This window comes from Lynx canadensis, chromosome A3 (assembly GCF_007474595.2).
Source record: "Lynx canadensis isolate LIC74 chromosome A3, mLynCan4.pri.v2, whole genome shotgun sequence".
NCBI classification, from domain to species: Eukaryota; Metazoa; Chordata; class Mammalia; order Carnivora; family Felidae; genus Lynx; species Lynx canadensis.
This window is the reverse complement of record NC_044305.1, coordinates 137,946,636-138,090,814: the sequence shown is the minus strand read 5'-3', so window position 1 is coordinate 138,090,814 and position 144,179 is coordinate 137,946,636. Positions and strand designations below refer to the sequence as shown.

At 54.4% G+C, this 144,179-nt stretch overlaps 1 long non-coding RNA gene across 1 annotated transcript; it reads right to left on the bottom strand.

Moving 5' to 3' along the window:
• Positions 1-35,020: 35,020 nt before the first annotated feature.
• On the bottom strand, positions 35,021-137,058 carry LOC115511164. Its single transcript, XR_003967968.1, has 3 exons — positions 136,922-137,058; positions 51,406-51,608; positions 35,021-35,130 (listed from the first exon to the last, which is right to left on the bottom strand). It is a non-coding gene; the product is annotated as an uncharacterized LOC115511164 (long non-coding RNA).
• Between the last annotated feature and the right edge of the window lie 7,121 nt (positions 137,059-144,179).

The following is a 144,179-nucleotide window of genomic DNA, read 5'->3' as shown; positions in this document are numbered from 1 at the left end:
AGGCAGAGGTGAGGAGGGGGGAGAGGCCCCGGAGGAGGTGAGGAGGGGGGAGAGGCCCCGGCAGAGGTGAGGAGTGGGGAAGGCCCCGGCGGAGGTGAGGAGTGGGGAGAGGCCCCGGCGGAGGTGAGGAGGGGGGAGAGGCCCCGGCGGAGGTGAGGAGGGGGGAGAGGCCCCGGCGGAGGTGAGGAGGGGGGAGAGGCCCCGGCAGAGGTGAGGAGTGGGGAGAGGCCCCAGAGGAGGTGAGGAGTGGGGAGAGGCCCCAGAGGAGGTGAGGAGGGGGGAGAGGCCCCGGCAGAGGTGAGGAGGGGGGAGAGGCCCCGGCAGAGGTGAGGAGGGGGGAGAGGCCCCAGAGGAGGTGAGGAGGGGGGAGAGGCCCCGGCGGAGGTGAGGAGTGGGGAGAGGCCCCGGCGGAGGTGAGGAGGGGGGAGAGGCCCCGGCGGAGGTGAGGAGGGGGGAGAGGCCCCGGCGGAGGTGAGGAGTGGGGAGAGGCCCCAGAGGAGGTGAGGAGTGGGGAGAGGCCCCAGAGGAGGTGAGGAGTGGGGAGAGGCCCCAGAGGAGGTGAGGAGGGGGGAGAGGCCCCGGCAGAGGTGAGGAGGGGGGAGAGGCCCCGGCAGAGGTGAGGAGGGGGGAGAGGCCCCGGCAGAGGTGAGGAGGGGGGAGAGGCCCCAGAGGAGGTGAGGAGGGGGGAGAGGCCCCGGCGGAGGTGAGGAGTGGGGAGAGGCCCCGGCGGAGGTGAGGAGGGGGGAGAGGCCCCGGTAGAGGTGAGGAGGGGGGAGAGGCCCCAGAGGAGGTGAGGAGTGGGGAGAGGCCCCAGAGGAGGTGAGGAGTAGGGAAGGCCCTGGCAGAGGTGAGGAGTGGGGAGAGGCCCCAGAGGAGGTGAGGAGGGGGGAGAGGCCCCGGCGGAGGTGAGGAGGGGGGAGAGGCCCCGGCGGAGGTGAGGAGGGGGGAGAGGCCCCGGCGGAGGTGAGGAGGGGGGAGAGGCCCCGGCGGAGGTGAGGAGTGGGGAGAGGCCCCGGAGGAGGTGAGGAGGGGGGAGAGGCCCGGAGGAGGTGAGGAGGGGGGAGAGGCCCCGGCGGAGGTGAGGAGTGGGGAGAGGCCCCGGCGGAGGTGAGGAGTGGGGAGAGGCCCCGGAGGAGGTGAGGAGTGGGGAGAGGCCCCGGAGGAGGTGAGGAGTGGGGAGAGGCCCCGGAGGAGGTGAGGAGGGGGGAGAGGCCCCAGAGGAGGTGAGGAGTGAGGAAGGCCCTGGCAGAGGTGAGGAGTGGGGAGAGGCCCCGGAGGAGGTGAGGAGTGGGGAGAGGCCCCGGAGGAGGTGAGGAGGGGGGAGAGGCCCCGGCGGAGGTGAGGAGGGGGGAGAGGCCCCGGCGGAGGTGAGGAGGGGGGAGAGGCCCCGGCGGAGGTGAGGAGGGGGGAGAGGCCCCGGCGGAGGTGAGGAGGGGGGAGAGGCCCCGGAGGAGGTGAGGAGGGGGGAGAGGCCCCGGCGGTCTCCCCGACGGAGGTGAGGGGCAAGGAGAGGCTCGGGGACAGAGAGGGGAGGTGGTCTGGCCAGCACTCTGAGGCAGGGGGCTTCGGGGCAGCCTGGGGACTGGGTTCGGCCCAGAGGGGGTCAGTGGGAAGCAAGATCTCAGTAAGCGTGTGAAGGTCAACATGCAGAAAATCGCAGAAGACAGGAAATGCATCCAAGTACACAACAAGGTCGGTATCGGGAGCTCGCTGAGGAAGTAAACGCACATCCAGAAGAGCTGCTCAGCCCCACTCCTCCTCCGCTTCTCCGTCTTGAAATAAGGCAAACGCTGAACGTTTCCTGTTCCTGCCACTGCTCAGCCAGCCTCACTCCTGCCGCAGCCCGCCCCCATCCCCTCCAGCCGTGCTGCGGGGCCTGCTGGGGCTGGGGTGCCTCCCCTGCACGCCCTCTGCAGGGGTCACCTCTCTCCTTCTGTGCCGGGTGACCCACAGCCTCCCTCAGCCCCTAGCTCCAACGCCCGGGCTCAGGGACGCGGCCGTGCCCTCCACAACCTGCAGAGTCCCCTCCCCGCGCAGCCGTGTGTGACGCGTGATGCTGTCTGCTTCGCACACGGGCTCTTTGTATCCACCATCACACCTGCTGCACCAAAGCGATCCCTGGCCTGAGCCTGAGGCTCCAGAGCGGGCTGTTTGGCAAAAGGAATGAGGAGGGAGAGAGGATGTATAGAAGGGGAAAGGGAAATGAGGGACAGAGGATATGCCGGGAGGAAAAGGAAAGATGGGGAAGGGGGAGGGGGAAGAGGGAGGGGAAAGAGGGTAGGAAGAAGAGAGGGAGGAAGAAAGAGGGCGAAGGAGAGAGGGAGCAGGAGGAGAGAAGGAGGGAGAGGAGGAGGAGAAAGAAGGGAAGGAAGGGGGGGAAGGAGGAGAGAGGGGGAGGAAGAGGGGGAAGAAGGAAAGGAGGAGAGAGGGATGGAGGAGAGGACGACTCTAGTCAGAAGAGTTGCTTCGTTCTTCTTATACTACTAGCTATCCGAGGAGGGGGAAGGGAGGGAGGGGCAGGGAGGAGGAGGTGACACGCGGTGGACAAGGGGGAAGGGGTCCCATCGCCGCCAGAGATGTTCCTTAAGGACCGACAATTCAGGGGCACCCTGGGACCGTCCAGCTCCCCGCCACCAAGCGTGCTTGTTGGAAATGCAGACTCCCAGGCCCCACCCAAGCCTGCATTTGCACAGGACGCCCAGGGATTCGAATGCACTTAAGTGGTGAGCTGCACAAAGCTAGGTCAAGGTCTGGGTCCGGGCGAGGCACCATGCCAGCTTAAGTGAGGAGAAACTCGAGTTGCTCAGGTGCCCTGCAGAGGGAGAACCCCAGGCTGCCGTCTCCCCGTTCGGTAGGAGAAACTCGGGGGACACACCTGGAGCCCCGTCAAATAGAAGACGAGTCAGACACTATGTGCCTCAAGGCAAGTGACAGGAGACCGTTCAGTCCCATCAGGGGGAAGCTCCAGCAGTCAGGGCCCGTCCCCGGGAGAGGAAGCGCCCATAGGGCGGCTTAGCCTGTCACAGGAGGCATGAGCCATGCGGCAGGACACAGAACAGGGTGGTCTTCTCTTCCAGTCACATGGCAGGGACTGGGGAGACCGGTCATTTCCCCCAATCACAAATCGGGGATCGGGGAGGGACCAGTCATTTCCTCCAATCACAACGCGGGGACCGGGGAGGGACCAGTCATTTCCTCCAATCACAAAGCAGGGACCGGGGAGGGACCGGTCATTTCCTCTAATCACATGGCAGGGATTGGGGAGGGACCGGTCACTTCCTCCAATCACAAAGCGGGGACTGGGTTGGGACTACATCGCAGAATAAGAAGGAAGTTCAGGGGAGGCAGTTTGGAGCATGGACTAACGCCGGTGTTAGAGGGACAGGGTGGGGCAAGAGCGGGACACAGGCTTGAGGCAGGAACAGGGGGTTCGGAAGCGGTCAGGACTGGAGAGGATGTGAGCCCAGCGTGGGAGAAGGCGGGGCTCCTGCAGGACAGTGGGGTGCAGGGCTGGGCCAGCGAGCGGACAGAGGACTTCTGGATCCAGCTCAGTGGATGCTTCCCGGGACGGGATGCAGACGGGGGCGGGTTTGGGGTGAAGCCAAGACGAGCCTGGGTTGGCTGGTGGTTGCCGGCTGGTTTTGAGGCATCTGAGTCTTTTAGGCAGAGAGGCCCAGGGGCTGCTGGAAATGCAGGTCAGGAGCCCCGCGCGGGGAAGTCGGATCTGCTCTGCAGGGAAGTCGGGTGCAGGCACCGAATGCGAATGCGGCCTTTGTGAGGCTGTGGCCGCAGCCAGGGGTGGGGCCGAGACCCCCCCCCCCCGACAGTGCCTGGGGCGTGCGGAGGCCAAGCCCGAAAGGGGGGGGGGGGGAGCAGAGAGAGAAAGGAGGTCAGGCAGGGAGGGAGGGGTTAACTAGGTAAAAGTGGTAACCGGAAGCCAAAGAAGAGCTTTCCCCACAAAGACAGAGGGGACACTGGCACCTGACACCACAGAGGTCACTTAAGACGACCTGTCCAGCGACTTCTGAGGCTCCCTCCAGCCTGGCTGTCATCCCCGTACCGCTGGCACCCGTGCCCCTTCTTGCCCTCTGTCTGGCACCTCACAGCCCGGAGGTCTGACCCCGGGGCACACGCTCTCAGGAGTCGTTACTGAGCCAACGGGTGCGTCTAGGCATTGCGGCCCCCCCGACGACGGCCAGGGACCCGCAGCGAGGCTCACGGCCCCAGACCCGGGCTGGCAGGCCCCTCGGCCCCAGCCGTGCACAGACCCGGCTGTGTGGGGAGTCTGAGGCCGGGGTGCGGCTCCCCCGGGGGCCCGGCAGGTGGAAACTCCCCAGAGCAGACTTCGTGTCGAGGCGGAGGCAGGTGCGGGCACCGCACAAGACCTGCAGGGCCTCCGAGGAGCCGGGGAGCATTTCAGTGCTGCCTCATGCTGTTCCCGTGCCACGTCAGGAATGCACGCGCACGTGTGTGCACGTGCATGTGTGCACACGAACACACGTCTACATATGCACACACAAACGCACATGCATGTGCTTCGTGTACGTGTGCCCACGTGGACGGGTGCGCCGTCACCAGTGCACACGCATGCGTGCGTGCGTGCGTGGCCGCGTATGTGTGTACACGCCTGTGTGCACGCATGCATGTGCACGCGCACACACACACACCATAGCTCTGTGTGCCCCCCGCCCCCGGGGACGGGGGCATCCCACCCCCACACAGCTCCTCAACAGCCTGGGAGAACTTTCCGGTTGCCCTGCCTGCCTTCCCTTGGCACAGCGCCGGTGAGCGCTCACACGCCGGGACTTGCGGCCCTTTCCTGGCTGAGTGCCGCTCTCCTGTCATCTGGTCAAAGAAGCTGACAAGCACGGGCAGGTCGCCAACTTGGCCTCAACTCCACTCGGAGGCTGGACTGGCAGATAAATTGGTCCTGGCGGGGGGAGGAGGGGGGGGAGCAAGAGGGGGGCCCAGAGGGAAGAATTCAAATTCATTTTCCTGCTAAACCAGACTCCAGCTCTCCAAGGCTCACAGCTGTAGCTGGGAAGGCTGACAGGGCGCCAGGCAGGGAGCGGGCAGATGGTACAGGAGGGGAGCGTGTGCCCAACAGGAGGGGCGGGGACCCCAGCAGAATGGGGACGACGAAGCGGGAATCTGGAGGAATGCTCTGGCCCTCCGACCTCGGCGCGTCTCCGGAGGCATTCTGGTGCATTCTGGCTCATTCCAGTTCTGCGAGAGCCAGAGGCAGAGGCAGATCCCGCCCAGAATCCCCGGCCGCCTCGTGAGAGAGGACTGGTCCAGGGCGGCAGGCGTCCCCGGGCTGCAGCCCTTGAGAGCTCGCTGGCTGGCGCTGGTGTGGCCCTTTCTAACCTGGGGAAGGAACTCGGACAGCCAGAAGGAACGGGACTTCAGAACTCCTTCTCTGCCGATCGTCTTACAGGCGAAACTGGGGCTTCAGGCTGGACGTCAACGGTGGCTCCCTCGGCACTGAGGCTCCGGGGTCGTAAAGTGCACCTGGCCCTCGTTCCACGAGGCGAGTGTGGCCGTTCCCTGCTCGTTCTGTGGCTATTCGTCTAAGTCCCGATATGGCGGACAAAAGCCTTGCAGAAACTGCTGGATCCCGGTACGGGGGGGGACATCATGTGACAGTCGCCGGCCGCGGTCCCGGGGCGCCCTGTGATGTTCCTGTCTGTGGCTGTGCCACAGGCGCGTGGACGCACGGGGCTGGCAGAGCACATTGTCCAAAGGCAGGTGTGGGGGTGCCCCGCAGAAGAGGTCCACTCGGGGCAGCGGCCGCTGTGCCCCAGGGTGGCGCAGCCCGGCACGCGGCGTCCTCGCCAGGCCCCAGCCGACACCCTGCCGGCTTCCAGGCCTGCTCCCCACACCCTGCTCCCCACGCCCTGCTCCTGTTTGCAGCCCCTTTCGTCTCAGCCCAGGAACCTTGTCGCCAGGGGGGCTCAGAGCAAGTTGACATCCAGTTGGGGCGTCAACACAGACACTCCACCAGCAAGAACAACATACAAAGGGATGTGAAACCCCACGTGTGTGTGTTGTTTGTGTGCATGTGTGCGTGCGTACGGAGGAGGTAACATCCATGCGCGTGCACATGTTCGTGTTGGTGCGAAGGATATTGAGACGACGCTCCCGGCGTGAGAATATTCACTGATGACAGGTGTGTTTAGGGGGCAGAGAATCCCAAGAGCTTCCAGAACCCGGCGATTCCTGGCTCTAACCCCAAACGGACACCGAGAATCCCCCAGGGGAAAGAGGGAGTCTGTACCCCTGTGTAGCTACCAACACAGGTAAAGTTACCTGCCTTGGTTTGCAACCAACACTGTCTATTCTGCAATGCAGGACATTCTGGGGGGAGGAGGCAGGCCTCCAGCCCGTTAGCGGCATTTTGGACACACCCGGTTCTCATAAACAGCAATGTCGTGAGTAAAACCTAGTGAATAAACACGCAGCACTGGACTCCCTGTAACCCCACCCCGTCACGCAGATTTAAGGGGGCCCAGGGTTCACCGGAAGGCATTTCCAGTTTGCTTGAGCAAAACCACTTGAAAACAAGCATGACAACGTGGCAAGCCAGAACCACCTCACGGCACCTGCTTCCTCCAGCAGCACAGCCCCCACCCCCGGACAAATGGCCACGTCCCCGAGGCACCGGCCACCACAGGTCACGCCGCCGCTGGAAGCAGGGTGGGTGTGGGCGAAACGCTCCTGCTGACGAGTGCACGAAGGTGCGTGCATGCGTGCTGGGGAGGGTCGTCGAGGCGGCACCGGCCCCACCCCACCCCAGACCTCCCCAAAGTGGCCCCAGGGGCTCACCTTTGGCCTCCTCTTGACGTTAGAGGCGTCTAGGATATCTGGGCCCTGAGTCCTTTCCTCCCAGCATCTCCTTCTAGAAACGAATGTCCCAGGTAGGAAAGGTGTCAGGAGCATAGGTAGTGTGGTGGGTAGAGCTACGTCCCCACAGCCATACAGAAGTCCCACCCCCAGGACCATCCCCACGGGAGGGAGAATGCCGCGTGAAGACACAGACGCGTGGGGGAGACGGCCGTGGGAGGACGCAGGCAGAGACGCAGTGACGCTGTCACCAGCCCGGGACGGCCCGGGCCACCAGCGGCTGGAAGAGGCAGGGAGGCGCTTTCCCCCAGGGCGAGGGACCCTGGCCGGCCACACGTGGAGGAAGCAGGACCCTGACCAGGTAGCACATGAAAACACAGCGTCTGCAGGTGGGGGCCTCCCCGCAGACGGGGAAGGCAGGAGCGGCATCACGGGTCCCTTTGGGACACACGTGATCCCAGATACAGCCCACATGCTGAAAGGGGCCTTGGACACAACAGACCCAGCAGCTGACCTCTGTCTCGGGGGATGTCCCCTCCAGCAGAGATTCATCAACACCCACTACACACAGGAGGGGCCGCGGCCACGAGGGAGCCCGTCTCCACCCTCTGTGACGACGAGCGGGGCATCCGAGGTCACGAGGCTGCAGACATCACGGGAGCTCCCTCCCCTCCATGCCGGGAGCCGGCCTCCGAGCCCCTCTAGGGTTTGGGCCCCACACAACTCCTCCAGGGTGAGGGTCCATCCAGGACGAGGAGGGGTATCCAAAGGCAGGACTGCCGCGTTGGGGTAGCCCCGACGGGCGCGGCCAGGGCTCAGCCGAAGTCCCAGGCCCCACACCCAGGCAGCGAGGCCTCGAGCACAGCGGGCCCCGCCTGGCCCCAGGCTCGTGCTGCCCCAGCGGCACCTTCCGACCCTCACGGGAAGGCTCTGAAGTACGTGAATTGCTTCTGACGTCATAGAACAGCCTGCACCACTGTTTATCGTCTTTACCTGCGTATCACGACCATGGTCTTCCCCGAGGGCCCTGAGGTTCCGGGTCCAGCTCGGGAAGTGGGCAAATCACGTGGGCAGGGGAAGAGGCTGGCCAGCAGCTGTCCGGCCCCGTCAGTTGGGGTCAGGCCAGAAGTCAGGGGCAGAGGAGGGCGGGTGGAAGGCCGTCCCCGCCCACGGGCTTGTGCCAAGCAGACAACCAGGTCTGGGAGACGTGGCCTCTGTCCTGGAACAACGGACCTTCTCTGCCCCTTTACCTCTCAGTCGTCACGTAAAATGCGACGCGATGCCCCAGTTTGGAGACGTCAGAAACCCAGTTAGGTGGCCAACCACTGCCCACGTGGGGAGTGAGCCTCCACGGAAACCGGGCCCTTCAGGTGGCCCACACACAACGGGTGAGTCCCGCACGCGGGTCACGGGAGGCCCACAGCGGCGAAGCAAATGCTCGCGTGGACAAGTCTGTCCCCGGGCTCTCAGACCCGGCATGTCCATCAGGGCAACTTCCAGAGGCCCCGCCAGGTAGACCGCTGGGGCTCTGCCCACGGACCCCGAGCCAGGGGTCCTGGGAAGTACCTGGTCCTCAGGGCTGAGCACATTCCCCTCCTGGCTGAAAGCCCTCACCAGGGGCAGACTTGCATTCCACCCCAGGGCCCCGGCCCCAGTCCCGGCGGGGGAGACTCAGGTGCAGTGGGGGGCCCATCCGCCAGCACGGGAGCCGTGAGGGTGGGGGTGCTGAGGGCAGAGGGGTCTGGGCGGGGGGCAAAGGGGTGGGGCGTGATGGGGAAGAGGCAGCAGGTGCGGGGTGCGGGACTGACGCCACACCAAGCCTTGGACGACCCCAGACTGTGTCCCCCGGATGGCAGAGAGGCACATCGGCAGACACTCTCCTGATGCTTCTGTCCGCACAGGTCACGCAGGGCATCGGGAGACAACACAGCCACACCCCAGCCAGAGGCAAGCTCAGTGGCCAGCCAGATCGGAACCGGTCCCTCGTCCGGACAGAAGCCCCTCCGAGCAGCCACAGCACAGCACGGCCAGGTTTCCCTGGAATGGTGGAGCAGACGTCGGATGTTTAGAGGGCGTGGTACAGACCTGTCCGCCTGAGGACCACAGGGCGGGGGGCCACGAGCCCCTGTGGGAGGCACGGAAGGGACGGCACCCATCAGCGTGACAGCACACCGCCTGTGTGTCCAAGCCACCTGTCGGCTCCCCGTGCAGACGTGCCCTGTGCCCTCAGCGCGGGTCAGATTCCCTCTCCCTTCCCCGTCTCTCCCTGTCTCTCTCCATCTCTCTGTCTCTGTGTCTACGTCTATGTCTCTCACATGCATACACACATGCACACACAGGTGTGTGCACTTGTATGTATACATACATGCACGCATACATACACACACACACATAGGTGCACACAAATACACACCACATGTGCACCATGCGCACACACAAACATGCACATGTACACACAACATATGTACCCGTATGTTCACATGTACACACACATGCACGTACACACAAGCCCACACAAATACACACCACACGTGCACCCATGCACACACACATACACGCATGCACACACATACACAACCCGCATGTACGTGTGTACACACACAGACACACTGTCGTGGATCCCTGATTAATTTGCATTCCACATGACCGCAGGGCGCACGGTGAGAGGAACACTCCCCCAGGACAAGGAAAGCAGGCATCTTCCGGCAGAGCTAAGGAGGGGGACGCATACCTCTTTTCAAAGCTTTGGTCCATTTTCCTTATTTTGAGTCAGTTTCAAACAAAACCCTCCAGACACCCCCCCCTTTTTAAATGTCATCGCCCCTGTCCCCTCTGGGTCCTGGCAGCAAGATGCCAAGGGAAGAAGGCCCAGGGGCAGGACAGGCCAGCACGGGGTCTCCGAACACCCGGCTGGGTCTGGGGGACACGCACGCATCCTTTAGAGGAACCAGCTCTTGAAGGTCTCCCTTGATTTCCATGCCCGGAACCTTCTCCAGAAGGGGACTGTGCGCTCACTTACTGGGGCATGGCACGCGCCCAGTAAGCCCAGCGTCGCATAGGCCTGCTCTGTCTCTTCTGTGGGCTCGAAAAGTATGAATCAGGACCTGGAGTCCGGCCTAACCTGTCTGATTCTGACGTGCCTGTCTGGGAATCCTTCGTGTGACACGGGCTGGTGGCCGGCTCCCGTGTAACCACCCTAACCGGTCAGGGAAGGTGAAACGGCGCGTGGAGAAGGAGACTGTGTGCGGCTTCCTCGCTGCAGGGTCTGAAGCATCCTGACGGCAATGTCCCTAGGTGCCTGGGAGTCTCAGCGCTGTCTCTGCCCCCTCGGGTGGGGGGTGTTACCCTGTCCACCCCTGCCCCTCGCTGCTGCCATCCTGCCTGTGCACCCGGCCCTCCCGTGCCGCTCCCAGAGGGCTCGTGGGCTCCCGTGTGCCTGGGGCCCTGGAGGCTGCTGGGGAGGCCTCTTCAAGGAGCGCTCAGCCCCAGGGGTGCCGTCCAAGTTGGTGGCTTCACCGTGGAGCTGCTGGGACCAGAAGTGGCCCACACAGGCCTGCCGAGCCAAGATAAAGCTTCGGAGCTGCCGTCACACCCGAGCAGCTGTGTGCCGGGTTCCAACAGGTGACTGACAGGGTGGAGACGGCAGGCCAGGGGCTCCTGCCAGAGATGGTGATGGGCAGCGGGTCACTGGTGGCTGGCCACGGTGCGGTCTCACGCCCACCGGGGCCACCTGACATCTTCCAGGACTTCCCCACGCCCTGGAAGGAAGATGTGCAGCCTTGAGGGAAGTGAGTCACTGCAGCAGAGGCCGGGGGTGGCGTCACCTGGCCAGTTATGCCCTCAGTAGGTTGGAGGCGGAGCCACGCCCACGGCCCCGGGCCCAGTCTGGTTCTGCGCGCAGCCGTGTGCGTGAGCTCCCCAGTAGGGGGGCAGCAGTCTGACCCTCCTGCCCCCGTAAGCGGCAGGAAAGGTGGTCCCGGCACAGATCTGTGCTGTTCGCGGCGGGGCCTTCCCTCCGCAAACTCACGGGCATGGCTGGTGTCTCAGTTCTGCACCCCTTCCCTCGGCAGCCTTGGTCCATGGGACGAGTCCCTCCGGCCTGCCCGGTGTCCATGGGACGAGTCGGGAGGGCCAGGGAGCACAGTGGGAGGTCACCGTGCCCATCAGCAGATCCCTCCCTGCGGCTCAGCCCCGCCCCATCCTTAGGCAAAAGGACGTTAAGTCCTGGCAAGTGCCTGGACACAGTCCTGCCAGGGTCCCACACAGCGCCCTGGGGCGTGGGTGTGAGGCCCGGCCCCGCAGCCCCCAGCGCTGGGCCCTCGGTGAGCTGTCCTGGAACACAGCCCATCGCTGCCCTCCGTGCCACCTCGTGTCCTCCTCTGCGTGCTTCTGGAACTCTGTCTGACACATATCTCGTCTCATCCCCTTTCCTCGGGGACAGTTTGGACCCCAGGACCCAGATGGGTAAAAGGGTTTGCCCAACGTCACAAAGCAGGACAGTGACAGGGCTGCCCCAGGCTCACCGTGACTTTAGGGCCTTGCTTGTACAAGGGAAATCTGTGCCCACCCTGCACATTGCTGAGTGTCCTGTGTGTACATGTGCTCATGGGTCCCCTGTGTGTGCATGCATGTGTGTATGTGAGTGCATACATTTGTGTGTGTGCTCATGTGTTTGTGTGTGCACCTGTGTGTGCATGAGTGTGCATGTGTTTGTGTGCTCACGTGTATGTGTATTGTGGGGCGGCATGTTTTTGTGTGTGCACCTGTGTTTGTGTATGCACCTCTGTGTGTATGTGTGTGTGCGTGGGCATATATTTGTGTGTGCACCTGTGTGTGTGCACGTGTTTGTGCATGCACTTGTGTATGTTTGTGTGCGTGGGCCTGTGTTGTGTGTGCACCTGTGTGTGCATGGGCCTGTGTTGTGTGTGCACCTGTGTGTGCATGGGCATGTGTTGTGTGTGCACCTGTATGTGTATGGGTGTGTGCATGGGCCTGTGTTGTGTGTGCACCTGTGTGTGCATGGGTGTGTGCATGGGCCTGTGTTGTGTGTGCACCTGTGCGTGTGTGTGTGTGCGTGGGCCTGTGGTGTGTGTGCACCTGTGTGTGCATGTGTGCGTGTGTGGGCATGTGTTTGTGTGCTCACGTGGATGTGCGAACTGAAGGGGAGACAGGCTTGTCCAGGGTGGGGAATCCCCGGCCCAGAGTAAGGGGTGTGTCGGGGCCGGCACCCCAGGGGGTGAGAAGAGGGAACCAGCCCCCATCACCCCCGCCCCCGTAGGTGCCTTTGTAAGCGAGACAATCCTGTTGTTACCAGCTGACTGGATCCTCAGCAAAACCCATCAAAGGCAGAGAGGAGCCGTGTTCTTTCCCTCGTTTTAAATCTAACAAACAGGCCCGGAGAGTCTGTGCCTAACATCACCCGGCCGGTGGAGTCGGGAACGGGGAACAGAACTGTGGCGCTTCCTGCCCGTGCCCTGGGCTGCCCCAGGAGCTGCTGATTTTCCAGGACACGCAGGCCCACGTGACGGGCTCCCTGGGGCCTCAGCTCCCTCGGGCACCCGGTGAGGAGCAGACCCAGGCTCTACCTTCTCTTCTGGGTCAAAGCCGATTGCAGAGCTGACCCGAAGCTATCCGGGGTGACGGGCTAGACACGGAACGGAGGTCCCCAGGGATCCCGCTGGACACGGTTCTCACCACGCACACACAGCAGGCGGTGCTGGGCTCGCACACTCTCCTCCTCCCCCCGCCCCGAGGCCCGGGCAGCGAGTGCAGCCATGTGGCTCACAGGACGGAGCCTCCCCTCAGTGTCACCTCCAACACGGATGTCTCTAAGCACGAGTTTCCCTGGGGTTTCCTCCCCTTCCCTCATGTGGTGAAGCCCGAGCCGCCACACGGAATCTAGCAGACACGAGGGCATTTGGGGAACACTCTTCTGCCTGCCCCCCCCCCCGTGCAGGGTTCTGAGGGGGAGAAGGCACCAACACCCCAGGGCTGACCCGTCCATCCACAGCCACAGAACTCTGACCGCGCCGGGCACACGTCTAACTCACCCCCGGGCTCCGCCCAGCGGCCTCTGGCAGAACCCAGGAGGGAAGAGAAAGAAGCAAAGGAGAGACCGAGGAGGGAAAGTCAAAGTGACTCCCCAAGATGATGCGGAACCACGAAGATAAACCAACAAAAAAACACAGAGTGAGTTAGATGAACATCTTAAAAGCAAAGCCTTCTCCAAATGAAGCATCTTTTCTATCATAAGCTGATGTAACAAATTTCACTTCCCAATTTCAAACATTCAAGCTTCTCTTCCAGAAAGGTGTTTACAAGGCCAGGCTCAGAGCACAGGGCCTCGACACGACTGAATGGCCCCGGGGAAGCACCTGACCGCCAGGCCCTGCAGCTCTGCTCCTGAAGCCCCAGGCTGTGCGGCAGCAGGACCTGGGGTTATGTGGACAGGAGACCTGATCGGGCTGTCATCCCTGGGAGCTCACCCAGGCACGGACCCAGGGACACTTCTGCCTCCGGGCGCAGCCAGCCAGGAGCCTCGCTGTGTAGACGGGCAGGTTCAGCTGGGGCCTCCCAACACGCCTTACCCGGTCCACACCAGGGTCACGGGAGCACGCACCCACACCGCACATCCACACCTGCCCCCCCCCACGCATACACATACCCACTGCACACACGTGCACACACACACTCACTCCCCCACAGCAGGTGCACTTAGGCTACAGGAGGCTGGCCCTCTGGCGCCCACCTCCCCTGCTGCCCACAGCTGCTAGTCTTATCTTTCTGCTCCCGCCTGCGGCCGAGGCCCAGTGCCTATGGGAACCGAGGAGGCAGGGAAGGCAGAAGGAGGGCAGACAAAAGGGCCAGTTGGCCGAGACAGGAGCAGGTCGCCCATGGACACAGAGCACCCGGTGCTGCTTCTGGCCAGAGCTGGGGTGCAGCCAGGGCCTGGAGGGAAGGAAGGGAAGGGAGAGCTGGGGAAGGGGAGCCAGCCAGGCAGGGCGTGGGGAGGGAGAGCCAACCTGGGAGGGGAATAACGGGGTGCCTGGAGGGGCTGGGGAGCCAGGAGGGGTCCTGGGAACACCACCAAGGCACAGCCACGGGCTCATAGAGGCCTGGCCAGGTTGGGGGGCAGCAGCCCTCCCCCACAAAGCTGTCCCTGAAGAGCACCAGGCCGGATGTGCTCGGAACAGGCCGGTACCTAGGTTGTCCACATCAGCCCGCCAGACTGCCCGGCGGCCGTGGGCCCGGCCCCTCCCCAGGACACTGAGCCCGTGCCCGCTCACACAGGTGCACCCCTCCCGGGGACTCGATCCCGAGCCCGTGCCCGCTCACAGGTGCACCTGGGGTCTGCAGGGCCCTCAAGGTCCCCTCCTCTACCATGCCCTCCACGAGGTTCTTTCTAAAGGATCCCTTGCTTGGTTGCTTGTTTCTGGTATTTATTTATTTGCCTGCTTTTGCTTTGTATTTTTAGAGCAGTTTTACACTCAAGGAAAATTTAGATTCAAGAAGGTACAGACACCCCACACGCCTGCCGCACACAGCCACAGCCTCCCCGCCATCGGCACCCCCAGCAGAGGGACACTTGCTGCAGCCAGTGAACTCACAGCACGTTCTCATCGCCCAGAGCTCACGGTTCATTCTAGAATCACTCTCAGCACTGTCCTCTCCCGGGGTTTGAGCAGATGTGTAATGATGTGTCCACTATCACTCTGTCTCCGTCTCTCTTCTTTCTTTCCTTTTCTTTTAAAGCTGTTAGTCCCCTGCTTTAAACTCCAAGCCGCCCCCCCCCCCCCCGCCAGCTCTCAGAGAAACCCCCGGCCCTTCAGGGTCATGCCCCTGGGACCTTCTCAGCCTGCTTTCTCTCCACTCACCCTAAAGAGGTTGATCATTAAATCTATGCCCCAAACTGGGATGCTTGAGAGTGAACAGGACAGGTGCTCTCAGGTGGTTCTGGAACAGCAGACGTAAGTCAGGACTGTCCCAGGAAAGCAGGCCCCGTGTCACCACACACTCACACGTGGCCCACGCCCCCCAGAGCATCGGGGCTCTGGCCTGAACACAGTGTCTGTACCCACCCCGCAGCCCTGCCCTCCCCCTGCCTGCAGAGTGGTGAGGGGCGCTCCCTGGTTACGGGGAGGGAACCCGTCCCAGGCACTAAGACTAGACCCGGTGCCAGTGCCCCCGGCAGCTCCCCTCCTACCTGCGACCGCGGAGGCGAGTGCAGGGACCCCGTCCTGCAAGGTCCTCACAGGCCCGTGTGCACACCTGCTCCCATGCCTCCGGCCTCCTGAGACCTCAGGTCCTTGTCAATAATCCCTGACACGATTGTTCCTCCTACTCCCCTGCTAGAGATGCTGTGCCAACACGTCTCAGTGTCCCACAGGGCACCTTAAGTAAAGTGGGACTAGCGGTCTTGCCTATCAGAGCTGGAAGGCAAGGAGCCCCTTGGCCGGCCTCTCCTGTCACAGGAGGGGGCCCACATGCAGGTGACCTTGAGCCAGCAGCCTGAGACCTGCTAAGTTCCTCTGACACCTCCACACCCCTACCAGGATCCCCCAGGCTCTACTCAGCATTCCTGCGCTCTCCTGTAACACCTGCACACCCCTACCAGGGTCCCCAGACTCTCCCCAGCACCTCTGTGCTCTCCTGTAACATCTTACACCCCTACCACAGTCCCTCAGACTCTCCCCAGCACCCCTGCACTCTCCTGTAACCTCCACCCCTACCAGGGTCCTCCAGACTCTCCCCAGCACCCCTGAGCTCTCCTGTAACACCTCACACCCCTACCAGGGTACCCCAGGCTCTCCTCAGCACCCCTGTGCTCTCCTGTAACACTGCCACACCCCTACCAAAGGTCCCCAGACTCTCCCCAGCACCCCTGCGCTCTCCTGTAACACCTTTACATCCCTACCAGGGTACCCGAGGCTCTCCCCAGCACCCCTGTGCTCTCCTGTAATATCTCCACACCCCTACCAGGCTCTCCCCAGCACCCCTGTGCTCTCCAGTAACACCTCCACACTCCTACTAGAGGTCCCCAGAATCTCCCCAGCGCCCCTGTGCTCTCCTGTAATATCTCCACACCCCTACCAGGGTCCCCCAGGCTCTACTCAGCACTCCTGCGCTCTCCCGTAACACCTCCACACCCCTACCAGGGTCCCCAGACTCTCCCTAGCACCTCTGTGCTCTCCTGTAACACCTTACACCCCTACCACAGTCCCTCAGACTCTCCCCAGCACCTCTGCACCCTCCTATAACACCTCACACCCCTACTGGAGTCCTTCAGACTCTCCCCAGCACCCCTGCGCGCTCCTGTAACACTTCCACACCCCTATCAGAGTCCTCCAGACTCTCCCTGAAGTCTCTGTCATCATGCAGGAGGTGACCCAGCCAGTGGGGTGTCTCCTTCTCAGAACAGGTGCTGACCGGCAAGTCTGAGATTCCCAAGACACCTGGTGTTTCCTCTGAGTCCAGTCTCTGGGGGGGGAGTCCTCATAATCTTTGTCTACCGCACATGGGAGTGTCTGGGGCCTGACCCCGCCCAGTGCTGGTCGCTGCACCCCCCTTGCAAAGCTTGCTCCTGCCACAGAAAAGCCTCCCGAAGATTTTCTGACTGTATCTACATGTCAGGGCTCTGCACATTTTCCCAGGCCACTCCTGATGCCTGGGCCCTTCCCCCTTTCTAGTAAATTCTGTTCATTCCTCAGCGTTAGGCACAGGCCTGCCCTCTCCCCTTGGAGATTTTTCGGGACGCCGGCCCCCTCCCCACCGAGTGTGAAGAGGGCCCAGTGGCCCCAGCTGCCTGGCTGCCTGTGTGGTGTGGGCCTTGCTGGTCTACCTGTGGGGGCCTCCTCACTCCGCTCGCAGGTCAGGTCGGCACAAGGCTGAAGGCCAGCAGGTGCTCAGGGGCTCCTGGCTAAAGGAGTTCATTATTTCAGGATTTCTGTGACACAATAGCCAGCCTCCTGTTGTTTGGAGGGGGATTTGGAGACGCGGACTTTCTGCACAGAATTCTGAAATCCGTGTAGCTGTGGATGGGGACCGTGCCCCACTCCCCTCCCCCACCCTGCCTGCCCCCAGGGCGTCCTGTCACAGGGCAGCCTAAAAGGCTGCTAACCACTGTGTGATGCCCGCAGGGGACCTGCATTTTAAAGAGCCAAGCCTTTACTAATCCTGACTTTATTTCTATGAGGGCAAGTTGCCATCATTATCTACGGTGGAAGAATGTTCTAAAGGGGCAGGTTTCTCCGCTAAAATCATACCCCATGAGCTGGCCCCTGTTCTACTAGGAGTGACGTGAACTCACTGGGAATGCTTGACCCTCTTTCCTAATGACATTTTTTCATCTTAAACCTGTAATGACCTAACAGGTCTGCTATGGGGATGGGGTGCGTCAGGTCACCGAAGGGGTTCTCAGACCCCTTGACAATGGCCGGCTCACTTGGGGACCCCTCAGACTCTCAGGTCAATAGAGAGCAGCGTCCCGACTGTTCTCAGCTTTTGCTGACCCACTAAGTTACCAAGAGTCATTTTCAGATGCAGTCCTGTGTATGTCTTTCCTCCACTCCCTGCCTTCCCTGACCCCCCACAGTAGACGGAACAGAGGTCCTGTCTCCCCCAGGCCGCAGGAGCCGAGCTCTCTGGCCTACCGCGTCCCTGCCTTGCAACAGAGATCCTGGGATGTACCCCAGGAGGACTGAGGGGGGATCCAGGCAGTCGAGGTAGAGAGTCATCCGGGGCAGGGGGACAAGGGTGGATGGCCCAGGAGGTGGCCGGGGAAGGAGCAGACGAGGGACAGAGGGGAGCTGGGAGGAAGGGTGGCCCTCAGCCTGGGCCCTGAAAACCACAGGCTTCACAGAGAGGTCCCAGGTCCTGGTTCGGGCCCCCCTCCTGCCCGCCGCACGGCTGCCCCTCCCTAAGGCTGAACCGCTGCCCCTCTGTGGCCAGGCCACTCGCACAACCACGTGAGAATGAGGGGGAGTCAGGGACAGTCCGGCACCCAGGTCAGAAACCTCACCGGGAGGGAGAGGCAGGCAGTGCTGCAGGGCCCCGGTGGGGCAGGGGCCATGGTCTGGAACATTCACAGGACTTCCGTGAGGGGAGGATTGGGTAGGAGAAGGGCAGGGCAGGGGACGCTGGATGAACATGGGGACAGAGGAGGATCTTCCAGTCTTGGCGAGGACACAGGGTAGAGGGACAGCACCGATCTGAGCGGGACGCCCCTGACACATGTGCATCAGCTGGCCACGGTCATAGTGACGCTGCCTAATGAGCATCCCCACCACTACAGCAGCTCACCGGGGCTCGGCCGGCAGGTCTGTGGTCAGCGGGCGGCTGGGCGAACCAGGAGAATAGCCGTTATGGGTTGAATCCTGCCCCTCCCCCCAGAGTAGGTGTCAAAGTCCCAACCCCCAAGGCCTGGGAATGTCACCTTCCAGGGAAATAAGGTCTTTGCAGGGGCTCATATTCAGGGGAGGTCATCAAGGTGGCCCCCATCCGCCGTGACTGCGGTCCCCACAGGAGGGAGAATGCCGCGTGAAGACACAGACACGTCGGGGAGACGGCCGTGGGAGGACACAGGCAGAGACGCAGTGTCGCTGCCACCAGCCCGGGACGGCCCCGGGGCCACCAGCGGCTGGAAGAGGCAGGGAGGCGCTTTCCCCCAGGGCGAGGGAGCGCGGCCCTGCTGGCACCTTGACCTTGGACTTCTGGCCTCCAGAAGAGTGAGAGAATAAATGCCTGTTGTCCTAAGCCACCCGTCCTGGGACTTTGTGTCGCAGCCGCCCTGGAAGCAGAACCGCAGGACCCTGAAGGCTCGTGCTCGGGTCCGGAACAATGTTGCTTCCATCCAGCAGCCACTGGGCACGGTCGAGGCCGGGCGTACCTCTGCTCACCGTCACGGTGTGTGGACCAACACGGGCCCAGCCACTTTCTCAAGCAAGTCTCCGTGGCTCCCCGTGTCCTGCCGTGTGGCCTGCATTCGAGGCTTTTCTCTTTCTGGCTTCTCTCCACACCCGGTCACATGCTCTGGTGACACAGAACAGGGCGGATGGACGTGGGTTTCGGGACCCCACGTCTCCTCTACGTAAAGGGCGATCTCCCCGCTGTCCGTGTTCCCCCAACCTCCGTGAGGCGTGGCCCTCCCCGCCGAGTGGCCCCAAAGGCCGCAACTGGGCTTCCTCACTGCGTTCCCAGCACCTCACACGTAACAGGATGTAGCAATAAATGTGAACTGAAGCCATGTTGTAGACAACAGACGGAAGGAACCTTTAGAACATAAGGAATGTTAGGAAGCAGGTCATTTAAAATAAGTACACAGGGGCGCCTGGGTGGCTCAGTCAGTCAAGTCCCCGACTTCGGCTCAGGTCACGATCTCACAGTTTGTGGGTTCGAGCCCCGCGTCAGGCTCTGTGCTGACAGCTCGGAGCCTGGAGCCTGCTTCGGATTCTGCATCTTTTGCTCTCTCTGCCTCTCCCCCGTTCACACTCTTGTCTCTTTCTCTCTTTCAAAAATAAATAAACATTAAAAATAAATAAATAAATAAATAAATAAATAAAATAAAATAAAATAAAATAAAACAGGTGCAGGAATGGGTAATTGCAAACGGGAGGTTTTGCCAAAAAAGAAGGAGGTAACTGAGCTCCGAGAGGAAAATCTCACCCAACAGGAGGGTCTGAAGGGACGAGACCCTGCAGCCATGTGCTGCCTCCGAGGACGATGAGTCGTGGACAGGCCGTAGACAGAGGCCTGGGAGTGCGGCCAGGCCGGTGAGGAAAAGGAAGTGCCCGGGCTTGGTGGCTCGCTCGCAGCTGGACGCATGTGCAGCCCGAGCAAGCCAGCCCCCCTGGCCCCGGGTCACCGGCCCGGGCCACGGCACGTTCACACCCTCCGGAGTTAGGATAAATTCAGCTAAATAGGTTAGGGTTAGGGTTAGCGACTGAAAGCATCGAGGCCGTGCCTGGCTCAGAGCGGACGCTCAGTGGGGGCTCGTTGCCTCCCGCCAGACCCTCTTCCTCCCCCCACATGCTAGCGTGTCCCCCAGAACCCAGGGGTGGTCTCAGTGGCACGCCCCCACGTCCCCACACCGGCCGAATGGGCGGCAATCACACCCCCACCCCAGCCCCGTTCCCTCCTAGGACACCAGCCCCAGACACGGGACACTGGACCAGATGAAGCTCCACCCGGGCCTCCAGTCACAGGGCGGATTCCTCGAGATTGTCCTCTCGGACGTTCCAAAGAGCTTGGTGACCATTTCAACCTGCAGCATCGGCATTTTAGGGCAGGCCGCCAGGTGACGACCGAGAACAGGGGGTGGCGGGCAGGGACTCTGAGGCTCAGACACTGGCTCTCGGTGCGTCTGTAGCGCCCCGCCGCGGCCCCGGGGCACGGCCGCCACAACAGAAGGCCACGGGTGTGCACGGACACCCTCAGCACTTCCCACCTGCACGTGAAAAAGCCGATCTCGATTATTTAACCTTCTAATCCGTGCTGTTGCTGAAACCGCTGTAACTACCTATTGGCACGTTCCATTTCCGCCACGCGGGCATCGATAAAGCTCCGGACGCCTTCATCTTCCACACGGGGAACAATTTCTGTGTCTCCCTCACTGTTTAGGAGCAAACTGCAAAAAAATTCGGGAGGCCTGACACATGTGGTCCACTACAGACCCTGACTGTGGCCAGGAGACCATGGCTCAGTGTAAGAAGAAAGAGAGGAACTCTCTCTCTCTCTCTCAAAAATAAATAAAAACCATTAAAAACACTTAAAAAGGGGCACCTGGGTGGCTCAGTGGGTTAAGCGTCTGACTTCAGCTCAGGTCATAATCTCGAGGTCCGTGAGTTCAAGCCCCGCATCGGGCTCTGTGCTGACAGCTCGGAGCCTGGAGCTGCTTCGGATTCCGTGTCTCCCTCTCTCTCTGCCCCTCCCCCATTTGCACTGTCTGTCCCTCTCAAAAACAAATTTTAAAAAAATTTTTAAAAAAAGAAAGGGGGGCAGAGGGTCAGGGTCTCAGCCCTGCTTCTGTCTGGCCTGACGTCCTCTGGCTCTCGGCTTCCTCACCTACAACTACAGATGAAGTCCTCCCACACGGACGGTGGACAGAGCAGGCCACTGTGACTGTGCACGTGTGGGAGATGCTGGAGAGCACTCTGAGGTTTTGGCGAGCCGCGCAGTCACCGTGTGCTCAAGCTGGGGGACTCCCGTGCGTAGCACAGCCCAGCAGACTTGTCTCAGGTCCACTAGATCCCAAGACGCTAGCCTTACCCAAAGGAAAGCCAAGGCTTCCCCCAGAACTAGAGGTATCTTCTGGAAACCCAGATCTTGCCTCCTCACATCTGTCCGCGTGGTCCCCTCCGCCCCGCGAAGCTTCCGCTCATCCCACAATCTCGGGTCAGACTCCACGCTTCTAGAGACCCCAGGTTACACAAGGCTCTTCTTTGTTCCAGGGCCCCTGTGCACACGTGTCTCCAAGCAGGTGAGTTTTGTTTTGTGCTCCCCGTTGCCTGCAGAGAATGGTTCCGCCTTCCAAGCTTCCCGACTCTTTGATGATCCCGATGCTGGGGAGTATGTATGGAAACAAATTTTACCCGAGTCTCTTTTAGAAAGTTCTGGAAGATCCATGATTTTTACAGCCTTCTGAAAAGCAACGCTGTTGGGCTCATCAAGAGATTTTAAAACATTCATGTCCTTTGATCAAAGGTGAGAACACAAAGTGCACAGAGAGGTTTCAGCACAAAGCTGTCTGGCGGGACCATCTCACTGGAGCAGGCGCATTCTCCGACGCAAACAGAAAGCCACTTTACCTTCGACCCACTTTCTTCCAGACCTGCTCTCCTGACTGTCCCCTGCCCGGACTCTCAGGTCCTAAAAAGCCCTGCGGTCAATGGCAGATGATAGAAAATCCAGTCAAACGTCATCTCCAGTCCGGGCTCTTACCCTGTTTACAGCCCTCTCCTCTGGGAGAACGATTCTCAGGAAGGGAGTCGTGGAGGAGAAGTCGGGGTCCTGGGGGCTGAGAGGAGGAGCCGTTGTTTGTGTCCCCAAACTGCAAATAAGGACTCTTTCTCTGGAGGCAAAGACGATGTCCAAAATCAGGGGATTATCGCAGTCAATTACTGTTTGGCTATAACTTGATTGAATATTATACCACCATTAAAAATGTCACTCTGGGGGGCACCTGGGGGGTTCAGTTGGTTAAAGCTTCTGACTCTTGATTTTGGCTCAGGTCACGATCTCACGGTTCTTGAGCTGGAGTCCCGCGTCGGGCTCTGTGCTGACAGTGAGAGCCTGCTTGGGATTTCGTCTCTCTCTCCCTGTCCTTCTGCCTCTCCCCCACTCTCTCTCTCTCTCTCAAAAAAAAAATGAATAAACATTTTTTAAAGTGTTTAATTTCTTGGGGAAAATGCTTATGATAAAATGTGATCAAAGAAAGTGGTACAAGAAACTGTATCTGCCATTTCATGTAAAAAAAAAATGCCCGTAGGAGAAAAAAACCCGAGTAATCTACAGGAGCTAGTGCTTCTCTCTGTGTAGATGGTGAAGCATGATTATTTTTACATGCCTTTGTATATTTTTCTCCAACACTCAATATTTAAATGCTCCGACGAGGGTGTGTGATTCGGGTAATCAGAAAGTTAAATTAAGTTTGGAGACCGAGGCTGTGGCACAGCGTGGTCTTCCTGGGCCCACGTGTCGCACAGCCTCGCTCCTGGCTGGCTGGCTCTGACGTGTTCCCAAGACGATAAGGTAAGTCTTTCCCACTGAGAGAATGGGGAGCACAGCCAACGCGCAAACGTCTGCACCTGTCAGCAGCCGAGAAGGGGAGTCAGTGCCCCTCGGAGAGCCCCCAATGCCCACAGCGCCTGCTCACGGAAGCTCCTGGCCCCCATGCCGACCGGGGCGGGGGGGGGGGGCACGGGACCACAGGTCCAGCCGGAGGCCCCCTCTGGAGACCAGGGCCGGCCACAAGTCTGCAGAGTGGCAGCCGTGGAGCGTCCCACGTGGAGCCCAGCTCCCTGTGCTGCCTGCGGCCCTCCTGTCCTGGGCTCAAACATCCGGCCCCGGGTCCCCGTGTGACGGGCTCCAGTCCTGTGTCACCAGGAGCCCTGCTTCATCTCTGGTGAGCCTCGTCCCCAGCCAGGCCCCACACGCCTCACCCAGCCTCCCTGGCCGGCCGCGCTCGCTGTCCCCTCCGTGACGACACCACCCACGTGCTGACACCCGCTCCGGCCGCCAGCCTCCACTGCTGAGATGTTCATGCCCCGGCCTCCACCTCTCCACTGAGCTACTTCACGGGCATCGAAAAACGAACTTTTTTTTAACTGAAAGGACTTCGTTTCGTGGGGGTTCACCCTCCGGCCACACCGTGGCATCCCCATGAGGACCCCCATCTCCGGTCCCGCCACGCACAGGCCCCCAGTGATGAGCAGAGGTCCCGCCAGCCTCCTCCTCACTCCCCGACCAGTCTCGTCTACGCAGAGTCACCAGGTCATTTGAATCATACCTCAGGTCATACCCTCCCTCCTGGAGCACTGGTACATTTTCTTATTGAGTTTACAATGAGATCTGAGTCTCCAGACGCCTGAGGTCACCCAGTCCCGGCCTCCCTCTCCGACCGGCGTCCTGGAGACGCTGGCCCCCTTCCCGTCTCCCAACGCCCCCACTCCTGGCGGGAAGCTGCCAGTCTGAGTGGCAAAGGACCTGGGGCCCCGCTACCAGCCGCACGCGGCTCTGCAGAGCGTCTCCAGGAGCGGCCGCCAGGAAGGACAGGACAGAAACTGAAGGCTCTGTGACGGGTCCACCGTGAGCCCAGAGAGGGCCTCGCCCAGCTCCTCCGGAGGCCGCAGTCCAGCAAGCAGGCCTGGGGCCCGGCAGTGGCCGGACAGGCCCCGGGGACACTTTCCTCCCCTCGTCTGGGGGGGATGGGCCTTTGGGATTCTGGGGCGAATTTCGGGGAAAGCTCTGGGACAGTGTTAGTGGCCTGTGCTGGAGGAGGGCAGCTTCCCTCGCGCTGCAGCGGAGATTCCGGTGAGGCTCAGTCGAGAGGTCAGAGCAGTAACCACCTCTGTCCCATCTGTCCACCGCAACCTTCCTGCTGCCCCACTCCTGTCCCTGGGAGGGGACCTCCTGGGTGTTTCGTGTTCTCTCTGCAAATTTCAGCCTCAGGCCATTCGGCGATTTGGTGTCGCAGATCAGAAGCCCTGGAAGAGGTAACCGTGTGTGTGTGTGTGTGTGTGTGTGTGTGTGGGTTATCTTCCGCATCCCAGCCTTTCCTCCAGCCGAGTTATACCGGCCCCCGAGCGAAGATGCTTGGGACGAAGGCCACACAGAAGTCACGATGGCTATGCCGACAGATCACTGTGTGTCTGGGAGGGACACGAGAGGCCGAGCCGAGCAAACACACGTGCGGCAAGGACACGGGTGTGGGCTGGAGAAGGGCTGCCTTGTGGCCCACTCCCTCCACTCGCTTCCGAGGTTCAGTCGCCACATCCTGAGACCATCAGCTCGGCTCCTCGCCATGAGCGGGAGACCGACATCTGGAGTCAACCTCCAGCCCTGGCACACTCGGGCACAGGTGGCCAGGACTCAGGACCAGGCCACCCCCGGTCAGCGCAGTGGGAGATGCAGCCCTGGGCGGGACGGTGACGGGCCCCCCCCCCGGGGGTCCAGGGAGAGCTGGCCCTGACAGTGAGGTGCCACTGAGGAGAGCGATGTCATGTTTTCAAGAAGAGTGGAGAGATTCCAAACGGCCACTGAGGGAAACCACCGAGGGGTGGATAGGGCGGGTGAGAAGCAGAAGAGAAAGCAAGATTATTAAAACACATGTTTTCTGCACAATATCAGAGCCACACACGCTTCCCGTGGCCCCACACGGTACCGTGCAGAGCTCTGTTCCCGTGAGAGAGGCACAGAGCGGAGCAGGGGAGCCCTGTGCCATCGGGGACACACTCAGTGCACCGTGGACACCACCAGCCCCCGGGCTCCACACTGTCAGGCTCCTTCCTGCATTTTGCAGGTGAGGAAGCTGGGCACAGAGAAGTCCGGTAGCTTGCCCAGGCTCGCACAGGAAGAGGCGGTGCGGGCCAGGCCGCCAGCCCTGTCTGCATGCTTCCGGCCGGGCAGGGAGTGAAGGAAGGGACTTGAGCGTCACGGGGTGTCTGTCCATTCCCAGTGACAAGGAACACAACACCGACATGCTCAGCACGCTACATCAGAGTCAGATGGAAAGAGCGCGTGCTGCACGACCCGCTGCCAGAACATTCTGGAAAAGGCACAACCATAGGGAGAGACAAGGGATCCGCAGCTGCCCAGGGGGTCGCCGGGGGGACTGATAGGAAGGTCCCAGGATAGGGATGTTCTCCATCCCGGCGGTGGTGGTGGGACACACCCGCGTGTGTTTCTCGGAATTCACGCTACAGCCCGTAGCTCATGTCTCCACGAGCCTGGCTTTAAAAAGCCCCCATCCAGCCCCAGACGCCGTGGACATCCGGGTCCGGGCCCAGGACACAGCGTGGGAAGAGCAGGAAAGCCGCGCAGCGAGCGGCCGAGCTGCCTCAGGTTTCAGGCCCGGGTCCCTCCACGGGCCGCGCACGGGCCCACGCCCAGACGTCCCTCGCCTGTTAACACACCTCACAGGCTCCTGGTTTGCAAAACTGCAAACGGGGACACCCCCTCCAGCTCAAACTCAAACGCTGGGTCTGGCGGGTCTGGGCGTCAGTAGCCGATGAGCCCACACCACAGCTGGCCTTCCTGCGGCGGACCCAGACGGAAGGGCCTCGCCGGCCTCCCGCACCGTCCCCAGAGCATCCTTATAGGTTCCTCCTCGTGGACCAGTGGGGATCTGGTGGTCCCGGCAGTGGCGGGGGGAGAAACATACCCCCGGTACCCCCGCCGGCCCGCTCGTGTCTGGGGAGGAAGGGCCACCTGCCGTAAGCGGGCTCCGCTCTGCGCCTCCAGAACGCACGGCATCCAGGACCGTGGGTCTGCGGCCGGTTACGCGGCTCCCGCCCCAGTTCCAGCTGGGGTCCGCCCGCAGTGGGGAGGGGGGTGCACGACACGTGCTCCTCTGCGTGGCACGCCAGCCCGTCAACTCCCCGCCTTGGAGATCTGGAAAGGGGCACACAGACTTGCTCGTCCTGGTGCAGAGGCTTCCGAGGGGGGCCCACGAGCCCCTGACCGCCAGAGGGGCCGGGGAGGCTCCCGCACTGGTGCCCCCTTTACCAGCAAGAGCGGGACCGTGGGCTGAGCACCTGCGTCGTCTTCTCCATACGTGTCCGCGTGTGAACACTTAGGGTGAGCCCTGAGCCCAGGCGGCTGCGGGGGGCCTCTGGCACTGAACCCCAGGTCCCCATAGCAGCGATGGGGGCGGGGGCACAGCGTGTGGTTTACTCCCCCCCCCAACAGTGGCGACCTCGTGCCGCTCAGATGCATTCTGGCCTTTGAGCCTCCCGAGGACCCAGTCAGCTGCCTTCCAACAGCGAGCGCTCTACCCCGGACGACCGTCGGGGGTACTTCCGGGCCCCACTGTGCCCGCGACGGCTGTCTAGCTAATTCCTGCTGAGGAAGGTGAGGAGAGACGGCCTGAACCTCCAGGCCGGCCTCGGGTGCGGTCTTCTCCACCCCTTTCTCCTTCCCTGCCCAGAGGCCCCGGGGGCCCTGCGGAGGCACAGCCATCGGACAGGGGCCTTGGTCCTCAAATCACGTGTGACAGGAGGCCATCCCCCACCAAGGACACTCGCAATGGAGTCTGGGTCAGCCAAAAATAAAAGTGAGGACTTTAAATGCTTTTAAAGCAGCCGTCTGCACCTATGTCACTGCTTCCATTTGTCCCTTGGGAAAACTGAGGTCGGAAGGGAGTGAGCGGCCTGCCAGTCCCAGGGCTCCCCCGGCCCCTCCAAGACCTCCCTCCAGTCCCATGGCTCCCCCGGCCCGAGGCCCCCCTCCAGTCCCAGGGCTCCCCCGGCCCCTCCGAGACCCTCCTCCAGTCCCAGGGCTCCCCCGGCCCCTCCAAGACCTCCCTCCAGTCCCATGGCTCCCCCGGCCCGAGGCCCCCCTCCAGTCCCAGGGCTCCCCCGGCCCCTCCGAGAGCCCCCTCCAGCCCTGGGTCACCCCCAGCCCTGCCAAGAACCCCTCCAGGCCCGGACCTCCCCTGGCCTGGCCGAGACCCCCTTCCAGGCCCAGGGCTCCCCCGGCCTCGCTGAGACGCCCCTCCAGTCCCAGGTCACCCCCAGCCCCACCGAGAACCCCTCCAGGCCCGGGGCCCCCCCCGGCCCCTCCGAGAACCCCCTGCAGTCCCAGGGCTCCCCCGGCCCCTCCGAGACCCCCCTCCAGTCCCAGGGCTCCCCCGGCCCCTCCGAGAACCCCCTGCAGTCCCAGGGCTCCCCCGGCCCCTCCGAGACCCCCCTCCAGTCCCAGGGCTCCCCCGGCCCCTCCGAGAACCCCCTGCAGTCCCAGGGCTCCCCCGGCCCCTCCGAGACCCCCCTCCAGTCCCAGGGCTCCCCCAGCCCCTCCGAGAACCCCCTGCAGTCCCAGGGCTCCCCCGGCCCCTCCGAGACCCCCCTCCAGTCCCAGGGCTCCCCCGCCCCTCCAAGACCCTCCTCCAGTCCCAGGGCTCCTCCGGCCCCTCTGAGACCCCCCTCCAGCCCTGGGTCACCCCCAGCCCTGCCAAGAACCCCTCCAGGCCCGGGCCTCCCCTGGCCTGGCCGAGACCCCCTTCCAGGCCCAGGGCTCCCCTGGCCTTGCCGAGACCCCCCTCCAGTCCCAGGTCACCCCCAGCCCCACCGAGAACCCCTCCAGGCCCGGGGCTCCCCTGGCCTTGCTGAGACCCCTCTCCAGTCCCAGGGCTCCTCCAGCCCCGCTGAGACCCCCCTCCAGTCCCGGGTCACCCCCAGCCCTGCCAAGACCCTCCTCCAGTCCCAGGTCACCCCCAGCCCCACCGAGAACCCCTCCAGGCCCGGGGCTCCCCCGGCCCCGCCGAGACCCCCCTCCAGCCCCGGTCGCCCCCAGCCCTGCCGACAGCCCCCCCTCCAGGCCCAGGCTCCATCGCCCTGTGCTCTGCCGCTGGGCAGAGGTCAGCTGTCTCCTAGTTCTCGCCGGTGCAGAATTGCGGGGTGTGGGCAGTGCGGTAACGGGGTCTCCAGAGAAGCACAGCCAGTAGGACACACACGCGAAGGATTTCCTTAGAGAATTGGCGCCCGCGATCGTGGGGCTTTCAATCTGCTGGCTCTGTGTTGCCGGGAGGATGACAGCCATCTTTGGCTTTAAGCGAACTGGCTTCGTCAGCTTCTGAACTTGTGGAAGAGGAAGGCAGGATGGACAGAGGTGACCACCATTCTTCCGTCCTGCTGTGCACAGAGGACAGCGCAAACATCACATCAGGGTGTCTCGCTTCCTCGGGCCCGGGGACTGGAAGGGAGGCGCAGGGCGCTGACCTTCCGATCTCCGGGGGCTCAGGGCCCCGAAGCCTCCCCTCGCCAGCCTGGGGCTGCCAGAGTCCCTCACGCACACACTGGGCCGCGGGGCCCGGCCAGGGCCTCCCTGGGTGACGCGTGAGCCCACGGCTTCGGAAGGGCGTGGGCCAGTCACTCCCGGCTCCCAGCGGGTGGAAGAAGGGGTCAGGCGGGCTCTCGCTCTCTTGGCTCCTGCAGGAACACCCCTTCCCCTGCCCTCGCCGGATGGTCCCAAACACCACAGAGATTCGAACCGCCGGCAGCCTCCCCCACACCCCACAGAGTGACCCGTCGTTGATGGTGCCCACGGCGACACCCCCTATTTCTGAGAAAGGACACCGGACGGGTACGCACTCGGAAGACCGTCCTCTGGGTCTGGGAAACCTGAGGAAGGGCAGGGGGAGGCGAGGGCCCGGCTGCAGCGCAGGGGATCCCTGCCGGTGTCCCCCACCTCCAGCTCATCCAAGGAGCAGGGACAAGTCCCCACCCGTCCGCTTCAAGGGGCCTGCGGGACACAGGGCGAGGGGCCGGGAGCCACCGGCATCACCCGAAGCCCCTCTTCCTGGTGTCCCTGCGCAGCAGCCGCCCGCGCAGCCTGGGTGGTCCCGAGGCCTCCGCGCTGTACCTCCTGGACCGAGTGGCTCCCGCCTGCCCCACGACTCTCCCTCTGCCACTGCCCGCTCCGGCCACACCCCTCTCCCCATCCCTCCGAGATCAGCCCTGCACCCCCAGATCCCACCCTGCCCACCAGGTCCACGCTCACACCCCCACAACCACCCCCTCCACAGGGCGCCGGTTTCTGGTTGTGTCCACCGGGCCCTCACGCTCGGAACACACACAAGGTCCCCGTGGCTGCAGAGCGGGTGCCCAGCGACATTTCCCCACCGCATCGGCCGCAGCAGCGTGAGGGCTCAGCGTGCCGGGCGCCAGCTGCCTCCCGGGGCGAGCTGCAGGGCTCACCCCCTCACCGCCGCCGGGCTTCCTGGAACGTGGCGTCTACGGTCTCCGCCCGAATCATCTGTTCCATGTAGCTCCCCGGCTGAGTGACCTGTTGTTATCAGGCCCTGGCTGGGGCCTCAGCCGTCCAAGGCCAGCATCCTCGGGGCGCCTCTGGGAGGCAGAGGCCATCGCGTCGCTCAGCCCGTCTCTGCTCCTTCCTGAGTGGCCGTGTCCTGGGAGCACCTGTGTGCCCTCCCCTGCCCCCAGCAGGTGGAGGCCTCCAGGGCCTCTAGCAGGCGGGTGGAGCCCTGTGAGCCCTGGCCCCCTCCGCTGGGCAGCGGGCCCCAGGCCTGAGGGCGAGGCGTGGACACCAGTGGGAGGAGAGGACTGTCGTGGTGGTGGCAATCCTCCCGTCCGAAGATGAGCCCACTCGGGGCTCTCTCCTCCCCGACTCCCACGGCCCCGCCAAGCCCACACCCTGCTCTGTACTCGGCGGTGCGACTCCGGGAACAGCACTCACTTACAGTTACGTGTTCAGAGAAGACTTTTCCAACCGCTACGACAACGGCGGCCTCTGTCGGGCACCTGTTAGGCTCATTGCTGTCCACTCGGCAGCGAGCATAGTGCCTGGCGCACAGTAGGTGCTCAACAAATGTTGGCGGGAGGAAAGGAAGCGATCTGGGTTCAAGCCCCAGGTGAGAGACGAGCCGTCCCTGCTGACCTCCGATTCCCTCGGGCAGTAAGCGGAGAACACGTCGCCATGCAGAGGAGGGTGAAGGAAGGACCCGAGAGCACGATGGAGGACCGAGAGCACAGTAGGCATTCCGTCAGGGCTCACTGCGCACCCCACGATCACGCACCAGCCATTTGGAGTGTAAATGAGATTGAGGAACTGCGTCTTCCCAAACTATCCAGATGCTTTAGATAAGGCAGACTTTACTCAGGACCACGGTGACGGGCACAGGACCACCGCAGCGGGGCTGAACCGTGGGGGAGAGACGTGGCTTAGCCCCAGATGCCGTAAGGGAAGGGGGCGACTTACAGACAAGGAGCAGGGTGGGGCCAGGGATGCGCAATTAAGTGAGTGGGGGGAGTCTTGCTGGCTCACCTGTGGAGGAGGGGTGGGGAATGTGGTCAGATATCTGGGGAGGGGGTTCTGGCTAAATGCACTTGACAGGACTCGTGCCCGAACTGGGCTCTTAAGAATGTGCCCAAGGATGGGGCCTCGTCAGGCTCAGAAGAACCTGTCTGGAGTCTGGTAAAAAAAAAAAAAAAAAAAAAAAAAAAAAGGAGGGTCTGCCAACGGTCAGTGGAAAATTTGGGCACAGCCAGGTGAGAGGCCGGAGTGTGAGCGCAAAGGAAAAGGGAGCTTTGCATCCAGCCTGGGCACGCGGGGAACCCTGGAGGAACGTTCTGGGTCTTCAGGTTGAATCGTGGCCAGGCGAGGAAGGGACAGGGGATCCTGGCAACAAGATGCACAGTCCAGGCCAGGAAGCTGTGAGACCCCATCGTGTATCCGAGCCAGGCAGGCATTCCCGACCCAGCAGCGACTGTGGGTCCGGGCGGGCAGCAGGCACCTTTCAGAGACGTGAGCCAGAGCAGAGAGCCACAAGAGGGACCGGCAGGGCAGCCCAGGGCCGGACACCCACGCCCGGCTCGGGGCTTGCTCCGCAGACAGCCAGCGAGTGAGTGAGGTCCCAGGGTCCACCTCCAATGTAGCCATGGATTCGGCAAGGTGACCGGTGTGAGCCCCAGCGGAGGCCTGGTGGGCGGGCAGCCAGTGAAGGGTTCCAGGACACCTCCCGGATCTTTATTGCCCTCCTTCTCCTGGGCGAGCACATGTGGGACCCAGGAACCCAGGCAGGCATCCTCCCGCTGTCACGGGGGCCTCTTCTTTTTTTTAAATTTTTTTTTTCAACGTTTATTTATTTTGGGGACAGAGAGAGACAGAGCATGAACGGGGGAGGGGCAGAGAGAGAGGGAGACACAGAATCGGAAACAGGCTCCAGGCTCCGAGCCATCAGCCCAGAGCCTGACGCGGGGCTCGAACTCACGGACCGCGAGATCGTGACCTGGCTGAAGTCGGACGCTTAACCGACTGCGCCACCCAGGCGCCCCACGGGGGCCTCTTCTGACCTTCCTTCCGACCTTGCACCCCTGCCCCTGCTCTATCACCGCGTGATAGGGGTGATATGGGGGCAGAAATGGGGGCGTCATGTCCTGCAAGGGAGCCTACCCCCAAAACTCGAGTCCTGAATAAATACCCTGCTGCAGCTGTCTGCATTCTGGTTATTAAAGATCTTAACAAATCAGATAAAAAGTTGTGGCTTTCCTCAGAGAGGGACCACGCTGGGCCATCGCCGTGTCTGTGAGGCTCAGTCACCCGCAAACAGGAGAGGTGTGGCCCCGTGCAGCAGCCCCCCGCTCCCCGGCCCTCCCCCTCCCTCCCCAGGAAGAAATGAAAGCCATCCCTCCACTGGGTCTGGAATTGGCGTCTTTTTGTGTGTTTTTTTTCTTTTCCTACCAAAAGGAGTTCAAAAGTTGAGAGCTGATTAGTATTCCAGGCACCAGGACCGCTGCAAACCAGCTCGGGGCCAGCGATTGAAGCTGTGCCCCCCCCCCCCACCCCGGCCCCAGCGGAGCCCCCGCTCCGGAACTGGGAGAGCTTTCTGGCCGCCCTTCCCTCTCTGCCTTCATAATAATCATGTCCCCGCTGCGTGTGCCCCTCTTTGTGATAATCAGTGTCCCCGCGGGGGTGGGGCCCGGGGCTCTCCGAGGAATTTCATTCTGGGCCTTTGCAGACAGCAGCAGGCACGGCATTTGCATGCATTTGTATAAGTTATGCACGGTACACACTTCTCTTTAACATCGCAACCTAATGAAATCACTCAGACAGCGCATTAAAAACACGATTTACTCTGGGAAGTCTGACCCTTTTCACGTTAAGTCATTCGGATGATCGGTGGAACATATTTGCACAAGCAGCACACTAAAATGGCCCTTCCCAGGTTTTTGGAATTGAGGAAACAACCTGGCTACCTTTGGGGACCGGGAGGGGGCTACGTCAACAGTTTGCATGAAGCCACGGCCAGGCCAGGCCGCAGGGCCTCCCCAGGAGACCAGGCGTTTCCAGGCATCAGGAAGTGAGCCCAGAGACCCCACAACAAATCCCTTTGCCAGCCGGCAGTGTAGAAACACAACCGTGCCTTTGTAGAGATATGCGGGTGTTGAACAGGCGCCAACCCCCGAGCTGTAGGGGCTCCTGGCACAAGAGGGTCGCCAGAGCGCAGCACCAGAGCTCCCGCCACCCCCCCCTCCCCAGCCCGCAGGCCCTCCCTCTGCAAGGGTTAAGGCCGGCAGGGGTGCCGGTGCTCGGTGCTCGATGTGCGTGACGACTTCAAAGCAGCCTGCAAGCACAGAGCCCTCTCCCTGGATGATTTAGGTGCAGCCTTGCCCGGAGGCTGACAGCTTCTCAAGGTCGCGCGTCTCCGGCTCATCCAGTTCCCGTGGAGATGATGGGATTCGGGACGCTCTGCGAGGGCAGCAGTGCTGAGCCGCTCTTGGCAGGAGGGCCCAGGGCAGAGGCCCCTGACCCACCTCGGTGCCGCATATTTCACAGCGCGTCCTCCACATGCAAATCGGGTTTCGCTGGCTCTTCACGAAAGCCTTCCAGCAACAGAGAGAGAAGCCAGTCCACGGCGCACGGGGCTGGCTCGGGGTTGCTCAGCTAATGGGGCAGCACCCAGATGCGCTCCGTGGCTCTGCCCCAACCCGCTCTCCCTTCCCGAAGCCCCTGCCCTTGGAGACCCCGTCCTCTGCCGAGCATCCTCTCAGGAGCAACCCCTCAGCCGGAAGACCGTCTCCCACGGTATCCTGTCCACAGAGGAGCTGCGGGGTTAGGACCCGGTGAGAATTATTTCTTCCCTCCGAGCATGACCCGGGAGCCCCTAGAGAGACACCCCCGGGACCGCCCGGTCCCTCCGTGCAGAGCCGACTTCAATCCCTTCGTCTCGGGGCCCCGTGGCTGCCTGCAGCTGCCCAGCTCTTGGACCCCCACAGCCCCAGCGTGGATATCAGGGACCCACAAACCACCCCAGTGTCACCCCGGGTGAGAGTGCGTCTCCCGGGCCTCTGGCTTCCCCACCCTGGGCCCAGATGACCAGATCCCGGCCCTAGTGACTCCCCCAGAACAGACATCTGTCCTTGCCTACCCGCCGGCTTCTCCAGAAGCTTCTCTTCAAGAAGCTCTTGCCATCCAGACCCCAGCACCCGTGCCCCCGCCCGCGCCTCTCAGTCCGGCCTGCTCCAATGTCTCTCAGCCCAGCAGAGACGGGTGACGCACACGTCCCACGGGGCCCCGTCGGACCCCAGGGCAAGCCCCAGCCCGCGGACGAGGAGCAGCCTGTCCTGGGCCGAGGTGGGTGGGTGGGAGTCCTCCCTCCCTCTGCGGCCACCGCGGCAGGTGCTCCCAGAAACCGCACCCGTGAGTGTTTCCTCCGGCAAGATTTTGCCGTGGCCGCTCCAACGGCCAGGCAAGGCTGGTGTCAAGGAGGAACATGAAATTGTCCCTTTCCTCTTTGGTTCACCTGCCAACCATGGTTCCCTCTCCCCTGTCTCTAACACCAAGTGGCAACATGTTTTGGGTTAAAACCACTCATTCTCCTTTAAAGCAGAAGATCTAAGTGTGGGGGAGACGAGGGCAGAGGCTGCCGGAGCGCGTGTCCCTGAGTTTCCCACGCAGTCACTGTCCCAGCAACGCATGTTCCAGGCCATTCGCTCGCGCACGTGCTGGACGGGCCGAACCCGCGTTACCTGTTGCAGGAGCCGCGGCGACCCCGGCTGCGGGCGCGCGCCCCTCCCCTGCAGGAACGCAGGCCTGAGGGAAGCAAGCCCCCGGTTCCACATGCACTTAAGCGGTTTTATTTACCACGTGGAAACGCACCCGTTCTGCCCATTTTCACGGCTCCGCAGTCATTAACGAACTGTGGCATTGACAAGGCTTTTTGCGGGAGTGGGGTCTCTGAGGGCGGAATCCAAGAAATAGGGCTGGTTGCAAATAAAACCATCTATAACCAGCTCTTACCATTGGGAGGGAAGTTGACTTGTTCCGTAGAAACCAAGCCGGGATTCCACACGGGTCCATCCTGTGGCTAAGGCCTTCACCAAACACAGGCTGCTTCTTGCTCCCTCTGAAAGCAGGTGTCCCTTGTGTGGGGTGACAGCCGATGTCTGCTAGAACCGCCGCCTGACGTGGTGGGGAAAGCTCCAGGTCGCAGCCAGGTGGCCCCGAGTCGTGGAACTCGGCGGTCGGCTCTCCACGTGCCCCACCAGTGGGACCTCCCCCCGCGCCCCCGCCTCCCAGGACCCACCGGGGCCTCACCCTGCCCCTCCCGGGGCGGCTCCACAGCTAACCGAAGGGTGTGCGAGAGGATTTCATTAAAAGTGCCAATTTTAACCTGCTTGGGAAAAACCCCTGAAACAGGTGAGATTTGCGTCTCAGCTCTGACACACGTTTCTCTCCCGTAGAGCACCCTGAATTCTCATTCGGACATTCAGCGTTGGGTTACAGAAACGGGACTTCCGATTACGGGAAGAAAGGCGGGCTAAGAAAAGGCAGCCCTCCCCTCCTCCCTCAGACCCCGCCTGGCCATCAGTCCCAAACGCGCGCTCCCCAGGCCGCTGCTCCCCTAAAACACAAGGGGTGGTCCCATGGCTTCATGCTCACCGCCGTCCTGGCCCCCGTGGCTGCCCCTTCCCCTGGGCGCCGTGCACTCACTCACGGCTGGGCAGAGTCCTGCCTGGGGCAGGCGTCACGCCGCCTCCTCCGAGCTGCCACCAGGACTCACACTTCCCTCCGCCACCAGGTCCCTTCGTGTGGCGTCTGCCTTGTTCCCTGACGCACCTGGTTTAAGTGGGAAAACAACGCATTTTTTTGTCTGCCAGACCCGATTCACACCCCAGCATGCGGTCCAGGGCCAGCCTCTCCGGCCCGCATTCCACACCCGGAACGGCACGCTTACCTAATTTCACCATGTGCCACTCTCTCCCCCAGGGACTTTGCGGAGATTCTCCCATTCCCGTGCGCGGCAGCGCTCACAAACCGGGCACAAACACCCTGCCTTTGGGTTTATTTTTTATTTTCCCAGCTCGGTCCCTAAGTCCACCACCGATCCTTTCCCCGCCTCCGCCCCCCTCCACCTTCCTGTCTTTAAATGTGCACGGGTGCACCAAGAATATACATAATGGTTTGCCCACTCAGGATTTTCGCTGACCGTATAGCCTTGGGCTAGAGACCTCACTGTTCCTCACACGGCTCACAGAACCATGCTTTGTGTATTGACCACGTGGCTGCGGGCTGCTCTCGGTCGGTCCCTGTGGACGCTGGTGTTTCCTGCACTCACCCACCACTCTGCTGAGTCACGCACCCTCGGGGACCAGCATCACTTAGGTACCGAGAACCCTGTCCGGTGCTGCACCGAACAGTGTCTTACACCTCCCACGTGCCGAGTGTGGGATTCCTGGCCGTCGGATAGATGAATCCTCTCCAGGCACCTCCAGGTCCGTCCCAGCCCTACACCTGTGCCTGTAGATTTCTGTTTCCATCCATCCTTTATAGACGATTTGAATTTTGGAAGCCCACTGGCTATAGAATGCAGCTTCAGCATTTCGCCGGTGACACGAGTGTTCTCGGGTGACACGTGTGTTCAGTGTCTTTTCACATCATTTGAGGCATCCAGGTCTCTCCTTTTCTGAACTGCCTGTTCATTTTCCTTGCACATTTTTTAGTTCCCTCTTGTTTTCTTTCTTAATTTGAAGCACACTGCATATCCTGGAAGGTGATCCCTTGTTGGCGAATGTCGGGAAAGCCTCCCACGTGATCAAGCACATCTGTTTGCCACACAGCATCTGATGACGAACAGAGGGCAATGTTGTGAGTGGTCAAATCGACCCAATTTCATTACGATTTGTGCTTGTGAGGTGCCGCTCAGGCGTCCTTCCCCACCCAAGATTGTAAAGACACCACGTCCTCAGGGACCTCTGCAGTCCTGTGTGCCCCACGTGGGTCTTCCAGGAGGGCCTCCGTGTGGTCTGAGGCAGCAGCCCTTCTCTCCACACACCGAGCATGTTACCTGAAAGCTCCCTGTCCCCACTGACACGCGGTGCCACCACGGCCACACCACGGCGTCCAACAGGCAGCAACATGTTTCTGAAATCCATTTCCTGTGTCTCTGGCTGACAGGTTGGTTCTTCCACCAGATACAGTTTTCCTTCCTACTTCTTTCTAGTGGGTCTCAGTATCTGGCAGATTCACCCCCCCCCCTTTGTTTCCCCAAGTGTCTTGTTTATTCTGGATATTTGTTATTCCATACGTTTAGAGATACTTTGATTTTTAGAATAGTCACGGTAGAATTTTCATTGAAAGAGCATTGCACTGGTGAATCTTCCAGGGGAAAACAGACTTCTTTGCAATGCCAAGCTGCCTCATTCATGAAGATGGTACATATCTTGGCTTTTTCTTTTCGTATCTGATGTCATGCCTTCCGATATATTTTCAAAAATATTTTCGTAAAGGTTTTAAGTGTTTGATGTTCTTTGATCATCGGTTGCTGTGGCTGCTGTTGTGAATAGAATTTCACCTTCTGCTTTAATTCCTAGTTGCTCATTGCTGGTCGAAATTATTCTTATAGATTTTGCGTGAGTTGAGAAGCTCTAATCTCCATAAGACATGACGTGATGGAAAATCCTTCTACTTGCCTGGACCATGGGACTGAACTATGAACCCTGCAGACTTGTGGATAGCGAGCCGGTTCTAGGAGCCCTGCCCTGCTGTGGTGACTCCACTCTACAGCCGACAGCATCACACTGAAGTCCCGCGCCCAGACTTTGTTCTCAGGCTGCCCGAGTGACCCCACGTGTGCCTGTGTCTCCTCGAGAAGGCTCCTCACACTCCAGAGCTCAGTCTCCTCCTTGGAGAACGGGAACACGAGTATAACGGCCCTGAAGGTCGATCTGACGATGGAAGAAAATGGCACATATAAGCCACTGAAGAGTGCCTGGCATGTGGTCAGTTCTCGGTACGTGTCAGCTGCATCATCGCTGGTCGTGGGTCCACAGAAAATATTCGGTCAGTTTGGGCTTCTCTTTTTTCCTCAAAAAATAAAAATCAGGACATGGAGGTTTCTTTTCCCACCTACCTCTGAGTGTTGTCACCAAGATGAAACGGGAGGGCAGGGCAAACACTTTAGAAACTGTAGAGTGCTACAAGCATCAAGGCAGTCACCATGGCTGTCGATGCCCATTCGCATTCCGTTTTCCTTTCTCTTCAGAACTGTTCTGTCCGTTTTGCTTCTGTGCACACCTGTCTGTCAACTGGGTAGATAATAACTCAAAACCACTGAATGTCTGCCATGTGCCCAGCACTGTGATAACTGATTCCAAATTCATACATGTCCCCCTCCTGTTGGCCCCAACACTCTCCCCATGAAGCATTAAGGGCATGACTCGCATGGTCTCTTAGGTGGTCCGTGGACCAAGACCCAGTCTGGATGATTTTCTGAATGGTCACTAAGAAAATGACTCACTCAGAATCATAGAATTTTCTTCTGAGACCAAACAAATAAAATGCCTTGATTAAGGAGTTATGATGCAGTGGCCCAAAGTTCCCAGGACTGATGTCATGCACCTGCTGGGGCTGCACATGTTGGGAGAGACCGACGATTCGGGGGAAGGAAAGAGGACACTGGGAAGTGATCCAACATTTACTGGGTGTGAATGTGGGCTGTGTGTGAGTGTGACAGTAGTGCCTTTATTTACATGCTCTTCTTTAATAGTCACGGCAACCCTACACACGCACACACACGCGCACACACACGTGTGCACATGCACACACATGCACACACAGACGTGCACACATACACACATGAACGCATGTAAACACACAGACATGCACACACATTTACACACGTACACACATGCACACATGAACACATGTACACATACAGACATGCACACACATTTACACACGTACACGCATGCACACATGCACATATACAGACGTGCACACACGTATACATATGCACACGCATACGCACATGTACACACGTGCACACACATACTGTATATATTTATAATGTCGTTTTACAGAGGAGAAAACTCAGGCTCAGACACAGTCATTTTCCTTGAGTCACAGAGCCAGAAATTGATGGTGCTATTTTGCCACAAAGCCCGTAGGATTCCCTAAATTATATGATGGTACTTGGGAATAGAATTTAATTAAATAGCTTGTCTCAGTTCAGAAGGCCTCAGAAGCCACTCTAGATGTCTGACCCAGAGAGGGGTTTGACAGAGGGAGCTGTTTACAAATGTTTCGGAAGCACAGAAGGAATAAGGGCAGGGGTACCGAGGGATCGGGAGGCCCCCGCAGCCCCGGCACAGAGCCACGTGCCTGGAACCACAGAGCTGCCTGCTGCCACCCCCGGGGCCTGCAGCCCCCACGGCACGGCCACCCCGTCAGTGCTCCCTGGGGCGCAGCACAGACAGAGTGTCGTCTGGGCTCCCGGAACGTCACAGAGGACCGGTTCGGGCTGGGCTGCCACAGAACGTACGGGGCACACGCTCTGCCTTACTGGGAGCATGGCTGCAACTGAAAATTGTCTTCAAGAATTCACGAGACTTAGTTCAGGAACACCAGAAACAAACAAAACGGGGCTTTGCTTCAAATGCCGGTGCCTGCGCAAGTGTGCCTGAAACGTGTCTATCGCCTTGAACCCTCGCTTCAGGAAAAGACACCGAGCACCTCGTACGTTATTCTTCAGCCTCTGAAAAGCACTCGTCACAGCCCACGGGACCGCTTAGTGCCGACCGAACCTCTCTGTCCATGAAACGAGCTGGACAATAACGGGAGGAAGTCAGATGGGCACTAATCCCCCAGTCGCTGATACCTTACAAGGGGGGGAGTCCTTCCTGCCGTCCCCCTGGGCCACCCTCTTGGCCCGTCTATGGCAGCCAGCCTCCTGCCGCCCTCGCTGGACCTCTGGCAGCTCCTCTGCACCCTCTTTTTCCCAGCCACAGGCTCCCAATGGCATAAGCCTGTGCTACCGTGGTTTTAGCGTGTGGAAGGAGCACGAGAGGGAGTGGGGGAAAGACTCCGTCCCTAAGCACCAGTTAGCTGCCCGATGGAGGTGCCTGGAAGCTGGCACATGAGTCAGGGGAACCGCTGGGCTCATCAACTCCCTTCCGTTCTTCAACTCAACGTGTCAGAGGAACTGATGGATAGTGTTTGCAGAAGGTACTTTTCTGGGATCGGAACGGGGGAATAAAACCAACTGACTTCATTTTCTGTTTTTCTTTACAGAGTTGCCAAAATATTCACCCCCTTTCCAACACACGCAACCCCAGATTCTAGGCACGTGAGAGGTCTTCAGGAAAAGGTCCACGTAGGAGAAGTGAAAGGCACCTATTCCGAAAGGGGCTTTTCAGGAATATTGATGTTTATTTCATGATTTAAACCAGTAATCACAGAAACAATTTTTGCAAATTAAGATTCAGGTAAAGTAGAAATCACGCGTAGTGCGTTCACGGTACACAAAAGTGAACGAGTCCAAAGATGCCGTGGGGTGTGCGCTATGTGTCTCTTACGATGGTGAGGACATGTTTTGACTTGTGTACTTGGACCATGGAACCACGTGCCTGAGAGGCATTGCTAGCCTTGGGAGTCCAGTGGGGAGGTGATAAGCGTACCTCTCTTTCATTTCATTTTATTTTATTCCAATAACCTACTCTATCATGGACAACAGATACCGAGCCACGTTTGTTTCATCGCATAGAAATTAAGAAAAAAGTAAGGGTTTGCATTGCAAAGGTTCCTTACCAAATGGTTTCATGTAGGAAAGAGAAAAGCCAGAGGTTACCAATGTTGAGGTGTGTTTAGTTGCAAAGAACATTGTAGCGACAGGACTGAAAACAGCGTCCAGTGATCTACTGGTCACAATCCAGGGTTTCATCGACCCTCACAGCAAGCCTGGGGACTGGGGATCACAGTGAGGCCAGGATTCGAACCCAGGTCTCTCGTGCCCACTCATAAAGTCTCTCCCCTACTATTTAGTGCCCGATTCCTCCTTCTTTAATTGGGCATCTATCCACACCCTTCTCAGCATGTTTTGTCTTCACTCACAAAGCGTCGGACCAGGATTCCTTTTCCAAAGCAAAACTAAAGCACAGTCTAAGTGGCAGAATTCAGTTTTGTAAAGTATATGTACGTTGCCCGTATGCAGCCAAACAGCCATTTCCCTTCTGAAGCCACGATTTACATGTCGCGTGAGGAGCCAGAGGGCTGCAGCTCAGGGAGAAGCCTTTGGAGCCCCTGAAAACAAACGAGGTCCGAGGCTTCGAGCAGAGTGCCAGCCTGGTGAATAAAACGGTCCCCTCTCCTGCTGATTGCCATCAAAGCTAGATGCACAGGTTGGCGGAACATGCTTAGCAAAGAGAATTTCCCCAATCTGATCATAATTGATGCGGTGTTCTGTGTGGGATAGCTTCCTGTTTCCTGACTGTGGGTAAGAAAAATGTGGTTTCATCAGAGGCCTTGCAACAGTTCAGAGCCCTCGCAGCCTAAAACAGGTGCGGCCTCCCCCTGCGGCTGTGGCTGAACTACCACGGCCGGTCCGGGCGCCAGCCTGGGGTGCAGGGCTCTCAACTCACCACCATGCACACTGGTTGCAGGGGAAATTAGGAAGGTCTCACAGCAGACACTCAGCTTCGTCCAAAGGCAGCTCATCAACTTACCAGTTCCTAAAAGACATCAGAATATATTCTTGTTGGAGAAGAGAGTCCATGTCGAACTCTAATTTCTACGAAGTGCCTTCTTCTCAACCACCACACAGACTACAGTCACGTCCCATCCATGTCTCGATCTCTGTTCGCATCACTCCACACACGTGGAGCTAAAACTGTCAGCTGAGCCAGGCACTCGCACACGGTTTCCTTCACCCCATTTCATACACGGACGAAACAAGAACCAGAGAGAAGGGATTTGCAAAAAGGCACACAGCTGCAAGTCTCAGGACTGGCCCAGCAGTCCCCAGGATCGGCCCCTCTCCAGTGCCATCTGACCCTTTTGCTCGAGTCATACAATGGCTTTGGGTCAAGGCAAACACTAGGAAAAGGTCCTCCAACCTACAAACCCTTTCTTCAACCTCCGGTGCCCTCTGGCCCTTCTGGAACGCCTGCTGAGCCCCTGATATGTACCAGACTAAAGGTGCAGCAGTTTTTAAGGTGAGCAAGATCCCTGCCCTTAGGCAACTTACATTCTGATGATTAAAAATCGATCGTGATAAAACAATAGCTAAGGTCGATAAGATGGGAGGGTGATAGCGGTTACACAGGGAATGTGATAGAAAGCTCTGGGTATGGAGAGACCACCGTCAGGACCAGGTGCCCAGCGAGCACCTCCCTGAGGAGAGAGACCCAGGAAGGCGTCCAGAAGAGGGGCGTCTGGGCCAATGACCTGTGCGAGGGGCCCTGAGCCAGAGCAGGCACAGCCAGCCAGGGCCAGAGGGGCTGGGGCAGCGGGAGGGAGGGCAGCGCAAGGCGACCTTGAAGGGCTTCGGTCTCTCACTGAAACAGGACGGGCACCGCTGAAGCTGGTGAGTGCCCGGGCGGCAGAGGGAACATCTGGGAAGCTACGACCATAACCCGGTGGGAGGTGCCGACGGCTGGACCAGCGTGGGGAGAGGCAGCTAGAATCTGGATGTCGTTGAGGGTAGAGCCTGTGGGGTCTGCCGACGGACTGGAGGTGGCTGTGAGGCAAACCGTCTACGATGACGCCAGGACTCTGATCTAAGCAGCGGGAAGGATGCAGGGGCCACAAAATAAGACAAGGAAGGAGGTGCGGATGCCTCTTATTCTGCAGACCGTGGCTTTCACTTTCCCTCTATCAAGTCAACGCACATTTGCAGTACTTGAAGCAAACTGGTCAACGTGAGGTACAAAAGGTAACACCCTTTAAAGTCTAAGTTGTTGTTCTCCCCCAAAAAAGTGTCTTTTGGCTGAAAATGATCCATAGTTATTTAATATTCATATGGTGACTGCTTCCCAGTGGAACTCACCACGTAATAACATGAAAACAAAATCTGCATGTGGAAACATCTTGTTTATGAGCCATACAATCTTTGCTCAGTATAATTTAGAAGTCAAAATTATTGAGGCACCTGGGTTGCTCAGTAGGTTGAGCGTCCGAGTCTTGACTTTGGCTCGGGTCACGATCTCAGGGTCGTGGGATCAAGCACCCTGTCAGGCTCCACGCTCAATATGGAGCTTGCTTCAGATTCTCTCTCTCTCCCTCTGCCCCTTCCCCCCCTTCTCTAAAATTAAAAAATAGGAAAAGAAATAAAAATTATTAGTTTTAACAGTAGTCATAAATTCTACTTCTTATTTCTGCTAAACAGGAGAAGGGTTGAAGCCGCCATGTAGGTAGAGACGCACGAGTCCATAGAAGCCTCTTGGTGGCCACGGGCAGTAGGTGAGAGAGAGCCCTCACCTTAGATATGGATGCGATGCTCCCTGCTTCCTTCTCAGTCCCCTGGTCTCACCGGCCACGCACCCGTGGCTCCGACCCAACACTGCAACGGTCTTGGAAACTCCCGTGCTCAGGCTCACTCTCCCTATTTCAACCCAGCCTACGTGCCACTACCGCGTGTGTCTCTCTGGAATGCAGATTTGCTGATACCTCTTCCCCGATTAGGACGTTTCAGTCATTCTCCATTGCCCACGAAGTAAGGTCCACACTCCCTAAGTGGAATACAAGGCCTATTTTCTTCCCACCTGGCTTGACCTCCTCTCCTCCTGCAAACTCTACGGCTGAGCCTCAACATGCTGTGTTCTATTTCCTAAACACAACCCGTCAGTGCACGCACGCCTTCACACCCGTCAGCGTAATTCCCCTTTGCCCGGGACACCCTTCCTCCACTCTGTTGTTCTTCCTCATCCCTCGAGACCCACCTCATAGACACGGTTCCTGAGAAGTTTTCCAGGACTTCCTGCCATCAAGCGCGGGGTTCTCTCGCCGACACGCCTCCACCTCCACACTTACCCTCATCACGGTTACCTGTGTGCTCGCTGCTGGCTCACGGAGAAGGCCCACCTGTCCCAGGCTCCAGCCAGGGGCACCGAGCAGCCATTCATGGCACAGGTCTACTGTAGGGACACTTGAGTGCCTGCAATCTGTGGCCTCGGTAAAATTCAAAGAACGTGTCGCTCACAGACCTGGAGCCATGATCCGGAATAGGAACGAACATCTGAGACACAGAAAACGTCCATCTTGATTAAAGACTACGATGGAGGCCGAAGGGGCAGGCTGGAGTTTTCGGAAAACAAAACCAATGAATTAGAATCGTGAATAGGGACAAGACAGGGAGAACTAAAATCTAAGAGAAGGCAAGTCTGAGAGCTCTAGATTAGGAATTCCGGAAGCAAACAGAACATACAAACTCAAAGTCTGAACACATCCCAGGGCAAAGGAGAGACTCAAGTCTTAAGCTCAAGAAAGATCATTAAATGTCATGGAAAAAGTTATTAAAAAGTCTCAGATACGTTGATTTCATATATATGTATATATTTATATTCTTATTCTTCTGTATTCTTAAAAACCATGCCAATGTACCAACAAGGTAATAGATTATCTACAAATGAAAAAAATCAGGTCACCATTAAATATGATATATGTGAATAATTTTTAAACTTTCAAAGAATATTACCTACAAAAGTTTATATTCAAATTCAAATGACAGAAGATCCTGCCAGAAAGGCAAAAAAAAACACAATACACATACATATATGTATCCTATACATATATATACATATAGATATGTATATATATCCATGTATATATCCATATACATACATATGTATCCTATATACATACATATATATATATATGTATATATATATAGAATTATATACCTGTGTTGAAAAAAATGTTTTTGAAAGCCATCAACTCAGAATAGAATTTAAAGCTGCAAGAACAGTGTGGACAAAGTATAAAAGAAAGGAGATTAAACAACAGAACAAGCACAAAGATTGGCCTCATTCTTAAAAGGTAATGGAAAGAGCATAACCATTCATTACTAACATACGGACCAAGAACACAGTTAATAGCCGGGACCTGAGAAGGTAGCTCACTGGCAAGGGTTTGTTGGAAAGTATGCCGAGTGTCTTATCCTTCTGAGAAAAGGATAGGAAGACATTCTTGGTGGTCACGCACTCCAAAAAAACAAATGACCTTTCTGAGATAATACAAAGGCGCTGTATATATCAAAATGCAAAGAGAAAACTCTAAAGCAATCACAAAAACATGAAAATCAGATGGCACAAGTATGACAAAATCCTTTCAAGTAACGAGAAATGAGCGTGGAAGAGATACATCTCAACCAGGACGATGGGAGCAGGGCTCAAAGTTAAGAGATCAGCAAAGAAAGTCAAGGAAATACAAACAGCAATGCAAGAGAAGCACCAGTGACAGTAATGAATAGTAAAGAATACAAGATAATTACACTAAAAGGAACCAAGAGGATCCTGCTAATTTTATAAAAGCACAACTGAAGCATGTGTTATCACCTCTACCTACCATCTAGGCCTCAGTGGAACTAAACTGAAAGAGCTTTTGGATAAACCAAAAAGATAAAGGTGAATTTGCAACACAAAACAACGGTAACAATGAAAACTAACCTTTATGTTGAAGAAATATAGGAAAACTATCACTGCAGACCACTTAGAAATTAACAATGAGAAGACCACACATGAAAATTTAGGGAATGCCATAAGATCTGTGGTCAGAAGAAATTTATAGCCTGAAATACCAGTATTATTACTCAAAGTTGGAAGTAAAGAAACCCAATTCAAAACAACAACTGTACTATTTTTATTCTAACATGGGTTGAAATTATTTTATTTTTTAAATTTTTTTAACGTTTATTCATTTTTGAGAGAGAGAGAGAAAGCATGAGCGGGGGAGGGCAGAGAGAGAGGGAGACACAGAATCTGAAGAAGGTTCCAGGCTCTGAGCTGTTAGCACAGAGCCCGACGTGGGGCTCAAACTCATGAACCGTGAGATCATGACCTGAGACTAAGTCGGATGCTTAACCAGCTTAGCCATCCAGGCACCCTCAAATTATTTTAATAATAATTAAGTTGGGAGAGTGCAAGGAAATGGCCAGTACTATATCATGCTAGTGGAAATGAAAATGAGTAAAACTTTTCAGAAGAGAAATTCGTCATCAAGGATTGAAAGCCTTTAAAATACAAGTTCCCTCTTTGACCCAGCAATTCCACTTTTAAGAATTTATTCTAACAAATAAATCATCACAAAAGTATAAAAAGATTTATTTCCAAGAATGTTCATCACAGTGTTGTTTATAATAAAAACTTGCACTGCAAAGAAAACAATCAGCAAAACTAAAAGGCAACTGACGGGATGGGAAAAGATATTTGCAAAGGACATATCAGATAAAGCGCTAGTATCCAAAATCTATAAAAAACTCACCAAACTCCACACCCATAAAACAAATAATCCAGTGAAGAAATGGGCAGAAGACATGAATAGATACTTCTCCAAAGAAGACGTCCAGATGGCCAACCGACACATGAAAAGACGCTCAACATCGCTCCTCGTCAGGGAAATACAAATCAAAGCCACACTGAGATACCACCTCACGCCGGTCAGAGTGGCTAAAATGAACAAATCAGGAAACTGTAGGTGCTGGCGAGGATGTGGAGAAACAGGAACCCTCTTGCACTGTTGGTGGGAATGCAAACCGGTGCAGCCGCTCTGGAAAACAGTGTGGAGGTTCCTCAAAAAATTAAAAACAGAAATACCCTATGACCCAGCAATAGCACTGCTAGGAATTTACCCAAGGGATACAGGAGTGCTGATGCAGAGGGGCACTTGCACCCCAATGTTTATAGCAGCACTTTCACCAATAGCCAAAGTACGGAAAGAGCCTAAATGTCCATCAACTGACGAATGGATGAAGAAGATGTGGTTTATGTATACAATGGAATACTACTCGGCAATGAGAAAGAATGAAATCTGGCCGTTTGCAGCAACATGGATGGAACTGGAGGGTATTATGCCGAGTGAAATAAGTCAGGCAGAGAAGGACAGATATCATATGTTTTCACGCACATGTGGATCTTGAGAAACTTAACAGAAGACCATGGAGGAGGGGGAGGGGAAAAAAAGTTACAGAGAGGGAGGGAGGCGAACCATAAGAGACTCTTAAATACTGAGAACAAACTGAGGGTTGATGGGGGTGGGGGAGAGGGGAAAGTGGGTGATGGGCGTGGAAGAGGGCACTTGGGATGAGCACTGGGTGTTGTATGGAAACCAATTTGAAAATAAATTATATTTTTTTAAAAAAAGGAAAAAAAAGAAAAAAGAAATAAGAAAAACACTGGAAACCCAGTAAGACCCACAGGAGCGTGCAGTGCATTGGGGGAGGGCACATCATTTCACTGCAGAAAGATGCCACGGAAGACGCGTGACGTCCTTCGCACTGAGCAGGTACAACGTGCGTGCCACGTGCGCGTAGCAGGTGAACCACAGTGCACATGGGTGTCTCAGTGTGGTGATAAGAAAACACATACACACACACACCCGTGAAGTAAGTGCCTTCGTGTCCTCGAGCACCTGTTTCTACTGAGTGGAACTGGGGGATGTTTCAGTTTTATTTTGGGGCTTCTCCTCTTTCCTAGCCTTTCATCATAAATATTGGTAAGCTGCAGTCCTACAGGCAAATGTTACTAAACACAGACAGAACACCGTGGGAGAACCCGGGGACTCGGCGAACCGGTCCTGCCGATCTGACACCCTCCTCCGTGTCCACCTTGACCCTGCCCCTTTTGGAGACACAAAGAGACACTTTACTGGCAAGAAAGGGGATCTAGAGAAGGCAGGCCACCTGAGTGGGCTCACATGGGCATCTCCACAGAACTAGCATCAGAGTCTCCACCACCTGACCCAACCGGATGCTCAAGAAACCCCTGCTCAGGAGATGTACCCCTCCCTGTGTAAGTGACACGAGGAGAAGACAATTCGGTTTTCGCCAAATGATAGCCCTTCCTGGTCCACTCGGCCATCAGTGATACAGGACGTGACGGGGACTGTCCTCCCACCGCCTCTAAACCCCATGTGGGTTCTGAAGTCCTGAGACAAGTCCCTTTGCTGTCCCAGAAGGTGTGCGTGTTTGCATGTTGTCACTCTGTCCAGGGGAGCTGCTGGTTCCACACTGCCACCCCCAGGAGCAGACGATTGAAGCCATGACTTCAAATTGTGCTTCACTCCGAGTCGGTTGAAAAGGGCAGTTTATTCTCTGGGGAGGGGGCAGCAGTTAAAATGCCCGTCGAGTGGCAGCAGTGTGTCTGAGCTCCGGGACGCTGTAGAGGTGTCCCCAGCTGCAGCGGAACCATCTCCGCTGCTTGGGCTTGACATTTCCCACTTGTTGGGTTTCGAGAGTGGTTATGAATAGAGGGTCCTTGAAAGGGAAAAAGAAAGTGAAACCTCACGCAATAGCCTTTGTGGGCACAGCTCCGGCAGGATGCGCGTCTCCATGGTGACCAAGGTCGGCTCCCGAAAGCCACAGACACAGCCACCACGCACTCATTATTAGAGGAGGCCCACGCTGCCAGGTGTCACTGCAAAGGGCAACGACGGTGCAAACTTTCTGTGGGCGCCTCGTTCACTCCAGAGCCGTGGCCGAGGTCGGTGCGTGCCCGCCGGGAAAGAATGTGACTCAGCTCACAAAGCACAAGCAGTTCTCGGGGTGAGAAGCCTCAAGCCCCCTCCTCAGGTGGCCAGCGAGGCTCCCGGAAGATCAAGGTTGCAGAAGAGTCTCGCCAAGAGCGGTCAGGGATGGGAAGACCAGAGGCACGTATTCATTCGATATTCACAAAATACACAGGATCAGAAAGCCAGCGAGTTGTCCAAACAGGCCACCACGATCAAAAGGACAGTGCGAGCCAGGTGTCCGGACTCAGGGCGCCCACAGCCGGGACAGAACAGGCTGGGAGGTGTGCTTGCCCGGGGCCGGGTTCTCCGCGGTGGCGAGGTGTGACGGACGAGGGGAAGGCTGGGCGAGGGCCCCCCTCCTGACGGGCACGCACCACCTCGTGTCCTCGCTCCAGGGAGATAAGCGGAAGTTCAGCCTGGCCCAGGAGGCAAGGTGCCAAAGGGCACGGGGAGTGAAAGCTGCCCCCCACGCCGGGGAGGGCCCGGATCGGCCCGAGGAGGACACAGAGGCAGAGATGTGTGAGGAGGAAGAGACTCGGGGCCCTGAGTCCCAGGCCAGGGCAGAAGATGCTTCTGGTCCGCGGGGCGTGGGCCCTGCTTCCACCTTGCTCGGCCCCGCTCGGGCTCCACGCCTGGTCTTCGGCACCCGCCCGTACGTGAGCCTTAGCCTCAGCTCTGGGGACGGCCCTCTCTGGCCCAGACAGGCCTCCAAGTATTCCTTAGCGGCTGCCGCCCCGTCTCTCCCAGCCTCTCCGTGCCTCCACTTTGTTCAGCCCAACATGCTGCCCATTCTCCAGCAGCACGCGGGCTCTGACCCTGCCGCTCCCTTTGTTCTGAAGGTGATTCCAATCCCTCAACCTCACGCCACCTCCGGGGTCCCGACGAGCCACCCTCTCCTCTCTGAATCTGTCCCCGCTCCCGCCACATCGGTTGGATGCCTCCGTTCTGTGATCGACGTGACGCTGCACACACATCTTCGAACGTGACCGGCTGGGACTCCTTCGAGGGAGGGGCCCTGCCTTCCCTCTCTGTCCCAAAACCCTACACACGCCTGCATGCCGTACGCGCTCAGTGGGCCGTGGCCACGCTCTCACCGTGGCCCCCACTGAGCCACGCCCCACGCTCACCGCCCCGCATGAGGACCCTCACCGACGTAACGCAGACAGACCCCCAGCAAGCCTTCAGCCCCGGGCGCTGTGCTTGCTGTTGGTCAGCACGCTGCAGACAGACCTTGGCGAGCGAGACAGCCTTTCCCGGGCAGGCCGCCGCCAAGCGCCTCTGACTCGCTTCGGAGCGATTCAGCCACGAGGTAAGTGCTTGCTCCCTGCGGGTGCCCGGAGTCTGCTGAGTGAAGCATGAACCATACACACGAGCGCACAGACCCCCAACTGGAAGCCGCAACAAACTTCCGCTGCTCACTCTGTGCTGAGATCTACTCTGAGAACCCGGGGCAAGTCGCAAGCGTCTCCAGGCCTCCGTTCCTCATCTAAAACTGGGAACATTGACGTGAGGACCGCCTGCGTGAAAGTCCTTGTAAGCGCTGGAGATCTTCGTTCATTCACTCGGTACGTGTTCGCTGGGGGCTCACAGCATGCCAGGCCCTGTTCTAGACCCCGCAGACACAGTTGCTTGGAAGAAGCGAAGCGTCCTTTCCCCACAAGCTTTCACATCCTGTTCCGCTCCCTATGCTAGTTCCACACTAAGCACATACAAGGGGTTCGTGAAGTATTTGCTGAGAAATCAACGTATGTCTGCGACAAATTCTTTTACGACAAATGTATCCTCTCAGCAAAAATCTGCTTCTCATCTGAAGTCACAAAGAAGTCGCCTACTTTATTCACCTGTGTGTACAGAGTACCACAATTTGTCAAGAATCTGCTGGCCCAGAGGTAAAATGGAAAGCCCGGAGCTTTCCTGCTTCCCTAGGTCACAAGAACTCTTCAGGCAGACGGACAAGCAGGAAACAGTCCTGAAACGTAAAATTCTAGAACTGTCACTAGAAGACCTGGGGTCAAGGGAGCCTTCCAAGAGGCGGTAGTCCTTGAGCCGTGACTTGGAGAACGAGTCTGCCTTTCTCAGAAATAGGGACAGGTAGCAGTCTGTGCAGCATGAGTAGAAGCCTGGGGAAAGGACCACAGTCTGTGTGGCTGAGGTCAGGTGAAGGTCAGGGCATCAGAAGAGACGAGGAGGGGGAGGCCGGGTCCCTGTACCCCACTCTGTCCAGGAGGCAGTGAGGGCACCGAGCAGAGAAGGAAGCAAATCAACTCTACAGATGAGGAACAGATCTCTGGCAGCAACAGAGGACGTCCCTGTGGGCGGGCAGGGAGGCACGTCTAGCGGCAAAGAGATCGCAAAGAAAGACTTTGAAAAGAGCCAGATGCTTTCAGGTCCACAAATTCGGAGCTAAACTGAGCTATTCACATTTCCGCACCTCTGTCTTCCGGAGGAGACCCCTACTCCACCTGCCCGCAGCGTCTTCAACACTCAGCCCTTGTCAAGGGTTCAGAGTGTCTTCAGTTCGACATCAACTTCCATGGGAACGTCTGTGGGGTGCGGGGTCCCCGGCTCCGCTGTCGGTTCACGGGGTCCTCTGCGCCACCGTCGCAGAGAGCTGGCTGGGTTCCGGATCTCCTTCTGATGCTCGGCTCCCAGGCTATTTATCCTTTGTGGTTCGAATGACTCACCAGAGGCAAAGGCAAGTTCGGGAAGGTGTGAGAAGCAGGGACCAACCCAGTCGGCACGAGGGCCTCATCAGCTGGCCCCCGTGTCCTAGAAGACACGGAAGTCATCCCACGGAAATCGGGTGGTGGTCCCCGAACTCTGTGCCCCAGGGCACGCCTGTGCTCCAGCCTGGGCGGGACCAAGGCAAGGCGGAAAGAGCAGCGGACTTCAGTCATGAAGGGCTGGGTTGGGATCCTGGCTCCACCTCTCCAGGACAAACTATTCAACCTCTCCGGGGTTGCGAATTTTCTTGAGATTTTTACAGCCCGCTACCACTTTGCCACGTTGGAAGTTGGCACAAGGCAGTGTCTGATTTAACGTAAAATTACCGATCCTACCAATTTCAGGTTTACCGTGTCCCCGTTTCATGGGGCGCTTCCTACCGGGGGCACCGTGACCTCAACACTCCACTTCCTGGATGAGTGTGAAGCCTCCTTTTAAGTGAGAACAACACGGATCAAGCGAGACTCAGGATGACGCCGCTGAACTCCACTCTGTGCAGCAAATGTGTCCCAGGAAACGGGATCACGTGCGTATCACTGTCAAAGGTAGTGGGAGCTAAGTACTTCCGGCCTCGGCTCCCGTGTCACACTCAACGTGGCTGGGGTCCCACCAGCCAAGGTGCCCCGGGCTGCTCCCTTCCATCCACCGCTAAGCTCAGTCCCCCGAGCTTACCTGCGTCACCACAGCGAGTCCCCCGAAGTGAGTGCTGTGTGGGTTTTGAGTTGGGCGTGTAGGTTTGCGCCACGTGAAGTCACTGGTAGCGCACGGTCAATACAATACTGGCGTCCATCTGGGTCCAAAACCACCACGTAGACGCCTGGGCCGCAGAGACCAGCTCCGTGGGGCCAATGCCTTGGGAGCCTCCTTGCAGGGACCTGAGAAAGCAAAGCAGGACTCTGAGGGTCCTTCCAAGGTCATCAAGCCCTTCCTGACCCTCCCCACCCTTCCACTGAGAGCTCCTGGCACACTGCCTCTGGCTCCCCGAGACCCCCGTCAGCACTACGGACAGACCAGCAACGCCTGAGCTGGATTCCTACTGGCGCCTCTCAGCGCATCTGCAGGGACATCAGAGCCTCCGGGAATTTTGCTGGCCCGGCCCGGCCCAGCTGTTCCTGACACAGAACAATGACCCTCGTGCAGACAGGAGCACACACTGGCCCACACGTTGTGAACCCCCCGAGTGAGCCTCAAGAGGCTCTGTTTACTGTATGCTCTAAAACCGCACACGCCAGGAAAACGAGGCCCAGAAAAATAAAATCCGTCCCCAAAGCCGGATTCATATTCAACTGACTTCCACCGCGGGGAGCTCGGCCCGGTGGGGAGAATCGGCCACCGACCAGCCCAGAGACTTCTGGAAGCCACCCTCCCCTTGCAGTCTCCCCCTGCCTCCGAGAGGGCACGAGGCTGCCGGCCCTGCCCCTCCCCCTTCCCGTCCTCCCATGGCTGCAGCCACAGCATGTCTCAGTTCCGGCATAACCCCCGCAGCAGCCAAGCCTCCTTTTGCTTAAAAGCCAGGGCCTCGCTCATCCGCGTGCCCCTTGTTTTCTCTCCCCACTGTGGCTGTCTTCCTTTTATGGTGGTCGGTGGGGGGACGGGCCCCACAGGGAGGACAGGTGTCAACGCCCACACGAGTCTGCCTGACTGATCAGACGTAGGAGGAGGTAGGGGGGACCCCGTGTGCCCAGGTGGGGGAGGAGGCGGGGGAGGGCCCCACGTGCCCAGGCAGGCTGTCTGCACAACACCCCCCCCCCCACAGCACAAGTTCCATGTGGGGCCCCGTCATCGTGTGCTTTACCTTCCGAGGAACAACACTCCCGAGGGCTCGGTCCACCGCCCCACTCTTCCCGTCAGCCATCATGCCCGCCTGCGTCTAGTGCTTTCCCTGTCGTTTTGTTCCATTCCGTCTCAGAACTTGAGCCCACTGTACCCGAAGCCTCATTTAGGCCCGGCTTCCCAGCGTGACTGCCCCCTCCGATCCGAGGGCGGTGACAGACTCAGAGTTAAAAGTGGGTACATGCTCACAGGGTAGAGTTTTGTCCTTCCTCCACTCAGCACCGTCCCCCGGCCTCACCTTCCCGGTGACGAGGCCGGCGGGGAGCCACGTGAGCACGTGAACGTGCCGCAGTTTCCCAAGTGAGGACTCTGCTGCTCAAATAATCCCCATGCAGGGACTTTTTAACCCGCAGGGAAAAGGGTCAAAGCCCCACAGAAGGCGGCGTCACCCTCCCCCCGGATGCGGCTCTGCTGGGCGGACGCTCGTCCCCGCAGCTCCAGCCCAGGTGACACGTACCGAGGCCACGCGGCAACAGCAACGTGTTGGGGAAGCCACAGCCTGCATTCTCCCCGTGCGTTTAACGAGCAGGCTCACCGGGGGCTCCACACAGAGATCTGCACAAAACTCGGGGCGGCCCGTCACGGCAGGGCGGGCGCTCATCCCGGAGCTGGAGAGAGAGGTCCCACAGTCCACTTGATCTGTTTCACTACAACTCACAGGGTTTTCTCAAGCGCGTCTGTCAGGGGGAGGAGGGCTGGGGAGAAGGGAGCCACTACAAGCAGGTCTCTGCTCTCCAGATGCTCACGACCAGGGCAGGAGACGCTGGGGCAAAGCTAGCACCGACCACTAACGACACGGAGCACTGGAAGTACGGAGGAGGGTCCGGGCCACCCCTCATGGAGCACAGCCCTCTGGACATCGTCTTACAGAACGGGTAGGGTCTGAGAGGCATCACTCTGGACAAAAGCCCAGAAAGGCGCTGGAGGACATGGGGCCACGACGAGCCCAGAACAAAGGCAGACACGGGCCAGACGTAGACATGCTCGGCTTGTCTGAGCCCACGGACAGAGCAAGACTGCGCTGGGAGGTCCCTCTGCAAAGAGTGTGGCGTCCGGCTTATCACAAATGGCAGCGTTACCTTTATCCATGCAAGTTTCCTGCGGGAGCGTGAAATGACGGAGGCCATTTTCGGGAGTTTCTTCCTCAGATCGAGATCCAGCGTGGAATAGAGAACCATCAGGAGTGTCCCGGGGCTGAAATGCTTCATCCCGGGACCAGGGCGATGCCGCAGAGTGGGCGGGGGAAACCGGAGCAGGGACACCGGGGGCCACACTGACAGTCGATGTGCCAGCCCCGAAGGAAGTGCTGACGATCACCACGCGGGTCCCACGTCACAGAAGCAACAAAGGAGGGAGCTCTCCGTGCAGCGCGCCCGGCGAGGAGGAGTCTGCACGATGTACTGCACGCACGGGGGTCAGAGGTGGGAGGCAAAGTTACTCCTCTGCTCTCCCTCCACTGCAGTTTGCTCAAAACTAAACTAGAAGGAAAGGACTCGCCATGTGTAAGAAACCACGACCATCGTGTATGTATTTGAAGCAGTGCGAAAATGGGGCACTTGTGGTCCTAAAGATTCTTACCCGTGAATGTTTAAAGTTGACGTGAGAAAGCACTTTGAGGCTGGAGACGCTGCCTCGGCTGGTTTTGTGCTCCCGGCGCTCCGCACACCCCTGCGGCACGAAAGGTCGGCGCGCGGAGGGAAGTCTCGTGGATTCCAAGTACGAGGCACTGCTAGCTGTCAGTCATGGAGCACCTACTGTGTGCCAAGGACATAACTTACTGCTAATCCTTATGACAACCTCACAGGCCAACCACCATCCCAGTCTTACAGATGGGGAACGCGCTAGCCCAGCGGTCCACGCGTCGCCCGCGATCACACAGCCAGGAAGTGACTGAGTTTGGGTAGAGGCCACGTCCACGATTGTCCACCAGGCAGGCTGGCTTGAACACGCTGAGACCAGCAGGCCAACGGCGTGACCGTTAACGAACTTCGGGTGTTCAGGCCTGTGTGGTGGTGCGCTTGCCCTCATCCAGAGCAAATCTTTGGTGCCTATTAAGCAGAATGGTTCATCCACAGATAGCATGGCTCAGGGGCCCCGTCCCAACCCCTTCGGTCCCTAACGTCCTGGGGGAGCTCCGTTCCGCCAGCAGCTCAGGAGCTCGGGACAAAGATTCTGCCTCCTCGTCAACCTACGACCCTTCAAGTAAAATGTCAAGTGAGAGCTTGGAGTTTAAATGGGCCTGTCTCCATCCATGTATCCTCATTAAATCCTTAAAATCCCCATTTAGGAGCAATCATGAGAGATTAACTGTGGCATTTGCAGGTGACGGGCCAGCCTCCAGCTGTCCTTGGTCCCGAGAGCCGCTCGCGGGTCTTGTAACTCACGGGGCTCCCGCAGGGGAGACCCCAAACACCAGCCGCCCAGAGACGCTCTCTCCAGGCTGGTCTGCGCCTGCCCAGTGCCGCTGGCCTGGCCCCAGGGAAGGGGCCCACCCCTCGCCTCGCAAGCGCTGGGCGCCGGCCCGGATGGCCCCGGGGACGTTGGCTGTATTTCTTGCTTCCTGGGAAGAGGCAAGCGTCCACCTGCTCCCGGCCTGAGTGCGTGGGCTCATCGGCACACGGTGGCCAGAGGACACTGCTGGGCACAGATCAGCCTCCTTTTCTTCAGGCACAGCGGCCTCGCAGGGTCTGCGGGCTCTTCTGGAAGCCTCGTGCCTCCCCTGCTCTGCTCCTCCGAGTTCACTTGGACGATTTGCCTTCTGGAGCTCTCCTGGCCCCAGCAGCACCTCCTCCCCGGCCCCGGAGGGAATGCGCAGCTCCACGGAACTTAAAGTAACTAGTGTGTGCAGGTAAATGCGCTTAAAACACGCTCCATCACCCCGGCACTTGATGGCTCGAGAATCCAGAGGCTTCAAGAAGACAGCTTACGTTCCGTTACCATGGGCTGGAATGTCACACTGTGCAGTGGCAGCTGTCCCCACTCGGCGGCCACAGACCCGGGCTGCCGGATCCCGCGTCCGGATCTCCCCAGCTTTGGCTCCAGGAGCCATCTTGAGCAGGGGCACTCCGCTCAGCAGCTACACACGAGGCAGGGCGGGCCACCATGCCGGGTCACAGAACTGCTGGGGGGGGGGCGTGTCCTCCAGGGGGCGCTGTGCACCCACGGCCACCGTGGTCTGGCATCTCCATCACGGTGGGCTCGGCCTCCATGGGTGCCCCTCGAGCCGTCCACGCCCCCGGGAGGAAGCACCCTTCTCTGCTGTTGGTCCAGAGGGGAGAAACCATAGCCAACATGTGCAAATGCTGAACTGATGTTCTAAATGGCAAGTTTCACCTGTTAGCATGTCTCATATGCCAGCAAGAGGATTCACCCGCAGTCACTGTATCAGAGGCAGAGCCTGGCCGACATTCCGAGACGAGAGAGTAACTAGCAAATTATCTTCTAACAGCTAGTTATACAACCCAGTGATTTTCTTCAGGACTGCCCTCAGTAAATTAAACATACAAACATTTTGAAAGTGTTGGGAGGCTGTGTGTTCTATACTTCTGTACGAGAAAGTTATTGAGATGATAAAAACGATGAAATGAGGCACATGACCTTTATTGCGTATGTTCATTTACTCAGAGAGAGAGGGAGAGCTCACACTCAAGTGGGAGAGGGGCAGAGAGAGGGTCCCACGCTGTCAGCGCAGAGCCCGATGGAGGGCTCAAACTCACGAACTGTGAGATCATCACCTGGGCCGAAATCAAGCAGACGCTCAATGGACTGAGCCACCCAGGAGCCCCTAAACTTTCCGCACATCCACGCACAGGTCGCAGCGCTGGTCCCAGCCACCGCGTCCCCTCCCGCAGGCCTGTCCCGTGGCGCCCTCCAGGCAGGGTCAGCACCGCGGCCTCTCTCCCCCGGGGCAGCCGCACCCGGCCCCCCAGATGACGACCTGTCCGCACCGCACTCTTAGCCAGCGTCCTGGCCGTGAGACCAACTGGATGCCGCCTCTGCGGTGGCTGTTCCCCATCGTCCTGCCCAGAGCCAGCGGCCTCATCCGCTCATTCCTTCACTCAAGGATGCGTCCTGAGCCCCACTGGGTGTCTGACTCCAGGAAGCCAATCCTTGCATCCAATGCATCCAATCCTTGTTGCTGCCTTGTCAGAGCCACTGGTGCGGCAGACGGGGGGAGCGTTTGAGGGCATGCGTGGCGGAAATAGGGTGCAGCGCAAGCAGCCGTGTGATCACAGGTCGACAATCAACTTAGTAACGGCCCACGGGGATCAACCCTGTGTTAGCTCCGGACAGGCCTCACTTTATCTCCCTCCTAAACCAGAGCTTCTGGAGGGCAGGAAGTGTCTCTCGAAGTGCATGTGATGGTTTCCAGGTCCTGGCCTGGTGATTTACACCTGGAGGCTTGGCAAGTGCCAGGATACACCTGCTGACTCACCCCGGCGGCTGGACCAGGGGACACGGCCGATCCGGAACAGACACGAGTAAGACGTGACTGATAGGAGTAAAGGGAGAAGATATTCACCTAACTGCTCACCCAGCGTGTGTCTGACCTGCACAACGCAGGGCAGACAGAGCCCCGGCACCCAAGGGCCCCCCCCCCCCGCTGGAACAGTGCGCCCTGTCAGGAGCAGGGATGCCAGCCAGAGGACCGAGACGGGGGCGCTAGCCCAGCCGGAGAGGCAGGTGACCAGCAACACGGCCCGGGAGCGGTAGCACCTTGACAGAAACCGCTCCCCCGGCTCCCAGGGTCGAGCCTTCCTTGGCACAGATCTTAAACGCCCACGACTTCGGGCACCCTGTCCCCTTTGTCCCTGCAGATGAGCACACTGGCTGTTTCTGCCTCAATGACCTTGCTCGAGGGAGACACTGGCAGGAGAAAACCAAGACAGAAGCCCCCGGCTTCATTCGTTCACTCCCTGTGAAGCTTCACACGGAAGCTTCTGGTTCATCCTGCCTCCGGGACTGGACGGAGTGCAAGCGTGTGCCGGTGTTCCGACCTGGGCCCCTGAGGACCTGCGATCAGCCTGCCCATGCCTGCGCTGGGCACGGTCCTTGGTTCGCACCACGGGTCTCCTTCTGCCCCCAGGGTCTTTCCCACAGAGGTTTCCTGGTGTCCTCGCTCCAAGTCTGGTCCAGAAGAACGGGTTTTTTTCTTCTCATCTCCACTATTCCCTGTCATCCTGCAGCACAACGCTGCAGGTCACAGCACACACACACCCGTCCAGGGGACAACCGGGGCACCCTATGTGGGGCTGGGACCCGCGGCCCCCGCGGCTTGAGGAGAGCAGGCACAGGTGGCCACGTGCACGGTGGCTCTCGGCACAGCGTCATTTCCACCCACGCGTTCTTTCAGAGTAGGCTCACTGACATTCACAGACACATCCCAGGTTCCTTCACCGTAACGACCTCCGCGACTTATAAATAAAGGGCGATGCTTCCTTCCTCTCTTTCACAAAGAGAAGGCACGCTTTAAAATACTTTATTATCATTGTGCCATTAGGATGAGGGGTAATCAGGGAATACTCTGCCGCGGACGCTGGGACCCCAGGCTCCAGGGAGCGGGTGCCCGCGAAGACAGAGATGCTTACAGGAGGGAAAAGTCCCCCTTTGTCCCCCGTTGGGTATACATTATTATAAAAGCATGCTAAAGCACCTCGTGGGAGGACAGGGACCTTACAGCGACCGGTAGGGGAGGGGCGCAACATGGGAAAAGTCTCAGAGGCACGACGGGACGAGCCTTACCTGGGGACAAGTAGATTCTGCTGGTGAGAACAACGCACGTTTATTAAGCCCTTACTGCACGCCAAGCCAGAACCAATAAGCCAGGAACCAGTAAATGAAAGAGACATACTTTTGCTTCATGCTTTCACACTCTGATTTCATCGCCAGTGGAGGCGATGCACAGATAAACCAGGAGAGCTCCTCAGTGGAGAGGACACACACGGACTTTTGGAGCACTCTTCTTTTCTTGCAATAAACACCAACTTACTACCAGGCGCTGGGTCGGGGGTGGGGACCCAGAGCTGAGCTGGGTATGGTGGGGCGGGGGGCGTCCTGGGAGACAAGGTCTGGTGTTTCCATCAGGGCCTCCAGGGGAGGTCTGTGAGGCCCAAGGCTCTGAGGGACAAGAGGAGGGAACAGAAGATTTCTGAGGCAGAGTATCACACAGGCCCCGTCGTCAGCCACTGACCTGACAGTCCCAGTGGCGGGGGTGTGGTGCGGGGACACGGGCCATCGTTCCGAGGAGGAGAGGTGGGGGAGCGAAGGAGATCGTGGCGGGTGGACACCAGCACTTCCTCTGGGAGTAAAGGAGAGATTCTTGCTCACAGGGCCCAGAGCGTCACCGGGGACGTGGCGACCGCTGCTGGGCTCGCAGAGGTCCCTGCCCGCCCTCTGGCTCTGTGGTGGCCTGGGGCGCTTGTAGGTGCTTCCTCAAATCTAGCGGTTTCGGGGAAGCTGATGTTGTCCCAACATCCCTGGACGTCGCATTTTGATATTTGACATTAGATCTGGCAGTTCATTTTTTTCCCTTAAAGCACAGTAAGTCGCGATTTCAAGCGCTCCGAGGACACAACAAATGTGTAGAAGCCGGCCACAGTAAGCCAAGGGGGAAGGGACAAAGCGGGAAGAAGCAGTCTTTTTCTTCCTTTTGGTCTCTGTCTGTTTCCAGATGGGAGCCCTGAGCAACCAACCAGCTTTCGAAAGTCTCAGCCCCTGCCTGAAATGCCGGCAGCGTGGCCCCGTCTCCTGGCCACACGCGGCCAAGCAGCATGTGCGTGTGCCGTGCTCACGCCTGTCAAAACAGGGCCGTCAGCCGCACGACACGGGGCCTGCATTAACGCGACAGCCTTAAAACTCTCAAGCCGAGGTGCTTCCTCGAAATGCTTACGTGGCAATTAGTACGTCGATGCCATTAATTCTCTCCCATTAAGGAAAAGGGAACCATCCATTTTAGGGGGGAAAAAACCTAAAAACTCTATGTTCCCCCCCTTTAAAAGGCATTGTCCTTTTTCCTTTCATAAATAACAAGCTTCATCAATTATCTTTCCCTTCTCTGCAAGCAAAGTGTCCCTTTCAGGGCGAATGTTGTCATATTTTTAAGTGTTTGCTTTTAAGTCGTCAGCTAGCTAGACATCTTCCCTACGGATCCTCCGGCGGTAGATTTGTGGTCCCAAAAGTCCTCCTGCAGAAACCCAAAACTGTTAAGGTGAGGTGGGGGACGTAGGGCAGTGCCCGGATGTGGTGAACGGGGGCTGGTTGGGCCAACTTGCTCTCGACAGAGACGACAGCATAAGGACCTTCTGCACACCCGTCTGGTCCTGTGACTGAACAGGGAGCAGAAAACGATTCTCTGACAGGAACCAGAAAACAGTCTGAAATCAACAAATAAGGGGATACAATGAGGAAACTGTACAGAGTTTTGGTGAGGTTTCTTAGAACGTTCCTCAGCCAAAGTGTATGAGATGGAATTCATTAAGCCGGTCAGGAAGCGAGCCCTTACGCTGGTGACGCCACTGGGAGAGAATTACCATATTTCCTTGATTCTCAGATGCCATCAATTACAAGATGTACCATCTATTTATTAACAGCTTTTCAAGAAAAAAAAAAGACCCGTTAAAAGCAACCATCAATTACAAGCTACATTCAGATTTCAGAAACGCTCACAGGTGAAAAATATCCATCTTGGAATCAAGAAATATGGTATTTTAATTCAAAGGTCATCATCAATTAATCATCTTAAAGGACTTAAGCAAAATGGACCCACTGGAATAGAGGTCATCCTGCACGAACAATGACATCCTTGGAAAAGGAAACCATAAATATTGTCAGGGAAGTCCAGGAAAATGAACGATTCTGGAGAAGGAAGCTGGGGACATTTTTTATTCTGATTCTAAAAAACATTAAGATTTATCTCTAGCATATAACTTGCTGTTAACAACCACGATTATAAACCACGAGAGCACATAGCAGATACACCAAAATGAAAAGAACAATATCTATTCACCTGCAGTGACTCATAGAGCGGCGATGGGTGAGTACGCGTTGAATGAGGGTTTATTTGTCACGATGATGGCGGCACCAAGCATTAGAGTAGGCACCAGCTGGTGACTTTACATCCTATGGGTTTAGAGTTACTTCCTTCCCACCCTAATAGGAGCCCGGGCAGCTTCCCAGCTCCGTGGTGGCCCCTGCCACCGCCGGCCGGGCCCCGCCCTGTCCCTCCTGTGCACCCACAAGGCATTGGTTGTTGGGTGGTTTCTGAACCTCCCGGAAATCTCCACGAAAAGGAGCTACTTGCACAGCCAAACAGGAAGCCTTCTGACTGCAGCTCCAACAAAGCAGCTTCAACAAAGCCGGGCACCAAGTGGCCTCCGTGAACCCCGACATGCGATCGATGGGGTGGCGCAAAGCCATGGATGGCTACCACCGCCAGGCACAGTGAGCAGGTGGCCAGGAGAAGACGCGGGGACGGCTGACAGCCAGGCGCTCACTCTGATGGGAAAGGTGACACAGGTGAGCCATCTGAGGACAGCGGCCCCCTCTGCGGACACAGTGCCCGAGGTCTGGGGTGTGGCAGGTGGTCTGTGCATCTGGGCTCGGCAGGGAAGGCTGGAAGCTGCACCCGCAAGACCGAGGAGGGAGACGCTAGGAGAGGAAAAGTGTTTGGGTCCACATGGAGGGGAAAAACCAAGGCAGAGATCTGAACCTCCTTTGGAACCTGCCCCAAAACCTACCAGTTGTTAAATGTGTGTGTGTGTGTGTGTATGTGTGTGTGTGCATGCGTGTGTGCGGGCATGCGTGCGTGCACACATGCGTGCACATGTGTGTGTGCATGCGTGTGTGTGTCCAGAAATGGACAGACGGTACTATGAAGACATTATCGTTCATCAGTTCAGGCATGGTCATGATACTACGGTTTTGTTTTTTCTTGTTTAAAAGCCTCCTTCTCTGACAGTCTCACTAAAACAGTTAAGGATGAAACGATATGATAGCTGATCTGTGGGGAGAGGGGGTAGGACGCGGTGTAAATGCAATGAGATTAGTCGTGCTGATAATTTTGAAGCTGATTGTTGGTTGTGCACTTGGGACTTCAATTCTTTATTCTTCCATGTATGCTTAGAATTTTCCAAACAAAAAGTTTAAAAAACTCAAATCACGATTTGAGCTCTATTATGCATCTACCAAAACCAGTTTGTTAACTGCCCGCGGTCTCCCAGTTACCTTGCGTGCCACACGAAGCTTCGCCCTTCTCGTGTCCCCAGCCCCACCTCTGGCCATTGCTGCCATGCCCTTCACCCCCAGTGACACTCTCACTACACCAGACCAACGTCCTGTGTGATGCTGATGTCTACGCCGCTGGGCATGCCACCGGCGTGAGTCCTTCCTTCTACACCTGCTGGGACTACCCCGCCTTCCGGGAGCCCTCCCCGTGCCCTGGGCTGCCTGTCCCGCCGTGCCCACCGCACACCCTGTCTCCCCGATGCCGCGGCCAGCACGCCCAGCGACCCAGGGACACGAGCCCCTCTACTCGTTTCCACATCTCGGCGCCGTGGAGAGTTGCCACTGCTCGATTCCTGTGCAGTGGGCGGAGACAGGCGTCCGTGGGAGTCTTTTCCAACAAGAACGTCAAACTGACTCCACCCTTTCGGATGCTGACACTTTTGAGAGGAGTGCGGATCGGTAAAAGCCGAAGGCAAAACAGCACCAAAAAGCCCCACAAGCGTGTTTCTCGCTTTTTCTGCGATAATTCCACATCTCAGAGTTTGTTCAAAGAGAATTATCGGAAATTCCCAAAAAGACTTCTGTAAAGAGAATGTTGAGTAGCAGAAAGCAACCTCCACGTCCATCTGTGAGAACCACTCACATGACGGAATGTTAGACAGCCATGCACAGCTCTGTCTTAATGGAATATTTAGTGACGTGGGCAAATCCTGAAGATGTATTATAAAGATTTATTATTAAGCAAAAAGATTAGGCTGTTCAATGCCAACACAACTGAGCTAAATACCCAGAAAAATACTGGAAGAAAATATACCTAAACATTCAGTTTTATCCCAGAGGATTTTATAAATCAATAAACTATATTTATTTAGAGCAGTTTTAAGATTTACAGAAACATTGAGCTGAAATTACAGTGAATTCCCATGGACCCTCTGTCCCCTTCCCACGGTCCTTCACATACAACAGGTCCCAACGGATGACCCAATACAACGGATGACCCAATATCAATACGTTATTACTAACAAAAATCCATAGATGACGGTAGGGTCACTCTCTGTGTTGTACGTTCTGTGGACTTTGCCAAACGCATCGCGTCATGCATCCACCATCACAGTGTCCTAAAAAACAGGCTTGCTGCCCTACAAATCCCCTGGGCTCCACCTGCTCCTTCTTTCCCCCAGCACTGAACCCCTTGACTTGATTACCACTGACCTGTCCACCATCTGCATAGTTCTACCTATTCCGCAAGGTCATACAGTTGGGATCTTACACTGTGTGACCTATTCAGATTGGCTGCTCTCAGCAAGCAACGTGGGTTTAATGGTCCCCCATGTATTTTTGCGGCTGGACAACTCACTTCTTTCTCCTGTTGAATAATATGATATTGTATGGATTTATCACACTTGGTTTATTCATTCACCTATTGAAAGACATTTATTCCCTCAATTTTTGCCGCTAATTTTTGGCAGTTCCAAATAAAGCTGCTACAAACATCCACGTGTAGGTTTTTTTTTTTTTTTAATTTTTTTTTTCAACGTTTATTTATTTTTGGGACAGAGAGAGACAGAGCATGAACGGGGGAGGGGCAGAGAGAGAGGGAGACACAGAATCGGAAACAGGCTCCAGGCTCTGAGCCATCAGCCCAGAGCCCAACGCGGGGCTCGAACCCACGGACCGCGAGATCGTGACCTGGCTGAAGTCGGATGCTTAACCGACTGCGCCACCCAGGCGCCCCACACGTGTAGGTTTTTGTGTAGACATTAGCTTTCATCTCCGTTGGGTAAATGTTAAGGAGTGTGAAGGGACTGCTGGATCGTCCGGTGAGAGTGTGTTTAGCTTTGCACAAAATCATCTTCCAGAGCAGCTGTGCTGTTTTGCATTCCCACCAGCAATGATGAGAATGCCAGGTGCCCCACACACTCACCGGCGTTTGGTGCTGTCGGTGTTCTGGATTTGGGCCTTTCTGCTAAGTGTGTGAACCACGGGATCGGTGCTTTGATGTCTGCCATTATTTTTTTAGTTGTCAGCCATTATTGCTTCAAATATTTCTTCTGTTCTTCCCCTCCTTTCCCTCCTTCTGTTCTCCCAATTATGGATATGTCATACCTTTTTTTTCATTTTTATTTTTTTAGAGAGACAGGGCACACCCACACACGAGCAGGGGAATGGGGGCAGAGGGAGAGGGAGAGAGAGAATCTCAAGCGGGCTCCACGATGTCAGTGCAGAGCCCAACGCAGGGCTCAACCCCACAAACCACGTGATCATGACCCGAGCCGAACCAAGAGTCAGATGCTCAACCCGACGGAGCCACCCAGGCACCCTGTCATACTTTTTGTAATTGTCCCATAGGACTTTCCTATCTTTTACCTTTTCTCTCTTTGCATTTCAGTCTGCGAAGTTCTATTGACATATATCTTCCACCTCACTCATTCTTTCCTCAGCTGTGTCCACTGCACCAACGAGCCCATCAAAGGCATTCTTACTTCTGTTACAGTGTTTCTTCATTTTTTTTTTAATGTTTACCTATTTTGAGAGACTAAGAGCACAAGCAGGGGAGGAGCAGACAGAGAGAGGGAGAGGGAGAAACCCAAGCAGGTTACACGCTGTCAGTGCAGAGCCCAAAGTGGGGCTCAGTCCCACCTGTGAGATCATGACCTGAGCCAAAACCAAGAGTTGGACACTTAACTGACTGAGCCCCCCAAGCGCCCCCCAGCGTTTTCTATTTCTAATATTTCCTTCCGGTTCCTTCTTAGACCACCCACCTCTGTTCGCATTACCTACCGTGATGGCATGCTGTCGACTTCATCCGTAAGTGCCCTTAGCATGTTAATGAGAGTTATTTTAAATTTCTGGTCCAATAATTCCAAAATCTCCACCATATCTGAGCCTGGGTCTGATGGCTGACTTGCCTCTTCAAACTGGGACTCTTCCCTTGTAGCACGCCTTGTAATTTTTCTTGAAAGTGGACATGATGCATTGGGTAAAAGGAACTGAGGTTAGATAGGCCTTTGGTGTGAGGTTCTTTGTTGATCTGGCCAGGAATTAGACTGTGTTTACCACGTGCTGGAGCTGTGGCCTCAGAGGCTAAATGCTCCCCCAGTCTCCTAGCTCTTGTCTTCCCTGTGGTCATTCGGTTTCCCTAGAGATGCCCTCTTAAATAGGGCCTGAGACTTGGGGTTCCTTGAGACATCATCTTTTATTTTTATGTAGGAGTCCTATTGATGTGGTGGTAAGCTATTAGGAATGGGAAAGAATTCTGTAATCCTGAAATTAGGTCTCAGTCTTGTGTTGAGTTTATGCCCCTGGGCTGTGACCTTCTAAGTGCTTCTTCTGAGTCTTTCCTTCGCCCCTTTGGTGAGACAGGAAGGCCAGCATGGCCTGGAGTTTTCAACCAACTCAGATAATTCTGTGAGTTCTGAAAACAACCTTCCCATCATTAAAATGTTTTCTTAGACTATTAAATCCAAAGAATTCTTCACAGAATTCTTCTCTCCTTCCTTCTTCTCAATACCCATCAGGCATTAAGGTCCAACAATGCCCCGTTTGGTGACGGCACATTTCCTTGGGTCTTCCCGTATGCCGAAGGAAGCCAAGAGTTTCCAGGAACAAGGAAAGCTCGTCCAGCAGAAACTCCAGACTGCCGTCTACTCATGTTCACGGAGAGCCTCACTCTTTCACCTAGGGGCTATGGTTCTTCTCAGTGCAGGGAGGACAGAAGGCAGCACACAGATTTGCCACGAATTCTCCCCAACTGATTTGAGGGAGGCACCATGAAGTGCACGCCAGGATAGAACATGCTTCCCCTTTCAATTAAATTCTTAACACGTCTGCCATTTAATTGTATTCGATCCATTCCAATGGTCTTTGTCTTCATCAGTTTGGGCTCTTATAACAAAGCCCCATAGACTGGGTGGCAGATAAGCCGCAGAGCTCTCTTTCTCACAGTTCTGGAGTCTGGAAGTCTGAGATGAGAAGTCAGCAGGGCGGGTTCTGGTGAGACCCCCCCCCCCCCCCCCTCCCCCGCCGGGCTGCAGACTGATGGCGTCGTGTCCTCGCACCGCAGAGAGAGAGGGCGCTCTGGGTCTCTTCTGTAAGGGCACTAATCCATTTCTGGGGCTCCACCCACATCACCCAGCCGCCTCCTAACAGCATCATGGTGGGGGTTAGGCTTCCACGTAGAAACCCGGGGGGACACAGACACCCCGTCCATTGCGTTCTCCATTCCCACGTTGCTGTGAACTGGCCTGGGAGAGCCAAAGGCCTAGAAGAGTTACCTATTAGATCTCTACCAAATTATCACATGATAATAAGATCCCAATACACTCCACTCTTGGCAAAGCGCTCGCTGGAGTCTTGTGTCTGGTGAGCTTCCCAGCTCTGCAGCCCTGAGTCAAGACGAGCGTCCACACCACAGACTCCTAAGACGCCGGGCCCGAGGGCGAGGGATCTGCCTAAGGTCACCGGGCAGTAATTGGTGGACTGACATTGAGAACCCTTGATTCCAAATCCCCACTTTATAAACTATCACACGGACCACACTAACAATGCCTACAGTAAATTTGGTTCACTTTGGGCTTCATCCAAGGAAATTTACTACTGAAAACACCAGGTGGGCCTCAGCCCCACACTTTTATCTCGCTAAAATGACCCAATTTTTTGGAACCCAATAGATAATCAGGGCAGTCTGTTTCTCCCACTGTGATACATTTTTTTTTTTTTGGGTCAGGGAAGGAGAGAAGTCATTTAGTGTTGTTAAATATCCAGATGGCACCATATAACTAATCTCCAACCATTTCTATTTTAAACTTGGGGAAAATATCTTGGCAAAGAAACCATCAGTCCTGGTGGCAGACAAAGTGATTGATGCCTTAGTATGTCAAAACTCTTCTTTTGACATGACATTATTATTTTTATTCTGCGGAATGGACACATTATTTAAAGTCACTTGTCTGTTTCCTGTGTCCTCAGCCCGCACGTCTCCTGGGGACCCAACAGGAGGGCTTTATCACTACACACAGTAGGTACGAGACGTGCACCAACAACACTTCTTTTTTAACATTTTTATTTTATTTTTTATTTTTCATTTTTAAAATTAAAAAATGTTTTAAATATAATTTATTGCCAAGTTAGCTAACGTACAGTAATACTTTTAAAATCAGAAGATAAGAAATGAACTTTCAGACTGAAGAACATGTCTTAGCATATAGTATTAATACATTCATGGTTGTGCCAACGGCGTCATAAACACAACGTTGAGGGGTTTTATTTCAGTCGAAGTCGCGCTCCATTCTGGAGGACAGCACCTCCCTGGTCTGCGACGCTTTCCTGGAACAAGCAGAGGGCTTCCTCCATCACACGCCCCTGTCCCCCCGCGAGCGACAGGGACGCACGCCCTTCTCAGCCCAGCTCCCGGGAAGCCGGGTTCTCCTGGCGGTGAACGTCCTGCCATTGCCCTGCACGTCTGCACGCGAACCCCGACGCGCAAGCGCTCCCCTCTGTGCCACACAGACCCCCCCGGAAGGCTCACTCTGCCATCCTGCCGTCGTGTTTCCGCAGGTTGAACAAGGCAGGAGCGGGAGGAGGGTGGATGGCTATCTGGGAAGAGAAATCCTGACGCGACGAGACGATTAACTCCGAGTTGCCGTGGAGTTTGCTGTGGAGACCTTCCCTGCCGGGCACCCCGGAGATGCAAAAACCCAGACAACTCCCACCTCAGAATCGGAAGGAAAATGACGATGACGTGTGGTCGGTGAACAGCGGCACCGAGATTCAGTCCTGGCTCCGGGGACAAGCGCCTGACTTCTGTGACTGTGGTCGCCCGTCTCCAACACAGGGGCAAAACTTCCCCTCTGCTAGAGCCGCTTTGCGTGGCTTCTGGCACGGGGCCACTAAACTGTAAGTCCTGAAGCCACAAACGGCACCACGTCTGTCCAAGAATCCCTCAGATTTACCACAACACACAGAAAGTCGGGGGCACTGGTCAGCGTGCCAGTGCGGAAAGGTGGTTAGTGCCGTGGACAGTGGGTCGAGGAAGAAACGCAAAACGCCGTTCTTATTTTTGTCTTGGCAAAGCCACGGGCAATCCTGCAGGGACGATCCCTCATTTGCTGTAGACAAACCCATCCCATTCTCAGGAGCCGGCCGCCCCCACCATTGCACAGGCTCCGGGTCACCCAAGCCCAGTTACGGACGGCTCCGCGCAAACTGGTATCGGAGAAGCATGATCCACGCACGTACGCACATAGGGAAGGATCGTGTGTGTGTGTGTTTGCACGCGCGTGCGCATGCCTCCAAACCGTCAGTGTTGTCAAAAAGCGACGTCCGGCAGAGCCCCGGTCACAGCTGGGCCCGTCGCCAGCCACAGGGATCACATGCCGACCACGGGGCTGGTCACTGGCTCCGGCCCTGAGCCACGTTCGCTTTGTCAGCCCCTCCTTCCACAAAAATAAGATGTAAATTTTGATTTCTAACTTGAGTGGCATAACGACAAATATATTAAACATTATCAGTGTAAACATTTCCTTCAATGTGAACGTTCATGTCTGAACTTTTGCCCATGGAAACAAGCGTGTTACAGAAAGCATATCATCAAATGAAAACACACAAAAACCTCATGTACTAAAGCTTGAAACTGAACCAGCAATGCAACTGGAAAAAGTTAAACTTCCGGACACGGACAGGACGCCGCGTAGCCCCGAGCCTCCCAGCTCGCAGCCGCGCTCGGCCCTGTCCACCTCTGCCGGGTTCCCCTCCGCTGCCACCACGCGAGCCCCACGTCCCCACGGTACTCTCTGCCCTGGGACGGCACCCCCAGGCGGATCCTCCGGGGGGGAGGCCGTCCCCTCCTGTCCCTCTGGCCGCCTTCCGCTGGGCTGTGACTGACAGAACCAGGGAGATGCGCCCGAGTCTGCCCTCCGCAGCCTGGGGCCGCGACTCCAGCGTCCGTCCTCCGGCCTCGAGGAGGGGGACCTGCGGCGGAGCGTGTGGCCCCGAGGTCGCCATCCCTGGCCAGGGGCAGAGCAGGTCCTCACGCCAGCTGGCCCCAGGCGGGCCCACTTCCCTTCTCCGTGGCTAAGGGCTCAGCCAGGCCGGAGCACCGGTTTGTACCATTGACTGACCTGACTGCATCCTGAGCCTCGGACCCCCAGCCACACGGTGTTTCTGCGGCCTTGCAGGGGCACGCGGCCGACGCCAGGGGTGAGGCTCCGATCGCCGGCTCCCCGCAACCCTCACACCTCGCTGCCAGATCACACGCCTGGCAGGTAGGGGATCCACTCCCGGCTTCTTCCGTTTGGCCCGCGCTCTGCAGCCGGGAGACTCCCAGCGGACGAGCGCTACTCGACGGCGGCTCCTCAGAGACCCAGGTCCTGGGACGCGGGGTCCCCCGGCCGACGGGAGGCACAGACTTCTGGTTCTATGCCGTCCAGGGGTGCTGTGCCATGTCCCTGGGCCGAGTCCCTGCACTGAGACCCTGATTCGAGTCCCTGTGCCGTGTCCCTGAGTCGAGTTCCCACGTTGAGTCCCTGCATCGTGTCCCTGTGCCATGTCCCTGCACCGAGTCCCTGATTCGAGTCCCTGTGCCATGTCCCTGTGCCGTGTCCCGGTCCCTGTCAGATCCTTTCCCACCTCCACCTGTGCCCCTCCCTCCTCTTTCCTGCTGCGACCCCATGAGACCCTGTGCCCCTTCCCCAGGCCCCTCCGCTGTCGGGAACGCAGGGAGATCCCACCACTCCCCATCCCGAGCGACCCGGTGCTACCCCTGCGCTGCTCCCGCGGGCACCTCTCCGCTGTGCTCGGGGCAGGGGGAGCAGGCGCTCGTGCACCGCGGGCGGCCTGGGCGCCACCTTCCCCCCCACCCCCCACTCCCCGCTCAGCCACCCGGGGCCCTCGCCCTGCCCACCCCCGGCTTTCTGAGTTTTATTCCTGGGCTCATGGGCAGTTTCCAGCCCGACCTGCACGGGATGCCCCTCCTTTCTCCTGCACCCACGAAATCGGCGCCCACCCCCACCCCAGCTGCCGGCACAGAACAGGTGCCAGCAGGAAGCTGTCGCTGAAGGAGCGTCATCCCTCGGGTTTCTCTGGGCCGTGTCACCGAACAAGTGTGTGCTGAGCAGACGGTGATGCCTGTCGCTGTCCAGGAGTTTGGGGGATGACTTCTACCTCTCACGCCGGCACCCCGGGACTCCGAGGTCGGCCCCGACTGGTGCTCCCACAGGCACGGCGGGTCCTCTGGACGGGGGCCCCAGACTGTCTGATGGCGTTCCTGCTGTCCTGCTCGTGCGGATCCCCCGGCCCCCTCCCCCACTAAACTGAGAGCTGGAGACCGTCCCCGCCGGGCGGTGAGGGAGCAGAGGCCCTCGGTGAGTGGGCACCGGGGCTCCAGCGGGGTGCGTGGGGACCTGGCACCGGGACCGCATCCTCGAGGAGGGTCTCTGCGCCACCCGTCCCCCACAGAAGCTTCCACCAAAGGTTGTGGCTGGCTGGGAGGGCCACACCCCCGAGGACACGGGCCAAGGCAGGAGGCGGGGTCGTGGACAGGAGTGACGCCCTGGGTGACGTGTGTCCTATTGACTCTGGCCAAGGCGATCGTCCTGTACAAGTTCACTTAGTCACTTGTCTCCTCCGTGAGGACGCTGCTGTGCATGAGGACCTTGGTCAGAAGTAAAACCCCTCGGGGCACCTGGAGGCTCAGTCGGTTAAGCAGCCAACTCTTGATGTCGGCTCAGGTCTTGATCTCACGGTCTGCGAGTTCAAGCCCCGTGTGGGGCCCTGTGCTGAGAGTGAGGAGAGTGCTTGGGATTCTCTCTCTCTCTCTGCCCCTCCCCTGCTCTCTCTCTCTCTGCCTTCCCCTGCTCTCTCTCTCTCTCTGCCCCTCCCCTGCTCTCTCTCTCTGCCCCTCCCCCTGCTCTCTTTCTCTCTGTCTCAAATAAATAAATAAAATAAACTTAAAAAGAATAAAAACTTCTCAGGGTCGATGCCAGGCCTGGTCACACCCGTAATGCATGTAAATCGTAAATCGACCCGAGCTGCGGCCTCTGTTCATGCCCATGCCTACAGCCTGCTTCCTCGGGCGTGGGCAGGGGGCAGGCAGGGGGCAGGCAGGGCGGCAGGAAGGTCCGGGCTGGTGGGAGGGGGGTGGATGTGAGTGTGTGAGGCTCCAGCAGGAGGTAGAACAAAATGCTTGTTCAGGAAAACAAGAAAGAAGTAAGTTCATGGATAGGGAGCTTATTCTCATCTCACGTTGAGTGTTTACTTCTATTTGCAAAAATAAAAACCCCCAAATCCCTCCTTATCCACAGAAAACATAGCAGAGTTCTCAGCAGGAACGTGATAAGAAACCCTTCTTTGCTCACCTGGAACAGGGCCACGTGCTCAGCTGTCACGGTCACAGGCGTACGTGCAATTGTGCTGGCCTGTCCCTCCACCGGGTGCCCTCTGAGCAGTCAGGAGGACTTCCTGGGGCTGCTCCCCATCCCCTCGCGCCTGGCCTGTGTGCCCCCACCCCATTGCCATGCAGACGGCTGGTCCTTGACTCTTGTCCTCTGCCCCCACAAGTGGACAATGTATCCCCACGAGCCGGTGTAGACCGTCCACACATCAGGAGCAGTGAACATAGGCGTGGACACCAGGCCAGGGCCCCAAGAGCCACCAACCTCCTAGAAGTCATTACAAATAATGAAACAAAACCAGCACCCAGATGGCGGGGCACCAACAGACAGTCTGAACAGCTTCCCCTCGATGGGGGGTGGGGACAGGCGCCGGTGGCCCAGGGCCCCTCTGGGCCGCGGTCGCCGCAGGCGGAACGAGGGGCGGGGCCTGGTCAGCACAGAAGCAGCAGCAGGGGGATCCACTGACCCGAGGGCTCCATTCCCTCTCCTCCACGTTACATCACAGAAGCTCCTGGCCCCTAGTGACTTACTCCCGCGGTGCAGCGGCCCCCTCCCCGCTCTAGCGCAGGGGGCAGAGTCAGCGCCCCGTGTCCCCAGTCCCTCCCCAGTCCCTCCCCAGCCCACGGGCGCCGGACCCCCCCCCCCCGCCCCCGCTGCTGCCTGGGGACTCAGGTCTGCCCTGCCCTCTGCAGGGTCTCCCTCTCTCAGGGTCACACGGCCCCCAGGTCCTCTCCACACTCGTTCTTGGGGAGCACCGGGTCCCACCGCCCCGGCTCCTGCGGCCGGGCACTGTGGCCTCCTGGATTCCTTTCATTAAAGCTTGGCGTGGGGCCGTGGGCTCTGCCCAGAGGTGACACGGGGGAACACGGCAAACCGCAGCTCGGAGGAGGAAGGCCACTTCCCCCTGGAGGGGACGAGGGGAACAGGAAGGCTCCCCTGATGAAGGGACCCCGACAGCCACGCTCCTGCCGGCCTCCAGGGCGAGCCCTGCCTTCAGGGTCCTGCCTTTCCGTCGGGAAAAGCAGACCCCTCCTCCCTCCAATCCTATGGTCTACACCTGTCATCGCAGTGCATCACCCCTCACCCCAACGTCTGCACCAGGAGCCCCTCGTGAAATCGTCCCTCCCTCTCCTCCTGCCCCCTTCTAGACCCCAACGCCCTGGCTGGGCCCCCAGAAACTGAAATGTAGGACTTGATATCCTTTCCGCCTACTTCTGTTCCTGGCCTCTGTCCGACACAGCACCTCGGCCGCCCCCCCAGGACAGGAGGCGAGACCCCTGTGCCCACCTTCAGGCGCGGGCTCTGTGCAAACACCTTCTGACTCCTCTACCCAAGGACTGGGTCCTGAAGATGGGGTCCCCGGGAATGAGGGTCCTGCCCTCACACAAGGGACGCCGGAGCCCCTGCTCCCCACCCCTGCCCCCAGAAGGGGCCTCACGGATACCCCCCCAGCACCCCAATCTTGGCCCTCCCGCCTCAGAATGGGGACAAGTGCATGCGTGCGGTGCCTGGGCCTCCAGCGGGGGGCACTTCCCCGCAGCCACCCGGTGGCCTGGGACCCCAGCCCCGTGTTTTGACTCGGAGACCCTCACCTGGGCTGCCGGCTGCCGCCCTGAATCTCAAGTTGTCCCGAGACCTCAGAAGAGGAAAGGGGCAGGGAGACACCGTCTTCAATTCCTGACATCATCCAGGAACTTGCGTTTTGCGCGTGACGTGGGTGAGAGGAAGGAGGCACGGAGACCCCGCTCACCTGTGCAGCTGCCTCACACTGCTGCCTCCGTGGGACGAGTTCTCGGCCACCAGCTCCCGGCCCAAGCGTCCTGGGCCTCACTGCCCCTGCCCCACCCCCCCACCGGCCGGTGAATGCCGTCACCCTGTCCCCTGCAGGGGACTCTGCACAGGTGCATGATCATCTCAGGGCACACCGCCTGAGTACGTAGCATTGGCCGGGGCAGTGACGTCCCCTGCCCTTGCTGACAGTGCCTGATGGTGCCATGGGCAGCCCGGTCTCATCACCCCCAACCCAGGTCCCGAGCACATCCCTACATCGAAGTTTAAAGACGCTGAGGGTCACCCGTCTGCAGTGGGCTGGGGAGGTGGGCCACAGAAGGGAAAATGCCACGCTCGGCATCTTGAGAGCCCGTGGCCACCCGGGGTGCAGATGTTGGTGTCGGCCTCGGTTCGCAAATACCTCTGAGCCTGGGCGACACCCGCCAGGCGGCTCTGCTCCTGGGGGCACCCTCATGCGCCCCCAGCCTTCCTGAGTCGGCTGCATTGATCAGTTCTGCCTGGCTGGAGGCATCCACCAGGGATGAGCCACAAAGATGAATCGTGTGATTTCACGATTCTGCACGTGAGTTAAATTCCTTGGCGTTCGCGTTTAAAACTAGTATTGCACAATATAAAGACAAAAGGTAAAATTCGCACTGATAATTCAAAGTCGCAATTTTTCTTTATTTAAAACCGCATTATCAAATAAAAGCAACGTGGCAAGACAGCAACATGGAAGAAAAGAAAAAGATTTACATTTTACTGACTTTACCGGCACTCGGTCTGGCCTTTTGAACAAGGAGGGGGGCCACAATCCCATCGTGCGCTGAGCCTGGCGAGTTCCGAAGCCAGCCCGGTCCTCGGACCCCGAGAGGAACACCAGAACGAACCACCGAAATCTATGTGTTCCCCTCCCTAAGCTGAACAGCAGGTACCTGCCGGCTTCCCTCACTTGCCAAATGCACGGTTTTCTCGGAGCCCGTGAATGCCGGCAGGACGTTCCTGCCCCTGAAGTGCAGACTGTCTGCTTCGCCCGAGGCGCCCCGAGCTCCCCAGGGGAGAGAGCAGCGCCCCAGAGCCACCTCCCGACCGCGAGGGCGCAGCAGCCCCCGGACAGATGCGGTGGGCCCAGCCTGATTAGATGGGCCCAAGCGCTTTCAACATCAAACGAACTGACCCTGACGCGAGACAGGCTGATTTATTATCCTGTGGGCTCGCCTTCTGCGAGCTGGGCTGCGTCTGGTCATTTTTCAAGCTCCCTGCACACGAGTGGCACCTATATCCTCGAACACATTACCGCAGACAGCCCTGCCGGAATACTAAGCGGCTCCTATCGAGATTTTTCTTAAGAGGCTCGAATGAGGAGTCTAATCGAGGGCAACCAAGAAGGCCTGCTGTGCGTGCCTGGAGACAAACACGCGTCGCACTGTTGAAGGGCAGGCAGTGCTGGCTTGGGGACCTCCGCGCGGAGCCCTCGTGCGGTCACGAGGCTCCACGACCCCCGGGGGGCGGCGGGGGCGCCTGCCGAGGTCACCCTGCCTGGGCGGGGGGGGGGGGGGGGGGCGCTGCCCTTCGCAGCCTGAAGGGTCACATCAAATACCACGCACAGCCTCCAACATGCCAGCCGTTTCCGCCTGACCTGTGCTGCCCGTAAGCCTACACATGTGACACCACGAATTTAGAATTTAGGTCCACGCAGAGGAGAGTGAGAGCAAGGAGTTGGTAGCACAGAGGACACCGCAGAAGACAAACGACGTGCTCGGGACCCAGGGGCGCCCCGCTCGCGGAGAGCCAGGGATTCCCAGGGAATTCAGCAACGTGCCGGTCGCGTCACCCGTGTGCATATGAAACCAGGGCCCCAAGGGCCTCTCGTGAATTCTACGTTAACCCGGTGCGAGTTTCCACAGGCCCCTGAACGGTGGGGAAACTGTGCTGCAACAGCTCAGGTGGGCCCTAACCAAGGACAGGGTGCCAAGGCCCCCAGGGCGTCGGGTCTCCATGTGTGTACAAGTTCTCTTCCTTATGTCCCTCGGCTCCGTGGTGGGCCTCCAAGTGCCTGACGGTTACATGGGGGTCATAAAGTGCATTGTTCCCGGCTCACAAGACAAACCGATGATTCGCAAGATGGTGGACGTCGAAGAGCTTGGCAAGACGCAGGTCCCGTGCGTCTGCAGAGGACAGTGACGGAGATGACGGAGCCCGGGCCACCACCTATGCCTCCTCAGGGCCGGGCACCTGTCCCCTTGCTGCCCCATGATGTGAGTACAGAAGAGCACCCATATCCTGTGCGTGGAAACCCCTGCGTCCGCAGGGCAGGCTGAATCCTGGGGGGGGGGGGGGGGGGCACCACGCCAGACACCGAAGCAACGGGAGATTCTCACTCACCGCGCAGGACACCAGAGCGCGGCTTCCGCCCATTGACCTCTTCATGACTTTTATTCCTTAATCAGCGTGGAGCAGTTGTGAGCCGGCACTCGGGCTCAGGGCTTAAAAGGAGCAGCGTACGAGAGGCTTTTGCCCTGAGAGTGGACGTCTCCCACCCGCGGTCCCGGGAAGTCGACGGGAAAGTCTGAACGAGGCCACACAGCACAGCTTCGCTAAACTTTTAAGTCTGCTTGGGCATGTCAAAGAAGTACCAACTTCCCAACTTTGGGAAGGAAGTAATAAAGAGAGAGAGAGCAATAGTATCCTAGAAACTCATTCATTAAAGCCTCCTTAGAATTTAAACAGAATTCTCCGGAACAGGACTACTCAGCAGCCTGGGCAGCCAGACCTGGTTTCTCCAAACAGAACACTCGAAGAGCCTCTTCTAGGGCATCAGAGTCACCAAACTGGGAAGAACCATCAGACTGACATCGGGGGTTCCGCCAAAGCCCCCCAGTCACTCCCCAGGGAAGCCGGCGCGTGACCACCTCTGCCCACGCTTTCGGAGCGGCCAAACAGCATCAGCCTGCCACTCTCGATCACAAGCGGCGGTCAGGGATACCAGACATCTGCGGAATGCCTCTAACGAGGAAGCCGGCGACCAGAACAATCAAGCAGGAACAAAGCAATTTGCAGGAAGCAGACAATGTAGGAAGGAGGAAACAAGAAGTGACTCCATCATTAATGTCCACAGAGGGATGGGAGATTACCGCGTCCATATCGCAAGACAGGAGGCTCAGAAAGGAGAATGATTAGAGAACCAAAAGCAATTAAATAGCAGTAGCAATTAAAAACATGACAGCAGACTTCTGGCTTCCACTTAAAACGTAGAAGCTGGCTAGAGCGTTGTTCTTACATCTACAACAAAAAACAAGACACATAATCCACAAAACACCTTTATTGGATTCAGTGCAGGGCTGAAGTCACAGTGAAACCAACTCACCCAGATGCCCAGAAAAACACAGCCTTCCAGGAGACATGACAGTCCAACCCTGGAGACCATGGGCACCGGTAAGAATTCAGCTGCCGTTCTGAACAAGCCGCTACAGGACAGGTGTGGGCAGCGTGCAAGTACGGAAAGCAAGGGGCGTTCGTGCACACTCAGGGGCCCTTCTTCCGGTCCGCACCCGGTGGCCTGAGGGGAGCAGCCGCCACTGTGAGCAAGACCCGGAGTGCACCCAGAACAGAGCCTGGCTGCTGGGAGAGGGCAGGCAGCTGGCACTCGGGGCACGAGAGGACACCCATCCCCCTGGGAGAAGAGAGGAAGGTAACCGCACCCTCACCACTAGAGACACCGCTGTAGGTGAGGGACGGGGGGACTTTGAAGCACCTCCCCACCCCCGAGATTCAGGGGCTCGGCCTCTCAGAGGCCAGCAGCCCAGGATGCGAGAGCACACCTCCCCCACCCAGCACTGAGCTGGGCACACGGAGTCACCGAGTGGCACCTTAAGCTGGGAAAGATGCGGCGGTGGAGAAAGGTCCTCTGAGGTGCAGGCACCAAGAGGGACCTAAAGCAGACGATGCACACCCTGAGGAAACCCTAGGAAACAAGCCCCCCTCCTTAACAAAGGGGACGACCGAAGCCCGAGTTGCCCGGCAGGTGACCATATCAACAAAAGCCAACCAAGTGCCACTACTGTCCAGAGTAACCGAACCCTCCCACCCAACCGCACGCAAACTCACAGTCAGGAGACAGAACGTTCAAGAGAACCAGGCTCAGGCAGGGCCCGGTGCTGGAACCATCATACGGGGATTTAAAAGACCTACGATCATTGTAAGAAGCACCCTAGAGGGAAAAGTGGATGAGGAGCTTCAGTAGACAGATGAAAACTGTAAGATAGAAAGAATGGAAACCAACTGGGAAGCCACCCCACCAGTGGCTGTACCCTCCCGGTGTCCAAGTGGAGCCACGGCACCGAGTTCTGGCCAGTGAAGGGGGTGGAAGGGGTCTCTTCCACTTCTAGGCCGAGTCCAGGGAAACTGCCCGTGGAACCGTCCCCTCTTGGCCCCTCCTCTGCAGGTGTGTGCAGTTGCCTGGGGCGGCAGAGCCACATGCTGACGTTGGTGGGCCCTCTGTCCTCTGGGTTCTGGAGTGACCAGAAGGATACGGGCAGGACGGTGTCAGGCAGAGTCCTGCCCCTTCTCTACTTCCCACACCACACACACAGCACTGCCTGTACTGCAAGCGAATCATCAACAACCTCTAGTGTGTCCAGCATTGAATTTCAGGGCTTCCCTGTTGGGTCAGATCGTGTTACCGTAATGAACACGCAAACCGGTAGCTTGAAATGGGGTGCTGTCATAACAATTTAAAATATGTGTCACTGGCTTCGTGGTGAATGTCTGGAGACGAGGGAACTGATGTCGGAGGCTGCAGAGCTGGAGGTTTATGTCATGTAGTAGCAAGCATTTGGTTAACCTGTCACACACGGTCTCGTGGAAGGCAGGCCAGGTGCCCATTGAACACTCAGGTATAACGTAAATTTAGGAGAGGATGCTGGGTGGTATGGTTGTGCTTGAAACATCGTTAGGAAACACTGATGAGCCCAGACGAATAATGGCTGGTTGGAACGCAACAACAGAAGCAGTTACAAAGGGTCCAGAGACGTGAGACTTCTCTGAGTTAGGAAACTGAACTTCCTCCAGACCCTAAGTGGATGAGAGGAGAATGGGTTAAGCAACAAAGGCTAGGAAGACTCGGCCCCGTGGCCAAGATCAGATCACGGAAATGGCCCACTCATGGAAGCCTGGTGGGCTTACCCTAGTCGTCACTAAACTGAAACCTGGAAGCGTGGAGTCAGGCTCGAGAGCCGTGCCTAGGAAGGAACTTTGGGTGCAGCTCCCGGCAAACGAAACAAACTGGAAGCAAATAAAGAGATACGTATTTGGCATCAGGCTTTCTTCTCTCTGTCTAGTATTTGAGCCCACCGCCACGTGAAAGCTGGGAGGGGAGGGGACGCCTCCTGTATCTCCGGAGGATAAACGCCAGGTACCGACCTGCCTCACCCTGGCAGTGCAGCACGTGACCTAGCGTGGTTCAGCAGATGCTTTGTCCTGTCTGGGAGTGTGGATCACAGAGAACGGGATAGAATGCGTTCTGGCAGGTTGCAGGCATGCCTGATGGCAGGGGAGCTGGAAGTCCTCCCCGTCGGGCACGTCAAAGCAGGCTGGGCTTCTGGATGTTCAGCTTTCCTGGTTCCTACCCATTTACCGAGCCTCCTTCTTTTGCCCCCCATCAACTGTGTGAACTAGAAAATATCCTTCCAATGTGTTTTTCTTCTCCTTCAGTTAGCTAGAGTCAAATTCCATTGCTTGGCACCAAGAATCTTCGTAGCAGGTAAGTGGAAGATTAGCCTCCCACAGCAGTCATGGCCAAGCATCAGAGTCTCGCTGAAGGAGAAGCCAACGGTGACTGCTCTGCCTGGAAGAGCACCCGGTACTTGGGTCTTCACGCACGTAGGGCAAACTGCCATCGACAGAGGGCTGACATTAGGCTTTACTCCCAGGCACTGTGGGTCGACGCAAGGAAAGCCTGAAGTCAGACACGATACCATGCCCAAGAAGGAGGGCAGGCCAACTGGAGAAGCCATGTTCCGGGGAGTATGTGCACACTGGGGACTGGCAATGAAGCGAAACATCAGAAGCCATCTGGACTCTGACGCACCAAGAAGCTGGGATCAAATGAGAAAAGGAGGTGGCAGAAGGTAAGACTGACTTCCTGAGCAGGTATGGACACACGGCTGCTGCGTGCTGGCGACTTGGCTCCTGGATGAGTTGATGAGCCAGTTCTGTAAAGACCAGGTCAGGGTAAATAGAAAATCACGGCCTATAAAAGAATGGAGGAAGCCTCTGTGTGGATTACGTACCTTTGTGGCACAGAATGTAAGCTAAGAAAGTAGACGGTGATGATGATGGCGGTGATGGTGATGATGGAGACGGGGATGGGGAATATGATGATGGTGATGATGATGTTGATGGTGATGATGGTGATTATGATGGTGATGGTGATGATGGAGACGGGGATGATGATGTGATCGTGGTGATAGTGACGGTGATATGGGTAATGATAGAAGAAAATGATAAGTAGATAAATCTTAGAGACATAGACACATGGTAAGATACATAGTAAGAAGAGATAAACAAGTAGGAATCGGTGTGGAATTTAGGACCAAAAAGATGGATTTGGGATTAAAAATAAAATATTCAAGTTTCGGTGCTTGCCTTACGCCTAATTAGCCATGTGATCTGAAAGGAATCATTTCTCCTCCTAGAGACTGAGCTTCCTCACCTTAATGTCAGATGCCAAGTTTGGGTTATAATTTTTTAAATCATCCATCCGGGCCACTAGGGATCAGAGGGGAGCATGATATGAAAGTTGAACACTCTCACAGAATTCCAACCCAACTAGCTTGGTATTTTCACTTTTTTGTACAGTTCCATGTAGGATACCACTTCAAAGGAATAATTAAAAATATAAACCAGAAAATCCAAAGGCCCTTAAAAGACTAAGTGTTTAAGAATTGACTCTTTGGCCGGTTCTGGACCCCCCAGTCCCCACACCTGAGAGGCGCCTGAGACGGGGACTCCAAAAAACAGGGATGCTTCCCTAACTACGGCCAGGAGCCTCCAGAGCATCACTCTGTCATCGCTATAACCTGCCGCTTGCGAGGTCAGGTAACCCAGCGGTTGGCATCTGACGCGTAGCAGTTGCCCCATAAATGTCTGGTGAAGGACGACAGGAAACTCCACAAAGTGGCACTCACTCACTCCAAGTTACTGAGAACCTCCCGTGCACCAGACGGTATGCTGGAGTTAAGGAAAGCCGTGAGTCCTGTGCAGACGGCATCCGCTGGGTACTTGCAGTGCAGCGGGATGAGTCACAGATAAGAGACGCTGCAAAAGCAAGCAGGAGGGCGCCCAAGCCTGCACGCTGGGGAAGGCGGCCAAGGAGGCATCCGGGAGGGGGCCAAGTCTTCTCCAGGACCCGGACGGAGCCCACGTGGAGAGGTACGTGGGACGAGAGGTGCCTCGCTCGGGAGGGGGCGGTGCGCACAGACCAGGCGCTGCGGGAGCGGGGCTCCCCGCCGTAAACAGTCCCACGCGGGGGGAGAGTAGGAACAAGCAAGCTGGAGAGGGAGGCTGCACCTGACCACCGGTGAGTGGTTGGTCTGGACGTGACTACCCCGTGACGCTGGGGAGCCGTCAGACGGTCAGACAGATGGGAACGGCGGTCAACAGGTGCTTCCCGAAGCCCAGTGCAGGCTCATGGGGGAGTCTGGGTCAGAGACATGAGCGGGGAGACCCGGGCAGTCCGGCGAGAGAGGCTGGGGCCCAGACTGGGGTGATGGCCTTGACACTGGAAAAAAATGAGTATGCTCGAGAGATGTTAAGATATTAATTAGTAATTAACCAAATCCTTTATTTTGAGATAAAAATTCTGAGACCGGCTGTGTGTTTGAGAAGCCCTCCGCAACTATTCTGTCTTCAAGCCTAAGTTAGTATCTCTTTAAATCAGGCGAATACACCTTTATTTCTCCCCACCAGGTAAACGAAAACAGCAATTGCCAGTTGGCCCCTGTCTCTTAATGCTGCTGCTTCTCTTTCTTTTAGGCCAAAGATCTATTCTAACGCAGCTGGTTGAAGACCTGGGCCCTGTGATCCACACGAACAATAAATGGGGAAGGGGAGGAATGTTGCCGGATCCCACGGACATTTGTGGCCCAATGTGGCATTCTTAAAAACAGAGAACAAACTGAGGGCGGATGGGGGGGAGGGCAAGGAAATGCGTGATGGGATTGAGGAGGGCACTTGTTGGGATGAACACCGAGTGTTGTATGTAAGCGATGAATCCTGGGAATCTACCCCCAGAACCAAGAGCACACTGTGCATACTGTATGTTAGCCAACTGGACAATAAATTATATTTTTAAAAAATTGTGCTTTGAAGCAAGTCCTGTGTAACTGATCAAAAAAACCATATGGAATTACTGCTGCGTAAAACCAAAGACCGGTCGAAGGGACACATGCACCCCCATGTTTATAGCAGCACTATCGACAATAGCCAAAGTATGCACAGAGCCCAAATGTCCCTCGATGGATGCATGGATGAAGAAGATGTGGTCTACAGATACAAGGGAGTGTTACCCGGCAATCAAAAAGAATGAAATCTTGCCATTTGCAACTACGTGGATGGAACTGGAGGGTATTATGCTCAGTGAAATTAGTCAGAGAAAGACAAAAATCCTATGACTTCACTCATAGGAGGACTTTAAGGCATAGAACAGATGAACACAAGGGAAGGGAAGCAAAAATAATATAAAAACAGGGAGGGGGACAAAACAGAAGAGACTCATAAATATGGAGAACAGACTGAGGGTTGCTGGAGGGGTGGTGGGAGAGGGGATGGGCTCAATGGGTAAGGGACTTAAGGAATCTACTCCTGAAATCATTGTTGCACTAGATGCTAACTGATTTGGATGTAAATTTAAAAAAATAAAAAATAAAACAAGTTAAAAAAAAAAAAAAACCAAAGACGGGTACCCACATCAGCCCCACCTTAGAGCGAGTCAAACTAGCCAGCGAGACACGTGAAATAAAGACACTCTTGGTCCCCACAAAAGGGAGTGTCCTGGCAGGAGGGGCGAGGGTCTACAGCTGGAAGACAGGGTGAAGCGCCCCCAGCTCTGTGCCTGCCTCAGCACCCTCCTCTGTACGATGGACGGCACGTGACTCGCGGCATCGTTTTAAAAAATAAAGCCAGTGAGGCCGCAAGTCTAAGCACATGCCAGACAGAGAGCTCACGGATGGTGTGACCATCACCCGCTCTTTGTTCTCTGCCAAGCGGGCTCTGAAGTATTTCAGACGCACAGCACACGCGTGCCTTCTGAAGCAATCCTCCTGTCTAGAGAGAAAAGCGGCATGAGACCCAGACCTAAATCGGTTTCATCCTTTGTTCGGCCGACAAGGACAGCTTTCCATTCCGAAGCAGAGAAGGAATATAACCCAGGCAGGATTGGATTCCTGAACCTCACAGACTCACTTTGGACTGACCGACCAGCCGTGGATTCACAGCCGGCGGAGTGCCGCGTGGTCCGGCTGACGCCCTGAGCGACGTGGTCTGACGGGGCCCTCCGGGATGACGGCGGGGCCGCCTGGCCAGTGACACCGACGGTCCTGGCGACGAGCACCTTGGGAGACACAACACAAAGCCTTCATCCCACCCGCCTCCTAAAGCCACTGCGAAGGGCGCCACGCTCCCGGAGGCCACCAAAGGCGATGACCTCTCGGCGTGCAGCTGTGCTCTGGGTCACCTCCGTTCCGTTTCCCCTAGGGCCGCGCGGGCCTTTAAGATCTCGAAGGTCAGCTTAGCTCCGATTCCTGTGGTGCTCCGCCTCCAAAGACAGCAGGACCCGCTGCCTCAGCGGGGTACTTCTCCCGTTCAGTTCAGCTCAGCAAACACTCCCTGAGCACCTGCAACGTCACGTACCAGGTCACTCCTGGGGACACAAAGACTGGTGAACCCAACTGCACGAGCAAAATTACGCGCGGTAGTGCTTTCACACCTTGCTTACGCTGCACCTCAACCCTACCGCGTACGTGTGATTTCCCTAGAACACAGGAAGAAATGGAAGTCCTGGGCGGTCAAGTTGTCGGGAGCCACACAGCTGGCCCACAGCAGCCACGGCCGAACCTGCCTCCCTGGCTCCCCAGTCACAGCCACATTTCCCACCAAGACGGCCTTGTCTTTCCGGTGGGGGGCGGGTTGCAGTTATCAACCTGCCCATCCCCAGAGAGCCTGCTCATCACTCCTCTGTATCTATGACGCCGGGTCACCATCCAGAGGGGCCGGTGAGGTGTCACGCTCGTGGGGGGATTGGGAATCACGGCACTCACCACCCGGGGGACCGGCGGAGGGGGAGGGGGGCCGGGAGCGTCGGGTCTTCTGCAAGTCATTGCTCACCCCTCCCTGCGTCCCTGTTGATCACAAGAGGCCAGAGATGGGGGAGGGAACCCGTCAGCTTCTCCGATTCTGCTACTATTAACACAGCGAGAAGGGAAACTAATAACGTTGTGGGGGGGCAGGGGACAAGCAAGGAAAGAGCTGGGCCCACGGCTCTTGTCCCAAGACACAAGGGCAGTGGGCGCAGGCTAGCCCTCCAGAGACACGTGCACTCTCCTCGTGCCCCCAGCTCAGTAGGCACCGGGAGACGCTGGGACCTAGGGCACAGACGGGGTGAGGACACTGAGCCCCACACCCAGCACGGCCCTGCCACCCATCACCACATCCTGCGTGCGGTCTCTTGGCCAAGGTAAAATCCAAGGGATTGTGGGTAAGGCAACCTGCACTAACTTTTCAGGGAAAACTGCACGGAGGCTTTGCCAGCAGCTCTCCCGGAGCCCTGAACCCTCTCCCTCCACTCATTTTGTGCACTCCCCGAAGATAAAGAGGGTCACAGGGGACCGCGGGGAAATCGGTTGGAGCCGGCTTGACCTCTGCCCCAAGCCCCCAGGTTGCTCCTTAGCTCGTTATTCCACGGGCCCCAAACACGGTGCGTTTCCTCACATCGGACGTCTCTGACGTTATGGGATCAAGTCAGACGCAAGTCAGACGGCAGCATGATAAGCTGGGGATCACACTGGTTTTCTACAGAAAAACACCCAGTGCCACAGTCTCTCATAACACACGCACACACACACCCCTCTGTTCAAGACTAACAGTGAGCACTTACACTTTGCTAAAACTGCAGATTTGGATGCTTTGTAGGATCCTGTCTGTGGATTCGTTAAGTTCTTCATCCACTCTGAGACCCTTCCCTCCTGCTGGGACACATCATCCCAGTGAGACCTCTCTCCTTTCCCAACCGCCTGCCTCTCCCCCCATCCTAGACCCCACATGAATGTCCTCCGGCCCCTCCCTGGCTCCACAGACGTTTGCACGAAATGACTCACACTGGCCCGTGTCTGGCTTAGCCAGGCGTCAGAACCTCTACCCTGAGTCCGCACATCGTAATCATCGCCTCGTACGGGGGGCCCCCGCAGACCTGCCCCCCGTATGCCACTGAAGTCTCAGCCCCCAGTGGTCCCATAATTGCCTCGCTGCAGGGTCTCCACGGACGGATGCTCCTTCTGACGCCGCCTCTGTTTGCCAGAAACCACTGTCCCCGCCTTTGCTTCCAGAACCAGGCTGACCCTCCTGGCCGGTGGGGATAATGAACGCCGCCCGGGCTGCACTCGGAAAAAAGGCTGGTGGACTCATTCGGATGTCAGTGGCCTTGGTTCCCACGGCTCACACCCCGCAGCCATCCCCGTCGAGACCAACCTTCCCCCCGGCACGCACACGCCACCCGGACCGAGAGAGAGGTTACTGAAGCCTGACAGACATAAGAGAGAAGTGACAGAATGGTGCCTGCAAGTCACAATCCCCTGAGCGTGAAAAGGTACGGCTGAAAGGAAGACTGAGCAGAGGGCACCCCGTGCTGATGGTGTGCACGTGCCAGGCTGCCGACGGTGACACCAGGCCTCACCGTCACAACAACCTTCATCTCACAAAGTGGGAAACCGAGACGGAGAATCCGAGTGAGCTGTCCAGTACGGAACGTGGGCGGACGAACTGGGATTCTAATCTCTTCTCGGGTGACCCCCAAGGTCGTGTGTCTGAACTACGCCTCCTCTGTGGGATTCTTGCCAAAGCTGGACTGGATGCCCGCGCACAAGCGAGAGGGCTGAGCCAGGCAGAGCTGCAGAGTTCCCAAAGGCGCACGGAGCTCCAAGGTGCAGGAAACGCAAGAGGGTTCCGCGTGACATTTACTCCCCAGGGTCAAGTGGCCTAGGGGTTCAGCCCTGCCCTGAAGCTCTGCCTCACCCTGGTGCTGGCTTTAATCTGCCTCCTGCTAGTTATTTCAGGCATTTCCACTTCCGGTCTGTTTACGAACGTACTGAACTTTGGACATGTTTCAACCACAGATCATGGACATGCTTCCCATTAACTGTGAGCGTGTTTCCTCCAGGTCTCACTGATGCCATTTGTTCCTTCTCAAGCAGCAGTCGGTGCCTGTTTGGCAATGCTTCCTTGATCCATGGAAATTCACTTAGAGAATGTCACCTTGTTTTCACTGTCCGTGTGGTCTTTCTACTAGCTGGGATCTCATAGCTGGTATTAGAAGAATCACCCCATGGAAAGCCACCTCAGAAGCTGGTAATGATTTCTGAGAGCATTGGAAGGACCAGAGACCAAGGAAGGCCACCAGAGTTTAGAGAGGCAAAGAGGGGGTTATACAAAGGTGAGAGTCACTGGGGAGTCATTTGAGAAGTCCACCTACCACAACTATTCACAGACTAAACTACTGTTCAGAGTAAACCGCTAAAAACCAAAGTAAAAAAAAACTCTTAAAAAAACAGTCAGTGGAACATAAGAAACCTGTCCTTCAGAAGAGCGGCAAATAAGACGGACATAAACAAGAGAAGACAGAAGATAATAAAATGACAGTTTTAAAATGCTGAAAGAAAATAATTTCCGGGGCGCCTGGGTGGCGCAGTCGGTTAAGCGTCCGACTTCAGCCAGGTCACGATCTCGCGGTCCGTGAGTTCGAGCCCCGCGTCAGGCTCTGGGCTGACGGCTCGGAGCCTGGAGCCTGTTTCCGATTCTGTGTCTCCCTCTCTCTCTGCCCCTCCCCCGTTCATGCTCTGTCTCTCTCTGTCCCAAAAATAAATAAACGTTGAAAAAAAAAATTAAAAAAAAAAAAAAAAAAAAAAAAAAAGAAAATAATTTCCAAACTAGAATTAAATACATAGCAAAAGTAGTCTTAAATATCAAATAAATGGTCATATTTTTTAGACAAACAAGAATTTAGAATTCATCATGAAGAGAACAATACTAACAGAAATAGAGAAATCAAAAGGAGTTTTTCAGCAGAAGGAAATGATCCCAGAAAAAAACACAGAAATTTAGGGAGGGATGAAAACACTAGGAAGGGTAAATATATGTTTAATTCTAATTAAATATGAAATATTATTAACACAAAGATTAAAAATTCTTCTGGACTTAAATTATTTGAGGAATCGAAAGATATGACAACAATCACACAAAAAGCTGGAGTCAAACTACAGCAATGTCCTCAAAAATTCACTAGGTACTAAAAATGATATTTTAACTTAAATGCGAATTAATCAAAGCTGTATATTATAATTTCTACTGTCATCACTAAAAGATCAATAAAAGCATGTATAACTAATGAATCAACAAAAGGTAACCATAAAGCTAAAAATATATACAATTAGTTAAAAACTAAGATAGAAAGGAGAAAAACATAACAAGTATACAAACAGAAAAACAAACAGTAACATGCTAGACTTAAATACAAGATTATAAGTAATTATGTTTCATGAAAATATAAACAACATAAATAAAAAACAAAGTCTTTATAACTTGATTTTAAAATCCAAGTATATGTCACTTTTAAGGAACATGTTTTGAATATAAGAATATAGAACATTGGAAGTAAAAGAATTGAAAAAGAGATCTACATTGAAAACACTAACCAAAGAACATCTGGCATAGTGCAACTTATATAAGATAAAGTAGACTTTAAGGCCATGAGTATTTTTAGAAATAGAGACATTTAAAAATAAAAAAGGTATAATTTAACAGGAAGATTAGATCCTAAAGTTATATGCACCTAGTAACACAATTTCAAAATATATAAAGCAAAAGCTAAAAATTGACTAAAAAGACATAGAAATATTAAAACCATTCTCTTAATAAAAGTTAAAATGAGCAAACAAAAAATCAGTAACAATATAGGAAATATGAAAGACACAATGAACAAAATGGACCTAACTTTCCAAATTTTTATGGAATGCTTAAAAAATTGTTTATATTATGAGCCAAAAAGCAATTCTAGATCCATTTTAAGTGATTTAATATATTCTCTAACCAGAATAGTATCAGGCAAGAAATAACATAACTAAAAATTTTCCAGAGTTTACAAATTAAGCAATATATTTCTAAATAAATGAGAAGAGAAAAAATTACAAAGGAAGTGAGAATATATCTTTAACCAAATGGTAATGAAAATACAACATATCCAAGTGTCTGATGTACAGCTGATATTGTGCTTTAGAGGAAAATTTAAAGGTATAAATACATATATTAGAAAAGAAGTATTGTTGAAAATCAAGGAGCTAGATATCCATTCCAATAAGCTATTTAAAAAAAAACTGTAAATCATGCCAAAAAAAGTAGACAAGAATAAAAAAATAGAAAAATATAATAGAGAAATCAAACAGCCAAAAGTTAATTCATTAAAAAGCATATAAGACTGATAAATTCTTAGCAAGATTGATAGTGCAAAAAAGAGCAGACATACACCAGCAACACGAGAAATAAAGACTCAGACATCACACAGGTGTCAATCTTTGTTACCTCAGATTAAGCAGCAGTTTCTTAAATATGACACCACAAGCAACATAAGAAACACTGATAGTTGGACTTCACCAAAATTAAAAACTTTGTGCATCGAATGACACTATCAGAACCTAAAACAACAACGCACAGAATGTGAGACATAAGTCTGACGACGTTCTGTGCTCCGAATATACAAAGGACTCATACCAAGCAACAAAACAAAAAAGAAACAACCTCAGTAGGCAAAGGACTTGAACAGGCAATTCTCCAAAGCAGAGATACAAATGGCCAATAAGCACATGAAAGATCCTCAAAACCCTAGAGTAGAGAAGTACAAGTTGAAACCACAATGACATACCCTTTCATACCCAATAGGAAGGCTATAATTAAAATTTAAAAAAAACATTAAACAACAACAACTACAACAACAACAACAACAACACAAAGTAACAGTGGTTGGCAAGGATGTATAGACATTATAACCCTCATACATTGCTGATGGGAATGCATAATCGTGCATCCCCTGTGGAAATCACGTGGGCAGTTGCTCAAAAAGTTAAATATAGAGTTACCATATGATTCAGCCATTTCGCTCCTAGGCATATACCCAGGAGAAATGAAAAAGTGAAAATGCGTACACGAATGTTCACCGCAGCACAGCACAGCAATCGAAAAGCGGAGACAACTCAAATGCCCATCGCTTGACGAAAAGATAAACAAATGGTGGTACATGTACCCAGTGGAATGTTACTCAGTTAGGAAAAAGATGAGGTACTGCTATATGAAGTGGATGAACCTTGAAAACTTTACGCTGAACGGAAGAAGCCAAACACCAAGGCTGACGTACTGTAGGACTCTATTGACATGCGACGTCCAAAACAGACGAATCCTTAGAGACAGAAAGATTAGGGTTTGCAACTGCTGGAAGGGTGAGTGGTACAAGCACCTCGTAAAGTTCTTTGGCGGTATCTACAGAAGCAGAAAGTGTGCATACCCCACCAGACGCCAGTTCCTGTCCAGATATGTATCCAATACAGATACGTTCACTGGTGCACTGATACACGTACTCCTGACCTTAACGGCAGCATAACTTTTAACATCCAAACACTGAAGAGCCCATCAACAGTAGAATAAACAAATACGTCGCACCACATTCAAATATTGCAATAGTTCGTAGCAGTGACAAGAGCAAGTCACTGCGACACTCCATGTATGGATGAATCTCATAGACAATGATTTTGAGTGTAGGACAGACATCTAAGAATATACACTGCAAAATTTCATTCATATAATTTAAAAACAGGAAAACTATGATAGTAGAAACCCAAAGAATGAATACCTTTAGTGGGGAGAAATAATGATCAGAAGGAGCATAAGGAAGGCTTCTAGGGTGCTGGGAACATTTTATATGTTGATCTGGGCTAAGTAACCTGGGTGTGGTCACTTTGCAAGAAATTAATAATGATAATAATCATGGGGCTATATACCCAAAGTTTGTGCGATTTACCCTGTGCATGTTGTATTTTATTTATTTTTTTAATGGTTTTATTTATTCTTGAGAGAAAGAGAGACAGAGCATGAGTGAGGGAGGGGCACAGCGAGAGAGGGACACAGAATTGGAAGCAGATTCCAGGCTCTGAGCTGTCAGCACAGAGCCCGACGTGGGGCCCGAGCTCACGAGCCGTGAGATCGTGACCTGAGCTGAAGTCGGATGCTCAACCAACTGAGCCACCCAGGTGCCCCTGTATTTTATTTTTTTAAAAAGCTTTCACATGTAAGTATTTTGAGAGAAGGAATCTAATTTTCCCTGCAGAAAAATAAATACCTGCTTCAAAAATACCCCTCTTTTGTCCAACAAATGAAATAGCCCATAGGTCCGTGGGCTGTTTATTTAATAGCTAATCTCTTTAATTTTGTGCTTATTTGAATTTTTCATGACACAAGAGTTTTTAAAAGTTGTCTCAATTGTTTTAAAAGTAAAAAAAAAAAAAAAACTCCTTGATAATTAAAATTTTTAAAGTTCCCAGTGATTAGTATCTGTGACATCAACCTTTAATACCTTCATTTGAGACTTCATGGAGGAAAATAAATACGAAAACCTGCCGAAGCCAAATCCACTTATGGACCATCCGATCCCCCCAAGTCCAGAGTTAGCGTGTCTGGAGAGGCACTGCTGGGAACACAGGACTGTCTCTTCCCACCCAGCCTCTCACGGCACTGCTGCCGGTTGCCGAGCTTGGACGGCTAGACACACAATAGCATGAGATTCAGAAATGGAGTGACACGGTCCCAGGAAAGCACTGCGACCCATCAGCACAGCTGGGCAGAGATCCCCGGGCTCTTGAGGCTGACTTCCAGGGTCTTCTAGAGTCAGCCAAGTCCTGTGAATAAAGACTTCCCTCGAGGGGGATCGCTGAGCACTTTGTCGAACGCCGTTTCTGCCCGTGCAAATTTCCGATGGCTTGACAATGAAGAAAGAGCAGAAACGTGTGTTCATTCATCAGGCTCAGGTGAAGGCCATTACTGTTTTATTCAGCGGAGAGGAAAATCATCCCAAAGCTGAAATGTGAAAAATGTACAAATGGAACTAGACAGAACAAAACGATGACGAGCCAGCCCCTGACCTCCGCGCGTTGGCTGTTTTCCTGCCGATGACAGGCAGCAAGTGGGTGGTTCATGCAGGACAAAGGAGGGACATGACAGCTAGCAAAGCCCCCCAGCCCCTCCCGGCGGGAAGGGCAAGGAGTTTCCTGGGTGTTACCGTGTGGCAAGAACGGAACCCTGCAGCACCAGCGGCTGGTTCCGGGCTCCTGGTCTGAAAAAGGACGTGGGCACTCCAGTCACCGATTGCGTCCACTTGAAATCACGATGGCCGGCCATCTGGCCCAACTTGTCCCGCTCTGGTCGCTGTGAGCTGTCAGAGAGGACCATCCTGCAAAGACACCGTCCCTCCTGGTAATTACGGGGTGCATCGCACTGTCACCATTGCCATTTACAGCGCGCTAGGCACGGCCCTCATTTTGAATAATTTGCTTCACTGTTTTGTTCAGGGATTTTATCTCCCTTCGCGGCTCCAGACCAGAAGAGATCACAGTGTGCTCGTGCACCTTCAGACATAACAAGATAAGACCTGGTCTGTGGTCTCCTCTTGCCATTTGACTCGAAGGTGGACCCAAGTGCCTGAAGGTTAAATGTGATTTGTTATTGATGCCTGTCTCAACTGAGTTGTTTTTAGTTTTTTGGGGTTTTTTTTGGAGAAATTCTGTTGATTTTGTAGACTGTGGCTTTGACTTAGAAAATGCTGCGAGGGTACCAAACCTCATTAGCACATTTTCCACACGTGGCATCCACTAAGCCCTACTGCGTGCCAGCGGTGGTGGTTAAGGGGGCAATCCTGATGGTCACAAGGGGCTCGGGCTGCAGCAGAAGAGGAACATGTGTGTATATAGATCGGTTCAACGTGTGCACCGTCTCAAAGGGACTGAGAAGGGACAAATCTTGAAATTCTGTGTCTTCTTCCTTGCAAATTAGTTCGGTCTTTTAGCATGTTCCACTGGGAAAGCTGGTTTCGAGGACAAACTATCGCTTTGTTTTTACCAGGGAAAATCACTGCTAAGGCATAAAATGTGAGTCTCCGAGCTGCACAGTCTGAATCTTTAGGGGTTTTTGTGTGCTGCCTCTGATGTAAGTAACATTCTGACTATTGTGATCCCAAGCATAACAGGACAGACTAGCAAAAACGAGTGATACTGAACATCTCAGTTAATCCCTTCACTGGGCATAGGACTTGGTGGCCATCAGATACCCCCCTCACACACACCAAACCACGCACGTACACATAACACACGCACGCACCTCTCCCCGACCTCAGTGCATAATAACACTGGGAACCCAACACAGGCTCAACCCCAGGAGTAGAGGTTTTCAAATTAAAATAGAACCGTTAAAAATGTGTCAATTTATGTCGGCAAAAGCTTGGCAGTATTCGTGGACTCACATACAGAGGGCGCTAAATGAAAGGCAGGCACATGCTCTCCTGTCTGGCCGAGCTCTTAGCTCCGGGTCGGCCAGCAGAGGCTCTGGGTTTGGGCAACTCACCCAGAGTTCACTGGCGCTCACCGTGTGCTCAGTGGTTAATCCCAACAGGAGCGTGATGATGATCCCCTCTAAAGAATAAAACTGAAGTCTCAGATGTCTTGGGATAAGTAGACTACTTAAGAATAAGGTGATCAAATGGAGAGCTATCATGACCAAGGAGGTCCCTGCCTTGCACACACTGCTTTTCTCCTTTTGTGTAAGATGCGTTGGCTGTGGTTAACGTTACGATTTCATCCTGAGTTGAAGATATCGCGGGGCTTTGAATCTGCATTAGGACATGAGATATCGCCAGATCACGCACATAGTGCTGATGCCACAATGGGTGGGGACGAGAGTGTGTGTGGTTGTAAGTATGGTCAACACAGGGAAAGGGTTCCTGCACACCCAAAAGGGCAAACTTTCGTGGACATTTGCTATTCCTCTTTGGTTTTGCTTTCCAACATCCAGTCTTCCTTCCCTTTGGGCAATATTCCTATATTTAATGTATTAATGCCCAATTAATATACATTAATTATGCAATTGTATGACTATGCACAACTATAGAATTGTGTAATAATTACATAAACACAGAGCCGGGCATTCACATCTGCACCCTGCCCCCTCCCGGGCAGCCAGGTCTCCAGCAGTGACCTCGGTTCACAGATTGGACATCCCTTCGTGGCACTTTGAACCTGAGACAAGGGATATTTGGGATTTATTCCACGCAGTATTAATATCTCAGTCCACTTGGTGCAGCCACACAATCTGATGATGTCCCTTGGGGTTGATTTATATTTCTTCAAATCAAGAAACTGTAACAAAGAGTCGCTTACATCCCCTGCTTACTGTGTATCCTTGGATGAGCCGCCTCACCTCTCTGGGCCTCAGTTTCCTGGCTGTACCATAATGAACAATGAATTTATATCTCTGGTTGCCTGCTGTCTTTAAAATTATGTTAGCCTATGGTCCTTTAAAGGAACCTTTAAAGACGTCCTTTAAAGGAAAAACACCAAACAATGACTCGTGACAGAACCTTCCCTGTGCTACTCTTTAGCTCTGAATTCAGTATAAACGCTGTCTACACCACCAAATTCTACAGGACTCGCCACAAGTCGCGAGATGCTCTAGATTACTGGAAAATGCATCTGGGGCTCATAAAGGGGGCATATGGGACGATGCTGTCACAGACGTGGGTCTGGTTTTAAAAACACAACAGTGATAAAAACAATAGTACTCCCTTACAGTTGCACAGTGATTTCAGTCTTTGGAACCACTTCCCATCCAGCCATTGTCTCACTGGATCGCCACCAGCACCCTGTGAATTGTTACCCCCACCTCACAGCCCAGAAATCAAAACTCCACAAGGTGAACTCATGGGTTCAGCTGACGAGGAACCAGCAGACCTGTGGCCGGGACCTAAATCTTCTGACTCCAAATGCGGCTCCCCTTCGACACAAGCTGCCCTTTGGTGGAGGGTCTTCTGCCGCAGGACCCTAGGGGTCTACCTCCTCTGGGCGGGGGCGGGGGAGCTGTGGCCGAGGCACAGCATCCCCGCACATGTGCTCTGTCCTCATTCTGACAGCACAGACTCTTAGGGGCCTCTGGCCTTCCTTTCAAAACAGGGTCCGGTCCTCTTCCGACAATGCTTCCTGCAATCTACCCGAATTACAAAAGGAACCAAAACTAATATTTCCTTTTTGGTTTAGTGCAATCCATTTTATCCATTTTTAAAGAGAGATTATTTTGTAGAAATGGCATGTAAATCCACAAAATAAACAAAGTCACCTTCCTTTGGACTCTAGACAAATAACCTGAAAATAATCCTGACAAGACTGTGTTTGCAGAGCCAAAAAGCTCTGAGGAGAATAAATAAATAAACGACCCACAGTGCCCGTGGCTCTGTGTCTGTCTCCCGTGCATGTATGTGAATTTATGCCTTTCCTTCCCAGGTCAGAGTTAAATGAATTCACCAGTGGAACCTATAATTAGTATGAGTGGTTAATTCTAAGGGCTTCACTGCACATTCTCGATGGCATTTCGCAGCACTAAGGGTGGCCATTATGAGGAAGCGCGCTCGCCAGTGAGTGAATACTGGAATTAGCAATAAAACGCTTGTCTCTCCATTTCACATGCGATTTGGCTTTGGGGAAGAAGACAGATCTTCCGTGGCAGGGCAGACACTGCAAATTCTTTCACAGCACAAGAGTATCTGGGCTTTGCGGAATATACACGGTTCACACCTCTTTCAGGAAATGCGGTACGTGGCTTATCCCCAAATACAGAGATTAAGGACACGTTGTTCGTGTGACAAAGAATTTCATTATAACAATATTCCCGCAACAAGTTATGTATTTCTAAATTAGGAACAAATATCTGATTTGTGTATGTCTATTACGGAATGCAGATTCTGTACGAAGGATACTCCTAGATTTCCTTTTTTTATATTAAATATAATTTATTGTCATGAGTATGATCAAAATATAGATTATACCATGGATATATATTCCTTTACTTTTTAGCTGAACTGTATACAGTGACAGAGCTTATGTTTGAAGGACTGTATACTTAGCCAACCCAAGTTAGACCTGAATGCATATTTAAAAATTGTTCTGAATAAGAAATCCAAAATATTCTCTGATCCGACCCCAAAATGCCATCAGAGTCTTGGAGCCATTAACTGAATCAATGTCCAGAGGTGACTCATATTTTTCTGTACGTAAAACACAAGCTGGAGCAAATAACTGTTTCGTCCACGTATCCGGTCTCCCATCACACGTGGCCGGGCATCGGGAATGGCGTGTGGCCCAGCCTGGCGAGGTGCTCAGGAAACAGCTTCGCCCGGAGAAGAATTCTGTGCTCAGAACTGTGACACAGTTTGGTCAAGAGCTTCAGTCACAAATATCGCCCTGGAGGCGGCATGACAGACGGACCGGAAAGTAGAAGCCAGGGCGTCTCCGGGAGGGTGACGACAACCCATGGGACAGACGTGTACTGGGGCCCTCACTGAAGCAACCTCCGTGGGCTTAGGGAGAAGCGGGAGGGCTCGTGAGATAATAAACGTCTGGAATTAACCAGGCCTGTGGTTGTACTTTGGAACTGAAGGAAGCGAATGACGATCGGCTTGTTGCGGCTGAAAATGACCCACGAGTGATGGGATGGCTCGTGTTTTGCCAACCTGACTGGACCACAGGGTGCCCAGGCATGTGGTTTAGCAGTGTGTTGGGGTGTGCCTGTGAGGGTGTTTCTGGAAGAGGTGAGCAGATCTATGGACTGAGGAAGGAAGGGCTGCCCGCACCAATATGGTGGTCCCCATCCAGTGCGTTGATGGCCCGAACAGAACAACGAAAGGAAAGAAGGGCAGTTTCTTTCCCCCTCTCTCCGACGGCTTGAGCTGAGTTATTAGTCTTCTCCGACCCCTGGATTCGGATTTACGCCATCGGTGCCCCCGGGTCGCCAGCCTGCAGACGGCACATCGTGGGACTTCTCGGCCTCTATGACCTCATGAGCCCATTGTTGATAGGAAGTCTCATTTCTAGATAAATGCATATATTAAGTATAACGGGTACACACAGGTACATACATCCTCTTGGCCCCGTCTCTCTGGAGAACCCTGACTCGTGCGCCATGTGGCACAGACACGGATGCATGGGTGGTGCCCTTGCTTCGCGCGGGCTGGGCTGCCCGGGGAGCGGGAGACGCTCTGTCTGACCAGGACCGCCTCCCCGGCAGGCCCAGCCTGGCTCGGAGATCGTGATCATCAGGACATCCAGCTGTAACTCTCCCCCGAGGAAGACAGTGCCCTCCCTCCCCAGGGAGCCCAGGGTCTCGAGACGCGTGGCCCGGTGGGTCACCCGCTGCAATCCCACATCCCGGCCCACGGCGCCTCCTCCTGTCTGAGCAAACAGTCAGATCGGAAAACTCTTGTCTGACTGTGAACTCGTCTGCCACTACCGAACCCAGGAGCCCAGCGCGTGAGGGGACCGGGGACGTGGCCCCCCAGGGAAGAGGCCTGCCTGTGCGGGTGAACCTCCCCCCTCGGCATCCTCTAGAGGACCTGCCAATGCTGGGCCGCACAGCACTTCCGTGGGGTGCTCCCGCCTGGAAGCTCGGGGCCACACAAGCTCCTCAGAGCCGGGAGGTAGGGGTTCAAATGAGGCAAATCTGGCACGAATGACAAGCTCTGCAATGTTCTCGCCCTGTGACCTGGGGGGAGTTACTCACCCCTTTGAGCTTGGGACTGCCTATCTGAGTCCCTTCTTCTTGACAAAGAGCTACTATGTTACGATGTCTGGAAGGGCAGCTGCCAGACAGAGACCGTGAGGCGGCAAGTGTGAGAATAAAGGAAACATAAAGATCCAGGGAGCACGGCCCGACAGCGACAGCCACACAGTGCCCACCTTCAACTTCCTGCCGTGTTGGAAAAACACTCGTTTCTCTACGCCGCGGCTACTGGGGCGTTGCTTGCAGCCAGACGCTTTTCTCACCAGCACAAGATTGTTACGGGAATCGTGAACAACCTGCTTAAATCATCTTACACCCTTGACAAGAGCTTTATCATAAATTTTAGTATTTTTGTTAAAAATAACAAAATTCCATTTGTGACCTTTGATGACGCCCAGTAAAAATAGCAGTTTTGTTACTCATCAATTACGGCCAAAGTTCTCATTTGCTTATGTTATCCGCCCCCCCCCCCAATAGCTATACAGCCTCAAAAAACGTGCGTGGATGTGCTTACCGTGGGCACTGTATGCTCCAAGAGACGGGAAATGTGGGAGAGTTGGTGACCTCACTAAACGACCTACAGAAGTCACACGGGACCCTGAGGAGAGGAGACTGCTGTCCATGTATGTGTGTAATACTCACCAAACCGCACAGACCTGTGTTCATCAATCAGGTATTGAATGGGTTTCTTAGTTCACAGGCGTGTCTTGCCCCTGAAACTCAGTCACAAGTGGTAAACTCACTTCAAATTAAAAGTAAAATGTATGGGGCACCTGGGCGGCTCAGTCGGTTAACCGTGGGACTTCGGCTCAGGTCATGACCTCCTGGTTCGTGAGTTCGAACCCCGTGTCGGGCTCTGTGCTGACAGCTCGGAGCCTGGAGCCTGCTTCGGATTCTGTGTCTCCCTCGCTCTCTGCCCCTCCCCTGCTCACACTCTGTCTCTCTCTCTCTCTCTCTCTCTTAAAAATAAATACATGTTAAAAAAAAAAAAAAAGTAAAATGCAAACAAAAAAACGACTACCCTGAAGATGAAAGTACTTCCATACAATCCTTGAAAAGCTCCTAAGAGACTATTGGTTTGTACCCCTGACCTCGTCACGCCTACCAACGTGATGCGTCACAACTCTCAAGGTTCTGCAAAGGGGAGGAACCCCAACCATGTTACAACAGTAGCATCACAAACACAAGAGCGGGAGGGAGAGGAGGGCACTTGGCAACAACTGTAGCCTTGCGGATTCTCTCGTGGTTCATAGCCAGAAGTTGCTAACATCTAAAATGAAAACATGGAGTTAAAAATACAATAATTCCAATCTCTTATTGCATGTTTCATAATATTTTTCTTAGTCTTAGAATAATATTTTAGGATATTAAGCCATGTTTTTGGCTCTGGTTTCTGTTCTCATCTATGTGACTTGATTGTTTTTATCATGTGTATTATTATTTATGTAAAAACAGTAAAGTCATTAACATTTTTAAATAGGAAATTAACACTCCTGTTTTGGTCTGGGTTCCCCAGACAGACGCAACCACAGGAGACACATATATCACGAGATTTACCATATGGAAGAGCCTCACGTGATTACGGAGCATGAAGCGCCCAAGACCCGTGGCCAGCAAGCCGGAGACCCCCAGAGGGGCGATGGTGGGGTTCCAGTCTGAGCTGAGCCCAGAGGCAGGAGAAGCCAATGTCCCAATTCACTCAGTCAGCGGAGAGAACAGATGGTCCCCTCCTCCTCCTCATTCTCTTCAGGCCCTCAACGGCTTGGACGAGGCCCACCCTCATCAAGAGGGCCACCTTCTGTACCTGGTCCACAGATTGCACTGCTGACCTCATCTGGAAACGTCCTTGCAGACACGCCCGGAATCGTGCTGGACCAGACATCCCGGGACCCAGGCAGACGGACACGGAATTAGCTACCACCTCTTTAGAAACAACGATCCGCTTCACCGTGCGTTGTACTGGGTCACGGTGCGCGCAGCCCGGACGTAGTCAGACCCCGAGAGGAGCGTCAGGAGAAGCCCCCAGCTCCTCGGGAAACGCTAAGCACCCCGCTAACTCCCAGAACTAGCACTTGTTCCCGTCCTTCACCTTCCTCCTCAAGGTTTTCTTGGCATGGTCTGGAACTCCGCTTGGTGAGGACCAGAGCTCTAAGTGCCTTTGACTTTAATTGAGTTGAGGAGCTGGAAGGCAGGGCCAGCCTGAGTCGTCTCCTGCCGCCCGTGTCCACCTGGCCGGTCGCTCCACTCACCCCGACCTGGAGGAAAATGGAACTAACGACCTCACTAGACTCTCAGAGCCTCTCCTGAGGACAACTGCTGCAGCCTCGTGACCGGTTCTCTCACCTCCAGTCTCTCCCACTCTGCCACGGGGACAAGAGTCTCCGCCCACAACACCGAGCTCGCTGGCTTCCCTACCGCACACCCGCAGGGTCCCCCCCCACCGCCAGCAAAAACTACACTAAAGTTCCAGGCCCCACGCGATGACCTCATTCCACCTCCCTCACGGCACCTTCTCCAGAGCACTGGCCACACGGCGGTCACCCGGGCAGCCCACGCAGGCCCTTTCCACCGCGTGGGCTCGATCCTTCCGGCACCGATCTAGTTTCTCGCATCAGAGACCGACCGGCTCGCTGGCTCCTCCCCTCGGGATCCCCACTTTCCCCGTGGGAATGAACCACCTGTCCCCACTACCAAATCTCGTACCCAGACTCCGCACCGGCACCCGGCTTCCTCACCCGCGCACCTGCCTGACTCTGAGGGTCCGAGGCAGCGTCAGTTCCTGGCAACCCACGGGCTCTGAGCCCCTGAACTCAGTTCTCGAGGGAAGGCTTTCTGTTCCACGGGAGAGCAACCACGCCCCTTCTTCCCATCGTGTTAATCACGTGACCTCAGACACTGCGTTTCCCGGTTACTTCGGAGGGCGAACATAAACCGGGACGCTCCTGCCACTACGTTCCATACGTGCGGGAACCAGGACGTTGGAGTCGGCGCAAGTTGGCATCACGGCCACCGAGCCACGACAACCCCTTAAGGAAGCGGCATCTGCCAGATCAAAGGGTGAAGCGCCTCCCTCTCAGCCTAACAGAGGACTGGCTGCATTTCCGGATCCGCGGGTGTGGGCGAGGCTGGGGTCGGACACCCAGGCACCTGACTACGGGCGCGACCAAAGCCCTCCTGCGCCAGGGGAGACGCCTGCCCAGCGCGGCGCTCGGGCCATGCGTCCCGCCCGAGCCTCTTCCGCTGGGGCGGGCTGAGCTCACTCTAATTGCAGCTGCATCAGTCAAAGGGACCTCAAACCGCAGCACAGGCTTCTCGGGCTGGAGTTAATTAGAACGCTGACATCCCCAGACTGTCAGCTAAATGAACGCTCGGGAAGACGTGCATATACATCCGATGGGTAAATACAGGCTGTCAGGCTCCACCGCGAAAAGTAAAGTCAAGGGAGGAAAAGCAGCTTCTCGGGTTCTGTCACCGCGTACTACCCCTAGTGACTCCCAACCCCCAGGGAGGCAAGCACGGGCCCCGGGTGTCCCGAGCAGCACCCAGAATGCCCTCTGAGATGGGGTCGCCAGGCAGGCTCGTCTGCATCACAGCAAACCGTGCTCTCAGACGCTCATATTCTTGGCAATCCAACGAAAGGTGGCATATTTTTCACTAACGCGCACGCTTGAAACACAATAACCGCAACACATGAATCGCCAAGTTACGAAACGAACATCCCTCCCTTTCCGTGGGAGTCCCGTCGCTGCGAGTTACGGGGCGGTGTGGCTTCAGCTGGGCCGTGACAAGATAGGAAAAGACCTTCCACAGAGACACCCTGATGTTGACATCGCAGCCACCGCTTGCGTGCCAGAAACGAGGACCCGACTCCGGACCTCGCGTGTTTCAACCTCTCGGAGCAAAGCCCTTGAAAGGGACATTTTCATAACAAACGAGAACCGGTCAACGAAACAAGTAAGTGCCTTACACTGTACAAGAAAAGAGCTACAACCGGCTTAAGGCCACAAAGTCACTAAAAGGGCGTAGATATCCCAACACGTTTTGCTGCAAATAAGAAACATCGCTCAAAGTTCAAAAGTGACCGTTAAGACACGTGAACAATTGCAACGGAAACAAGGCGTGTCCGCAGCCCACGGTCCCGGTGACCACGCTGGGAGGCACGGCGGCAGGATCCACGGCCACTGCGTGTGCACCCCACGCCTGGACGGGGCTCGGGCGCCTCGGGGCTGGCTGGCTTCACGGGAGGCCACGAGGGGTGGTGCAGCCGGGAGGAGGCGGGGACATGCCCATAGGCGCCTCAGGACCAGTAAGAGGTGTTCAGAATGCGGGTGGGGTCGGGGAAGGAGGGGGAAAGAACATTCTGAACACAGAGAAAAAAGGCACCTGGGCCAAGACGGCACGCACCTGGAGAGCCAGGGACCCACTGGTGCTGGCGAGGGGGTGGTTGGGGGAAGAAATGATGCCACAGAGGTGAGCGGAGGGGGGGCCTGTGGATTTAAGGGGATATGAACATGCCTACAAACAAACAAAGCATCGTTGCTGCCCTAGATTCCCTCTTCCTTTTCTTTAAGATCAAATTTACTTAAGGGGCACCTGGGGGGCTCAGTCGGTTGAGCGTCCAGCTTCGGCTCAGGACATGATCTCACAGTCCGTGAATTCGAGCCCCACGTCGGGCTCTGTGATGGCAGCTCAGAGCCTGGAGCCTGCTTCGGAGTCTGTGTCTCCCTCTCTCTCTGCCCCTCCCCTGCTCGTGCTCTGTCTCTGTCTCAAAAATAAATAAAAACATTAAAAAAACAATTTAAAGATCAAATTTACTTAAGATGAAAGACACACCCCCTGCCAGGTCCATCTGTATTTTCATTTACTGATTAAACACACAGGAAGGCGGGGCGGGAAGGAGACAGCGCAGCGGCACCCACGCCCCACCTCTGAGTGTGCGACCCCCCCCCCCAAGCTGGCGCGTGGCCGTCAGCCCCGAACACAGAGCGCGCAGCAGAGACCCAGCCGTCCGCTGACCCCATCCCCAGCACTGCCCAGCACTGTCCCTCCCCCGGATGTCAACCAGAGTTTCTCTAAAGAGAGGCCGATATTCAAATCAGTGTCCAAGTGTTGAATTAAAATTCAACAGAATTTACTGAAGAACTTCATCCTCATAGACACTGGGAATAACAAGGAGGGAGACGGGCCGTGCCGCATCCCCAAGCTTGCCATTGTTGCGGGACGCTTCCTGGTACGCGTGCTCCTGGGCCACTTTACAGAACCCCGGTCCCCGGTCAATGATTGTGCAGCGGCACACCCACCTTGTGGCGTTCACCGCGTTTTCTCAGAGTCTAGAACCGCTAACCAACTCCAGAGCGAGTGCCCGAGACCATCCCTCACGCCTTCGCACGTCCCGGCACCTGGCCGAGCCCTGCCGTCCAAGCGCTGACTCCATACGAGGCTGAGAAGCTGTGCCCGACAAAACCAAACGGCGGCGAGGGGCCAGGCTGCCCTCTGTCCTCCAAAACTGCCCATCTTCCTCCCAGATGGGGGGTGACCTCATCTGGCCTCAATGGCAGTGACATGTCCCAGTGGTCGTTAGTCACCTGAGCCCCTGCAGATGTGGGGAAGTGTCCCTTTGCTCATGACTGGGACCCTGACCACGCATGGACGTTAGAGGAGGAATCCGAGCTGTCGGGGAAATCGGAACGTATACCCACCCAGTGTGGTCTTAAGGTGACTTCCGGCTCATCTAAACATCTCGCATCTGAGACAAGACAGTTGAACAAGAACTCACATCATGGTGACTCAATCATTTGATGTTCCCAAGAGGATCACTTGGAGAGCCTTCCCATTGCCCAAGACCATCCCTGTTTCTGCAAAGGCAAGTTGGCTCGATGTTCACTTGGATGAGCCTAATTCTAGCCACAGTCTCTCTCTCTACATCAGACACAGTCCCACTCACCCCGCCCTCACCACCTTCCCTCGTGACTCCAAACACGTCCACCGTGCAGACCCTTCTGTGACAAAACAGAAGAGAGAAGGGGACACCCCTTCACCAACGTTGTGTGCAAGAACGTGAAAGAACCCTGAGAGACACCTGTTTGTCAGCCAGCGCAGACACTTTGACCTCCGCCCGCTGCTGCCGACGTGAACTCTGCAGTCTGACCCGCTTCGAGTCATTCCTCTAGAAACCCAGCTGTCTAAGTCCAGTTGCCAACAGGACTTCCCAGTCTTTGCCCATCTTCCAACCACCTCCACTGGCGGCAAGAGTGACAGAGAAGTATGATGTCCATCGTGCGGGTTAACTTGACCCATTGGGAAAACCGTTCCTATTCTGTCCTGATCTTACTTCTGGGGGTGAGCTGGCTTCTCCTTGCCTGAATCCGTGGGCCAATGCCAATGCGTTTGTATCTAATTAAGGACGGGATTTACTTTTCCGCCAGAGACGAAAGTTTAAGTCTCCACACCTCACACCTGCAGGTGCTCTGTCCTCAATCTCCCAAGGCTCTTTCGGCCGAGCCCATCGTTCAACAACCTCTCGGCAAAAGGGAGTCTTTTGGTCCCCTGTGAAATTTAAAGGGCGAGAGCATAAATTTATGTCTTCGCCCTCCTGTGACCTCACCTCCAAAAAGTCAAAGAAATAAAGGGGTGTATAAATGTCCAGAGGCAAATGGGAAAGGGGAGTATTAGCAGACAGTTAATTTCAAGTGACCATGACAGGCAGGAAGCATGACAAAGAGTGGTGGGGCACGGGGGACAGCCTTGCCGAGCAGGACGCCGGTAAGAAGAGCCCTGCTCGCCCAACAGACACTTAGAGAGACTCGGCACTCCAAGGGGACACTCACACACCAAAGCTAGGTGACAGCCAGGGGCTTGGTGGGAAATCCAAACCCCACCACCTTCTCCATCCCAGGGGAGCAAGTGGATATTGGCCACTGACCAGGAGCCTCGATCCTCCTTTCCTGAAGACTTTGGCGGAGGATGGCTGGCATAAAGCGGGTGTGGTGCGTGCAAGGTGGGGGTGCCGTGGGGAGGGGCTGACACTGCAGGATTGAGGGTCTCAGACGGAAGAGCCAGATACCTGGACCTCCCTTACCTTACCCCCAGGGAGATGACCACACACTCCCCTCGGGAGAAGATGAACAGGCTCAGAAGAAAAGAAAATCTCCACCTGTCGATATTGAGCAGTCTCCTACTAGAATTACCAGCCAGGAACATCCAGTCTCCCATGACGTGACCACCCCCACGCTCACGCAGAGAGTGAGTAGGTAGGTGGGCAGGTAGGCAGGTGGACAGATAACGTAAATGATGGATACCAGATGATGGACAGAGAGCCTGGTAGATGAGTAGGCGGAGACACGGCATGCCAGATTCCGAGAAAATCTCTAACAGGAAAGAGAGAAAACCTAAAAAGCCTACAGAAGGAAGGGGGGTATAAAGAACAGAAGAAAACCTCAAAAGCACCTCGATTAAGGTCTTCAGTATTACAACTGAATATTTCACATTTTAAGGTTAGGGACACTCGAGAACAGGAAAAAAATCTTAGAAGTTAGAAACTGATAGAAACTTAATGAACGGTTGAAAGATAAAATTCAAGAAATCTCTCAGGAAGATGGACAAAAAGACAAACAACGATGGAATTAAGCGAGAATGTATCAGAGACTAAGCAACCGATGCAGGAAGTCTGACATCTGACCGACCAGAAGACCTCAGAGAGTGAAAGGAGACAAAGCCGTAGAGGTCATCGCGGAAAAAATAATTCAAGGGAAGTTCCCATATTTAAAAAACATAAATCTTGAGACGGAACGGGCCAGCTGAATGTCCAGCAAGAGGTTTGGAAAAGAGTCTACAATGGAATTCATTAATTAAATAAATTAACTCAAGGGGCGCATGGGTGGCTCAGTCGGTTAAGCGCCCGACTTCGGCTCAGGTCATGATTTCACGGTCCGTGAGTTCGAGCCCCGTGTTGGGCTCTGTGCTGACAGATCAAAGCCTGGAGCCTGCTTCGGAGTCTGGGTCTCCCTCTCTCTCTGTTCCTCCCCTGCTCACGCTCTGTGTCTCTCTCTGTCTTTCAATAATAAACGTTAAAGTTTTTTAAATTAATTAACTAAAAATTAATATCAGAACATCAGAGGCAAAGAAAACAGTTTTAAAGTACTCCAGAGAAAATGGGGGAGGTGGAGGGAACATCCTTCTCCCACCCATAAGAATAAGGATCAGTGGGGCGCCTGGGTGGTGCAGTCGGTTGAGCGTCCGACTTCAGCCAGGTCACGATCTCGCGGTCCGTGAGTTCGAGCCCCACGTCGGGCTCTGGGCTGATGGCTCAGAGCCTGGAGCCTGTTTCCGATTCTGTGTCTCCCTCTCTCTCTGCCCCTCCCCCATTCATGCTCTGTCTCTCTCTGTCCCAAAAATAAATAAGCGTTGAAAAAAAAAAAAAAAGAATAAGGATCAGAATAAGGTGGGGTGTTTTTTTTTTAACAACAAACCTGGACGAAAAATTCAAAATGCGATCATGCTTTTTCAGAGCAGACGCTTCATGAAAAACTCTCAAGGAATTCTCCACTGACCCAGGCTACCAACCCGGGTGCCAGCTGGGCACAGATGATCCGAGGTGTCTTAGAAGCAAAAGGCTGGCCTGTGATGGACCGCTTCTCTGGAAGCCGCCAAAAGGTGTGACCCAGTCCAACAAGGGAAGAAATCCAGGAAGAGCTCCAGGAAACAGGTGGGGTCTGGGACACGGAGAAGAGAATCTTAGGAAGACGGAAAATGTCACCAAAGACAGAGGGCAGCCGGCGGGGAGACGGGAGGCTGCGGGTGTCACGGGCAGGCTCTTCTGGAAAGGAGGAAGGGGCGTTTGCTCAGAACACTACACAAAAGGAGGCGAGGCAATCAGGGAACCAAGGAAAAACAAAAACCTGTAACTGTGGCGTGCCACTGGGTTCCACGGAGAGCCACAGTTACACAGTTAAATAATGTGATGAACTATATGATAAATCACCTGGAAGAAATAAGGACATTCTTTCGAAAAATTAGGAGTGGAAAAGTGATCTATTAACTCAAGAGAAGAGAACAGGATGTAATCATCACGCACATCTTGGTTCTACGAAGGACAATATTTATATAGCTTCATGATACGAACACTAATTACTGATTTAACTAAAAATAGTGACTTAACAGTATTGGAAGGAAGGGAGCTAGGGAGGGTGGTAAACCAGAGCTAACCCCACACACAGGAGGAAAGGTCAGAAACCGTACGGGAACTTGCCGGAAGTCTGTGGCAGCACAGGACGTGGTTGAGGAACCAGAGTCCCAAGCAGCTGGTTCCGGGAGTAGAGCCGGAGGGGTGTTGGGACCAGCGCCCTCGGCGCCGTTTGCTGCTTCAAGCTGTGTGTGTTTACTAAACACTCAGTGTAGGGGCGCCTGGAGGCTCAGGCGGTTAAGCACCCCACTTGGGCTCAGGTCACGATCTCACAGTTCGTGGGTTCGAGCCCCGCGTCCGGCTCTGGGCTGACCGCTCGGAGCCTGGAGCCTGCTTCGGAGTCTATGGCTCCTTCTCTCTCTGCCCCTTCCCTCACTCTTGCTCTGTCCCTCTCAGTCTCTCAGAAATAAATAAAGGTTGAAGGAAAAAATTTTTAATGAATAAATAAACCCTCAGTGTAAAGAGAGAGAAGCCAGAGAGGGCTGGGAGGGCCCCGGGGCCATCCTGTGCGAGCGCCGCATCTGTTTACGCTTTCCCAGGGACTGTGCTGGTTAAGTCACGCTCATCCCATAAGGCAGGTTTGTCTTCCTATTTACAGAAAAGGCAACTGAGGCCGGGATGCAGGACAGACACGCCTGGGGTTATGTGACAAGCTGGACTTTTATCTCCGGTCTCCAGACCCACCGCTTCGTTCCTGAGGCGCGAACACTATAACCTGCTCCGCCAGAGCCAAAGCGATGGGCTGGGAAACGTCCTGCTTTGCCGAAGCACGGGTGCTAACGTAATCGTTCACATCGTGACTGCTCACACTGGCCACACGTCACAGCGCCGGACCCGTGTCCCCAGAAATCGGGTACTTCACACTTACTCTCTGAAGTGCCCTCTCGGCCACAGCACGGGCAGACCACGGCCGGCGGGGAGGGGACGCCTCTCCCCTGCGCCACAGCTGGTCCAGGTGCCAGCTCTGGGCGATGAGTGTCGCCCTCTCTTCTCATTCTCTGCGAATTTCTCTTCTCTGCCCGCGTTTGCGCCGTCGCCCCCTCCCCCCACCTCCAGCTGCCTCTCCGGCATCTCAGGGGTTCACACAGCTGAAGGTACATCCTGTGCCCCAAACTGCCTCTGTTTACCCCCCAGCATTGCCAAACCGAAGCCCTCGCTCAGATACCGAGGGAGGATACCTTCACTTCCAGGTCGTGGCCGTTTCGTGCCCAGGAAATCCCGCCTCGGCTTCACTGTGCTTAGAAGGCATTGTTCCCGATTTGATGAAAAAGCAAACACAGACTGGCACTCAGCGTCAGCAGGGACTTGGTGTCCTCTGTGGGGAGACATGGCCTAATAAAAACCACAGCAAGCAATTAATGGCAGCCAGGGTCTTTAGAAATTTTTTACAGCTCGAGTACACTTGAGTGACTGCATTGGAAAACTGGTCATTCCGTGGGGATTAATGAGCAATTTCTGTCAGAGCGCAAGGTGCACTCTTGAAGAAAAGAACGACAAAAGAAACCCAATTCCCAATGGATTTGACTTAACAAGCTTTTCTTTCTTCATATTGAGAAGGAAATTTGGGGATACCGTCACCTGCCAAGAACAGTCTGATTTATCTTCTCCCAAGATATGAAAAGCCAACCCAAGACCCTGCGGAACAGACTGGCTACCTGGGCTCCAGACGACCGAGCACAGAAGGCCAGGCGCCCCCGTGCGCGGTGTCCTGGAGGGGCTGCGCGGGACGAGCCCGTTGGGGTCTGTTAGCCAGATGAGCACCAGCAACACGGGCGACGAGGTTCCCTGCAAGTCAGTCACCACCGAGCACTCGGAGCGTTTCACTGTCTTTGCTTAAATGTCTCCGGGCGGGTAGTCCGCTAAGAAGCGTACAGATTCAGGACTGTCAGTGGTGAGAAATCTAATTGTGGGCACAGGAATCCGTCACAGCAGAAAACCAAAATGCAGCTTCCGCCGTGTAAATTCGTTCACGACAAAGGGAACCCGTCGTCGTCGTGGTTATAATTAAGGGTACTATTCCTCGACACCGTCACCCTAAATTTTTTTCTTCATTTTTCCCAACACCCATATATTTGCCAGAGAAATAAAGTAGAATGAACCAAAATCAATAGTTTAATTTTGATTTTGTTAAATAGCAAGCTGGCCCAGATCCCAAGGGGGTTCGACTAGGACCTGAGTTCACCCTGCAAGAACATTTAAAACGCCTGCTTAAGAGTCATTTTCTGTCTGAACGGTAGTTTTTTAATGCAAGTATTTATCCGAAGACACACCCACGAACGTGGAGAAGTGGATAAGCAAGGGCCAAGAGAGGAATCCAACCCGAAAGAAAAAGGGCAAGAGGTCTAAGCCCGTGATTCGGAAAACAGAAGCAGCTGACCCGCGTGACCATACAGACGACGGCCAACCTCTCCAGACGCTGGGAAAGAAGGAAGGCATACGTTTATCATCGGCCGAACCCCATTTTGTAGGTTCCGGTGAGGTCAGGCAGATGGGCAGAGTCAGGCTTGCAGAGGACGGCCTGGGAGCAACCCCACAGCACCCATCACCCCTGGAGCGGCACACACCCTGTGGTCCGGCGGCCTCGCCCGTGGGGTCTACGGCCCCCAGCCCCCAGCGTGAGCGGTACCCGTGTACAGAGATGCACACATGTGTGCACACACACCACATGCGAAGTTGTGTATCGGAACAAGTACAACCAAAACCCTACCGCTGTGAGTGCTGAGCAGCAGCATCAGACTCACGGCGTGTTCGAGAGTGTGTTTCCGTTCAAACCCCAAACAGCTTAGGAACGTGCTGTCCCGCAGAACAGGCGTCATGGCGCGACGGGGCCAGAGGCTCGGCGGGACCCTGAGGAGGCAGGCTCCTTCCGTCTCTGAGTCCCAGCCTCCCCGGCAAAATCGCCTTCTTTCCCAAGCTCCTGTGGCAGTGGCACAAGAAGCTGGGGCTGCGAGGACCCAGCCCCCCTCAACAACGCCCGAAGGCCAGTCCCCACACGCCTGGTTCCTGTCCCACCTTAAGAACAAGACGGGGGCGCCTGGGCGGCCCAGTCGGTTGAGCGGCCGACTTCGGCTCAGGTCACGATCTCACAGCTCGTGGGTTCGAGCCCCGCGTCGGGCTCTGTGCTGATGGCTCGGAGCCTGGCGCCTGCTTCTGCTTGTGTCTCCCTCTGTCTCTGCCCCTAACCCACTTACGTTCTCTGTCTCTCTCAAAAATAAACATTTAAAAAATTTTTTTAAAAAAGAATATAAATGTCCCTAGACATGCAGGCACCCTGCCCTCACATCTCCTTGGTCACAAGCACATCACAGCCCATTCCTGAGCAGGTGGCCGTCAAGGGCGTTGGCATGAGCCTCGGTCTGTAAGTAATCAACATTCGCGTCCTGGTGGGGGAGGGTGGGATCCCGGTAACCACAGGACCGGCAGCCACTGAGCTTGCCACGTTCACCAGGAAGGGACATCCAGCAGCGTTTATGGCTTAAATGGTGCCCCCCCCCCCAGATTCACCTGTTGAAGCCCTACCTGCCAGTAAGTACCTCGAACTGTGACCTTATTTGGAAATAGGGTCTTTAGTTAGGATGAAGTCATACGTGTAATATGACTGGCATCCTTATAAAAGGGGGGCAGACACACAGGGAGGACGTCACGTAATCACGGGAGTGATAAAGCCCCGGAGCCACCAGGAGCTGGGAGAAAGGCCTGGAAAGGACCCTTCCAGGACCTTCAGAGACAGCGTGGGCCCCCCACCCTGGCCTGGGCCTTCTGGCCTCCAGTCTGGCAGACAACACACTTCCGTTGTGTACGCTGCTTGGCGTGTGGCACTTTGCAAGGGCTGTTCTAGCAAACGGATACGGCAACTGAGACGAAAACCTTAGTTGTGCGTATCTCCTGGAAACCTACAGGATACGCTACAGCTCCAGCTGTAAGGGGGAAAAAGCTGGAACACAATGGGTTAATGATAGCCCATTTTTCTAAGAAAAAAATGCATATGCAGATGTGTTGTGTATGTGGACTGTGTTTTTGCGTGATGATAGTGTGTGCAGTGAATCGTCTTTCTGTGAGGGTGCAGAAAGTTCGGGCGTCCTTATGCATCTTCGGAGGATGGGAGGGAGGTCAGACTGTGAGATTTCCTTCATGCACCTGTGCTGCTTTTACACAGTGCCATGAGCACGTGGTACTTTAAGTGTTTTAATCTCGTGGATATGTTTTAAAAGCGCAGCGCTTGGGGCACCTGGGTGGCGCAGTCGGTTAAGCGTCCGACTTCAGCCAGGTCACAATCTCGCGGTCCGGGAGTTCGAGCCCCGCGTCGGGCTCTGGGCTGATGGCTCAGAGCCTGGAGCCTGTTTCCGATTCTGTGTCTCCCTCTCTCTCTGCCCCTCCCCCGTTCATGCTCTGTCTGTCTCTGTCCCAAAAATAAATAAATGTTGAAAAAAAAAATTTTAAAAGCGCAGCGCTTTAGCACAAGCACCTCCAGGCTCCGCCCGCCCGAATTCACATGGAGTCACAGGGGCTCGCCCGGGCCCAGGTTCCCCACGACACCAGGACTCCACTCCCGAACCCCACGGGCCCACACGGTCTGGATCCCACCAACCACAACCACAGGCATCCCGACCTTCATCACTCCTGCACCCCACACACAGTTCCCGGGGACCCCGTGACCCCATCTTACTGGAAAACATCAACACCGGTCCCCATGGACCCACATCAGAGGCAGAACCGGGCCACCCTCCCAGCCTGTGCTGACTCGGGCAGCCCACAGAACCCTGCCTTCTTCTCCTTTGGCCGTAAAGCCCCACGAAGCCACACGTGGGACGTCTGCCACATGTACTTTAATGCCAACTCAGCCTCAGTCTGGGGTCCCTGAGAAACAGGCCGTCCCAGCAAGGCTGGGACTTGGTTGACCGCCAAACCCCCCTTGCTTCCACTTGGACTGGCTCGTTGGGCTTTCTTGTTTGTCTATCTATTCTCATGAACCACACTTGTCATAATCGTCCATGGGGTCGGAGATATCAGACTTGGTCCCTTGAAGAGAATGGAGAAGAGGTATTTGTCGATGGGCATTTACCATCTTTGTGAACATTTTTTCAATTACTCCTCGAGACCACCGGAAAGGTGCATGTTATCTCCCGCTGCAAAAGAGAAAGCTAACTCAGCAAGGCTGGCTGGCTGGTCCCAAGTCACCCAGGAAAGTCTCAGATGTAAGGACGCCCTCTCTTCCAGGCAGCCCACCGGCCGTGGTGCCGCTCGGTCCGCAAATGACAGCTGTCTGCCATCATCCTGCTTCCCTCCTAATTCAGTGCATCCTGAAAGGAAAGCAACTCACAGACGAGACAAATGCCTCACACCCTGTTTAAGAAAACACAGAGCCACGGGGCGCCTGGGGGGCTCACTGGGTTAAGCATCGACTTCAGCTCAGGTCATGATCTCGCAGTGCATGGGTTCAAGCCCTGCATTGGGCTCTGTGCTGACAGCTCAGGGCCTGGAACCTGCTTCCGATTCTGTGTCTCCCCCTCTCTCTGCCCCTCCCCTGCTCACGCTCTGTCTCTCTCTGTCTCAAAAATAAACAAATGCTAAAAATTTAAAAAAAAAAAAAAAAAAACCACACACACACACAAAGTCTCACAAATAAATCCTGCACCCGGTTCTCAGTCTGACCTAGACAAATTTCACAAGCAGGACCCAAGGCAGCCGTGCCTCAATACCCTGTTCTGTTGTTATAATAAAAATAACAACAACCACCCTAAATGCTTCCCAAAAGCCTCAACTCATTCATTCTTGTACAACAAATCCCATTATACCCATTTTCCAGAGAAGGAGATTGAGTAACTTTCCCAATTTCATTAAGGGGCGGAGCCAAGCTTGAGAACTCAGGTTCTCCCTGTGGAGGGCTCTCACGTGTGGTCTCGCCCATGTGCGCACCGGCCCCCTGAGCCGGCCCTGCCCATCGTGAGGAGGAAGATGCCGTCGAGGCCACAGAGAAGCCCAGTGAGGCGCTGGCCCGCGTGCTCGGCGGCCTCACTTTGCGAACACACTCGGTCACGCTTAATCAGTGCATCCCGCTGTGCTTTACCGTAAGGCATTAATATAAACAAGGTGCCTAGCAGATCTCCCAATCAGCTGGCACATTCCAGCCTGGAACAGGGGCCGTGCCCACAGGACCCCCACGTGCGGTGACAGCCGGGGACCGTCGAGCCTCGTCGTGAGAGACGGTCTCTTCCCAGAGAACTCTCTGGAGAGAGCGTGTTTCCCTGGCCTCCCCAGCTAGTAGGCCGCGAGAGTGACCTCCCAGAGCCTGGCCGTGCTCCAGATTCAGAATCCACATCATCCTCATGTAGACAACGCGATCCATCGATCACTTTTCCTAAAACGGTACCACGGGGAGTGAAATTTCCTATTCACACAGGAACTCACGATCCAGTAACATAACCGCTTCCCTTTTCCCAACAGATTCTAGTTGTAGCAATGGTGGTGGGCTAAGTGTGCACAGCAGTGACCGTGGGAGCCCCCCACCCAGGACCCTGCAGCCAATCAGGATTCATGAGTCACCAGGGCTGGCGATGCGCTCGGGCCTGACTCGCACAGAACCCAGTCCCCCCCCCACCCCCCACCGCTGGAATCAGGGAGATGTGGGATCTGTTTGAGGATAGTTTTCATTCCTAGAAGACGAGAAAGTGAAATTCCTTTCGGATAGCAGCAAGGAACCCCCAGTCTGTCCCCCTCTTCTTAATGTGATCTCAAATAAAGGAAAAGCAAGGAGAAAAGCCACTCAAGAGGCCCCAGCCTGTGTGCTGAGCACAGGGGACGGTCGGCCGGGCAGAACCTCTCGCTGCCCTGGATGCAAAAGGTCATCACGAGCGTTTGCAAAACCTTCCGAGAGAACAGCAGCCGTTTTCTTCCTAAAAGTACCAGCAACAGCAGTTAGTAAGTCCCACACGCTGCAAAGGCATGAACAGTGTTAAAATCCTTCTTACATTGTGTTTTTTTGCAGCCCTCTCTGTTAACAATTCTTCAGAGCCTCAGCAACGTGGATGAGTGCAGAAAATCACGTGGGGGAACGCGGTTTTCCATTTCCTCCCCCAAATCACAGGAGATAGCCAAAGCACTTTGCACATGAGAGCACTCTGGATGCTGGCAGCAATCTGCAGACAGCCCCTGGAGAAAGGAGGGGGGTGTTTCCTGGACTCAGCTACACGCTCAGCCCCCCCCAAAAGCGCTTTCCACCACGGAGATCGCGGGTCCTCACCGCCGCAGCCATCACCCCTGTGTTCCTTCAGATGAGAAGAGCTGACATTCAGAGGGCTTTGCTTACAACCTGTCTCAGGAGCAGGAGAAGATTCGAGTTCCCTCAGGAAGGGCGTTCGTGGGGACGGGGGAAGGCACACCGGGAAGGGAAGGTGGCCACGAGGGGTGCAGCGGGAGGGCACGGCTGGCCTCATCCTGCAGAACATCCTAGCTCTCGGGGCAGGCACGTGCCTCAGAGCCCCCCAGCTGATGGTGAGGGCGCTGGGGAGGGGGCTCCAGCCCCCCAGCATCGTTATCTGCCCCCCCCAGGTTTCACTGAGGACAGAGACCCCCAAGAAGAGACGCAGACTCTGCGGCCAGAAACACCGGATGAGTCCGGTCTGAAGGGGGACCGCCAGACCCTGACAGCAACCCCCTAGGCCCACGCAGTGACCCTGTCAGGCAGGTAGGAAGCGGGAGAGCCGGTTGTCGAGGCCGGCTGACCCCAAGCCCTGTCCTCCAGGCAGCCTCCTCTTTGTAAAAACCACTGCTATTGACGGAAGGCACAAATTCGTGTTGACAACTCAATGACGACAAATGCCAAAATGGTCACCGTTTCCCCTTCAGTGGACAGGAATCATTGTCCCTCTCCCATCCGACAGAAACCAGAGGTGTTTTCTCCCCAGCAAAAGCGGCTCTTAGTCCCATTCTGAGGCTGTGCGGGGGGGTGTGGGCGCCCAGAACCTCCTTGGCCCTCGTCCTGCTTCCCCAGACTCTTTGTCTCCCAGACTCTTTGCGGGGTCCTGCTGAGCGCCCCGCCTCACAGGCGCACCAGCCCTGAGGGACCAGGCCGCCCTGGAGGAAGAAACCCAACAGCCTCGGTCAGTGCTGCCCCCCAAAGGACCTGTGATGCTGTGACCACTCAGAAAAACCACATGAGCAGAGGAGGGAGCGCCTGACCGGGGAGGAGGGGACCAGGCTGCAGGAGACGGCGGGCGTATTGAAAGACCAGGACTCTGAGGTGCCGGCACTGGGACCTCTTGTCCACCAAGCCTAGCTGTCTCCTGTGTGACATGGGGACAAGTCACTTCCTTCTCTGGGCCCCTGTAAGTGTAAGATGGCATAAGGGAAGTGGGGGCCCAGAGAAGCAGGTACTGGTTTTTCCCCACTGACTGCGGGGGCACAGGGGGAGGTGCTTAGGGTTTCTATAACGGTGAGCCTTAACAGAAACAGGTTAGTATAGTACATTAAACACAAAATGTGCAACCCAAGAGGCCCTGCCTTGTCTTCGAGCAGTTGGGTAAATGCATCAGTTTTCTATCAGCATGTAACAAATAGCACAGTGTAGCGGCTGATGTGAACACCTGTCATCATTTCAGCTTCGTGGTCAGGAGTCCAGCCCATTTGAGCCGAGTCCCCTGCTCAGGGTCTTAGCAGGTGGAAATCAAGGTGTCCAATGGCTATGTCCTCATCTGAAGGCTCAACGGGGGAATGTCTGGCGAGGCCCCATCCCCTTGGTCGTGCACCGGGGACCACACTCGGCTCCGAGAGGGGCTCTCGGGTCCTGGCTCATGGTTCCCCACAGGGGCAGCTCACACATGGCTGGTTGTTCAAGGCCAGCGGGAGAGTCTCTGTGAAGAAGGAGTCTTACTTAACGTAAGAATGTTACGGGAGTCGTCACCGCCTCACCCACGTCTTCACACACAACCTAGTCCGGGCAGTGACTGTCTCACTGTAGTTACAGGTGTCTCCCACATCTAAAGGGAGGGGATTATGCAGGTGTATAGACCTGGGGGCGGGGATCTGGGAGCCCTCTTAGAATTCTGTCCCCCCGAGCTGCTCATCATTTGGTTTAGAAAACGTCTTCCTACTTGGCAGCTTCCCCTTCCAGGGCCCGACTTTCTTCACCTTTATAGGGAAAAATATATATTTCCTAGTTGCCTCTCTCGAGTCACAGTTTGGAGGGTCAAGCTTTCACATTTATAAGCTATGCTTCAATGCACATGGAAGTTGTTATTTGTGCAAACATATTTTTGTTTCTTTAACTGGGGATGTGATACCATTTTTTCAAGGGAGATACTTTCCTTCAAGAGGACACAGGATTTTTCTTCTTCTTCTTTTTTTTAATGTTTATTTATTCTCGAGAGAGAGACAGACAGAGACAGAGTGCGAGCGGGGGAGAGTCAGAGAGAGAGGGAGACACAGAATCCGAAGCAGGCTCTGGGCTCTGAGCTGTCAGCACAGAGCCCGACGCGGGGCTCGAACTCACGAACGGTGAGATTGTGACCTGAGCCAAAGTCAGACGCTCAACCGACTGAGCCACCCAGGTGCCCCAAAAGGACACAGGATTCTTTGCTAAACTCCTACCTGGGTCTGGGGACTGATGTCACAAAAGCCATTCCTCGTCTGAAAAAAGAAAAACAGTAGGAGTGTTTGGGAATGGGGCAACTATTAGTCAAATAGAATTTTTGTCACTATTGATGTTGTCAATAGTAAACTATCGATGTTTAAAAAAATGAGAAAGTGGGGCACCTGGGTGGTTCAGTGGGCTAAGCGTCCAACTTCAACTCAGGTCATGATCTCATGACTCGTGAGTTCCAGCCCCACATTGGGCTCTGCACTGACAGCTCGGAGCCTGGAGCCTGCTTCGGATTCTGTGTCTCCTCTCTCTCTGCCCCTCCCTGACTCGTGCTCTGTTTCTCTCTCTCTCTCAAAAATAAATAAACATTTTTTTTTTAATGATAAAGTAACTTAAGAACAAGTAGTATAAACCGAAGAGCAAAGAAATCAAATTCACCTGCCTGCTGATGTGAACTTCTCCTCTGGCGTTCTAACTCTGCAGAGCCCACGAAACCCACCCTGTGTTCAGACATAGAACTTGGAGCATTAGGGGGAGCATTAGGATAAAAGCCCGTTTTAAAAAGCTAATTAGGTTTGTAAAACAAGCTGACAGAAATTGGTTACTCACACTGGGCTTGACTATGGCCAGCCCTTTGCGTAATTCAGACTTTTTGTGTATACACGAGTCGTCGCATCATCTTTGGCAAAGAAAAGAAATTTCCCTGTCTCAAAACCTTGCACGTGAGCCCACCTTCCCAAAGAATGGGGCCAGAAGGCACGAGCTGCCCTCGCGCTTTCTTCCTGCCGGTAGGTGGTGAGGTCTTCCCTCCGACCATGAACTCACGGTGCCCTACCTCTCTGCTCGAAGACGCTGGTTTGCTCCCAATTCCTTATGTTTTTGCATCAAATTAAATTAACCGGTTGGATACTGACAGGCCACAAATCAATAGCAGACCGAAATGCTTAAAATATTCATGTGCTAGTTACCTCCTGGGACTCACATTCATGAGGATAGATTAGATTGCCTGCCAGGTTATTGGAAGATAAGTCTGCTCCAGCATCTGGGTTTTTCCTCTCCTTCCCGCCTCATGACTCCTTCGCACATTAGTTGTGCTCACTAATCCCTGCTCAGAAGACAATCGGGCTAAGACCTGGAGAGCTGGGAATGCAGTTATTTGATTTACAAATGGAGACGATGAAGAAAGGGGTCGAGCACCAATCCCGGGCTTTGCTCTAAGCAAATATCCAAATTCAAACTAATAATGCAGCGATAATCGCCCCAGCAAACTGTTTCTCAGGCCGTGGCTGTGGGGGTTCGCCCTGCGTCCTCCTAAATGTCACTACGACAGGTGTACAGGGGCCAGCCAGCGAACTAATGTGGGGTGACCTACACAGGCAGCGGATAAACGCCACGGTCTCCGTGCTCTGTCAGGGTCAACCAGCCTGCCTTGCGCCAGTGTGGACGGCGGGGCTGGGATCCCAGCAAGCTCCGAGAGCCTGTATTCTCTTTCTTTTGTAACCTCCGTGGAATTTGTGGTTATACCCCCATGTGTCTGCGTGTTTCTAATATTGCTTTATACAGATTGTCTCTGTTTTTATTTAAATTAATATTTTCATTTTAATTTTTGGAGGAACTACTATTTTTTAACCCATCTTTAGTGGTCCTGGTGGTTTCTTTTATTTTTGTATTCTTTTTCCCCAAAGTTTATTTATTTTTGAGAGAGACAGACAGAGCGTGAGCGGGGGAGGGTCAGAGAGAGAGGGAGACACAGAATCTGAAGCAGACTCCAGGCTCTGAGCCGTCGGCACAGAGCCCGACGCGGGGCTCGAACTCACGGACCGCGAGATCATGACCTGAGCTGAAGTCGGACGCTTAACCTACTGAGCCACCCAGGCGCCCCCCCTTACACTTTATTTGGAACTGTTCAACCGTTCTTTTTCTATTTTCTTTAATTAACAGTTTATTAATCAATCATTTTTCAATACGTGTGCTTAAGGCTATAAGCTTCCCTTCGCTCTTTTGTTCCGCAGAGTGTTCACTGTTGTTCAATACACAATAATTCACACTTCAACTTTATTTTATTTATTTTATTTTTTTATTTTTTTAAATTTTTTTTTTCAACATTTATTTATTTTTGGGACAGAGAGAGACAGAGCATGAACGGGGGAGGGGCAGAGAGAGAGGGAGACACAGAATCGGAAACAGGCTCCAGGCTCCGAGCCATCAGCCCAGAGCCCGACGCGGGGCTCGAACTCACGGACCGCGAGATCGTGACCTGGCTGAAGTCGGACGCTTAACCGACTGCGCCACCCAGGCGCCCCTTCAACTTTATTTTAAAAACATAAATATTTAGGATCATTTTCACAATAAAAATTCTATACAGAAACATATTCAATGGAAACACAAGGACTAAAGAAAAAATAATAAGGAATGTAAACAAATGTTTTCAGCACTCTGAAATGACCATCTACTGTTGATAATTATCCTTCGTGGATGCCCTTGACGTGTCCTTACGCACGCATCCACACACGTGTAATTCTGTGTGCGACAGCTTGGAGCTAGCGAGAATAATGTTGAGCGAAATCAGAGAGAGACAAATACCACGTGATCTCACTCCTGTGGAATTTAAGAAACAAAACAAATGAACAAAAGAAAAAAAAAAGAGAGAGGGGGAGAGAGAGAGAGAGACAAAACAAGACACAGACTCAGACTACAGAGAACAAATTGATGGTCACCAGAGGGCAGGTGGGTGGGGGTGGGGAAAGGTGACGGGGATGAAGGGAACACGTCTCAGGATGAGCACTGAGTAAGGTACAGAAGTGTTGAATCACTATAGTGTACGCCTGAAACTAATACAGCATTGTATATTAACTACGCTGGAATTAAAATTAAAAACCTAATTAAAAAATAAAATAATAAGTGTATGTAAATGGGATATCACAACTACTATGATTTTTTAACAAATGCAAGTTTGCAAATGTACGGTTTGGGGAGTATACAAATGTATACTTTTTCTGCTATAATTTTATTGTACCATTATCATCAAAGATGGTCTTTATTCATGAATTTATTGACGATGCCTTGGTGGCCCCCTTATAAATAGTTTTTCTTAAATCTTCTATTCATCAGTAAAAATGTACACGCTGTATTTATTGCTGGCATATCTATGTGTATACAATCAAGATTAATTTTACTATTTAAATAACCCGTAACTTTACTTTTTGTCAACTTCATCTATCAGTTTCTGAGACGCCTACTAGTAGTCCCCACTCATTATGGATTTTTCAATTTCTACTTGTAATTCTGTTGAATTTTGTCATATGTTTTGTAAGGCTGTAAGCTGGGCGCATACAAGTTTGTAACTGCAGTGAGTTACTGATAGATTATTTCTTTTGTGATCCATGTTACCCAGAACTTCCCCTAAAAATGTATTTCTTTCCATATTAAAATGGCTATATTAATTTCTAGGTAATATTTTTCTGGTATACATTTTCCTATCACATGATATTTAATCAGTGTTTTAAGCACGTCTTATAAATTGCATCCAGCAACCTGTTTTCAGCATCGGGCCTCTGTCTCTTAGACGAAACATAAGCGAATTTTATATTTTCACTTACTATGATTACTGATACATTTCTACTGCCTTCTTGTGTATTTTCCATTGGCTATTTTTAATTTTTTATTTGATTTCTCCTTCTCTGTCTTCTGTTTGATGAGTCATTGTTTTTCAGTCCCTCGTTTTCCTCTACTTGCCTGGAACTCTTGTATTCCATCCTACCGTTTTAGTGGTTACCTTTCTATGTTCTAACTTGCCAATCCTTTGCATTTTCTAACGAGTATAAGGTTGGTCAATTTCCGTACCCTCCCCCCAAATGAGAGGAACACTTACGAACCCATCCTTTCCCTGCAGACCCCCTCGACCAGACTCCGCGGTATTCTCGCCCAGTACTTTCAACCCACCGCGCTTTGAGGTTATGAAAAACCACCTACGACACCTCCACACCAACACAATTTACTTCTGTCTTTCGTCACCATCGCTCGTCTCTGCCAGTTCCCCCCCACCAGGTTTGGTTTGCTTCTTGCTGAAGTACATCCTTCGGTAGCTCTCTTAGCAAGAATTACCTGTGTACCTGAAAACGTCTTTATGTCATACTCGCTTAGGAAGCTCGTTAGCAAGTGCAACATTTAAGTCAACTATTACGTGAAATGCATCCACCATCACCCCTGACTCCTCTGTGGCTCGGAACCGGTACTCCCACCAGTCCACCTGAACACACTGGCTATTCACACCCACAGCTGGCTTTGCCTCTGAAGTGGGGATGTGGTGAGATTCCAAGAGCGCGTGAGTCACCCGTTTTTCCTTGCACTGCTTCAGGGTGGGTACAGTGGGGTTCGGACACACGGTAGGATGAGCTGTGTCAGAGTTCTGTTCCTGTACGTGGCTGCTCATTTAAAAAAATTATGAGTGAGAGGGGCGCCTGGGTGGCTGAGTATCCGACCCTTGGTTTCAGCTCAGGTCATGATCTCACGATTCGTAGGTTTGAGCCCTGCAACAGGCTCTGTGCTGATGGTGTAGAGCCTGCTTGGGACTCTCTCTCTACCTCTCTCTCTGCCCTTCCTGCTTGCTCGCTCGCTCGCTCGCTCTCTCTCTCTTTCCCTCTCAACATAAATAAATTAAAAAAATGTATGAGTTAGAGTGAATATTTAATTGTTGCCAGTGAATATCTGTGCAATTTTTGGTTTTTGCTTTTATTTATTTCATTTGGTATTGGGACAGGGAAAGACTTAGTTTCCCCCCAATTGTCTTCAACTTGAGTTCTCCTGTGTTACTTTTATAGTTTGACAGAAAGCTTATATTTTCTTTCTCTAACTTCTCCGGTAAGATCCTCGTGGGGAGAGACGCCATAACGTGTTATGTCTGAGTCTTTCCCGACCAACCCTATGACAGAACCCTAACTCCGTGAGACTCTTGGGGAATGTCGTGACCCCCCCAGGACAGCATCTTAGAGTTGGGAGTACCTGGATTCCTACAAGAGGTAGTGATGCACGAGGTGAAGGACAGAGGCAGCTACCGGGCCACCATGCGTGCCTGCCTCGTAGAGTAAACACTGCTCCAAGAGAGGGGCCTGGAATCCCCTGGACCCCTTCCCTTCAAGGTCTTTCTGTTGAGAATCCAGACGCATTCTCCACGTCACGTAAACCCCTTTCCTGTAGGACACAAAAGAGGTCAGGCTGATTCACGCCACTGGATAACCAACCCAACGACGACTGCCGGCTCTTCATCTGGCAGTGCTGGCTCACAAGGACTGATGTCAGCGTGTCCGTGCAGCCCAAAACCTGAGGACTGCTCTAGGGTGTGACTACTGCGGTTAAAAATGGAGGGCGGATGACTCAGGACCCCAAAATTACACGTTGAAAGATGAGAGCTCACAACCACTGCAGTTTTTTATGAAGCCAATGTATAAACACACACGTGCATGCACACACATACATACCAGTGCACACACACACACACACACATGCATGTGCACACATATACACATGCACACACATACATACCTATGCACACATACACACATGCACACATACATGTGCACACATATACACATGCACACACATACCTGTGCACACATCCATACACACCTGCGCACACATGCACACACACCTGTACACACACACATGCACACACATACATACCTGTGCACACATGCACACATACCGGTGCACACATGCACACACATACATGTGTACACATATACACATGCACACACATACCTGTGCACACATACACACCTGTGTACACATGCACACACATACCTGTGCACACATACCTGTGCATACATGCACATGTGCGTGCATACATACCTGTGCACACATACACACATGCACACATACCAGTGCACATACGCACACACATACACGCACCTATGCACACATATACACATGCACACACACCTATGCACACATGCACACACACGCATATACATACCTGTGCACACGCGCACACACATACATACCTATGCACACACACACACATGCACACACATACCAGTGCACACATGCACACATACATGTGCACACATATACACATGCACACACATACCTATGCACACATCCATACACACCTGTGCACACATGCACACACACCTGTACACACACACATGCACACACATACATACCTGTGCACACATGCACACATACCGGTGCACACATGCACACACATACATGTGTACACATATACACATGCACACACATACATGTGTACGCATATACACATGCACACACATACCAGTGCACACATGCACACATACATGTGCACACATATACACATGCACACACATACCTATGCACACATCCATACACACCTGTGCATACATGCACACACACCTGTACACACACACACATGCACACACATACATACCTGTGCACACATGCACACACATACATGTGTACACATATACACATGCACACACATACCTGTGCACACATACACACCTGTGCACACATGCACACATACCTGTGCATACATGCACATGTGCGTGCATACATACCTGTGCACACATACACACATGCACACATACCAGTGCACATACGCACACACATACACGCACCTATGCACACACACCTATGCACACATGCACACACACGCATATACATACCTGTGCACACGCGCACACACATGCACACACATACCTGTGCACATATGCACACATGCGCACATACATACCTGTGCACACATACACACATGCACACACACATACCTGTGCACACATATACATGTGCACACAGATGCAGGCAAATACACACACACGCGCCACACTCTCTAGGACTAGAATATAGCCAAGAGTTCCACGATTCGGAAATTAATTGTAATAATTTGTGCTGTAAGTCCTGTGAATTATACTTTAAGAAGTGCTCCCTGCCTCTCAGTCTTCTGTACATTCTACCTATAAAAGGGCTTCCTGATCAATATCTCTTCAGGTCATTTGCCCACACTGAACAACACTGCAGTGACTCAGCATTACACCCCATCGACATGATCCATTACATTAGACCACAACTAAATTTATCTTCTTATGAGCAGGAAATGTGCTTATCCAGGAGCCAGAAGGTCTGGGTTCTTCGTCCCATCTCCGGGGTATAGTTTCCTTATCAGAAAATGGGGTCTGGAGATTTCTCTGATCTCTCCATCCTGGCATGAATCTCTATCTGTGGGCATCAAGGGGTCGGGAAGTTCCCATTTCCGTGGTCCAAGGCGTCGAAATAGAGAACACTATGCCCGCACTGCTTGGGAGCGTCTCGTGTGTCTGTAACAGTTACAACAATTGCAGCAACGCCACGTTACCCTCGTGGGTGCGGACGACACATCACGGATCACGAAAGCACACACTAAAAGCACACTCTCCCGCTTATGGAAACATACCCCTCCTTTCACGTACCCAACAAATATGTTTACAATTCACTTTCCATTCACAACATTCCAAGCAGGGTTCCAAGGACTGCAGGCAGAGCAGAGATGATGTGGGCACGTCCTTCCCCTTAACTAGGGTGTCCCCACGCCACGCCCCACGTGAGAATGATTCTAATGCCAGGTCTCAGGCACCAAAGTCCGTATGAGAAGCGACACACAGTGCTGGGCACAGATAGAAGGCAGGACCTTCTCCAGCCAGGTGTGAAGGAAGATCTGGGGGTGTGCGGGGGGGTGGGAACCGAGAACACCCAGAAAGATCATCACCCGGCAGAGACAGGAGCTTTCAAGTAAAAGCTGTACTTGAAGACTCATGAGTCCCAAGGTTTGGGGTGGCTTAAGTCACACAAACAAGTGCAAAGTGGCCCGTGGCAGTGGGGGGTGGGGGTGGGGGGGGGTGCCTGGACGCTCTTGTCCAGTTAGGGTCGGGACCCAGCTGGGGGACCCCAAGCCGGCAGCGCATCCTGGGGGGGTCACGTAACCCCGCTGACTTCCCTTTCGTCACCAACAACTTGGGAACAGCAAAGGTCTCTCAGAGACGTCTTACCAGGAATTGAAAAAAACAAAGTGGTGAGGGGAACGGCTGTGATCTCGGAGGCTTCCCAGGGCCCCGGTGCTAGAGCGCTGGTGGGCGAGCTGGTGAGGACGCCGATCCCGTCCCCTGAGACAGGAAGGTGCCTCCACAACTTCAGGTGTCGTATTCACTGCCCACAGAATGGGTGTCTCCCTCCAGGTGCTAAATGATTCTAAACGCGACTGAATCCAATCATCATAATATGCAAATCTACACCTCGAATTCCGACGAGCCGAGACCAGACCGGACCCAGCAAGGTGGCTGCTGGTTCCGCGAGGCCCCTCGAGCACAAAGTCACACGGTTTCAGGGGCGTTCTGTCTTCAGAGAAGGGGAGCCCAGGCACTCTGTCGGTCTTCCCAGAGTTCTGACAGTCACGTTTTTACAACAGTAATCTGAGACTCCGAGTGTGGCGTGGCATTCCATACGTGCGTGATCACCACGAACTGCAATCAATTTTGTTTTGAACATACCCAGCGTCGCCGGGGAGGATTCCAGGCACGGCCGGGTCCGGCAGCCACTTCCCAAGCCCCTCCACGAACTCCCCCACCAGAAGACAGAGCTGCGCGGGGCGTGTCAGAAGCCACGTCCCTGCCCACACCCGGGGGCGCTGCTCGGATGCCCCCGTGCACCTGCCCCCCCACCCCCAGCAGAAGGGGCTGGGACGGCACAGCAGCCCACGTGAGAGCAGCCAGGAGGAGGCAGCAAGACGGGCAGTGGGAGGGGACGGGACTATTTCAGCCTCGGGGCGGAAGGCAGCAAAGCCCCGTTTCTCCCCGGATTGCGTCACTTACCCCTGAACTGAACAATGTCACTAAACACACAGGTAAGGAGGAGCAGTTCATACCCAATTTCATGAATAATTATCGAGCACCTTCGACGTGCCAGACGCTGCCTGAGGTACCGGGTCGGAGAGAGTTACAGGGGAGTGTGAAGATAAATAAGTCATAATCCTGGTCCTAGAGGAGCCCTCGCTGCGCACATGTATAATTCAAGGCAGCCGCGCCAAGTCTTAGAAGAGGAAGCACGGTTTATCCCCAGCTGGGATACATCAGGGACAACAGCGCACTTCATCTGCATCTGGAAGACGGAGGAGGATCTCGGCTCGCAGAGGAGTGGGGCGAGCAGGGCCTGCAGACACAAAGAACGGCTCAGCCAAGGCAGGGATCGGGGCGCCAGGGCGGGCTCCCAGGATGGCAAGCAACCCGGCTGGCGGGGCGGGAGCTGCGGAGGGCAGGCGAGGGCCCACGGGGACAGGCACGGCTCGCCTCCGACTCCCCGCCTCTGCTCCACGCACACGCGTGTGCACACACACGTGCTCTCTCACACGTGCACACACGAATGTATGCGTTCAAACACACAACACTCACGCGCGCCCACTGATCCACATGCACGCCCACACACGAGTCTCACACGCACACATGCATGCACACTCTCATTCACACGCACGCACACACCACCGATTACACTCATACGCTGATGACGGTGCGCACACACCCACGTGCAGATACGCACTCACACACACGCATGCACTCAGCACACTGCCGCTCACATACACTTGCTCACGCTGGCAACGCACCAGTCTCACGCACATGCACACACTCGTGCACACACTCACAAAGACTCACATTTGTGCGCACGCACACAGGCTGGCCCTCGCTCACACACTGACCACTCCTGCAGCTGGGGTGTGCCCGGCACTCGGGGGCCAGGCTCCCAGCCCCCCCCCCCCCCCCGTTGGCTCTGTGGACACAATTAAGGAACTCTCTTGTTAGAAGGCACTAGGATGAAAATCTTAGGTCTTGCAAGCGTGGGACACGCCTGCCTCTGTTGGTACCCGGGAAGAAAACAAACAGCAGAGAACATGACAAATCCCTCCCGCAGACGGTGTTTCTCCTCCAGCCAGCGTCCTTAGAGCTCCCCTCCCCCTCCGGTAGGATCCTTAGAACGCCCCTCCCCCCTCACAGCCGAGCCCTGGATGCGGGGAGCTCAGCGCAGACAGCAGAGACCCCCAGACACTCGAGGGAAGGTGCGGCATGACGGCCCCCCGGGTCCAAAGGCGCACTCCTGAGCTAGGCCACCCTGAGAGGCTGGCTGACCCCCGGCGGGAGGCTGGGCCACACTGAGGGGCTAGGCAACCCCCCGGTGCTAGGTGACCCCAAAGGGATACGCAGCTCCCAGGGGCTCAGTGACCCCCAGGGGCAAGACTTGACCTCCCTTGACGCAGCCTCCCTCACCCACCTTGGCTCTGTGAGGTCTGGACCTGCCGCCAGAGGGTCTCTCGGTGCCACAGCGACCCACGTCAGATTCACGTGTCTGACAAAGTCCCAGACACGTGAGTGGAGATGCATTGTGGAGCAGTGGCTCCCCATGACACACTGAGCACAAAACAGGCCCAGTTTACATAAGCCTGCTCTCCATACATTCGAGAGCAGATGCACACACTACTGAAACACAAAGAGCTCAGACAACTAGACAATGAAAACCAGAGAAATACGGCACGGGAATAACAGAAGCCGATCTCATGCACGCGTGCCAAGAGGCTAACCAAAATGTTGCTAAACTGAGTGTAGGGTGTATTTAAAATACCGAATAAGGTTTATGCCAATAACGTAGGAAAGATTCTCATGCAAATGATATTATTGTGATTTACCACATTCATATATTAAAAGGGAAAAAAACTTAAAATCACCTTCACAAATGCCGAACAAACTTTTTGGTAAAACTCAAATGCTATTAGGGATTTTAAAAAACACCTCAGTGATTAAGAAGAGAGACCTTCTTTAATAGAAGAAAAGACAGCAACTAATAATCCACAACAAACATCATATTTAATGTTGAAACTTCAAAATTAGGAAGGAGATAATATAGTGCTTTTTGTAATGTAATGTTTTCTTATACAGGATTAGCCTTGTCTAGAAAGTTCTAGCCAGCTCAATAACAAAGAATAAAAAGATATTTGGAAAAAATGAAATGAAACTGTCATTATGCATACAGGTATGATTATCAATATATAAAGTCAAAAGAATTTCCAAACATCATATTAAAACAAAGTGAAGAGTTAAGCAAGGTTGCTGGAAGCAAGATCAGTATAGCAAAATCAGGTACGTAAGCAGAAAGCAAATAGAAAGACGAAATTTTTACCAGATACTATTCGTTTCTCAAACAGTGATTGGGACCCGACAGAGGACCCAGGTGCCAGCTTGAAGAGGGTCCCATTGGCTGAAGTTGGAATGATTTGAACAGCAAAATAAATCATGACAGAATGGACTATAAGTCTTCAAAGTGAATCATTCAGATACGAAAATTATTAAAGAATGGGGAAGAAGGCCCTTAGGATAGAAAAATACAATTGATGAATAAGGAATAAATTACGAAAACAGAAAATCACTATTTTGGCTCTGGCACAGTAATGATTCAAACGAAATTCATCAATGGCTGCCCCAACCTTAGGTGAAAGACTCTGGGGGGAACAGGATACTCGCAGCCCTTCAAAGAATCACCTCAAAAATCACTTATTAGAAAGTGAGGGAAGACACACGTATAATGTAGAAATCAGGAAAATGTGATGGCCAAGTGGTCAAGCTTCACATCCCAGTAATGCGACAAACCACACGGTTCCCAATGTGATGCAAAGGGAAGAGACATATCCCTCCAGGCAGGGCCCTTGTCAGATGAATCTGATCGCGGGCCGGCAATTCAACAGCCTCAGGAACAGCCAGGTTAAGGAAGACCAAGGTTCTGTGGCAGTGCGGTGCAGTGTGTGACCCTTAATAGGCTCCTAAATCAGACAAAGGGGGACGACAACAAATATTATTAGATAATCAGTGACATTTGAATTTGGATTACATATAGGAAAAGGAATACTATTATATCAATGTTAAATTTCATGAGTGTGATAATCATGTTGTGTTTATATATTTTTTGTTCTTAGCTGATACAACTTGAAATAAAGTGACATGATATATGCCCCTACATATGTGGAGGGAGGGAGGGAGGGAGGGAGGGAGGGAAGGAGGGAGGGAGAGAGAGAGAGAGAGAGGGGAAGCAAATGTGAAAGATGCTGACAAGTAGTGAGACCAGGTGAAGGGCATGTGAGTGTCCATTGTTTTATTCTAAAGAAATATTGGCTGAAAACTTCCCTAATCTGGGAAAGGAAACAGATATCTAGATCCAGGAGGCACAGGGAACTCTCATCAGAATCAACAAAACCAGACTCACACCAAGACATGTTGTAATTAAATTTGCAAACTGTAGTGATAAAGGAAAAAATCTTAAAAGAGGCGAGATAAAATAAGTCAGTAACTTATAAGGGAAAACCCATAAGACTAGCAGGAGATTCTTCAACAGAAACTTGGTAAGCCACAAGGGGGTAGCATATATTCAAAGTGCTGAATTGGAAAAATCTTCAGCCAAGAATACTCTATCCATTAGAGCTTGTATTCAGAATGGAAGGAGACATGAAGAGTTTTCCAAACAAACAAAAACTAAAGGAGTTTATGACCACCAAGCAAGCCCTGCAAGAAATATTCAAGGGGACTCTTTGGGTAGAAAGGAGAGACCAAAAGGGACAGTATATAGGTGAGAAACACAAAAGCTGTAAAAATGAATATTTCTGTAAAACATCCATCAAGGAACTCACAAAATAAAAGGATGTAAAATACGACACAATATACCTAAAACATGGGGAGGAAAGGAATAAAGAATGGATCCAAACTTAAATGAGCATCAACTTAATACAGACTTCTCTGTGAGAAAGAGGTTATAGACAAACCTAATGGCAGCCATAAATCAAAAACCACTAATAAATATACAAAGAATAAAGAGATATACAAATATATCACTAAAGAAACCCATCAAACCATGGAAGAAAGACAAGATCGGAGAAAATACTCAGAAACAACCACAAAACAAGGGATAAAATGGCAATAAATACATATCTATCAATAATTACTTCAAATGTAAATGGACTAAACACTCCAATCAAAAGACACAAGGTGACAGAATGGACAAAAAAAACAAGATCCATGTATGTACTGCCTACAGGAGACTCATTTTAGACCTAAAGACACCTGAAGATTGAAAGTGAGGGGATGGAGACACATCTACCATGCAAAACGATGTCAAAAGAAAGCCAGAGAAGCAATACTTATATTGGACAAAATAGATTTTAAAACAAAGACTGCAATAAGAGACAAAGAAGTACACTATAGGACAATAAAGGGGACAATCCAACAAGAAGATATAATAACTGTAAATATTTATGCATCCAACATACGAACATCCAAATATGTAAAACAGTTAATAACAAACATAAAGGAACTAATCAATAATAATACAATAATAGTAGGGGACTTCAATACCCTACTGACATCAACAGACAGATCATCCAAACAGAAATCAATAAGGAAACAATGCCTTTGAATGACACATGGGAACAGATATATTCTGAACATTCTATTCTTAAAACAACAGAATACACATTCTTTTTAAGTTCACGAGAAACAGATCACATATCATCCCACAAAACCAGATGCAATGAATTCAAGATCAAAGTCACACCATGCATCCTTTCTGACCACAACACTATGAAACTAGAAATCAACCACAAAATCTGGAAAGACCATAAATACATGGAGGTTAAATAACATGTTACTAAACAATGAATGGGTCAACCAGGAAATAAAAGAAGAAATTTTAAAAGTACATGGAAACAAATGAAAATGAAAACACAATGGTCCAAACTTCTGGGACGCATCAAAAGTGGTCCTAAGAGGGAAGGGTAGAGCAATACAGGCCTATCTCAAGAAGCAAGAAAACTAAACAACCTAACTTTACGCCTAAAAGAGGTATAAAAAGAACAACAAACAGAACCTAAAAGCAGCAGAAGGAAGGAAATAGAAGAAATAAATGTTATAGATGTTAGATAAGTAAATAAATGTTAGAGCAGAAATAAATGTTACAGAAACTAAAAGCAAAAGCAAAAACAAAAAACACAATAGAATGGATCAATGAAACCAGAAGCTGGGTTTTTTGAAAAAAATCAATAAAATTGATGAATCTTTAGCCAGATTTACCAAGAAAAAAAAAGAGAGAAAGGACTCAAACAGAATCACAAATGAGAGAGGAGAAATCACCACCACCACCACAGAAATATAAACAATTATGAAAATATTATGAAAAACTACATGCCAACAAACTTGACAAGTGAGAAGAAATGAATAAATTCCTAGAAACATATAAACTATCAAATCTGAAACAGTAAAGAGAAAATTTGAGGAGACCAATAACCAGAAAAAAAATGGAATCAGTAATCAAAAAACTCCCAACAAGCAAAAGTCCAGGGCCAGATGGCTTCACAGGAGAATTCTACTAAACATTTAAAGGAGAGTTAATACCCATTGTTCTCAAAGTATCCCAGAAAATTCATTCAATGAGGACAGCATCACCCTGATACCAGAACTAGATAAAGACACCACTAAAAAAGAAAACTGTTGCTGGGAATGCAAACTGGTACAGCCAGTGTGGAAAACAGCATGGAGGTTCCTCAAAAAACGAAAATACAATTACTGTAGGATACCGTAATCACACTACTGGCTATTTACCCAAATCATACAGAAATATTAATTCAAAGGGATACATGCACCCTATCTTTCTAGCAGCAGCATCTACAATAGCCAAGATATGGAAACAGCCCAAGTGTTCATCGATAGATGAATGGATAAAGAAGATGGTATACACGCACACACACACACACGTGCGCACACACACACACACACACGCGCACACACACACACACACACACTGCAATATTACTCAGCCATCTAAAAGAATGAAATCTTGCCATTTGCAATGACGTGGATGGAGCTAGAGAGTATGACGTGAAGTGAAATAAGTCAGAGAAAGACAAGGATCCTATGACTTCACTCATATGTGGAATTTAAGAAACAAAACAAATGAGCACAGGGGGAAAAAGAGAGAGGGAGAGAGGCACACCAAGAAATAGACTCTTAACTCTAGAGAACAAACTGGTGATTACCACAGGGAGGTGGGTGGGGCGGAGGGAAATGGGTGAGGGGGATGAAGGAGTGCACCTGTCGTGATGAGCACGGAGTAATGCACGGACGTGTTCAATCACTGCACTGTATGCCTGAAACTAATGTAATACCATATGTTAACTAACTGGAAGTAAAACAAAGACTTTAAAAAATAAAATGAAAAAAGAAAAGAAACTCAACACACCACAAAAAATTTAATTAATTAATTAAGTTAAATTCCCAAGCCCCTGGAAGTCAAGGTTACTTCATGCCGGACTCTTTCCCTTTTGTGGTAGTGTGTTACTGATTAAAATCTGTCTTGTCCACTCTAATTAGTGTCCAGCTTTGTTTGTCTCCGATGGCATGCACGTACATAATGTCGTGTTTAAGGAGGCTCAGGGTCATAGACACTGCAGTAATTCTAAATTAATGCAGAAGTTCCTTTTAAATTCCTATTAAAATCCTATGGAACCTTTATAGAACCTGATACGCCAATTCTAAAATTTACATAGAGAACTAAAGAGCCAAGATTTGCCAAGAAAACGTCCAATACACAAAAGGAGGTAAAAGCAGGAGATGGGGGGCAGGGAGAGAAGGGCCCCTGCTGGTGGCAGAGCACATCATCCATTAAACTGTGGTGCAGGGGCCGGAGCTGACCCATGGACCCTGGCCACACCTGTGTGACACACTCAGAAGAGCTCGAGAAGTGACAGAAACCCCATCAGAAGTGAGCAGGAAAACAACGGGCCGTTCAACAAACAGAGGTAAGATGACTGCTTGCATACGTACAAGAAAAGGTAAATTTCGGTCCGTTCTACATCCCCAATCAGTAATCAAAAGGAAATGCCAGATCCATCACGACCTCTAAGTGAAAAGGGAAAATGTATACACAGTTGAAGAAAATACAGAAGATTCCACCATGGCCTTAGGGTAAGAAAGGGTTTCTCATAAACAGATGCAAAAAACACAATCCAGGGAGAAAAACTGATCGATCTAACTTTAAAATTAAGAATTTAAAAATAAGAATTTCTGCTGTCTGAAGACACCATAACGAGGGTGAACGTCACTTACGTAGGTTCGGCTGACTCTCCCCGCCGCCCAGCCGTGGCACCCCCAGATGCACACCCTCGGAGGCTCTGGCTCACGGCCCGGAACAACACACCCGGGAACGCTCAGGGCGACATCGTGCCCAGAACCGCCAGTGCCCTGAGCAGGTCAGACCAGTGCGCCTTGGTGTCTACACCACGGGACAGAGTTCCACAGTGACACCCACACTGGAAGCCATGAGGCACAGCCACGCTCAGCGGCACGCGTGCACCCCCACGCCACAACGGTAAACAGAGGCAGGTCAGCAAGGAACTTGTTCAGTGGCCCTCACTTCATCCTCAGATCGAAAGCAGCAAGACTAAACAAATGGAAATTTCCAGAGTAGGGACCCCTTAAAGAAAAGGCAGGAACTGTGGGACACATCTAGAAGGTAGAGGGCCATGGGGCGCCTGGGTGGCGCAGTCGGTTAAGCGTCCGACTTCAGCCAGGTCACGATCTCGCGGTCCGTGAGTTCGAGCCCCGCGTCAGGCTCTGGGCTGATGGCTCGGAGCCTGGAGCCTGTTTCCGATTCTGTGTCTCCCTCTCTCTCTGCCCCTCCCCCGTTCATGCTCTGTCTCTCTCTGTCCCAAAAATAAATAAAAACGTTGGAAAAAAAACAAAAAAAATAGAAGGTAGAGGGCCAGTCCCTGTGACGGAGAGGGGTGCAGGGTACAGAGACCGAAGAATCGGTCCCGTAACATCCCATTTTGTAAACGAGGCTGGGCACTGCTCTGTCCACTGGATGTGTAGGTCACATGCTCTTTTGTACAGAAAGTATATTTCATAATAATTCCTTTTTTTTTTAAGTGTATTTATTTTTATTTTTGATAGAGAGAAAGAGAATGCAGGGGAGGGGCAGAGAGAGAGGGGAGGGAGAGAGGGAGTGAGGGAGAAGGAGAGAGAGAAAATCCCAAGCAGGCTCCACACGGTCAGCACAGAGCCCGATGCGGGGCTTGAACTCACCAACTGCAGGATTATGGCCGGAGCCGAAACCAGGAGTCGAGTGCTCAACCGACTGAGCCCCCAGGCGCCCTATTTCATAACAATTCTTACAGCTGCAGGGGCCGCAGGCGAGGCGTGGAGGCCGCAGCCTAGAAGGAGAGGCCCTCCTCTGGCGAGGAAGCCGCGGCCAGGCACTCGCTGCACAGGGGGACGGCCTCACAGAGCAGGCGCTGTGTGCCTCTGGAGGGACACTTTCCACCCGGGCTGCAATCCTCGCGTGTATCCGCGCCACAACCCGGGAGGGCGTTACTACCACGATCTCTGCCTTAGAAATGCAGAGGGCACAGCCACCACCTGCCCCGCCCAGGAGTCGCCCGGCCCCGCCTCTCCTGGTGGGTGCCCCCAGTGGGCCAAGACGGGGCCGGGAGGCATAAAGCAAAGCACCGGGAAGGGCCTTCAGGCCCCGCAGCAGAGTCCCAATCCCTCCTCGCAGGCCCAAAGACTTTTCCCGGCCTTTCTGATCCCCGCCAACCCCACGCCCTGACCTCGCAGAGGGTGCGGTGGGCTCAGTAACATCAGGGCATCGGGAGAGCAGCTCCTGGTCCCCGGGACCTGTCGAGGAGGAGAGAGGGCCTCTGCAGGTGTGGTCAAGGCGCGGGTCTGGAGATGGGAGGACGGCCCGGTGGTCTGGGTGGGCAGTAAACGGAGTGGTGGGAAAGAGGCAGAGGGAGGTCGGACACGCACACAGAGGAGGCCGCGTGAGGACAGAGCAGAGAGGTCCAAAGACACTGGCCGCGAAGACTGGAGGGAGGAGGCTACGTGCCAGGAGCTGGGAGAGGCCAGAGGGTCCCCCCACAGCCTCGGGGGGAGCACGGCCCTGCCAGCGCCTACGCTCCGGGCTCGTGGCCCCAAAACCGTCAGACGATAAACTCCTGCTGTTCCGCCCAGGACACTGACACAGAAGGTGACGCGGAGGGACGGAGAGGCCTGTCTCCCTCTGCGCACACGACCCCGCGAGCATAACACGGGGCTGGGGGGCCACGTCCAACCACAGCACGGGGTTCGAGTGCTCCCCTTGGCAAACGGACATTTTCATCACACAGACGGGACTCTGTGCCCTCAACAGGCTGAAGGCTCCTCATCACAGAGCAGCGACCAGACCGCTAAGGCCGGGACGGATTCTCCCAGCGAGGAGGTGGGTGGAGGGCCGGGCGGGGACGCACCAGCCACGGGAGGACGGAGGGCAGGGGTGTCATCAGGCGGACACGAGGGCCTGCAGACCCCCTCCCCCCACCCCCGGACGGCAGGGAGGGCAGACGGGCCACACGGCTGCAGCCCCATGTGCGTACTTTCTAATTAACGGGCTTTATGCGTTAGATCGGTTTTGGTGACAGTGACAGCGCTTATGACTCAGTGACCACTCGCCTGCTGCCAAACAGCTCGGGTTCCGTGTGGGAGTCGTGGGCGCCGTGCCGACACGTCCCTGAGCACCGGGCTGGCGGTGACGGCCACGACTGAGCCTTTGGGAAGGGAAGACCCTGGGCCCCCGGCAACAGTGCGGTTGTGGGGGGGCCCTTTCCCTCCAGGCCCAGGCACGCCCCCCCGAGACAGAGCGACTCGGCAGGTGCACGGTGGGCTCTCGGGGTCGAGTACAAAACGCACTGTGTCTGCAGCCCCTGGAACCCGAGTCAGGACGCACCTCCACCCCAGCCGTGTAGACACAGAGCCGCGCTATCTCGAGAAACACACTGTCCCTCTCAGAGTCCAGCCAGGGGAATGGCCACGGGGCTTCCTGCCCTCTCTAAAGACACAGCCACCCCACTCCGGCTTTGTTCCACTGCATCCGAGGGGAACCTCCTTCCCTCTCGGGATGAAGCCTCACCTCCCCGATCCGGGGTTGGGCCATCAGGGAGGAACAAGCCACGAAGACCCACGAACTATCTGCCTTCCGCCTGGGACGCCCCTCCCTGAAACAGCGAGCTCTGTGCTAGGTGACCACTGAACAGGAGGGCGGGGGGACCACACCGAAAGTGCAAGGTGAAACCCTTCTCCCCGACCTGGGCGCGCCAATGGGGACCTGTGCCAGGGGGGTTCAGGTCTGGTCTCCTCATCACGAGCTTGAGCATGTGGGACACAGTCTTGGGCCATCTCCCACCCTGCACGGGGTGTCGAGGAGCAGAGTTGCGTGGGAACTCTCTCAGACACGCAGGTGCTGGCCCTGAGTGATGGAGAGTGACGCCCGGGCCCCCAGGGTGCACGGGGAGGGCCGTCACAGGCGGTCACATGCCAGGAAACCGGAAGACAGAAGCTGAGCTGCCCAAGATTGGAAACCTGGGGGGCAGAGGGGTTGCCAGAGCAAAGTGCTCTTTAAATTTTTTTTTTTTTAATGTTTGTTTATTTTTGGGAGAGAGAGAGAGACAGAGCGTGAGCAGGGGAGGGGCAGTGAGAGAGGGAGACACAGAATCTGAAGCAGGCTCCAGGCTCTGAGCTGTCAGCACAGAGCTCGAAGCAGGGTTCGAACTCCCAAACTGCGAGATCGTGACCCGAGCCCAAGTCGGACGCCCAACCGACTGAGCCACCCAGGCACTCCGCAAAGTGCTCTTTAAAGAAAACTCAAGTTGAAAAGCAGGAATGTCACCTTGAAGACAGAGACAGGCCCAGAGTGCTTGTCCCCAGCAGGCACCCCGGGTGGATTTTATGGCCACGGGAAAGGACAGGGCAGCGAGGAAGGATAAACAGCACAAGGGGATGACCGAAGGAGGAAAGGAGAACGTCGGCAGGAAGACCAGCAGGTCCCGACCCAGGGCACGCGGTGACAAGGCCACTTGCACAGGACCCTCAGAACGTCGCGTCCAAGCTGAGTGCTTGGTCAAAAGCTGTGTGCTTTACTCCTAGATGCCTCTCACCTCTCTGCGGTGACCTTGGCCTGCCCCTGCCCACCGGCCTTCCCACGGTCCCCTCGACGCAGAGCCAGAGGGGCGCTCAGGGCTGGGCACGGCGTGGAGATGGCCTGTGTTGGCACGATGCTGACCAAAGTGTGTGCTGCTGTGGTTTCTCCAACGGCACCCACCGTTGCGTCCCAGAGAGAGGGAACGGGATCGAGGGAGCACAGGGAAGACTCTTCAGGGCAGGAGCAAAGGACAGGGGAGGGCGCAGGGGACAGAGGCGGGGCCCACCCTCCTTCTGGAGGCGGCCGCTCAGCGGGGCTTGAGGGTTTGGGAAGAAGGTGGCAGAGCGGCTCAGGGAGTCACAGCGTTGGGCATCCGGGCTGTCGGTGTCTCCGTGGAGAGACCACGGGGCATCTATCCACGGGGTCCTGTTCTCCCACCCCCACCGCCCGCTCTTTCCTGATGCAGAGTCAAGGTCAGTAAATACTTGCTAAAAGAACCAATACTGAGGCGCCTGGGGGGCTCCGTCCATTAAGCGTCCAACTTCGGCCCAGGTCATGATCTCACGGTTCTGAGTTCGAGCCCCACGTCAGGTTCTGTGCTGACAGCTCGGGGCCTGGAGCCTGTTTCAGATTCTGTGACTCCCTCTCTCTGCCTCTCCCCCACTTGTTCTCTCTCTCTCTCTCTCTCTCTTCCTCTCCCCAAAATAAATAAACATAAAAAATTTTAAAAAAGAACAAATGCTTGCACCAGGGTCTTCTGCCCCCTTAAAAGCCCTTTTCAACTTTCACACGTTTACACATTTAATTAAACCCACTGTACTGGTGACCATATCCTCTCCCTGGCCATCTACCTCGCACACGAGACTTGGAGAGACTCCCTTGTACTTGGAATAGAATCCGTACGGATATAATTGCCTACAAATCCATCACTGCTGCTGCGTGTTTGCTGTGCTGCAGTCGGGCTCAAGAATAATTATAAAGGAAGGAAACATATACTAGCATAACACAATATATTTAAAGGAATCTTTCAAAAGCTAGATAAAGCCGTGGAGACGAGTGAGGAAGCCGGGGTTTGACAGGCCTGCCCCAGGTGGGAACAGGGTGTTTCCCCGAGAAGCGCTGAAGGAGGGGAGCGGCTTGGGGAGGACTCACTCGGTGCGCGGAGATGTTTGCCTCACGTATTATCCCAAAGGCCTACATCTCAGCAATAAAGGCTTTGCTTTCCCGCCCCTGGCTCAGAACTAAAGCCCCAAGGCAGTCATTGGAAAGACTAAAATGAAACAAAATTTACATAAGCAAACTCGGCTCCCGCCAGCCCAGATGCACGGCTGCCGGGCCTGGGCCCTGGGCGCTGAGATAAGCCTGGCCCCGGGCAGAGGAAAGAACACAGGAAGCACACACCTGGAGCTACAGGGCGGGGGAGGGGGGGGGGGGGGGGCAGGGGGGAGACATTCCAAACAGCTTCGGATTTGGGGCACAAAATTTTAAAGAGACAAAGTGATCTATCCCAGACCTTAGTCGTCGGTTCAGAACTTGGTCTCTTTCTGGGACAATTTTCATAGTGTCTCTACCCATATTCCTGTGCCCAGGACCCTTCCCCACCCCCAAATTCTCCGCATTCTGCTGCTGGAGTGAGATTCTGACTCGACAGAAGTCCCAGCTTGGGACATCACTGCTACCCCTTGTTGTGGATCGAACTGGGTGCCCCCGAAAAGCTATGACAAAGTCCTAAGTCCAGGCACCTGTGAATGAGGTCTTTGCACATGTCCTGGAGTCGTGTGGCCCTTAATCCACCTTAATGGGTGTCCATATGAGAAGAAGGGCATTTGGATGCAGAGACGCACAGGAGGGGACAATGAGGGCAGAGCCTGCAGTGACACCGTGATGCCTCCAGAAGTGGAGGAACTCTGCGGGTCGCCAGCAAACCCCCAGAGGCTGGAGAGGCTGGAGAACACTCCCCTCGCGGCCTCAGAAGGAGCCAACCCTGCCGACACTTGACCTCAGAGCTCCAGCCTCCGGAGCTGTGAGGATGTGCCCTTCTGTTGTCTTAAACCCCCCGCCCCACCCCCCCAGTTTGTGATCACTTGCTCAGCAGCCCCAGAATCTCACACAGACCTGAACTCCTGTGGACGGGATACTTCCAGAGCCCTGGTGGGGTGAAACACCATCCTCGGAGGCAGGAGGAAGGACACGGAAAAGTGCAGGCGACAGAAGATGATGTGATCGCTTCTAGGAGACCTCACTCCCGTGTGAACTGCTGAAGCTTCTCCTTCTGGAGGCAGAAGCTGACTTGGAGACTGGGGACTGTGGACAGCTGTTGGAAGAACGTGGGAGACAGAACCGTCCCCACGTGGGACAGAGCGTGCTCCTGCAGACAGGCAGACGCGGTCGGGTTCGCCTGGGCGGAGGAGCAGAGCACGGGCGGGGGTCCACCCAGGAGCGCACGGGGACATCCTCGGGGCCGCACGGCTGTCGGCTGCCCTGAGAACCACCGTCCGCGCGTCTGGAGGCGGTCCTCGTCCACGCGTCAGATCCTCAGCCTGACGCGTCCCGGCCACCGTGGCGGGGCACCGGCAGCCTTCACGCTGGCCGTGAGGGGCCAGGTGACCAGAGAGAGCCCAGGGTAGGAGGCTCAGACGGCTGTGTCGCAGGTCACCTAACGGGATGGCACCGATGGCACCAGTAACAACCAACACCCACGCACCACATTCTACGTGCCAGGTGCCCTTCTAGGCAGTATACGCACTATTAGCCCCTGTGAGTCCCCCAAAACCTTATTATCACCCCGCCTTACAGAACAAGTAACCGAAGCATTGAGGTTTAGCAATGTGCTCGAGACCCCCCTGCCAAGAATGGCAGAGATGGGATTTGAACCCAGGCACCGACGGCCAGAGTCCACGCTTGCCACAGCGCACAGACCCGAGACGCTTGCTGATAGGCCGACTTCACCGGGCACGTGCCCACGGGTGTTTACGGCACGGTCCCCTGGGTCTTCCAAAGCTATTTGCAGAAAATCCTACGGATCCTGAGACGGATGCGGGCCGAACAGGACAAAGGCCACTCTGTGGTTGCTATGGGGACTCCCGTCGGGACACTCACCATCGCCCAACCATGGTGTCAGGGAGGCCACTGGAGAGCAGCCCTGTCATTCCCAGACCACAGGTATCAACGGGGCCACTGGGAGTCACACTCCCACCTCTGCTCAGCAGCACGGCAGGGCTCCCCCACTTGGTGTCATGGAGGCCAAGCCGAGACCTGTACTCACACCCTACTCGGCAGTTAGGAGGTGCATCTCCCTTTCCTGCCACAGCAAACAGAAACAGAGACATCAGTATACACGAGTATATACCAGAGATCCCATATACACCAGAGATCCAGGATATACCATCGTACCCCAGTTGTCCAGGTTCTAATCAAAAGCCACTTGGGGCGCCTGGGTGGCGCAGTCGGTTAAGCGTCCGACTTCAGCCAGGTCACGATCTCGCGGTCCGTGAGTTCGAGCCCCGCGTCAGGCTCTGGGCTGACGGCTCGGAGCCTGGAGCCTGTTTCCGATTCTGTGTCTCCCTCTCTCTCTGCCCCTCCCCCGTTCATGCTCTGTCTCTCTCTGTCCCAAAATAAATAAACGTTGAAAAAAAAAATTAAAAAAAAAAAAAACAAAAGCCACTTGTCACACTAAACACCAAGAGTATCTCAGACAAACTGAATGAAGAAAGACAACAAGTAGACCCAAAACCAAGAGGACCAACATATTGGAATTATCTAACAAGGATTTTAAAACAGCCATGATAAAAATGTATCCACCAGTGCAGATACATCAGAAACACACAAATAGAGGGGCGCCTGGGTGGCGCAGTCGGTTAAGCGTCCGACTTCAGCCAGGTCACGATCTCCCGGTCCGTGAGTTCGAGCCCCGCGTCGGGCTCTGGGCTGATGGCTCAGAGCCTGCAGCCTGTTTCCGATTCTGTGTCTCCCTCTCTCTCTGCCCCTCCCCCGTTCATGCTCTGTCTCTCTCTGTCCCAAAAATAAATAAAACGTTGAAAAAAAAAAATTTTTTTTAAAAAAAAGAAACACACAAATAGAAAGCCTCAGCAAAGGGACAGAGTTCAGCACAATAGGCAAAAAATTAGATAACATGACCAACTACAATTTATTCCCAGAATGCAAAGCTGGTTCAATATTCAAAAATCAGTCAGTGGTGGCCATCTGTATGTCTTTCCTGGAGAAATGTCTGTTCATGTCTTCTGCCCATTACCGGGGGGGGGGGGGGGGATGGTGAGACCAGTGATGGGGATGAGAGCACGCTTCTCATGATGAGCACTGAGCGATGTATATAGGATTACTAACTCACTATATTGCACACCTAAAACTAACACAACACTGTATGTTAACTATACTGGAATTAAAATTTAAAACTTAATAAAAAACAAGAATACCTGTGTACCCAAAACAAGAGAGAATTCAAAACTCAATAATAGAGATTAAAAAAGCCTGTCAGTTACAACAAACAAAACAAAACAAAAAAGTCAGTCAATGTCATCCACCATATCATCATGCTGAAGAATAAAAAAATCACATGGTCACATCAATCAGTGTGGAGTAAGCATTTGAAAAAAATCACACTCATTCATGATGAAAAACTCTCAGAAAAGTAAGAATAGAAGGAAACCCCCTCAACTTGATTAAGAATATCTACCAACAACCTAAGCTAATTTTATACTCAGTGGTGAAGGGCTGAATGCCTCACGCATAACTTTGGGAACAAGGCAAAAATGTCTGTTCTCACCATTCTTATTCAGATTAGTGCTGGAAAATCAAGCCAATGCAATGAGGCAAGAAAAGGGAAACAAAACAAAAGCCTATGGATCAGAAAGAAAAGAATAAAATGGTTTCTGTGCGTAGATGGCATGACCATCTGTGGACAGATCCCAGGAAATCTACAAACAGCTCCTAGAACTAATAAGCGAATTCGGGAAGATCACAGGAGACACGATCAACAAACAGAAATCCCCTGCATTTCTATACACCAGCAACGGACACACGGACACTGAGGTTAAAATACAGTACGATGTATAATCACGTTCAGGATGAAATACTTAGGTGGAAATTAACAAACGTGTACAGGACTTGCGTGTTGACAACTACAAAATGCTGAAGAAATCCGTTGGAGATTATAAAAATCAAGGCGGAGACGCGCCATGATCGCGGATTGCCAGATTCGACAGAGCAGATGTCAGTTGCCCCCAGACTGACATAGAGATTGAGGCAATGCCCACCAATGCCCACCAAAACCCCAGCGAGATTTGTATTTGCACATACAGACAAGATTATCCTAAACTTTACATGAAAAGCAGAGGACTCTGGAAGGAAGAAGGGCAGTGGGGTGACCGCTCAGGGAAGAGGGACGGGAACGTGGGTCAAGGGTGGCACATTGGGTAATGTGGCACCGATGGGCCTAGAACAAAAAAGCTGCATTTCGAGCTAAAATGCAGACAACTTCACACAAGTCCATGTCCCCTGAGACAAATGTCAAGGAAATCCTGTCTTTAATTACATTACAGGAAGATCCACTAGAATAGTTTAAATACACACGGGCCGTACCAGTAGCACAATTTATTGATAAAACACGTGAACATGGGTTTTATTATCTTAAAAGAGCGACTGACGTCCAAACTAGAGCAGTATAACAACTACAACAATGGGAATTTGTAGTGGACACAGGGCTAGCCGTAGCCATCCAGCGAATTCTAAGGAAAAACCCACACCCGGCCACGTGAGGCTTGACAGATCAGGGTAAGGATTTCAGACTTGATTCTAAGTGTGCGAGAAGACCGTTAAGAGGGTTTTAAGAGGGGCAGTGATGGGAAGTGATTTACATCTTAAAGAGATAATTGTGGTTCCCGAGTGGAGCTCGGGCTGTGAGTATAGAGGGAGAGCCCTCCGGAGCTACGCGGGACCCAGAGCTCCAGCCCACGATCGATCGTCAGGAGCCAGGGTGGTGCACGGAGCAGACCGGGGGTGGGGTCGGGCCAGCAGGACCGGTGACACCTGGAGCCCAGAGAAGAGGGAGAAACGGGAAGATTCTCACGTTTCTGCCCTGCGATCTGCCGGACGGCAGGGCCCCCAACCAGGACGCAGAAGGCTGTGGGGGAGCATCCGAGCTGGGTTTTCAGACGCGTTCTAGAGCCTCTGGGCTCTGCCGCTGCGGGGTGCCCATTGGTGGGCATGGCTGTGTGCCCATAAAACCTTATTTACAGTAGGCACCGGTGTGGGGCTGGAGTTGGCCACGCCCCAACCTGGGGGGTGAGGTTTCGTCTCTAGCGCAGTCGCACGGCTCCTGTACCCTAACACTGTCACCCAACGGAACATAAAATGGAATCAGAATGACATTTCCCGGGCCCTTTGCATGATGTTCTGGCTTGAAGGTCCCTCTTCTTCCTCACCTCACGTTTTCCTCTGTGCCTCCCTACACTTCCAGTCCATCGGAGAAACACCACTGATCCTAGAAAACCGAACTTGGGCATCACTTGGACTTCGCTGGGCTCACCAAGCAACGTCTGAGAGGAAACCGGGTGCGGGTGGCTCACGCGGGACGCGGTCCTGGGCGTGGGGACACGAGAGCGCCATTTAAGGGCGTGGTGCTGATGTCGCCATGGGGGCAGTCAGACAGGGTTCCCTGGGACCCCAGAGGAGGGTCACAGAATTGTGTGTCACGGGGACAAGGGGCAGAGCCCGTCTGATAGCCACCACCCCGAGCGAGGCGGGCTTCCCACGCAGGTTCCAGCGGCCCCATGAGTGTGCCGGGACCCAGGCTGCGGGACACCGCCGGGGGCATGAGGCTGGTACCCACCATCTCCCCGCACCGCCCCAACTCCCACAACTGGGCCCACACCTGCCCCGCGGTGCTCCTGCCTGTTGCGCCCCACCGCCCCCGGGACTTCGCTCAGGGGTCGGGGGGAGGCCCGGCCTTTGCGGGGCTCGTGCTGACCCGCCTCCACTGCCAGGCACTAATGCAGGTGGATGCCCCGAGTTCACACATATTCTTCCTCACCCCTGCCTGCCGTGGCTGCAGCCTCCCCCCTCCGCTCCTCGCCCCTGCCTGCCGTGGCTGCAGCCTCCCCCCTCCGCTCCTCGCCCCTGCCTGCCGTGGCTGCAGCCTCCCCCCTCCGCTCCTCGCCCCTGCCTGCCGTGGCTGCAGCCTCCCCCCCTCCGCTCCTCGCCCCTGCCTGCCGTGGCTGCAGCCTCCCCCCCCCGCTCCTCGCCCCCGCCTGCCGTGGCTGCAGCCTCCCCCCCTCCGCTCCTCGCCCCTGCCTGCCGTGGCTGCAGCCTCTCCCCTCTGCACAGTCAGGCCAGTAGAGTATCTCTGTCCTTTGCCTGTTGTTGGTGGGCGGCAGGAATGACGTCAGGCGGTGCTGACGCCCTTGGGGCCGCGAGTCCGGGTGAGGGTGGGCCGGCCGTCCTGGGGAGTTGGCATAGAACGTGGCGAGTGGGCCACTCAATGGTCTGCCTGGCAGATGGTGGTGGGGAGGCCCCGGGTCTATGGCGAGAAGGTCGTGCGAAGGGCAGGCAGAGCCTGGCCCCCCCTGCTCCTGCCCAGGCTGGTGTCGAGGCCAGTCCTGCCTCGAGGTGTGAGGCCCAGGGAGGGGTGCTACCCAGAGCCACGCCCCCCAGCAGCCTCGTCAATCCCATTAACCCACACGAGGATCCCACGAGGTCAGTAAACGGAGCCATGTTTTATACATAGGGAAACTGAGGCTCAGCAAAGTTGTAAGTGGCAGGAATGTGATGCAAACCTGGGTTTTGACTCCGAAGCGTGTCCTCCCCCTGAGGCCCTTGGCGGCTAAGACAAAGAAGTCCAGAAGCCAAGCTTCCGCTCAGAATAACTGCCTGGACGGCTCCTGATTAAGGCAAAAGCACACGGTCCCTCCAGTATCTTCTCGAGCAATTTATTCTTCCCCAAAGACAAGCGCTACCAAGGACCAACCCTAAATTATCGGGAGGAGAGCTTAGTCTTCCTGGCAGAGGCCAAAACCCTGCAGAATCCAAGGAAAATGAAGCCCATTATGAAAATGAACTTAAATCAAAAAAATACTAGTAATCCCCCATGTTCGTACCTGAGAGTTTTTTTAATGCTTTGACACCCTCCCGTGGGGATTTTCCTTGCTGACCGCTGGTGCTCTCTCATTGTCGCAAAAGCAGATGAGCCAGTGTGATTTTCCGCCCGCCTCCAGGAGCACCTCCGAGAGAGGCTAAGCATTTCTGAGTTGTGAACAAAGAACGTTTGGTTCTACAGAGAAGGGACGGGTCTTTATTCGACTAAGAAAGATTTGTGAAAGAGGAGATTATATTTCTTAAGTCATGACAACGTGAGGATTTTTTTTAAATCTAAGGAATTAGCTGTATTCTTACTTCCCCGAGATATTTTTAAAGAAATTTGGAGTCTGAGACACCCAGTGGTCAGAACAAAGATAGGCCCAGTTGTGGTGTGTCTGGCGCATGGCTGGGGCCTGAGTGAGGGCTCTCCACACGAGCCCGCCCTGAATCCCCGTGCCCGCCGCGTCCTCTCCCAGCCAGGGCTCAGGGACAAAACGCAGCGTGCACAGCACGACTGGGGCGGACGGCGCGGGCTGGTGCTGCGGGCGCAGGAGGGAAGTTGAGCCACGACACACACACCAGGGAGCCTCGGGGCACCGGGCATTAGGCCCCCACCCTGGTGAGGTCGGGCTGCGGCGGGCACCGCGAGAGCAATGTTTGGGGCACAGCAAAGCCAATCAGGGGAAAAAACACAAAGGCTGGGGGCTGTCTGCTCCCAGGTCCGGCCCGCTCCCCTCTCGCTGTGCCAACACAGCCTGTAAAACGCCGTGTGGACAGGAGAGGTGGCGTGTCAATGCTCTGTTTAAAGGCCTAGATCTTTTGTTATTAATGATTGAGAAAAATATCCACTTCTCCTCTTTGCCGGCCTTGGCTTTTTAATGTACATCCACCCCCAGATCATGGAACAGAGCTCTGGAGAGAGGTGATGATTAGATTAACATGTACACTGTGAAAGGGCCCCCACCATCGAGGCAGTTGACACGTCCGTCCCTCCCACGGTGACCTCCGGTGCCATCAACTCAGTGACACGTCAGACCTTATTCATCTTACAACTGCTCATACCCTTTTACCAGTCTCTTCCTATTTCCCCCCCACACACACACACCCCAACCCCTGGCAACCACTTTCCTACTCTCTGTTCCTATGAATTCAACTTTTTCTTTTTAGCTTTCACGTATGAGTGATACCGCACAGTATTTGCCTTTTTTGTGTCTGGCTTATTCACTCAGAATAACGCCCTCCGGTTTTGTCCATGTTGCGGCAAATGACAGGAGTCCCTTCG